This window comes from Cherax quadricarinatus, chromosome 54 (genome assembly GCF_038502225.1).
Source record: "Cherax quadricarinatus isolate ZL_2023a chromosome 54, ASM3850222v1, whole genome shotgun sequence".
NCBI classification, from domain to species: Eukaryota; Metazoa; Arthropoda; class Malacostraca; order Decapoda; family Parastacidae; genus Cherax; species Cherax quadricarinatus.
The window spans coordinates 5,198,143-5,327,549 of record NC_091345.1 but is presented as its reverse complement, the minus strand read 5'-3'; the positions used below and the strand labels follow the sequence as shown (position 1 = coordinate 5,327,549).

General features: G+C 41.5%; 3 protein-coding genes across 4 annotated transcripts; 2 read left to right on the top strand and 1 right to left on the bottom strand.

Moving 5' to 3' along the window:
* The first annotated feature begins 39,311 nt into the window (after positions 1-39,311).
* LOC128699133 (tRNA-uridine aminocarboxypropyltransferase 1) lies at positions 39,312-58,694 on the top strand. 2 transcript variants are annotated; one of them, XM_053791672.2, is made up of 5 exons: positions 39,312-39,429; positions 41,079-41,488; positions 44,170-44,310; positions 52,440-52,635; positions 57,757-58,694. In XM_053791672.2, the coding sequence occupies exons 2-5, from the start codon at positions 41,195-41,197 to the stop codon at positions 57,996-57,998; spliced, it is 873 nt and encodes a 290-aa protein (XP_053647647.1). In that variant the 5' UTR covers positions 39,312-39,429; positions 41,079-41,194; the 3' UTR covers positions 57,999-58,694. The 2 variants fall into 2 exon arrangements, with proteins under 2 accessions (XP_053647647.1, XP_053647648.1); XM_053791673.2 differs by lacking the exon at positions 39,312-39,429 and adding an exon at positions 39,561-39,585 and having other exon boundaries at positions 57,757-58,150.
* A 3,699-nt stretch (positions 58,695-62,393) lies between these two features.
* On the top strand, positions 62,394-99,301 carry Apt1 (Acyl-protein thioesterase 1). Its single transcript, XM_053791671.2, has 7 exons — positions 62,394-62,520; positions 72,202-72,233; positions 73,942-74,007; positions 85,640-85,687; positions 93,532-93,778; positions 98,469-98,633; positions 98,757-99,301. The coding sequence occupies exons 1-7, from the start codon at positions 62,452-62,454 to the stop codon at positions 98,805-98,807; spliced, it is 678 nt and encodes a 225-aa protein (XP_053647646.1). The 5' UTR covers positions 62,394-62,451; the 3' UTR covers positions 98,808-99,301.
* An 11,419-nt stretch (positions 99,302-110,720) lies between these two features.
* LOC128699131 (mucin-21) lies at positions 110,721-117,147 on the bottom strand. The gene is made up of 5 exons (XM_053791670.2): positions 117,010-117,147; positions 113,760-114,383; positions 111,848-111,967; positions 111,569-111,737; positions 110,721-111,176 (listed from the first exon to the last, which is right to left on the bottom strand). The coding sequence occupies exons 1-5, from the start codon at positions 117,020-117,022 to the stop codon at positions 111,104-111,106; spliced, it is 999 nt and encodes a 332-aa protein (XP_053647645.1). The 5' UTR covers positions 117,023-117,147; the 3' UTR covers positions 110,721-111,103.
* Positions 117,148-129,407: the final 12,260 nt, after the last annotated feature.

Here is a 129,407-nt window from a genome sequence, read left to right as displayed (position 1 = left end):
AAAGTACCAACCACTCCAACACTATATCCCCCCCTGCTTTTAACATTTCTGTCATGATCCCATCAGTTCCAGCTGCTTTACCCCCTTTCATTCTACTTAATGCCTCACGTACCTCCACCACACTTACATTCTGCTCTTCTTCACTCCTAAAAGATGGTATACCTCCCTGGCCAGTGCATGAAATTACCGCCTCCCTTTCTTCCTCAACATTTAAAAGTTCCTCAAAATATCCTCGCCATCTACCTAATACCTCCCTCTCCCCATCTACTAACTCCCCTACTCTGTTTTTAACTGACAAATCCATACTTTCCCTAGGCTTTCTTAACTTGTTTAACTCGCTCCAAAATTTTTTCTTATTTTCATTAAAATTTCTTGACAGTGCCTCTCCCACTCTTTCATCTGCTCTCCTTTTGCACTCTCTCACCACTCTCTTCACCTTTCTTTTACTCTCCATATACTCTGCTCTTCTTATAACACTTCTGCTTTGTAAAAACCTCTCGTAAGCTACCTTTTTCTCTTTTATCACACCCTTTACTTCATCATTCCACCAATCACTCCTCTTTCCTCCTGCCCCCACCCTCCTATAACCACAGACTTCTGCCCCACATTCTAATACTGCATTTTTAAAACTATTCCAACCCTCTTCAGCCCCCCCACTACTCATCTTTGCACTAGCCCACCTTTGTGCCAATAGTCGCTTATATCTCGCCCGAACTTCCTCCTCCCTTAGTTTATACACTTTCACCTCCCTCTTACTTGTTGTTGCCACCTTCCTCTTTTCCCATCTACCTCTTACTCTAACTGTAGCTACAACTAAATAATGATCTGATATATCAGTTGCCCCTCTATAAACATGTACATCCTGGAGCCTACCCATCGACCTTTTATCCACCAATACATAATCTAACAAACTACTTTCATTACGTCCTACATCATACCTTGTATATTTATTTATCTTCTTTTTCATAAAATATGTATTACTTTTACCAAATTTCTTTCTACACATAGCTCAATTAAAGGCTCCCCATTTACATTTACCCCTGGCATCCCAAATTTACCTACTACTCCCTCTATAACATTTTTACCCACTTTAGCATTGAAATCCCCAACCACCATTACTCTCACACTTGATTCAAAACTCCCCATGCATTCACTCAACATTTCCCAGAATCTCTCTCTCTCCTCTACACTTCTCTCTTCTCCAGGTGCATACACGCTTACTATAACCCACTTTTCACATCCAATCTTTATTTTACTCCACATAATCCTTGAATTTATATATACTATATATATTAAAACAACAATGTTAATATGTAGAGAGAGAGTAATACCAAATTGTATTTAAAATTTCAGTTACTATAATTAAGGGGTAAAAAATAGTACTGACAATTATTATTATTATTTTTTTTTTAACAAACCACCCACATCCCACCAAGGTTGTGTGACCTAAAAAGAAAAACAAAAGTCTTTCTTCTTAAATTTAGTAATTTATAGAGGAGAAGAGGGTTACTAGCCCCTTGCTCCCATTATTATTATTATTATTATTATTATTATTATTATTATTATTATTATTATTATTATTATTATTATTATTATTATTGCAATCTTAACCAAGCACTAAACCTACAAGGGTCTGTAGTGACAAGGAGATTTATTAATGGGCGGGGGTGTTTGCTTAAACAAAAATCCATTGCACTAAAGTGCCTGGTGTAGCAGACTAGGTCAGCTTCATCATGAATATATGTGCTTAAACATCTATTCACCATGTAACCATGTTGGAGTGGGAGACATATAGTTAGACATACACCAACAGCACATTGTTGATCTTCACATTTATACAATGCTTCAACTCTTGTGCCTGGGATGAGCTGATGAATCTTTCAATGCATATATTATTTACCTTTATGCTCAACTGAATAATTTTAGCTTTATTTCTATACACTATTATGTAGGTTTGTTGGTGGTCATCCAGGACAGTAGCATCTAGATGAGAGATTATAAAAGTTGTGAAATCTGCAAACAGAACTGGTGTTAAGTTCCTGGGAGGCATTAGATAAGTCATTGATATAGACGAAGAATAACAGGATAATATGTGTACATATATGAAACTGGAGGTTGGAGAGAGGGGGTAAAGGTGGTGTTGTGGGCGAGGGGTTTGGACTTCCAGCAAGCGTGCGTGAGCGTGTTAGATAGGAGTGAATGGAGACAAATGGTATTCGGGACCTGACGATCTGTTGGAGTGTGAGCAGGGTAATATTTAGTGAAGGGATTCAGGGAAACCGGTTATTTTATATAGCCAGACTTGAGTCCTGGAAATGGGAAGTACAATGCCTGCACTCTAAAGGAGGGATTTGGGATATTGGCAGTTTGGAGAGATATATTGTGTATTTTTATATGTATATAGTACTTCTAAACTGTTGTATTCTGGGCACCTCTGCAAAAACAGTGATTATGTGTGAGCGAGGTGAAAATGTTGAATGATGATGAAAGTATTTTCTTTTTGGGGATTTTCTTTCTCTTTGGGTCACCCTGCCTCGGTGGGAGACGGCCGACTTGTTGAAAAAAAAAATGAAACTGAGTATTGAATAGGATAAGAGTATTGTTCCTTACAAATAGCATCAAAGTGTAATATTGTAAATCTGTGCTGGGATCTTTCAGGCATTTTGAACCTTAAACTGATTCACATTTATTTATACTAATAAGTAATCAATAATACTGTATATTACTATATATAATTTTTACAGTTTGTTTTGTCCTCCTTCCCTTTATATAGAGGAACTATACATGCTCTCTGCCAATCCTTAGGTACCTTTCCCTCTTTCATACATTTGTTAAACAAAAATACCAACCACTCCAACACTATATCTTCCCCTGTTTTTAACATTTCTGTCATGACCCCATCAGTTCCAGCTGCTGTACCCCCTTTCATCGTACATAATGCCTCATGCACCTCCCCCACACTCACATCCTGTTCTTCACTCCTAAAAGATGTTATACCTCCCTGGCCAGTGCATGAAATTACCGCTTCCCTTTCTTCATCGACATTTAAAAGTTCCTCAAAATATTCTCGCCATCTACCCAAAACTTCCATCTACTAACTCCCCTACTCTGTTTTTAACTGACAAATCCATTCGTTCTTAGGCTTTCTTAACTTGTTTATCTTACTCCAAAATTTTTTCTTATTTTCTGCAAAATTTCTTGACAGTGCCTCACTATCATCTGCTCTCCTTTTGCACACTCTCACCACTCTCTTCACCTTTCTTTTACTCTCCATATACTCTGCTCTTCTTATAACACTTCTGCTTTGTAAAAACCTCTCATAAGCTACCTTTTTCTCTTTTATCACATACTTTACTTTATCATTCCACCAATCACTCCTCTCCTCCTGCACCCACCCTCCTATAGCCACAAACTTCTGCCCCACATTTGAATACTGCATTTTTAAAACTATTCCAACCCTCTTCAGCTCCCCCTTCCTACTCATACTTGCACTATCCCACCTTTCTGCCAATAGTTGTTTATATCTCACCCTAATTTCCTCCTCCCTTAGTTTATGCACCTTCACCTCTCTCTTATTTGTTGTTGCCATTTTCCTTTTGTCCTATCAAAATAATAATAAAATAATAATATTGAACTTTGTGTCAGAGGAAAGAAAGTCTCCCTGAAAGCATTGAGTATACATAGTGTATAGTGTATACTACAGTGGCTCCCTAGTATATTGATGATAAAGGCTAAAGTGTCATTTGAAAACAGGTGAATTTGTAAATGAAGTGATAAGCCTATAGAGGCAGGTGCCAGAAGTCGCCAGAAACTTACCACAGGTCAGCTGTTTTTAATAATCTTCCTGGCCTGCTAGTGTACTCGCATATAATCTAGTGATACCAGTGAATAGCAGAATACAGTGTTGTAGTAGCAACTAACCAGTATTATAATGGTACTTAGTGGAGTGGAGTGACTTTCATTAGTTTCTTTTTCTTGAAATACCAGACGTTACTGTGAATTTCATATAACCTGTAGTTACCAGCGGTCGCAATATACACAACGAGAAGCAATTATTACTACAGAAAAAGCGCCCTTCCTCCAAAATTTGCACCAGTCAACTATAGTGATAATATAGCATTTATTGTGGTGGAGACGAAAAAAAAAAAAATAGAGAAGCTAGATACAGCGATTGATAAACAAAGGTGGAGGCTCGACCGTTCGTCATTGTAGGAGTGCCAGCAGTCACCGGCTCTTCAACACGCAAGTTATACTTTTGTATCAATAAAATCACATATTACTCGGGTAGATAATTTCCAGTAGATCCTTCATGTGTTAGCTCAAATCACCGACCAGTATGGTTTAAATAAGTGACCCACTGATCAGATCAGATAGACTGGTCCGAACCCTTGACTGGTCCGAACCCTGGACTGGTTTCAAACGGTTTCGTTGTGCACCACCTAGCAGGTTATTAATAGAATATTCAAGAGGTTGCTAGTAGAATTGCAGTAAATCAACCATTCAAATCATTATGAAGCTGTGTGTAGTCTGTGGTCAGTCAAACAAACGGGCTTCCACATGCATAAATTGTCATTTCTGTGGAAATTGGTGTCACCCCCCTTGTGCAGATATCCAAGAACTAGCTACAAGCAGTATTAAAACAGGGAAGTGTTTTTGGGTATGCCCAAATGAGATAAATCTGTGGACTAAAATCACAAGGGTATTAAAAGAGGTCAACATCAAAGCTGCTTTCATAGAAAACCTGGAAGCTTTCTACAACAGATGGGAACATAAAAAGTCCGGGCTGAATGGTACTGCCCTTGATACTGGTCATGTAGTCAGAAACTGTAAGGCTGGAGATGATGTCCTGGTAGTCAGTAAATGGGGGGCTGATAGTGCTGTCCTGGGAGACAGTAATGGGGAAGCTGGAGGTGCTGTCCTGGGAGACAGTAATGGTGAAGCTGGAGGTGCTGTCCTGGGAGACAGTAATGGTGAAGCTGGAGATGCTGTCCTGGGAGACAGTAATGGGGAAGCTGGAGATGCTGTCCTGGGAGACAGTAATGGTGAAGCTGGAGATTTTGTCCAGGTAGTCGGGAATTATACGCAGGAAGGAATACATATGAATGACCTCATAGGGGACAGGAGCCATAGTAGGGAAACAAGTGTAGTCAAAGATAAGATAAAACCAATATTGCAAACTAGAAATACCACAGGAAATAGCAAACAAGAGGACTCCACTAGCAATAGTGAGGATATATTACCAAAAACAAATGGTGGGAGCTCCATTGTTGGTGCTAGGGAGGATAGAAGTAAGACAGGGAAACATGCACCAACAGGGAATACAGTCACAGAAACCCAAGGCAAACGGAAACCAAGCCTGTGCACATACTATGCACTCGGTATCTGCTGGCATGGGAAATCTGGAAAAACAGATGGGACGTGCAACTATGACCACCCTAGGAAATGCCATGCCCATATGACAACAGGAAAATGCAAACTCCCTTCCTGTAAGCTTTTTCACCCTGAACTGTGTACCTCTTCAGTACAGGAAAGACTGTGCTATAACTTAAATTGCCAGGCATACCATCTAAAGGGGACAAAAAGATACAAAACATCCAGGCCATGGGAAAACCTGGGTAGCCACAGCCACTCAAGAGGGAGAGGTTTTTTAGTGCCAGGAAGGAAAAAAAACTGGCAGGAAATGGCAGAAATCGTACACCAAATCCAGTCATTCCTGGAGTGGAACCACAGTCGATGGCCTCCACTCCAAACCAACAGATACAGATACTAATGCCGGAAAAAAAATCCCCCCCCAGTACCAACAATACCACCAGTCCGATAACATTCTTCTTTGCAAATATACAGGGTCTAAAGCCAGCAACAAACAACAAAATACCTTTCATCCGTGGACTGCTTGCAGAGGCAAAGGCAATGTTCGCGGCTTTCACTGAGACCCACATAAAGGATCACTTGGACAACGAAATATGGATCCCAGGTTACAACCTATACAGATGTGACAGAGTGAACAGGCAAAAGGGGGGGGTTGGCCTGTACATTGCAGAGTCACTTGTTTGCACAGAACTGCTAAATGCCTCAAATGATGTAGTGGAAGTTTTAGCAGTAAAGGTCGAGAACCAAAACCTAGTCATTGTGATAGTCTACAAGCCTCCGGATGCAACATCCCAGCAATTCCAGGAACAGCTGTTAAAAATTGACCACTGTCTGGAAAACCTTCCAGCTCCTGCACCCAACATCTTGCTCCTGGGGGATTTCAACTTAAGGCACCTAAAATGGAGGAATATAGCAAATAATATTGTTGCAGTAATAACACCAGGAGGCAGCTCTGATGAAAACTCACACTCACGCGAGCTTTTAAATCTCTGCACAAAATTCAATTTAAACCAGCAAATAATAGAGCCTACTAGACTGGAGAATACACTAGACCTCATCTTCACTAACAATGATGATCTGATAAGAAATATCACCATATCAAAAACAATATACTCAGATCACAACATAATTGAGGTTCAGTCATGTATGCGCGGAGCCCCAGACCGACATAAGGAGATTAGTCACGAGGGAGCATTCACCAAATTCAACTTCAATAACAAAAACATAAAGTGGGACCAAGTAAACCAAGTCCTAACCGATATAAGCTGGGAAGATATACTAAGCAACACAGACCCCAACTTATGCCTAGAACAGATTAACTCGGTGGCACTCGATGTATGCACAAGGCTTATTCCTCTAAGAAAAAGGAGGAGTAGATGTAAAACAGAAAGAGACAGGCGCTCCCTTTACAGGCGACGGAAAAGAATAACAGAGCGGCTAAAAGAGGTCAATATATCTGAAATGCGTAGGGAGACACTGGTCAGAGAAATAGCAAGCATCGAACTTAAGCTAAAAGAATCCTTTAGGAGTCAGGAATCGCGGGAAGAACTAAAAGCCATAAATGAAATCGAAAGAAACCCAAAGTATTTCTTCTCCTATGCCAAATCAAAATCGAGAACAACGTCCAGTATTGGGCCCCTACTTAAACAAGATGGGTCCTACACAGATGACAACAAGGAAATGAGTGAGCTACTCAAGTCCCAATATGACTCAGTTTTTAGCAAGCCGCTAACCAGACTGAGAGTCGAAGATCAAAATGAATTTTTTATGAGAGAGCCACAAAATTTGATTAACACAAGCCTATCCGATGTTATCCTGACGCCAAATGACTTCGAACAGGCGATAAATGACATGCCCATGCACTCTGCCCCAGGGCCAGACTCATGGAACTCTGTGTTCATCAAGAACTGCAAGAAGCCCCTATCACGAGCCTTTTCCATCCTATGGAGAGGGAGCATGGACACGGGGGTCGTCCCACAGTTACTAGAAACAACAGACATAGCCCCACTCCACAAAGGGGGCAGTAAAGCAACAGCAAAGAACTACAGACCAATAGCACTAACATCCCATATCATAAAAATCTTTGAAAGGGTCCTAAGAAGCAAGATCACCACGCATCTAGAAACCCATCAGTTACACAACCCAGGGCAACATGGGTTTAGAACAGGTCGCTCCTGTCTGTCTCAACTATTGGACCACTACGACAAGGTCCTAAATGCACTAGAAGACAAAAAGAATGCAGATGTAATATATACAGACTTTGCAAAAGCCTTCGACAAGTGTGACCATGGCGTAATAGCGCACAAAATGCGTGCTAAAGGAATAACAGGAAAAGTCGGTCGATGGATCTATAATTTCCTCACTAACAGAACACAGAGAGTAGTCGTCAACAGAGTAAAGTCCGAGGCAGCTACGGTGAAAAGCTCTGTTCCACAAGGCACAGTACTTGCTCCCATCTTGTTCCTCATCCTTATATCCGACATAGACAAGGATGTCAGCCACAGCACCGTGTCTTCCTTTGCAGATGACACCCGAATCTGCATGACAGTGTCTTCCATTGCAGACACTGCAAAGCTCCAGGCAGACATCAACCAAATTTTTCAGTGGGCTGCAGAAAACAATATGAAGTTCAACGATGAGAAATTTCAATTACTCAGATATGGTAAACATGAGGAATTAAATCTTCATCAGAGTACAAAACAAATTCTGGCCACAAAATAGAGCGAAACACCAACGTCAAAGACCTGGGAGTGATCATGTCGGAGGATCTCACCTTCAAGGACCATAACATTGTATCAATCGCATCTGCTAGAAAAATGACAGGATGCATAATGAGAACCTTCAAAACTAGGGAGGCCAAGCCCATGATGACACTCTTCAGGTCACTTGTTCTATCTAGGCTGGAATATTGCTGCACACTAACAGCACCTTTCAAGGCAGGTGAAATTGCCGACCTAGAAAATGTACAGAGAACTTTCACGGCGCGCATAACGGAGATAAAACACCTCAATTATTGGGAGCGCTTGAGGTTCCTAAACCTGTATTCCCTGGAACGCAGGAGGGAGAGATACATGATTATATACACCTGGAAAATCCTAGAGGGACTAGTACCGAACTTGCACACGAAAATCACCCACTACGAAAGCAAAAGACTTGGCAGACGATGCACCATCCCCCCAATGAAAAGCAGGGGTGTCACTAGCACGTTAAGAGACCATACAATAAGTGTCAGGGGCCCGAGACTGTTCAACTGCCTCCCAGCACACATAAGGGGGATTACCAACAGACCCCTGGCAGTCTTCAAGCTGGCACTGGACAAGCACCTAAAGTCAGTTCCGGATCAGCCGGGCTGTGGCTCGTATGTTGGTTTGCGTGCAGCCAGCAGCAACAGCCTGGTTGATCAGGCTCTGGTCCACCAGGAGGCCTGGTCTCAGACCGGGCCGCGGGGGCGTTGACCCCCGGAACTCTCTCCAGGTAAACTCCAGGTATCCACCTCTTACTCTTACTGTAGCTACAACTAAATAATGATTCAATATATCAGTTGCCCCTCTATAAACATGTACATCCTGAAGCCTACCCATCAACCTTTTATCCACCAATACATAATCTAACAAACTACTTTCATTATGTGCTATATCATACCTTTTATACTTATCCTCTTTTTCATAAAATATGCATGTATTACTTATTATCAAATCTCTTTTCTACACACAGCTCAACTAAAAGCTTCCCATATTTACCTACAACTCCCTCCGCAACATTTTCACCCACTTTAGCATTGAGATCCCCAACCACAAGTACTCGCTCACGTGGTTTGAAACTCTCCATGCACTCACTCAACATTTCTCAAAATCTCTCTCTCCCTCTCTCCTGTACACTACTCTCTTCTCCAGGTGCATAAACGCTTACTGGAACTCACTTTTCACATCCAGCCCTTATTTTACACCATATAATCCTTGAATTTATACATTTATATTCCCTCTTTTCTGGCCATAACTTATCCTTCAACATTATTGCTACTCCTCCTTTAGCTCTAACTCTATTTGAAACCCCTGGCCTAATCCCATTTATTTCTTTCCACTGAAACTCTCCCACCCCCTTCAGCTTTGTTTCACTTAAAACCAGGACATCCAGCTTCTCATTCATAACATCCACAATCATGTCTTTCTTATCATTCGCACAACATCCATGCACATTCATACATCCCACTTTGATGGTTTTCTTTTTCTTTTTAGTAGGCTATACTGGAAAAACTACTTGTTTCAGATTGTGTGCACAATACACAAATAACCCGCACATAAAAGAGAGAAGCGGGTTATTTGTGTATCGTTCCAGTCACGGTATTGTGCCTTTTTTTTTTGTTATTTGTGTGCACAAGTACTGTGATATTGTGGTGGTGGTGTAGTGGCTCTCTCAAAAGTATGGAGTCATGTATATTTACATTTATTTATTTGTGATATCCTTTGTTAATAAAGGTAGTTGAAATGTTTGGTTAAACTTCTTTAAGGTAATCCCTCAAAACAGGGAAGTGCAATTCCCAGAAGTAGCGAGGCATCAAAGAAACCATGGAAGATATTTTGCAAAATGACAAGGTTGCGTTTATTTTTCCTTTCTATCTGATTAATATTAAGGTATCAAGCAAAAATTAATAACCTATTTACATTCTTTATATACTAACAAAGTGGAGTTGTCATGGTTGCCCTATACTGACAATGCAATACTCTTCAGTGAATCAGAAGAGAAGTTAAAAGTTGAAGGAGTCCCCATATAGTGTGCTCTTCAGTCAAGAAATTAGAACTAGTCTCCTTTGGATCAAACTAATTATCTCCTATTTCCCAGGGTGTGTATAACCACTTTGGGTTAGTGCAGAATATGTAAAAAGAAGGAAATTTTAATTAACCAATGAAAGGAGGAAGGTGATTAGAGATAAATCTAGTAGTGAAGGGAGGGAGAACAGAGGAAGTGAATACCTGAGAGTTGATGTGTTAGGCCCCTCAAGGGAGGTTCCTTGATGCTGGTGAGAGGCTCTTGGTCTAGGGAATTGGGTCTGTGCTCCAGTTCCTTGAATTGAGCCTGAATATCTTCATCCCCCCCCCCTCATGTGCTGTATAAAGCTACAGGTTTAGAGCTCCCCCATGATTATAATAATATAATGATGTGCTAACAAATGGGAATATGGAAGATAGTGAATCATGCAATAATGTTGAGAGAACAGAAGATGGAGTGATGAAGCATGTAAAGTTTATCATTGGCTGCCAATGGGAATGTACCTTAGTACAGTGATGCCAACACATCTGTATAGTTGTGAGGCATGATCTTTAACCCTTAAACCGTGCATGACATTGCCATAGCGTTTGTGTGTGATGTACACCATACACTGCCTGATTTTTCCTGCCTTCAAATTTGCTGATTGCAATTTTAGATCTCAAGATATTTATTGGGTTGTCAAGCACCTCTCAATCCAAAGAAAAAATCACTAGCTGCTGGGCCATTAAAGGGAAGGAAGGATAAAATTGCCTCAATCAGCAGTTCTCAGTGGCTGGCTGGAAAGTGCCAATTCATGAGATAGTAACCAATATAATTCTAATAAGAAATGTGAACATGCAACACACTGCACCACCAGTAACACTGACAACAACACATGTGGTACCAGCTGCCCTGCCAACATCACATGTTACCCTTCTAGCTGCCAACAGTACCCTAGACAACATCATTTGCCCTGCCAACATCGCATGAAACTCCTAGAGGGATTAGTACCAAATTTGCACACGAAAATCACTTTGTATGAAAGAAAATGACTCCGCAGACGATGCAACATCCCCCCCCCAACGAAAAGCAGGGGTGTCACTAGCACAATAAGAGAGAACATAATAAGTGTCAGGGGCCCAAGACTGTTCAACTGCCTCTCAGCATACATAAGGGGGATTGCCAATAGATCTCTGGCTGTCTTCAAGAAGGTGCTGGACAGGCACCTAAAGTCAGTACCTGACCAGCCGGGCTATGGTTCGTACATTGGGTTGCGTGTGGCCAACAGTAATAACCTGGTTCGTCAGGCCCTGATCCACCATGAGGACTGGTCACAGACTGGGCCGTGGGGGCATTGACCCCCGAAACCCTCTCCAAGTACACTACACCTGATGCCCTACTAACAGCAATTGTGGCACCACTAATGCCTCCAGTTACCATGCCAACACATGAATAACAAGAAGGCACAATACCGTGACTGGAGCAATACACAAATAACCCGCATATAGGAGAGAGGAGCTGATGATGTTTCGGTCTGAGGGGGGTATTTTACATCTGCATTAGACAATACACTCCACCTCTTTTTCAAGAGTCTTAACTTGCTAAATATACAAACCATCCACACTTATTATTGTGCCTGCTACATACACAGAACACTATACCCTAATATAAACCCTCCTCTCAAACTCCTTGATAACTATAACAGATCACTCTTTGATATCCCCCGTGTACATCTCTCCCTATGCACGTAAAAGGCCCGAAGATCTGGAATTCATGGCCAGAACAAATTAAAGGACCCCTATCTGCAAATCAGTTTAAGACCCTAATAAGAAATTGCCTCACCACCCAAAATTAACCTGACAAGCCGTACCTAATCGCTACCAGTTTCTCAAAAGCTACTCATATTGTGCTGGTGAATGCTCAACCACTTATTACTTCGAAATTCTATTCTATTCTATTTGATTTGCCGGTGTGGATCCTGGCACGGGTCTCTTCCAATTTGGTGACCCGGCATTGGCTCCCCGAGTAGGGAAGTGTCGTTTATCTTTCCTTGTACATGCATGGCAGTCCTTCAGGGGTAAGGGGGGTTCCTCTCCAGCTCTGTGGCCAAATGACGTACCAAAAGTTAGTGTGCACTAACGGCGGCTGGTGTGCGGTGCAACGGAGGCCCAAAGCAGGCCCTCACAGCGACTTCAGCGGAAGGGGGGGGTGACGTGCAATGACTGGGAGTAAGGTTTCCAAGTCTCTGACAGCTAAGTACACAAGATGTGCTGCCTCATCCACCCGGGCTTGCCCCACTGGGGAGTGTCTAAGGTGAAGGGGCATCGTAACTGGGCAGTCTAACAGGTAGTGCACCAAGGGTTTCGGAACCATCCGGTCACAGTGGGCACAGAGCTCCTCTTGTGCCCGTTCAACAATCCGTGCAGTGGTGGGATACCCCAAGCGTAGGCGGTGGATATGCATCCTCAGTTCTGTGGTTGGCGTCCGAATACTTGGAGGGGGCACCTTGTGGGTCGCCCTGTCATGCCAGCGGCAGCTCCGTGAATCCCCAGGGTCAGTGAGTGGGCGCCTGGCTGCACTAGCAGCCCACAGCACAATCTGGCTGAGGCTGATGGAGATTGCAGCACGTGGCTGTGCCTTGAATGGGTTGCGGTCTTTGCAGCCTCATCTGCGGCATCATTGCCGGGGATACCCACATGGCTCGGGATCCAGTTGATGGTGGCTCTGCGACCCTGGGCCATGAGCGTCTGCAGGTCACCCCGGACTGATGTGATTAAGTGTATGTTGTCCCTTGGCTCTTTGTGCATAATTGCCTGGATTGCCGCCTTGGAATCAACATGGATGACGGGGGGGGGGATGCTGATGGTCTGCAAGTGCATGCTGCAGAGCTTGTTAGATGGCAAAGAGTTCAGCCTGGAGTATGGTGCAATGGTCCGGGAGGCGCCAACCTGCTGTCAGATTGCTGTGGAACATCCCAGCAGCTGTGCGGCCTGCAACTGGGACTCTGGAGCAATCGGTGTAATACGGCACACACCCTGGGCCCTCCGCACCCGCAATGCTAGCCGAGGCAAATCGTTACAGAATGTGCTGGGGGCAATACCTCTTGCTGCCTGGTAGGGTTGTCCAGTGCACCGCCAATAGCTCTGGTGGCCAAGGGGGCGGCACCGTGTAGTTTGCTGCCGGTCTATCGCAGCCTCCCGCCTGGAGCAATGTCATAGGCAGGAGCTTCCTTGTGGCATTTGCAACTGACCACATCCATCAGCGGCTGGGGTGCACTGGAATGACATGTCCCTGGTGGACCCGTAAATTCTTCATCAGTTTGTCAGCCCCTGGGAGTCGGAGGTATACTTTGCTATCCTCTTGGAATGATATGTCCCTGGCAGACCCGTAAATTCTTCATCAGTTTGTCAGCCCCTGGGAGTCGGAGGTATACTTTGCTATCCTCTCGGAATGATATGTCCCTGGCGGACCCGTAAATTCTTCATCAGTTTGTCAGCCCCTGGGAGTCGGAGGTACTTTGCTATCCTCTCGGCAGCTACGAGTTGGATCCTGTCTTCAAGGGGCTGCAGCTGCGTGTCAAATTCAGAGCCACTTCGAAATTAGTTCTATTCTATTCTATTCTATTTGATTCGCCGGTATGGTATCCCGGCCTGGGTCTCTTCCATTTTGGTGACCCGGCATTGGCTCCCCGGGTAGGGAAGTGACGTTTATCGTTACTAGCACCTGCGTGGCAGGTCTTCAGCAGGAAGGGGGGGGTACCTCACCGGCCCTATGGCCAGATGACTTACCAAACGTTAGTGTGCACTAACAGTGGCTGGTGCGCAGTGCAATGGAGGCCCAAAGCAGGCCCTCACAGCAACTTCAGCGGGGGGGGGGGGCGGATGACGTGCAATGACTGGAAGTAAGGTTTCCAAGTCCCTGACGCGCTGTATAGCCCTTGTGGCTTAGCGCTTCTTTTTGATTATAATAATAATCCAAGTCCCTGACAGCTAAGTACACAAGATGTGCTGCCTCATCCTCCCTGGCCTGCCCTACTGGGATCATTAGGAAGTGTCTACGGCGAAGGGGCATCGTAGCCAGGCAGTCTAACAGGTAGTGCACCAAGGGCTGCGGAACCATTCGGTCACAATGGGCACAGAGCTCCTCTTGTGCCCGTTCAACAATCCGCGCAGTGGTGGGATACCCTAAGCATAGGTGGTGGATATGCACCCTCAGTTCTCTGGACTGTGTCCAAATACTTGGAGGGGGCACCCTGTGGGTCGCCCTGACATACCAATAGAGGCTCTGTGAATCCCCAGGGTCAGGGAACGGGTGCCTGGCTGCACCGGCAGCCCACAGCGCAATCTGGCTGAGGCTGATGGAGATCGCAGCACGTGACTGTGCCTCGAGGGTTGCAGTCCTAGCAGCCTCATCTGCAGCAGCATTGCCAGGGATACCCACATGGCTTGGGATCCAGTTGATGGTAGCCCTGCGACCCTGGGCCATGAGAGTCTGCAGGTCACCCCGGATGGATGTGATTAAGTGTATGTTGTCCTTTGGCTCTCTGTGCATAAGCACTTGGATCGCTGCCTTGGAATCAACGTGGATGATGGGGGGATGCTGATGGTCTGCAAGAGCATGCTGCAGAGCTTGTTGGATGGCAAAGAGTTCAGCCTGGAGGATGGTGCAATGGTCTGGGAGGCGCCAACCTGCTGTCAGATTGCTGTGGAACATCCCAGCAGCTGTGTGGTCTGCCACTGGATCTCTGGAGCCATCGGTGTAATATGGCACACACCCTGGGCCTTCCACACCCACAATGCTAGCCGAGGCAAGGTGGTGCAGAATGTCCTGGGTGCAATGCCTCTTGCTGTCTGGTAGGGTTGTCCAGCGCACCGCAAACAGCTCTGGTGCCCAAGGGGGTGGCACCGTGTAGTTCGCTGCCAGTCTGTCGCAGCCTTCCGCCTGGAGCAATGTCATGGGCAAGAGCTTCTGTGTGGCATCTGCTACCGACCACATCCATCGGCGGCCGGGATGCAGTGGAATGACCTGTCCCTGGCGGACCCGTAAATCTCTCATCAATTTGTCAGCTCCTGGGAGTCGGAGATACTTTGCAATCCTCTTGGCAGCTACCAGTTGGATCCTGTCTTCAAAAGGCTGTAGCTGCACCTCAAGGTTCAGAGCCACTGCATTGGCCCACCTAGGAGCCCCCAGCATGGCCCGTACAGCTGTGTTCTGGATGACACAGAGGGATTTGATGTTTGTGGGTCTGGCGTGAACCAGAGTAAGTGCCCCATAGTCAATGAGGGAACGTATTGCCTGGATGTAGAACAACCTTATGACCTCGAGGCTGGCCCCAACCCTAGGGTTGGCCATGGCACTCAATGCCCTGACCCTCTGCAGAGCCCTCTCTTTAATGTGGTGCACATGTTTCTGGAAGGTGAGGTGCCTGTCAATGTAGATGCCAAGGTACCTATAACTGTGAACCCACTCCAGGTCGATCCCCAGGACCCGCAGCCTCTGACAGGGCACCTTGGTGCGAAGGATCATGGCTTTGGATTTTGCCGCAGATATCTTGAGCCCCAAGTGATGGCAGGTGGAAGCCAGCAGATCGAGGTCCTCCTGGGCATGCTGCAAAAGCCGGTGCTTCCTAGGTACGACAAGTGCCAGGTCATCGGCATAGCTGAGGAGGATGGTGCCTCTGGAGAAAGGCAGGCACACCAGCTGGTGCATCAGTACATTGAACAGGGTGGGACTAAGCACCCCGCCCTGTGGAGTGCTGTTGTCCAGGGTCTTGAGAGAAGAGGCATGCCCCTGGAAGCGTACCCGGGCCCGCCTGTCCTGGAGATAGGAATGAAGCCATGAAAGCAGCCTGCCTTTAATCCCCCTGCGGGCCAAGAGTGAGAGGATGGCAGGTGCACTGGCTAGCTCAAAAGCTTTCTCGAGGTCAAGAAAGACAACAATGTGGGCTTGGGCGTCCGACCCAATGCCGGCCAGTAGAGTGGTAAGGCTTTCGAAAGTGCCCACTCCTCTGGTGAAGCCATAGAGGTGTTTATGAGGAGGGCCAAGCTCCCACCTCAGGCGCTCCAACACCATCCTTTCAGACACCTTCGAGATGCAACTGTTGAGGGAGATGGGTCTCACACTGCCAGGATCCCCAGGCTTAGGAATCAGTATGATGTCAGCCTCCTTCCATACGAAAGGGAGTTTGCCAGCTCACCAAGTCTGGTTGACGACCCCCAGGACAGCTGAATGTCCAGAATGGCCAGACCGAGTGATCATGCCATAGGTGATACCATCATGCCCCGGTGCAGTGTCTCGATTAGATGTGAAGGCTGCCTGGAGCTCCTGGTCGGTGAAGTCTTCATCCGTGACGTCCTTAGCCTGGCATGCCGCTTGGATCACCATCACCCTTCTAGGAAGGAGGGTGGCTTGGAGGTCCTGGAGATCCTGAGGCAATTGAGCCATGGCCGCTCTGGAGGTGAAGAGGTCCACCAGACGTTCTGCCTCCGTTGCGGGGTCTGGGTGCAACCAAGCACACTGCGACGCTGCCCAGTGGCCAATCGCAACTTGGTCCAAATCTCAGATAAGGTGGAGGAGTAGCTGAAGGAGGCACACCACTCGAACCATTTAGCCTGCCGGACCCTGTGTGAGACATGGTGTGCATGCCGCACCACTTCCCTGAGCAGACGCATGGACTCAACCATGGGATTACACCTGTGCATCTTGCATACGACATTGATGCGGTGGTTCTGTTCCCTGATGTCCTCATTGTAAAACCACCAGTCACGTTTATATGACCCTCCGCCAGTAATCTTAGGTATTGCTGCCTCAGCTGCACATGTGAAGGCCACCTGCAAGCTTTGAGCTGCCTCATCTGGGTCTTCTGGAAGAGGAGACTCTGCCCACCAGCGCTCAATGACCTCCTGGAAGCACTGCCAGTCGGCCTTTTTTAGATTCCATCTGGGGGTAGGTGTTGGGAGCGGGCACTGCTGGACCATCAGCGTGGTGACCACTGCAAAGTGATCATTGGTGAGACGGGGGTGGACCTCCCATCTCGCGCTCGAGAGCAACCACCTAGAGATGAGTGTGACGTCCAAGCGGCCACCATAGTAATGGGTTGGCTCACCATTATTGAGGAGGGCGATCTCAGGGACCTCCTCCAGCACAGCCGCAAGGTGCCTCCCAGCTGCGTTGGTAGGAGAGACAGAAGAAAGTATTGGGTGGTGGGCATTGACATCCCCAGCCACAACAAGACCCTCCTGTGGGGCGAGTGCTGCCACCTCTGAAATGTCAAGGGTGTACCGAGAGCTTCTGTAAATATTGTAAACCACGAGAGGTCCATCCGCCAGGTGTAGGGTGACAGCCTGAACCTCTACACCCTCCCCAGAGTTGATGGGGTCAGTGGAGATTGAATGAGGGATAGTGGTCCTGACATAGATTGCCGTGCCCCTGCCAGTCCCTTCCAGGTGCTGAAGGTAGGCAGAGAATCCCGGAATATGTGGCTGCATTTGACGTGACGAATCCGTGAGTGTCTCCTGAACCTCATCCTGAACTGCAGCTTCAATCACTAAGTGAATTTTCCGCTGCAGCCCACAAATGTTCCACTGGAGGATCTTCAAGGGCCACAGAGGTGGCTCACTGATTCCATCTCTGCCTGGGACTCGTCGTCCATTGTTGGCGACTCCGGGGCCGCCTCCATCACAGACTGGAAGGACTCCTGGATGATGGCTTGAAGTTCCATTGAGTCTTTCCTGTCCAGTAGGACCATGCCCAGCATACATGACAGGAGCTGCCTGCAGGCTCCCCTGTCCTCTGCCGATGGCAGCAGGCGACAGAGGAGTGCTGAGATGACCCCGATGGTTTTCTTCAGTCGATCCGGAAAGGATTCGACCATTACCTCTGCAGGCATTGAGCTGGACGACCCGTCGAGTCAGGGCTGGGTCACTGGGTATGTCTGGGTTGCTGTCGACACTGCAGCAGCATAAGCTGGGTGCACCCTGGGCCCGGCCTGAGTGGCCATGAGCTTCCAGGTCCCCCAGCGGGAAACCTCTGCCTGACTCTGGCCGCTCACAGTAGGGTCCTGCCCTTGGGAAGAGGCCTGCTGGCGGTATGGCAAGGAATGTTGGTGCCCAGCTGGGACCTGCTGGGCAGTGTGCCTGGCCTGTGGCTGTTTTTCCCAATGATTCTGTCTTCTTGGCCACCTTGCCATCTGACCCCGCAGTTGACCACGCTGCTGCAAACCAGTGCCTGCCCCCTGATGCCACCGCTGGGAGCCCAGTGCTGGGAACTCGCTGGTATTGCCCTCCTGCGGTATCCAGGGAACCGTGATTGGAGCCCATGCTGACTGTTGCTGGGCGGATCCAAGGCTGGGTGGCGTCGGGGCTGTTGGGTCGTTCCGATGACAAACCTGCTGCCAGTGCTGCACCATCACAGGACAGCTCCAGTTCCAGGCATGGTGCCTCTTTGAGCAGTTGGCTCTGGCCGAAGGGCTTCGCCAGTTGGCTGTTTGAGGATTGCAATGCAGTCCTTCGAGTCGTGTGCCTTACTGCACATGCCACACTTCTTCTCTCGCTGGCAGGTGGCTGCAATATGATTGAACCCCTGACAGTTGAAGCATTGTACTGGGCCTGACAGGTATGGTTGGGTCTTGAATCTTCCCCAGACCCCAAGGTCCAGGTGCATGGGAAGTGGACCTTTGTGGTGGATCAGCACCTGGCGGGTGGGCACCTTGTTCACCGTTGCAGTGAGTCGCTCCGCCTTGACAATATTGGGCACTTCCAAAATGGGATCCAGTGGGAGGGGCACAGTTCCACCATGCTGGGATGGGTCACAACCAGCCCCTTCAACTCCTCGTAAGAGTCTTCGTCCCGAGGAATGACCAGAACCTCGTTCCTGAGAGTGAACTCGCAGCGGAACTTCAGGTGGGGTAGACCTTCCAGATACCTTACAAACCCGTAGTTGGGAACCTTGAATTTGTTGAAGGCCCTGGTTGCTTGTGCCCGAGCTGAGCGGGAACTCCTCCTTCCACGTGGAGTCAGCCAGTCCCCGTCCACTGTGGAGGCCAACGCAACTGGTGTAGGGACCTGGGATGGCTCCATCCTTGCCAGTTGAGGAGCTACATCCTCCTGGCTTCCTTCCACGACCCCTATGGCCATCTGGGGGTGCAAGTCTTCTTGGGTAGGGGCTGCCGACAGACCTAATGGCAGATTGGAAGATACAGTAGTCTCCACTGCATCCTTGGCCTTCTTGGTGGGGGCTCCCACCTGCCCCACGTCGTCCTCCAACTTGTCCCCGCATTCCAAGGAACGTTTAGGCCGCTCTCCTGGATCTGTCATGGTGACTGTAGGTGTGGGGACAGAGCCAGCAGCAGAGCTGCTGCCTGTGACCTCACAGCTGCCCACACTGGGTGCAGAGCTGTGAGGCTCAGAGCTCCAGTCGGGGCCCGTAGCCACCCTCTTGTGGCTCACTGCTCTGAAGCACTGAACACAGTCCAAGGATCACCAGGAATGACGCTAATCTGTGCGTAAACTAACACAGATTTGCAAACACAACTGTGGAAATTTATTTGATCCCTAAAGTTCCACAGGACCGATCCGACATGGCCGTAATGGAACGGCTGAGCTGGGTGGCCCTTAAACTCACCCAAACAAAAGGCGTTCTCCCCAATCATAAACACATTTCTCTCCCCGGGGGGTGGCTTGGATGGTAGGCACTTATTTATTTATAGATTTACCCTTCAGGGAAGGAGTAGGTAGTTTTACTGGTAGTACACTAATATTAGGATTATTGAGGCAACTGTAGATAATAATAATGTAGACCTAAGACCTAAACATAGGTAGTAATAGGCCAATAATGTAGGCAAACACTAGGATAAGTTAGCTAGGGAGAACTGGCAGCCCTAGTTTGAACGAAGAGACCAGGGTCTGGAAGAGAGACCAGCTCGTTCTTCTTAAGACAGACACCAACTGGACAAGACGTGCCGTGATCAGCAGACGGCGCCCCCCCCACGTGTCTTCACATTTGAGACCTAGGGAAATCTGGTAGAGGCACCTCGATGTACCGTAGATGACCTCCGTCAGGCCCATACAGTAAGACAAGACCTCCACTTTATCTCGTAGATTTCTGGCCAGTGTCTGGGGAGAATTGTGAGTGAGTTTAATCTGTGGGCCCGGTGTGCAACAGGCAGTGCATGCCCAGTAAGTACCAGTGTCTCAAGGCAGTCTGGAAGCTAGTGCCCATGTCTGCATAGTTATACTAGGGGATACATACCCTCTTGGATATAGGAATTTCTGAGGTGCAGGCAGGACACTAATAACGATTGAATATTGCAGGAATTAAGGCTCCTGGTTGCACGTGGTTTCTGAGGGGAAGTCCAAAGGGGCTAAGGCTAAGCTTAGGGAAGTTGAAGATCAGGATATATGCTGCAACACCAAGTAAGTTAGTCCTTTATACGTGCATGCAGGCGAGTTTCTTGCAACATCAATCATTTGTGAAAATCTGTCCTATAAGCCACTTGTGAGGCTGAGGTACCCACCTCAGAGCTCGGTGTCAACAGAGTTTGCCAGGGTAGGCGACTCACTTGGAGGCAGTCCATACAAATTTTCACAACAACACACACTGTTTTCCAATCTTCGTCCAGTCGATAATCCTTATGAATCTCCTGATGATGTGTGACCCTCGTGATCTCGTGCACTTGTTTGTTGTGATGTCGAAATTAGGATGTCTTTTTTTTCATTGTTTTAAATAGTTGTAGATTGTAATACAGTACATCATAATGTAAATTGTTCCATTGTAATACCAGATTTCATTGTTTTAAATAGTACTAAACTAATACATCATATTGTAAATTGTTACATTGTAATACTGTAATCTTTATTAACTGATTCAATAGTGTAATAAGTCTCTACTAGATTTATCAAAACTACGTAGTATCACCTGATATAATATTCCCTTCTCCTGTACTCACTGTAACTCATCTAATGACCATATGAACTAGGTATTTTTGCCTTACTATTCTTAAGTTAATCTTTAAGAAACCTAGAGGGACTAGTACCGAACTTGCACACGAAAATCACTCACTACGAAAGCAAAAGACTTGGCAGACGATGCACCATCCCCCCAATGAAAAGCAGGGGTGTCACTAGCACGTTAAGAGACCATACAATAAGTGTCAGGGGCCCGAGACTGTTCAACTGCCTCCCAGCACACATAAGGGGGATTACCAACAGACCCCTGGCAGTCTTCAAGCTGGCACTGGACAAGCACCTAAAGTCAGTTCCTGATCAGCCGGGCTGTGGCTCGTACGTTGGTTTGCGTGCAGCCAGCAGCAACAGCCTGGTTGATCAGGCGCTGATCCACCAGGAGGCCTGGTCACAGACCGGGCCGCGGGGGCGTTGACCCCCGAAACTCTCTCCAGGTAAACTCCAGGTATGTACTGGCATTTGAGCTGCCGTGTTTCTCCCGACGTGCCATTTGTGTTGCAACGAACACGGTTTGCCCGAAATGCTCTGCATACAAAGGGGCTTTTGGCATGTACACCCAACTATTATATGCCTCTGTACAACCATGTAATTTTTCAAAATAAAAATCTTCATCTTAATCTTAGTTAATATTCTAAGGAATTGGACCTGTGCTCAGATTCCTTGAATGAGGTGGGATATTCCTTGAAACATGGAGATAGACACAGTGTCATATCAAACAATTTACAGTAGTATTGTGTATCTTTTTTTTTTTTTTTTTTTTATTCGCCGGTATTCTCCCGGCCCGGGTCTTTTCCAAGTAGTGGTGACCCGGCCTTGGCTCCCTATCTGGGGAGTGTCTCGAAACTTAAGTCTCCCATGGGAGGAGGTACCTGGAGTTTACCTGGAGAGAGTTTCGGGGGTCAACGCCCCCGCGGCCCGGTCTGTGACCCGGCCTCCTCATCCTTTTTTTTTGGTAGGGCAACTGGTGGTGTCGGAGCTGCTGAGGATGACATGTAGTATTGGCAGGTTAGCTGGTGGTATCATGGGTGCTTGTGGTGTAATATTTATTTATTTATTTATTTATTTAGTAATTTGAGCATACATACAGAGGTACAAAAAAATACAGGTAAGAGCAGCATGCCAAAGCCACTTATATGCATAGCATTACGGGCTGGCTTAAAATTAACTTAAGATTAACTAAGCAATGATGAAATCAGTGATAAGACATTATTGTAAACAGATAACTATAAAGCACAAATGAGTTTTACAAAGACAGGTCATATGGTTGCATGCATTGCTGTACATTCAGTCGAATGGAGTACGTATTCTGTTAGATTGGGTTTTAGGTTTAACATTTATGTGATATAATTGTGAGAAACATTTAAGATATACAATTTATAAGGTTCAGTTATTCAGTATTTATTTGGTTTTGGGTGAGTAAGTGATCTTTGAGAAGAGACTTGAATTTATAAACAGGTAGTGTTTCTTTTATATTTACAGGTAATGAATTCCAGATTTTAGGGCCTTTTATGTGCATTGAGTTTTTGCATAGCGTGAGATGGACACGAGGAACATCAAAGAGTGATCTGTGCCTTGTGTTATGGTCATGTGTTCTGTTGAGGTTGGCAAGGAGATGTTTGAGGGGAGGGTTAATATCAGGGTTAAGTGTTCTATGTATGTAATAGGTGCAATAATAAGTATGGATGTTTTGTATGATGAGTAGGTTGAGTGTTTTGAATATTGGTGGAGTGTGCTGCCTGTAGTGAGAATTTGTTATCATTCTAACTGCAGCCTTTCGTTGGGTAATTAGTGGTCTGAGATGGTTAATTGTTGTTGAGCCCCATGCACAAATTCCATAGGTGAGATAGGGGTAAATAAGAGAGTGATATAGGGCCAGGAGGGCTGACTGTGGAGCATAGTACCGTATCTTCGATAGTATGCCTACAGTCTTGGAAATTTTCTTAGAAATTTGTTGTATATGTGTATGAAATTTGAGTCTATTATCAAGGTGGATTCCTAAGAATTTTCCCTCTGTTAGCTTTGTGATAGGTGATCCGTTTATCATTATGTTAAGAGGGACATCTGTAGCTCTGTTACCAAGCTGAATGAAGTAGGTTTTGTCAATGTTTAGTGTAAGTTTGTTAGTCCTCATCCAGGTAGATATTTTCTGTAATTCGGTATTTACAGTATTGGCTAGCGTGACTGGGCTCGGGTGAGAGAAGACGTATGTAGTGTCATTTGCAAATAGTGTGGGTTTGAGTAATTGCGAAGCATTTGGTAGGTCATTTATGTATAGGAGAAAGAGAAGAGGGCCAAGGACACTTCCCTGTGGGACACCAACTGTAATTGGTTGTGCGGAAGAGCTTGCCCCATTTGCGTACACATATTGGCTTCTGTTGCTGAGGTATGACTTGAGGTAGTTGAGGGAGTGCCCTCTTATACCATAGTGTGACAGTTTTACGTGGAGCAAGTCATGGTCAACTGTATCAAAAGCTTTACGTAAGTCAATGAAGATCCCCAGTGGGACTTCTTTTTTCTCTGTTGCAGTGTATATATGTTCTAGCATGTGTATAATAGCATCATTAGTATTTTTATTAGGCCTGAATCCAAATTGGCAGGGGTTGAGTATGTTTTGGGAGATGAGGTAGGAGTAGATTCGTTTATGAATTAATTTTTCGAAGATTTTTGAGAGAGGGTGTAAATTGGATATTGGCCTATAGTTATTCAACTCTGGTCTCCTCCTTTATGGATCGGGGTGACCCTTGCTATTTTGAGAACTGTAGGGAAGGTGGAGGATTCAATGGATTTGTTAGTGTTGCAATGATTGGTGATAGCACTTGTGACACTTTTTTGTATATAAAGGGTGGTAAGGTATTTAAATCTCCTGCCTTGTTTTTTAGTGCGTTGATAATAAGGGAGACTTCGTATGGGTTAGTCGGAGCTAGGAACAGTGTGTTCGGGTAGTTGCCAGTGGTAGTCATTTGGTGGGGTATCTGAGCTTGGGATTTTATTGGCAAGGTTTTGTCCTATAGTGGAGAAGAAATCATTGAGTCTGTTTGCTGTTTCTGTTGGTGGGAGTTGGGGTTCATCTGATTTTGCTAATTTTATTTCGCTATTTCCTAAAGTCAGTTCCGGATCAGCCGGGCTGTGGCTCGTATGTTGGTTTGCGTGCAGCCAGCAGCAACAGCCTGGTTGATCAGGCTCTGATCCACCAGGAGGCCTGGTCTCAGACCGGGCCGCGGGGGCGTTGACCCCCGGAACTCTCTCCAGGTAAACTCCAGGTATCTTTTTTGTTCCCAGAATTTCTGATAGGGTTTTCCAGGTCTTTTTTATATCACCTCGTAAGTTGGATAATCTGTTCTCATAATACAATTTTTTTACCCTTCTTATCAGGCTGGTTAGGATTGACGAGTAACGTTTTGTTTGGTCTCTGGTTATGTGACCCATTCTGTACTGTTTTTCATATCGGTGTTTTGTATTTATGGATTTGAGAATGCTGGGTGTTAGCCAGGGACTGTTCAGTCTCTTAGCTGTCATCTGTTTAGTTTTTTTTAGGACAGTGCTTGTTATAGAGGTATTGGGTCTTTTTTAGAAAATTATTAAAACATTCGTCAATATCTATAGATTTCTAGCTCAGTGTGCCAGTCAATGTTTGTTACTGCTGTTGTGAATGAACTCACAATTTACAAAGGTAATGAACTCACAATTTACAAAGGTAATGAACTCCAGGTAAGTCTGGTCACAATCATGACAAGTAAATACCTTTGTAACTTGTCATGATTGTGACCAGACTTACCTGGAGTTCATTACCTTTGTAAATTGTGAGTTCATTACCTTTGTAAATTGTGAGTTCATTACCTTTGTAAATTGTGAGTTCATTACCTCTGTAACTTGCTCAGCTATCAAAACTTTGGAGTCCAGTCCCTGGACCAATTATGTACCTCTGTAATCTCAGGATGGGTATGGGGTGCATAATAAACATATTAAACTAATAACTGTTGTGAAGTTATTAATGGCTGTCTCATTGTGAAGTCTGAAGGTGACTTTAGTAGTGTCTTGGGGTAATTTACCAAGAGTTGTTATGAGGAAAGTAGGGTAGTGGTCTGTGGTATTATCTGTAATTATGCCTGATTTTAAAGGGGATATGGTGTTGGTCCAGATGTGGTCAAGTAGGGAAACACTAGTCTCCGTAACTCTTGTAGGTTTTGTTACTGTTGGTAGCAACATGCAGTTACTCATTGTGTTTGTGAATTCAGTAACGTGTGGGTCCTGGTCTTGCAGGAGATTTATATTGAAGTCACCTGAGAGTAGTAAGTGATCTTTGTTCATGCGTGCATCAGTTATCATACTTCCTAGGTTTTGACTAAATTGGCTAATGTTTGACTGTGGAACTCTGTAGATGTTTATCAATGTGAGAGGTTTTTGTAGGTATTTGGATTTGAATTTAGCTATTATATATTCCCCATGTTCATCCCTTGTGCAAGTATTAGTGATACATTCTAGTTGGTCTGAGTAGTATATAGCTGTGCCACCCCCTTGTTGATCTGTCCTACAGTTGTGTATGGCTGTGTAACCAGGAATGGCATAGACATCTGTAGTATCAGGCTTTAGCCAGGTTTCAGTTAGTGTAATGATGGACATAATGGCATGCAAGGAATTTAGTAATGCTATGAGGTCATCGTAATGCTTGCTTAAAGATCTGATATTGTAGTTAAAGACAGTTATGTTTTTGTTGGCTCTGAGAAGTGCCTTTGATTGTTCTGCTGTGTAGTAATTACAGTAACTGTTTGATTCATTTAAGTCATTCAATAAGAGGTTGGTATCAGGATCAATGCTTGTAATCATAAGATTTGTAGTGAATCTATAGTTAGAATTAAGTATAAAACAAAGTAAATATTCTAAAGCTAAAAAATAGCACCTGAATTATTTAACAAATGTAAAAATAATGAGCTAAGGTAGTTTTTTAAAGCTAAAATAAAGGAGACAATATAAAAGGGACTAAAATAATTAGTGGTGAACAAATAAAGAGATGATCAAATAATGGAGCTTGGGAATATGATAGTAGGTAGTACTTTAAAGGTAATTCTTTAATTAGTTAGAATTATAATATAAAATTATAATATAAAAGGGACTAATATAAGTTGTGAACAATAAAGTGGTAATCGAAAAATGAGCTTTGGAATATAATGGCAAAATAGTGAACTTATTACACTTTAGCACCTGAGAATATGTGGTGTTAGTAGAGCATCTGGTGGTATCACATGTGTTGGCATTACATAGATAACCCGTACTTAGGAGAGGCGCTTGCGACAACGTTTCGGTCCGACTTGGACTATTTACAAAGTCACACTAACAAAAAGGAGAAAAGAATGGAGTATATATAGGCCAGCAGACAGGGACGTGACATGAGAGGTAGTAGGAAAGGAAGAAAAGTAGTGGTAGAGGTAGTAGTGGAGTCAGTCAAAGACTAATAAAGAGGAGCACTGCAAGGAAGCTAGGGGTCCACAGAGGGTAGGAACAAGATCACAGAGGGGAATAAATAATAGTAATTGACCAAATACCCAAGGCAGAAGAAAGAATACCCAAAGGAGAAAGAGGAAAGAGGGAGAAGGGGGGGGGGGGGCAAAAAGAATCAGGTTAAGTCACGGGTGTTCTGAGGTCTGGAGCATTTTACAATGTAATGGGAAAGGAAGGCATCTACAAAGACAAAGCCAGGACTATGATTCATACAAATAAAGTTGTGTATAAGAGAGGATTCAACCAGACGGCCACTGTGAAAGTTAGAAGTAGGGTAGACAGTTTTAGCAAAAGACCAGTCAGTAGGGATGACTGTGATCTCTGACACGACAGAAAAGAGCACTGTTGGCGTCGGCTAGCCTAACACTACTTTTGTGCTCCCTGAGTCTGTCAAAAAGAGAACGGCCAGTTTCTCCTAAGTACGGAAGAGGACAAGAGGAACAAGATATAGAGTAGACACCAGGAGAATCTATAGAGGAAGGAGAGGTATGAACTAGTTCATATTGCTGTAAATTGTTCGATATAACACTGTGTCTATCTCCATATTTCAAGGAATATCCCACCTCATTCAATGAAACTGAGCACAGCTCCAATTCCTTAGAATATAGATTATTATTATTAAAGATTAGCCGGTATTCTCCCGGCCCGGGCCTTTTCCAAGTGGTGGCCCGGCCTTGGCTCCCTCTTTAGGGAGTGTCTGAGACCTAAGTCTCCCATGGGAGGAGGCAGAAGTACCCCCTCATCTTTGGGACCAACTGTCCCCAGGCCTAGCCACAAGCTAGGCCTCTCTGGTCTGCCATCCCCGCCCCAAGGGGGCAAATGGGAATGACAGTCTTATGAGCTAAAGGCTCGGGCTCAGGCACCTACCCTACCCTAGAAGGGTTAGGCATGGTATCGATCCTAGAATATAGATGAAAAGTCCCTCACGAGCATCAAGGAACCTCTCTTGAGGAGTTTATTGTTGCCTAGAGTGGCACTGATTGGAGCTTCCAGAAACATAGGTTAATAACTTAACTGAACATGCATTAAATAAAGAGAAAGGGAACTAATCTAATACGTATGTGTTAAACACCCCTTGCCCTTCCTGTGAGAGGTGATCATAATGGGGCAAGGGACTGGGAAATATTTAATGTGACTGAATTTATGTCTGCTAAAATAGTTCATTACGATTGTAAGGAGATATAAGCACATAAATAGTTCATTATTGCAATAACTTGTTAAGAAATCTTAGGGAATACTATTAAAAATGCATCCGAAATAAACTAATTTAGTTATCCTTGCATTTTTTTTTTATCATCAACGTTCCAAATCAGAAATGTGTAAGTTTTAAGTAATTATAAAAGTAATATAAAAAAGATCTTAAGAAAATTACTGCGAAGTATTAATAAACTTAACGAAATAAATAATAATCTTAAAGGAGAAAAAATGAAAAGAAAATCACATATTATCAGAGTAGTAATAAAAAAATAAAAATTAAATGTAATATATAAATATTAATTTCACTTCTGTGTAAGTTTATTTAGGTAAAAGTTACACAATTTTTAAAAAGTTTACTTTTATCCCTAGTTTAGGGATTTAAGTATTCTTGTTTAATGGTGAAGTTAATCTGCGGCAAACGTTGTTCTAGTATAATCGATGGTTTATATTAAACCTCATTAACCACGTAAATTTATCTAGGTGCAATTATACGTTTTGTATCAAAGGTTGACAATAACTGTAGCTGATTCTTTATCATCCATAAATGTTCTTAACTCCCTAAATATCAGTTGTGGCATGTTTGTATCAGAAGCCAGCCACAGGTACAACACGACTGTGGACAGTGAGTCGAGGTACACCTGTGTGTTCCATCTCACATTGGTCTTCAGATACATGATAGAAATGATGACCTGGCAAAGTCACAAGCCTTGAAAGAGGGAGTAGATTACAATTTTAGGCTATCAATAAGCAGTTTGAGAATAGTAATACGAATTTTTTTTTAACTGAACTTCATTGACTTGAGACTGACACCATTCAGTTTATCTATCATTATATCGTGCAAGAGAATCCACATGTGGAAAATTACATTTATCTGAATGTAACTCATTATGTACATAACAGTAAATGATAATAAAGATAATTATTATTTATCAGTTACATAGACAAGTAGGAATTTGGGACACCTAGGTCGCAAAAAATGTCCCCCTTCGATACCTGCCACTGTCATATCCACAAGTTGCTCTAGACCTATTAATTACAAATGAAATTTGCATCACCAAGAATTTTTGTAAATATATAAATTTGTGGACTGTATATTAAATTAATAAATGATTATATACAAACACATTTACATAACAGAAGGAGAATATCTTAAAATCACTCACCAATTTGACTGGAGATCACCACCCATCTAGAAACCCATCAGTTACACAACCCAGGGCAACATGGGTTTAGAACAGGTCGCTCCTGTCTGTCTCAACTACTGGATCACTACGACAAGGTCCTAAATGCACTAGAAGACAAAAAGAATGCAGATGTAATATATACAGACTTTGCAAAAGCCTTCGACAAGTGTGACCATGGCGTAATAGCGCACAAAATGCGCGCTAAAGGAATAACAGGAAAAGTTGGTCGATGGATCTATAATTTCCTCACTAACAGAACACAGAGAGTAGTCGTCAACAGAGTAAAGTCCGAGGCAGCTACGGTGAAAAGCTCTGTTCCACAAGGCACAGTACTAGCTCCCATCTTGTTCCTCATCCTCATATCCGACATAGACAAGGATGTCAGCCACAGCACCGTGTCTTCCTTTGCAGATGACACCCGAATCTGCATGACAGTGTCTTCCATTGCAGACACTGCAAGGCTCCAGGCGGACATCAACCAAATCTTTCAGTGGGCTGCAGAAAACAATATGAAGTTCAACGATGAGAAATTTCAATTACTCAGATATGGTAAACATGAGGAAATTAAACAAGGTGTAAGGCCGGGTCACCACTACTTGGAAAAGACCCGGGCCGGGAGAATACCGGCGAATAAAAAAAAAAAAAAAATACTCAGAAAACCTCACTGTCTATACATGAAAATAACACAGGCTACAGTTACAAACATAAACAAACTTATCTGAGGTTCCTGAAGCTGTCTTGCCCAGTCGCCTGATATCTCAAGTTATGCAGGAATGCACATCCAACAATTTCAGCTCATATTTGAGAGGTGTCAGCCCAATTTTAACCTCTAGAGCACGAAAATTCTTCCCCTTATTCACTAACGTCTGTTACTCAATTCAAAAAACAATGGCGAGTCTCTTCTGCACAGGCACAGCTTCCCATTTTTTATAACATAATTTTTATTAATTACAGTATGGCCATCTATTTACATATAACTACTGTATTTCTGGAAAATATATACAGTATTTTCCACACTGCAGCTGGGCGGAGTTCGTTGCTAAACGACTCAAATTGCTCATTTGGCAATGGTGGAGGACCTGGGTACATATAGGATCTGGCATCCACACGGCGACATATTACACAAGATTTAATCACCCTTTTTACACTTTGCCGTCCTTGTGGAATCCAGAAAGTTTCCCTAATACAATTTAAGGTATCTTGTACCCAACCGTGCATTACATTTTTATGGGCATTTAGAACAATTAAATTTCTTAGATGATGAGTTTTGGGTAGTAAGATAATGTGTTTAGCATAATCACCCAATTCAGCATTTTGTAACCTACCTCTGCACCTAATTACATTGTTCTCTAAATACAGCCCCAATTTCTCTATTACCTGGAGTTTACCTGGAGAGAGTTCCGGGGGTCAACGCCCCCGCGGCCCGGTCTGTGACCAGGCCTCCTGGTGGATCAGAGCCTGATCAACCAGGATGTTGCTGCTGGCTGCACATAAATCAACGTAGGAGCCACAGCCCGGCTGGTCAGGAACTGACTTTAGGTGCTTGTCCAGTGCCAGCTTGAAGACTGCCAGGGGTCTGTTGGTAATCCCTCTTATGTATGCTGGGAGGCAGTTGAACAGTCTTGGGCCCCTGACACTTATTGTATGGTCTCTTAACGTGCTAGTGACACCCCTGCTTTTCATTGGGGGGATGTTGCATCGTCTGCCAAGTCTTTTGCTTTCGTAGTGAGTGATTTTCGTGTACAAGTTCGGTACTAGTCCCTCTAGGATTTTCCAGGTGTATATAATCATGTATCTCTCCCGCCTGCATTCCAGGGAATACAGGTTTAGAAACCTCAAGCGCTCCCAGTAATTGAGGTGTTTTATCTCCGTTATGCGCACCGTGAAGGTTCTCTGTACATTTTCTAGGTCAGCAATTTCACCTGCCTTGAAAGGTGCTGTTAGTGTGCAGCAATATTCCAGCCTAGATAGAACAAGTGACCTGAAGAGTGTCATCATGCGCTTGGCCTCCCTAGTTTTGAAGGTTCTCATTATCCATCCTGTCATTTTTCTAGCAGATGCGATTGATACAATGTTATGGTCCTTGAAGGTGAGATCCTCCGACATGATCACTCCCAGGTCTTTGACGTTGGTGTTTCACTCTATTTTGTGGCCAGAATTTGTTTTGTACTCTGATGAAGATTTAATTTCCTCGTGTTTACCATATCTGAGTAATTGAAATTTCTCATCGTTGAACTTCATATTGTTTTCTGCAGCCCACTGAAAGATTTGGTTGATGTCCGCCTGGAGCCTTGCAGTGTCTGCAATGGAAGACACTGTCATGCAGATTTGGGTGTCATCTGCAAAGGAAGACACGGTCCTGTGGCTGACATCCTTGTCTATGTCGGATATGAGGATGAGGAACAAGATGGGAGTGAGTACTGTGCCTTGTGGAACAGAGCTTTTCACCGTAGCTGCCTCGGACTTTTCTCTGTTGACGACTACTCTCTGTGTTCTGTTAGTGAGGAAATTATAGATCCATTGACCGACTTTTCCTGTTATTCCTTTAGCACGCATTTTGTGCGCTATTACGCCATGGTCACACTTGTCGAAGGCTTTTGCAAAGTCTGTATATATTACATCTGCATTCTTTTTGTCTTCTAGTGCATTTAGGACCTTGTCGTAGTGATCCAATAGTTGAGACAGACAGGAGCGACCTGTTCTAAACCCATGTTGCCCTGGGTTGTGTAACTGATGGGTTTCTAGATGGGTGGTGATCTTGCTTCTAAGGGTCCTACCCTTAGGAACCTTTCATAATTTTTCTTTCCATCATCAATTTAATCTCATTTCCATAGATTTCTTCTTGTACCCTCTTTATCCAATATTCAAGAGGATGTGAAAACTTATGTGAGATATTCATCTTGTTTAGAAATTTAAACACCAACTTAGTTACATTGATTAGTTTGGGTAAAGAGGAATACCTATTTATATCAATGGCTAATGAAGGACAAACTATTGGAGCGGTGGTCACAGTAATTTCAATAGGAGCAATATACGCCTTTTGTACAGGCCAATTAGCTTTATTTACCAACCAGTTCGGTCCTTTAAACCATGATACAGCATTTACAAATTTAGCATAAGATCAACCTCGAGACAAGAAATCAGTTGGATTCTCCTCACCAGGTATATGATTAAATGTTAGCATATGCTGACCCAAACTATTATACTTCTCTTGCATCTGATTAATTTCAGCGACTCTGTTTTGTACATACACAATTTTACTGTTTCCATTATGAATCCATTGTAAGGATACCTCATTATCAGACCAAATTACAGTGTCGCTAATATTTATCTTCTGCAACGTGCCTTTTGAAGCTGATGAGATGGACTTATGGCAGGTATTCGGCAGGTATGGAACTGTACATGTGGCGACCGTCGGAAAGTGGACAGAGGACGCATATTCTGGCCCGGTGGCCTGGTGGCTAAAGCTCCCGCTTCACACACGGAGGGCCCGGGTTCGATTCCCGGTGGGTGGAAACATTTCGACACGTTTCCTTACACCTGTTGTCCTGTTCACCTAGCAGCAAATAGGTACCTGGGTGTTAGTCGACTGGTGTGGGCCACATCCTGGGGGACAAGATTAAGGACCCCAATGGAAATAAGTTAGACAGTCCTCGATGACTCACTGACTTTCTTGGGTTATCCTGGGTGGCTAACCCTCCGGGGTTAAAAATCCGAACGAAATCTTATCTTATCTTATCTTGAAGGTACCTTCTCGCTGAAAATGTCTTTGAAACATCCCATACCGTCGTATATAGTGATGAATGAATTTCGTACGCAAGTGATGGTGTCCTATGCTGGGCAACGCCACACTTGTCGTCTTTGTGGAGAGTACGATCATGTTGCAGCACAATGTGGTCGCCACCAGTGGAAGGACGTAGGGTGGCCACCAATGGAAGAGACCGTCCAGGAGGTGACTGTTGTGCCTGAGTCGGGTGCACGTCCAAAGTCGTCATTGTGGAGTGAAGAGGTGGAGCGAGAGGAGCTGATTGAGGAGTCTTGTGTGACTACCTGGAGATCCTTCCTCCGTTGGCCCGGTTACACTGGGTGTGGAGGGCAGGATGGTCACAGAGGAGAGAGTGGACGACACATTAGCGATTGTGCTGGAGGGATTGTTGGACACACCGGGAGAGGTAGAAGAGGAGGGACTTGAATTATCCCTTGGGAATGTGTCTTGTGTACGGTCCCAGGATGTGGAGGAGCTGGTTGAAAAACGGGCTGCTGGGATGGATGTCATCACCGTAGAGGCGGTGGTGCACAACGAAGGCCTTCTGGGGGTAGCTATGGAGGCAGTGGGAAGATCATGCAAACGGGCGGCGGCATTGTCAGACTCTGATGATGTCCTCACCCCAGCGCAGAGGCCTGGCAAGAAGGTGTGGGCAGAGGTGGTACGAGGCAGCCATAAGGGGCCAAGGGGTCTGTCGGTGGACACTGGAAGACCTCCGGTGTCTGGTCATGTGCATGGTGGTAAACACCAGCAGGCGTCTAAAAGCGGATCAGTGCCGACAGGGCACAAGGTATAGCTGGCTTAAAGTGTGTTTCAGTAAATGTAAATGGGTTGCGAGGCAGAGTGAAGTGTATGTGATTTGTGGGTTTTCTACGAAGGTATGGAGTGGGTGTAGCTTTTGTACAAGAGCATAATTATAAAGCTGGGTGTGAGTTGGTACTGAATGGATTTCAGGTGTTTGTTGCACATTCACCTCGATTGAAATGGGGGGAGGGGGTTGCCATCCTTTTGCGAGAGACCAGCCCGTTTGTTGTGTATTGTAGTGAGGTAGGGGAGGAAGGACGGGTCGTGCGAGTGGATGGGCTATGGATGGGGGAGAGGGTTGCGCTAGTGTGTGTCTATGGGCCTGCAGAGGGGGATGGTTGTGTCAAGACTGCCTTTGTGAGGGATGTGTTAGTGTACCACCTCCTGTCGTTTCCCCCCATGGCAGTTGTGGGGGGTGACTGGAACTGAGTGGTGAGAAGGAAAGATGTGGAGCCTCGAGGGGCGGGGTTTCACTCTGTAGTGTTAGGGTATCTTTTACAAGGGGCGGGGTTGTCGGATGTGGCTACAGGTGAGGCGTGGGAGGTGGAGCACACGTTTGTGCGACCAGCATATGCTGCTGGTCTGGACCGTTTGTACGTAAGACGGACTGCAAGGGTGGAAAGGGTGTGTGTGGTGGACGTAGAATATTCAGATCATCTGGCGGTAATTGTTGAAGTAGGGTGGGACGGGTTGCCTAAGAGGCATAGGAGTTTTTGGAAATTGAATGTTCGGCTCCTTGAAGATGGAGGGGGGAGGGAGGGGTTTGTACGATTGTGGAGGGAGTTGTGGTTGGGAGGGGAAGCTGTTGGGGATATGTTGGCGTGGTGGGATGGAGTGGCAAAGGGGAGGATTAGGGCGTATTATGTTAGACAGGGCAAGAGGGAGGCTCAGATGTCTCTTGGGCTTATATGGTATTTAGAGGGGTGGTTGAGGGATTATGGGAGAGGGGTGGGGGTTATCCTGTGGAGGAAAGGGCTGAAGCTACGCATCAGGGAATTGCAGTATGAGAGGTTTGATGCAGTGCGGGTTAAGGGTAGGTTAGAGGAAGTTTTGTGGGGTGACAGGCCGTCGGCGTGTGTTCGGCAGGGGCAGCGGAAACGTCAGGCGGCTACAGAGATAGGATGTTTGTTAGTGCAGGAGGAGGTTGGAGGTTTTCGTGTGGGGCAGGTGCTTCGTACGACAGAAGGGATGGGTTGTTATGTGTATGAATGGTTCAGGACTTCTTTGAGGAGTGGTGGAGTGCAGGGGGGGGAGCATTGTAGCAGTTGGGAAGGCATGTGGTCAATGTTCTCAGCAGGGGGGACCATATGGCGCTGGGAGGGGACATTGACGAAGGGGAGGTGTGGCAGGCATTATCGGGAATGAGTAGAGGTAAATCCCCGGGAATCGACGGTCTGCCATGTGAGTTTTACTTACAAAATTGGGACATACTTAAGGAGTTCTTGGTGAGGTTGTTGAACGCGATGAAAAACAAAGGTGAGCTGGGGGTTTTGCAAGCAACTGCGGTGGTAGTCTTGGTTCCGAAGGTGGCCAGTCCATGCACGGTGAAGGACTATAGGGTTATTTCTTTACTGTGTGCCGATTATTGATCACACACTTCAACCTATTGGGGAATAGGTTGAAGTGTGTGATCAATAGGGTGGTGGCAGCAGGCCAGTATGGGGTGCCGGGAAGGACCATGTATGAGGGGCATGGGGTGATTCGGGGGTTTGTGGAGAGTGTGCAAGGAATGGAGGGGGGGGTGTTGGCCTTAGATTGGAGGGCTGCATATGATAGTGTTGAGAGAGAAGCATTGTGGTGGATACTGAGGAGACAAGGGTTTGGGGATGAGATTGTGAGGTGAATACAAACATTGTATCATAGAGCAGGTGTTTGGGTGCAGGTGAATGGAAGGATGGGGGAGTGGATCCCTATGGGTAGAGGTCTGCGGCAGGGATGTCCTTTATCCCAACTACTTTTTGTATGTTTGCAGAATCAGTTTTATAGAGCGGTGGAGGTATGTGTGAGGGGAGAGCGGCAGGGGTGGGTGGGACGAGGCGTGCCGGGAATTGTCGGTTATGTAGATGACACGACGATTCTTGTGCGGGAGGGGGAAGGTTTAGGAGGGGGTGGGGAGGATTGTGGACCTGTTTGGAGAGGTGACTGGTATAAGGGTGAATGTAGAGAAATCTAAGTTCATGGGGTTGGGGGATTGGGAGGGGAAGGTGGGGGGAGAGGGTAGTGGGAGGTGGGGTGTTGTGGATCGGGTTAAGATTTGTGGGATTGAGTATATGCAGGATGCACAGCAAGCTAGGATGGTTAATTCTGGGAGTGTCATGGAAAGGGTGAATAGACGGTTGGATGGTTTGTGGCTGGGACATTTAACGCTTCATCAGAGGGTCATTGTAGTAAACGTCTTACTATATAGTAAAATTTGGCATGTGATTGCTATGTACCCTTTGTTGCAATCAGATATTGCGGTATTATTGAGGAGAGTCTTTAGGTGTATTTGAAGGTCGGGATGTGATTGGTTACGGAGGGGGGCTGTAACTCTCCCAGTGCACAGAGGCGGGCTGGGGTTAATTAATTTAAAGCGTAGGATTATGAGTGTATATGTAAAGAGGGGGTTTCTCTGAGTGGGGGGGGTGTAAAGGTGGTGGGTTGCACCTTTTGTATGAGGATGTCAGAAGATGGTGGGGAGGGAAGGATTTGCATGTGTGTGAGGACATGTTGCAGGTGTTCTTGTATGTTAGGGATACGACACACATGAGGGTGGGGGTTTTAGAGAAAGTGGTGGGGGAAAGGGAAGTGGCGACTGTGGAAGGAGTGTATCCAATGTATGCATGGGGGGATATTTGGGATAGGATGTGTAGACTATGCATCCGGCCACCGGAGCAGGAGGTGATGTTCTAGTTCCTGCATAGTATCCTGCCATCAGGTGCGGTTCTTCAAGACAGGAGGATTCATGAGGAGGGCATCTGTGGGGTTTGTGGGGGTGAGGATACAGCCTTTCATGCAGTCTATTTCTGTGAATGATTGGGGGATGTATGGGAGTGGATGGGGAGAGTGGTATGATGGGTGGGAGGGGGGGATTTCGGTCTTGTGGGCTCTAAGTTTGGATGTGGGAGGGGTGGGAATCCCTGTGCAGCGGGCACTTGGTTACCTTATTGTAGATTTTGTGTATGTGTCGTGGGCAATGAGGGGTCAGGGGGAGGGGGTGCATAAAAGAGTATTGGCGGCAACCTTTCATCGTATGCTGTGTCGGAATCGGGTTCTTTATGGGATAAGGTGGGAGAGGGATTTCCCTGTAAGCTATCGTGGTTTAACGGCAGGAGTTCTCTTGGGGATGTAAGAGGGGGAGGGAGTCAGGGGATGTGGCGGGCTGGTCTCCCCGGGGGGGGGGCTAGTGTGAGAGAGTATGACTGGAACACCTCTTATATGTTAAAGAGACATGGTGTTTTATGGTGTGTAGGTTATGAGAGTATTGGGTATGAGGTATGAGGTATGAGGTTTGCCATGTGTTGTAGCGTCAGTATATATTGTGCTTCTTTTATTATGGTAAAGCGGTATGTGTGTGGGGGAAACATGACAAACTTATAAAGTCATTATTGGTAATCATACTATTTGTATAATGATGGGTGCTGAATGATGTTGCGTGTGCGGATGTCTTACAACTGTATGTATGTGTGGTTTTTATGTGTTGGAGCCATTTTGGAATTCTTGTGTTATATGAACACCACTGTTATATTAACGAGTGCTTAGATTGGCTTTGTTGCTGCTATTGTTGGAACTTATTCAGTCCAAGAAGTCCCAATGGGGAAAAACACACCGTTCGAGGGCCCTTAAACCCACCTAAAACACAAACACACTCACCCGGGTTGGCGAAGGTGGATGGAAGGTGCTTCTTAATTGATAGATTTACCCTTCAGGGAAGAAGTAGGTAGTTTATACTGTTAGTACACTAATATTAGGATTATTGAGGCAACTGTAGATAATAATAATAATGTAGACCTAAGACCTTAACATAGGTAGTAATAGGCCAAATGTAGGCAAACACTAGGTTAAGTTAGCTGGGGAGAACTGGCAGCCCAAGTTTGAACGACGAGGCACAGGTCTCGAAGACGCCAGATCTTTCTTCTATGACTAGACACCATCTGAACAAGACGTGTCGTGATCAGCAGGCGGCACCCCCACATGTCTTCACATATGAGACCTGGGGAAATCTGGTGGAGGCACCTCGACATACCGTAGATGTCCTCCTCCGTCAGGCCCATACAGTAAGACAAGACCTCCACTTTTTCTTAGGATTCTGGCCAGTGTCTGGGGAAAGTTGCAAGTGAGTTGAGCTGTAGGCCTTTGTGCAGCCGGCAGTTCATGACCAGTACGTACTTTGTCTCTTGTCTACCTAGAAGCTAGTGTCCGTTTCTGCATAGTTATACTAGGGGATACACACCCTCTTGGATACAGGAATTTCTGAGGTGCAGGCAGGTCACTAATATTGATTGAATATTGGAGGAACTAAGGCTCCCGGTTGCACGTGGTTTCTGAGGGGAAGTCCAAAGGGGCTAAGCTTAGGGAGGTTGAAGACCAGAATAGACTCTACATCACCAAGAAAGTTAGTCCTTTAAACGTGCATGCAGGCGAGATTTCTTGCAACATCAGTCATTTATGAAAATCTGTCCTATAAGCCACTTGTGAGGCTGAGGTACCGACCTCAGAGCTCGATGTCAACAGAGCTTGCCAGGGTAGGCGACTCACTTGGAGGCAGTCCAGACAAATTTTCACAGCTATGTTTGTCAAATTATATTTTCTTTTTGTAAAAGTAAGCTTTGTTCTGTAAGCTGTGCATATAGTGTGTATATTGTAATGTCAGTGATGGTGGCCGTTCACCTTAGTACTAAAGATATTCAATGCAAACATGCAGGCCTATGGTTAATAATTGTGTGTTATACTTTCTATTGGTAGAGAGAGGGGGGGGGGGTTAGTGGGGATAGGAGGCATGGAGCCAATACTATTGCATGCTGCACCCATTGTACTAGTTCCTGATGTATTTGTTGGTGGGTTTCATGTTAGGTAAGCTTTGTGTTATGCATGGTGTCTTGTCTTCACGACCTGGTGCAGTGTCCGGCTGAGATAATGTTTGGTTTAGAAAGACACGTAAGCAAACACTATAACATATTTATTAGAAAACGTTTCGGTTCTGGGACCTTGATCTCAGTGTACCTAGCCATATGTATATGTGTGCGGGTTTTAATAAAATAAATAATATGCGGTGCATTGTGTATGTTTAGGTAGGGGTGTGTTTTATAATGTATTGTTTATGGTATAGGGTATTATCCATATTATAGTTAATGTTCTGTTATTTATACGCGATATGTTTAGTGTGCGTGTAATGTTTATCCTTTGTGTTATGATTTATATGTATTTCGGCCTTGGTCACAAGGTATCATATTCTTGTTATGTAGTGTATTTAAATAAAAAAAAAAATACTTGTACTAAATTGTAATACTGTACTTTTTATAAACTATATCAAAACTGTAATTATTCTGTACTGTACTTCTCCACTAGACTTATTAAAGTCATATAGCATTACTTAATAGAATACTCAATTGTCTTGTACTCATTGTAACTCATCTAATGAATATATGAACTGTTATTGCCTTATTAATCTTAAGTTAAATTTAAGTTTGCCCGAAATGCTCTGCATACAAAGGGGCGTTTGGCATGTACACCCAACTATTATATTCCTTTATACAATCATGTATCATGTTAAAATAATAAATTATTATTATTTTATTCCTTCATTTTATTGTCGTCCAGGAAGGAGAGTATAATAGTGTGTAGCTGTCAGCAGCCCTTAAAACCCATAACAAGAAGACGTTGATCTGTTCTTTTCAACAAGAAATATAGCTTCCAGAGCTTCCAGGTATACACAAAGAGAGAGAGTTACATAGATTATCATACATAGCAGCATATGTGAAGAGAACCTAGGATAACATAAAAAAGTCAGAATGACTTATCAGCTTTTGTTTTTGTTTATTTCTTTATCAGTATTCAACGTAGGTATTACTGCACATATAAGGTATTTTTATTCAGATTTCTCGTTTAGTATATGTTGAGTTCCGTCATACAGCATGAAAATGGTAGAAATATACTTTTTTTTTTTTTTTTTACCTTGAAAGATTTGATGGTATTACTAACATGGAGAATAATTAGTAATCCAGGATTAGTAATAAATATGTTTACTTAGATAGTTACACAAGTTTTAAATAATTACAATTTTCTTGCATAGTCTTACCCAGTGTAGCTACTCTGGACTCTCCCCTCAAGGAAGGTTCTTTGATGTTGGTGAGGGGCTCTTGATTTAGGAAATTGGATCTGTTCTCCAGTTCCCCGAATTAAGCCTGAATGCCTTCCACATTCATCCCCCCCAGGCGCTGTATAATCCTCCGGGTTTAGCGCTTCCCCCTTGATTATAATAATAATAATACTGTGGACTCTTAACTGAAGTGTTTCAATACTCTTACCCAGGATGCGACTCACTAAGATAAGAATTGTTTGGATTTACTTAACCCGGGGAAGAGTTAGCTACCCAGGATAACCCCCAAAAAGTCAATGTGTCATCGAGGTCTGTTTTTCTTATTTCCATTGTGGTCTTTCAATCTTGTCTCCCAGGATGCCGCTCACAACAGGTATATTCCAGGAATACACCAGTTAACTAACACCCATGCCAGGGATTGAACCACAGACAATCAGTGTATGAGGCAAAAGCATTGCCAACTGAGCCACAAGACACAGTTGCCTAATATTCAACTACTTACTTACTGCTAAGTGTACAGGACACACACGCACAACACAAGACACAAAACTATCTTCGACGTCCCTCGTGTCTGTCTCGCCCTATGCAAAAATTGTTACCATGTAATTAATTTGTAAATATAGTTCATTAACACTGTAACTTGCTGAGCTGTCAGAACTTTGGGGCCCCAGTCCCTGGACCCATTATATATATCTGTTTTGACTACCACCCACAGAATGGGTATGGGGTGCATAATAAAGCAATTAAACTAAAACTGGAAGGAATGCACACAGTTGTGGAAACTTAGAAATGTGATCTGTGTGATAGCTTAAGTTTGCAGTCAATGTGGATTCTCAGAAATTTCTCCTCTTCCTGTCTCTCAGTGTGAATTGTTTATGTTCATAGTTAGTTAAGCATTTTTAGCTTTATTCCCAAACACTATATCATAGGTTTTCTCAGCATTAGGTGTTAATTTATATGTTCACCTAGCACTGTATAGATATCTGGGTATTAGCCAACTGTTGTGTGTTGCATCTTATGGTAAAGGATCAAAGAATATCAGTGGAAGTAAGCCAGAGTGGCTTTATTGTAATATTTTGTTACTATCCCTCTATGTTAATAATCCACATACTAAAGTGCATTGTGTATGTACTGTAGTACATGTATACATAGTGTGCTTGCAACTTTAGTATATGTACACCAACATTTTTTTTTACTTGAGCTATATCCATATTAATATTCAATATGTGACTTAGTGATAGTTTCTATTTTTGCAGGAAGATAATAACTACCTTACAAGAGTTCACTCCAGTCTGGGCAGTGCTTAAGTACGACAACAATATCGTCAATCATTCAGACCAAACCTAGGAGCTGAGAGAATATATCTTGCACCATGTTAACAGATAATAAAGAAACACTTCTGGAGAAAGAAATAGAGAACAAAGCAAAGACCAACAAGGAAAAACCTGTTGATCTTAGAAAGTATAATAGTGAACAAATAAAACTTATGAAGCCTTCAAGGAATCTGGAAAGTCCATTTGCTAATATGAAAATCAGTGATTCTAGTTTCCTGAATAATTTAGATGGTAGGAGCTCATGTGTACAGTGTGGGAAATCTAGAAAGTATTTCTGCTATACATGTTACATTCCTGTGCCTGACATTGCTGACAAAATTCCAAAGGTGAAGGTAGGTTGCAACTACTGTGCAGAGATATTTCCAGAATATAATATAGCATATTTTGCGCCACATGACACACCGGCATGTACTAAGCACCTTAAATTTAGCATGAAATGTGGTGGTAAAATAAAAATCACCATGGCCTCAACTCCATGGTTCATATTATTTTTTTGTACTGATATTTACCATTCATCTGTGATTGTTGTTATATTTTTATTTGTTAATATTCTTTTATATTATGGCATATGGTATGTCAGTGTCAGACTCAGTTGATACTACCAAAATAAATAAATGGTTGCCAGGTGTTTACAGTGAACAGACAATTATTCTTTTGTTTATTAAGTATTAAATGATAAAGCATTTTGTGCTTCAGTGAATGAATGTTTTATTTTATAAGGCACTGTTACACGTTGATGCAGGAAATATACTGATAACACTGGTTATTGGTGGGAACTGTCTAAATTCCTATGACATTGAGTGATTTACTTGATCAGTGCCAGAAGCTTAAAGAATTATCAGTCATTTACTGAATATTCCTTGTTTATTTATTATTATTTTAATTGTTCTCTTTACCAAATGGAATTATTCATGTAATATACAGTACCATATATATATTTATTCTGAAGTTGTTTGGATTGTTTAACTAGGGGGATACCAACATCCCAAGCTGGACACAAAGCCTGACTTTCTCTGTGTAGGATGCAGGATGTTTTTGAGTGTCAAATTTTGGAAAAAAAAAAATGTGCATCTTACGTGTTACAAAATATATACATGTGTATATATTTTTTAACATGTTGGCTGTTTCCCACCAAGGCAGGGTGACCCAAAAAGGAAGAAAAACCCAAAAAGAAAGAAAAAACTTTCATCATCATTCAACACTTTCACCATCACTCACACATAATCACTGCCTTTGCAAAGGCACTCAGATACGACAGTTTAGATGTCCCTCCAAATTGCCAGTATCCCAGACCCCTCCTTTAAAGTGCAGGCATTATACTTCCCATTTCCATGACTTAAGTCCGGCTAACCGGTTTCCCTGAATCCATTTACAAAATATTACCTTGCTCTCACTCCAACAGCTTGTCAGGTCCCAAAAACCATTCATCTCCATTCGCTCTTATGTAACATGCTCATGCACGCTTTCTGAAAGTCCAAATCCCTTTGCCCACAAAACCACCTTTACTCCCTCCCTCTAGGCAGGATACTATATAATGTGTAATGATTTGTTTTTATCTTTATTCAGGTACTGTTTCTTTGCTGAGAATAAGAAAAAGTTTTGTAGTGAGAGTAATAAGCTGAGACAGCCTAGGTAACAAATGGATTTAGCATCTAAAAACAGTCAATGAGATACATTAAATGAGAAGGTGGAGGCACTGGGAAGATGGAGGGAATATTTTGATGAGTTATTAAATGTTGATGAAGAAAGAGAGGCAGTGCTTTCATGCAATGGTCTCATGGATGTATAATATCTTGTAAGAGTGAGGAAAAGCCAGATGAGTGTGGAGGAGGTACATGAGGCAGTGGGTAGAATGAAAGGGGGGGAGGGGAGTTAAAGCAGCTGTGATAGATGGTATCAAGACAGATGATGAAAGCAGGTGGGAATATTTTTTTGGAGTGACTGGTGTATTTGTTTGATGCAGCACTTCAAAATCAGCCACTTTTTTGACACTTTTGGCAGTGTAGCAAAATCTTGCATAAACAGTGTTGCTTTGGCCTTTTCATAGGAATTGGGTAAAAAATTAATTAAAACTCCAACGAAATTTTCTGATTCATCATGACATGTTTGTGGGTAGGTAAGACACATAGGCAACATTTAGGCAACTTTATTCTGAAACGTTTTGCCTACACAGTAGGCTTCTTCAGTCGAGTACAGAAAGTAGGCAGGAGCAGTAGAGATGTGAAGACAATGCAATCAGTCCATCACCCTTGAAGTCGTAGATTTGAGGTTGTCAGTCCCTCAGCCTGGAGAAGTTCTGTTCCAAAGTCTGGAACTAACTGAAGATCAAGCGACTTCTCTAGGCTGAGGGACTGACAACCTCAAATCTACGACTTCAAGGGTGATGGACTGATTACATCGTCTTCACATCTCTACTGCTCCTGCCTACTTTCTCTACTTGACTGAAGAAGCCTATTGTGTAGGCAAAATGTTTCAGAATAAAGTTGCCCAAATGTTGCCTATGTGTCTTACCTACCAACCTTTCGGTATTGTATACCATTTTGACATTCATGACATGTTTGTAAGTATTAATTCCCCAACACCATAACAAGTGAAACATCCCCACACCATGACGGATGCAGGGTGTTTCACAGTCTTGTAAGTGTACTGTGGGAGGTGTGTGTCAGAATGAAGAACCTGCCAAACCCTCCTCCTACCACTATCAGTCACTGTAAAAGTTTATTCATCTAACCACAAAACTCTGCTCCACTTTTCCAAATCCCACGCACAGTATTTCTTCCAAAACTTTACTTTCTTTCCTTTTGCTGCACTGTGAAAAGAGGTTTACTGTGGGCATCAAAGCATTTAAATCCCAAGTCATCATGGAGTCACTGCTGAAGTCATCCAAGCTACACATGCTTCAATAACTGAGGATTTTTCTCCTTCACTTCCTGTTCTGTGATGGAAAGATTTGTCTTTACCTGATGAGCAATCACTTTTAGAGTTCTGTAATAACACATAATTTAATCAACAGCTTCCCTGTAAGATTGACATCATCAAGCACCCTAAGGAGATTGATGGCAAGAGCACAGCCGTGCACGCAGCAGTAATCGCACCTGACGATGTAGCCATATACACCTACCCAAACCTGCCAGACTACTCCACTCAAGAAAATGTTAGTAGTCCAATCCTGGAGTATGGTATATTATTATGGGCAGTGCATGATAATGTCTGCTCATTGATAAAAATATGTTTGACATATAATATGATTTTTTTCTCTTTTAATTCTTGTAAGTAAAGCCCACTGTTAAAAACTTTGGAACAACAGCAAAAAAAACATTAGGAAAAAAAAAAAAAGTTTGTAAGGACATTTAGTCCCTCAGAGATTTCAGTTTATATATATACTGCTTGAAGATATCATATCTTTAAATTCGTTGAGTTATTTTGAAGAAAGCTAAAATTAATAATGCACAAATTGCAACAGAAAAAATAAATCTCTTTAACCCTTAAACGGTCCAAACAGATCCACGTTCAAATTCGTAGTGCTACAAAAGTAGATCTACTTTTTTTTACATATTTTCAAATATAACAAAAAAAAAAATGTCGATAAAAGTTTTTTTTACACGTTTTCAAATGTAAAACAAAAAAGATCTACATTTTTTTACATACTTTCAGATGTTGAAAAAACGTATATATATGTTTGGACCGTTTAAGGGTTAATAGCGTAGACAATGGAAGTGCTAGTCTCAGCTTCCATAGTGTAAACAGTGAGAGCTCTAGGCTCTGCTTCCATAAATAATGCATACAGTTACAGTTCTAATTTGCTTCCATAAATAGTGTAAACTGTGGAAGCTCTAGTCTCTTCCATTAAACCCTTCAGTGTCTTGCATGTGGATCTGTCATCGATGCCAGCATCATTCGTGTAAAAGTACATTATGAGCTCAGCTTCCTTAGATAAGTTATGAGTGGTAAATTTTGGCCTAGATATGAGAGAATGGGTCTGTGTGGTGAGTGTGCATAGTATAAAGAAAAATCCTGCCCCATGAAGTACATGATGGGAAAAGCAAACCTCTGACCTTGTGTTAGGTTTAAAATAGCAAATTTGAGGTGTTTCAATGATTTTTATGGTTTTATTTCCTGTTTCTTGGTTTCTTCTGATAGAATGAAAGACATATTACTGATATGGAGATGATTTTGGTTGGAACCAGAAGTAGCTCGAAATTGTGCTCAGAGTAGCAGAAATATATTCTTCTGTGATTTTCCTGTGGATGGGTAAAGCTTCCCTACACTCCCCCCTAGTCTGTTTTATGGGTTTTTAATAGATCTGCATCATTTATTCCTAGTTATATTTTATTAGCTGAGAAATAAGGTAAAAACTTCAATTTTTTGTGTGATAAATTGAAAATGGAGGGCAAACATGATATATAAGAGGCTTGAGGACATGATAAATGAACAGAGAAAATGTTGTGTTAGTGCCTGAAATATCTTGTGTTTATTTTGGATTTGTTTTGAAATTGGATTTTTTTCTTTAATTTTGTGTAAAATTGGCCAAATTCCCAATTTGTGTGTACTTTATACAGTAATTATGATAGTTGAATGGTCAGTCTTTTGTGCATGATAGATAAAACATCATGCATACTAGAGAAATGGATAAGAATTTGATTGACTTGAACAGTGGAATTCAGTTAAAATAGGACTCAAAGTTGGTGAAATTGCCGATGCATTAATTGTGCCCAGACTGCTACTTTTTGCATCTACATAATTATGCAAGTTTTCCATCAAATTTAATATTTTTTATCTCATTACTTTTAGAAAGAGATTATCATTTCAGAAGAAACCTTTTTTTTTTTTTTTTTTTTTAATGTCTACACCGAGCACTGTTAGACACTGGGGAGTCTCAACAGTGAAAGGGTAATAACATCCCCGGCCTTCCACACCAAGAAAATCAAAGTTTTACCCTATTTCTCGGATAATAAAATATAGTACGTAACTAGGAATGACTGGCTATGGTTTAGGGCATCCCAGTAATTGAAGCAGACCTAGTAAAAACCCATGAAACAGATTGAGTGGGTAGGCAGGGCTTTACCTTACCTCAGGAAAATTTTTAAAAATCAAATATTTACACTTCTTTAAGCCCTATTTTAAGTTGCTTCCAGTACTGAAACTGCCTAAAATCATCTCTATTTCAGTGCCATGTCTACCATTCTATTAAATGATATTAACCCTTTGACTGTCGCGGCTGTATATATACGTCTTACGAGGTAGAGTATTTGATGTATATATACTAATAAATTCTAGCAGCTTTAAATCAAGCAGGAGAAAGCTGGTAGGCCCACATGTGAGAGAATGGGTCTGTGTGGTCAGTGTGCACCATATAAAAAAAATCCTGGAGCACGCAGTGCATAATGAGAAAAAAAACTCAGACTTTTTTTTTTTTTAATTAAAATGACGACTTTGTGGTCTATTTTTGTATAGTATTTATGGTTGTATTCTCGTTTTCTTGGTCTCATTTGATAGAATGGAAAATATATTATAGGAATAGAGGTGATTTTGATTGATTTTACCATAAAAAGAACCTGGAAATGGAGCTCAAAGTACAGGAAATGTTTGATTTTTGCCGATGTTCAAAAGTAAACAAATGATGTCATTGTCCAATAAATGTCCAACTAGCCATTCTAATATGCAGTCATGAATGTCTTGATGTTATTTATACAATTATTACAGTATTGCAGTAGTCTGCATAACAGTAAATCTATTTTTTGTTTGAATAAAAATTCAAAATAGAAAGCAAGAGTAATATCACAGGGGCCTGGAGACATAACTGATGAACAAAGAAAATGTTACTTTAGAGCCAGGAATGTCTGCATTGTTCATTCTGGTCCTTATTTTGAAATTGTCATATTTTTTAATTTTTGTGAAATTGGCCAAATTGCAAATTTCATACCATGTTATTGGGTAGTTGAAATCGGTAAATGGGCAGTTTCTTGTACTCAATCGATAGAAAAAATGGAGTTCTAAAGAAATAGCTATGAGTTTGATCGACTGGAACAATGGAATTAGCCTAAAATAGGGCTCAAAGTGGGCAAAATCGCCAATTTGTAAATATCGCCGAGGTCGCTAACTTCGCGAGAGCGTAATTCCGTCAGTTTTCCATCAAATTTCGTTTTTTTGGTGTCATTACAATCGGGAAAAGATTCTCTATCATTTCATAAGAAAAAAATAATTTTTTTATTTTTTAATTTTGCGGAACCAGGAGACACCTCAGGATTGGGGGTTGCGACAGTCAAGGGGTTAAGAGACAGCCAATACAACCATAAAAACCATCTTAAAACACCTTAAAAGGTCAGAGGTTTGCTTTTAACATTATTCACTGGGTGGGGCAGGATTTTTTTTTATATTGTGCATACTTCTGCACAGACCTATTCTCTTATGTCTAGGCCAAAATTTTCTTCCCAGCACATTTGAGGGTGCTGTAAGAAATAAATTACCTGTATGAACCTCACTATTGCATTCATACAAGTAATTTGATTAGAAGGCAACTAAGATACATTACTTACATTTTGTTGCACCTCTGATGTATGTGGGAATTTTGGAAATTCTGGATGTCTTGAGAATCTCCCCTCCAACACCCACAATCCTCTGTACACACACAACCCTGGACCTAAATAACCATTAAATTGGTAATTTTTTATTGAAGTGGACTGTATGGAGCTTTTGACTGACTAAAGGAAAAACACCCCTCCACAATGGGCACTGTACTTCCCATCTCCAGGACAGTATATGTTATAATGTCATTCCAGTACATATGCCTGCTGGAAGTCCAAGCCCCTCTCACACAAAACCTCCTTTACCCCCTCCCTCCAACCCTTCCTAGGCCGACCCCTACCCCGCCTTCCTTCCACTACAGACTGATACACTCTTTATTACAATAATAGATGTATTAATACAAATTGATATATATTTAGAAATCTTTATATTAACACTTACCAAATTTTCTCTGGAGGTCGCTTGATGCAGCTGGACCACCCACAACACCTACCTAAATATGAAGAATGTAATTGGCCAGCAGTTAACATAAAAAGGACAGTTTACTTAACTGTGGGTGCTGATGGTTCCTTATATTCTCCATTAAGCCTCAAAGAACACCGAATTTCTGGTGCAATTTGCCATGTGATCCCACACATTGTATTCCAGCACGTCGTCTTCTTATTTCACCCTGTATCCACTCTATTGCAGTGGTTTTCACACTTATTTTTCTCAGTCTGCAGTGTAGCATGTCACCGCATTATTTCCTGGGTGTATAAGGCCGTTCCAATTTAATTTGAGCTCGATGATGATTGATTATATTGGCTGGCATTCAGACCGGTCTTTCACTCCTTTCCCAATATGCCACACCCCTCCCCACTCAGCGCTACTTGTCTGCTGGTTCCCTTCCAACTCGCAAATTAATTTTAAATCAATAGCAATACATTTCATTGAATGACATTATAAAAAATTATACACTATAATTTCGGATAATGTACAAAATTTTCCACAGGTGCCATGCTGAAAATCTAGGTCTACATGACTGACACTGGGATCAATAACATAGATCTACATGAGAGACAGTGAAAGGGTTAAGAAGAATCCTAAACAGAAATCAGTTGCAATTCAAAGCTAGTAGAGTGCCAGTAAATTTCTGCAAGTTATTAAATTTACAAAAGAAGTTTCTATTGGGATTTATGAAATTTGGAGAGGACTAGAATGCAGGTGAAGTGGTGAATGTTTAGATTTGTTCTGTTCTAGGTAGGCCAAATTGTTGGATGAAGTTACTGAAGTCATCATCACAAACTTCCTATGTGTTTCAGTCTCACAAAGTTTGCCCATCTTTTACATAACATTATCTTATTTTGTTTGTATTGGTCTGGCACAAAGATCTTAGCCTAAAGAGGTTCTGACACTCTTTGGTGAGACATTCATTAATATATAGTATGTAAGTTTCTGCTTTTATATAGTGATCTGGATGAGGTCATTTCTTACTTAGAAGGTATAAAATCTAAGCAGAACTGGATATTTCTTTTTCCTGGTTTACCCAGGAAGACTGCTTCTTTGATTTACTTTTCATCAGTGCTTATGTTTTTTTTTTTTTTCATCTTGTATACGCTGGAGTGTTATTTCCAGTCAAGAAGTTTGTCAGTTGATGGTAACTATGGACTATTTACTATGACCACATTAGTTAGTTGCTGCTGCTCAAGTTGATCTTGCTTAAGGATGAGGTCAAAAAATTCTTTGGTTTAGTGTGCTTACTAGCCTTAATTGTAATCTAACTTTTTATTGAAGGTATTGAATTGAGCTTCAGCTTATTTCATTTGTTCATTACGCTTATTATTGTAGTTGTATCCAGAAGTTCCTGCTTGATGCCCCTGGTTTCTTCTTCTACCTTGAATAATGTGGTGGCGAGTTGAGTCAGGGTATCTTTCAGTGTTTGTTGTCAGTAAGCTTCATCAGTTAATCAGTCTTGTTTGATCTCATTGTATTTGGTTAGAAGTTTAATTTTCTGAGCCTGGTCATTGATGATAGAGACTACTTTGGTGCTGTCTCCATCAAGACCTGTAAATAAGTAGAGGGACAAGTCTTTGAGGCTGACCGAGGGGTTTCTTGTTGTTATGGGTGAGGCTGGTGGCAAGATGCCTACCTCCAGGTGTGAACTTTGTTGGGAGTTGTTTACAACGGTATTTCCCTTCATCCCATGATTGTTCATGGTGCTGGTTCTCTGGTTACCATTTTAACTCGTATAACAAATGAGTTAGGTTGGTGGAGAGTGGATGAGTCGGTCATGGACAAGTCTTTTTATTTTGGTTGATTTGGGTACCATTTGGTTCAATTATCAAGAGGCTTTATGGCAAGGTTAGTTTTCATGTGTCGTAGTTAGGCAAAAGTAGCAGTTCTAGGAGATATGGAAGAATGTAAGTTTGTGGACCACACAATTTAAGCATACCAAGAAGACTGTTACCACAGTAAGAGCCTGGCAGTATTGACATGATTCTTAATCAGGCTAAAAATAGATTTGCAATTTGGGATTCATTAAGCTTTTTGTGCTATTACACTTTTCATTATTCTTCAGCTTTAGAAAAGTATTTGCAGATGTTAAGCAATTGTGTAAGCCAACATATATTTAGAATGACACTATGATTGCTGGGAAACATTACTACATTTTATCCAGGACTGAACTTCGTCACATGTACAATAACACACAGATACACTGCCTTATAGTTAAACCTAACTTGTTACCTTACCTTTCTTTTGATCTCTTCCATGCCTGACCTCTGGGTGCTCATTTGCCTTATAAAGCAGTGTATATGTGTATCTTCATTTACTGATAAACTCCAGTTTTGGACAAAACTTCATGATAAATGTTTCATTGAAAGCATAGTGTCTTTCTCACTTCTAGTAACTGAGGTATTAATATAACAATTTCTTACATTTTTTGTCAGTGAAATCACAGCTTGTTTACTTGATAGGAGGAGTCAAACATAAATCTGTAACAGACATTTATAGCTTTAAAAGATAACTGACTTAGAAGAGGCTCATATATAGAGTACTGCCCAGTTGTGAAACAAATTAAAATAATTTAAGCTTTTTCCAATAGTCTCAAGGCCAAGAAAGATTGCAAAGCTTTGCTTTTTATGAATTGAGAAAGAGTTTTTACAAAATCTAACAGTCAAACTAGAATTTTACAGCATGAAAGTCATGAATTCTATTGAACTATGTTTAAAATGGTAAGTTAAATAGTATTATATATTATTGCTTCCTATTTTATTGGTTAAATGAATTAGAAAAGCAAGTATTTACATATAGTCATACTTCATATATATCAAAGACAGTGGCGTCGTAAGGGGCGGCTGCCCCGGGTGACACCATTTAGGGGGTGACACCATAGAGCCTCCAGAGAAGGTGACATTAATGCCCAAAACAGTGCTGCAGCAACATAAGAGAAGAATCCTTCATTTCTATATAGCCTATTAAATGATTATAGAGTACAAATAAACCTATAGAGGGGAAAATCATTGATTTTGATGTGATAGATGATCTTGCAGGATTGAAAGCAAGGAAATGTAAGATCAGATTCACTGAGATGTTACCTGTACTCAAGGCCAAATTGGAACTAGTGTTTCTTTGATATTTCAGTGTTTTTCTTTATTTTTCATTTTTTTTTTTTTTTGGGGGGGGGGGCATTGTCGAAGATGAATAAATGTAAGATCTGTTGCCTGTACTCAAAATGGTATTGATGTTTCTTCAATATTACTATGATACACAAATAACCCGCACATAAAAGAGAGAAGCTTACGACAACGTTTCGGTCCGACTTGGGCCATTGACAAAGTCACTTTGTCAGTGGTCCAAGTCGGACCGAAACGTTGTCGTAAGCTTCTCTCTTTTATGTGCGGGTTATTTGTGTATCGTTCCAGTCACGGTATTGTGCCTTTTTGTTATTTATTACTATGATTATTTATTTTATCATTAATAAAGTTGAGAAGTATTCTCCTGTTCAGTTTATGGCCCTTAAATGTTCCCATTGCTAAACATTAGTCATTGGTCATGCATTAGTGACGTAACTGGAGTTTACTACCCCCCATCCCCCCTCCATTGGATTTTGTGGATTTCATGCTGCCCCGGGTGACACCAAAGATTCTGCCCCAGGTGACACCAACCCTAGCAACGCCTCTGATCAAAGAGCTTATCAGTGTTGTTTGTCTACCCTAGCTATTCTTTTATGACACGCCACTGCATATTTTTTTCTTTTTTCGCCTTTCTCTTCAGTCATTACTAGCTTTCTCGTACCTTAGAAAATTTACTATATTTATGGAGGGTGAAAAAAGTAGCCAGAGAATACCAAGGGATTTGCTTCTGCTTGACGGTGTATCTGCTTTGACACTGTGTGGTGTGTTTTATGGTTCAGGGACAGTGTTTTGCTACACACTGATGTTACATCATCTCTTTAGTCTTTCAGGTTCAAAGATGTTCTCTCTTTTCAAAACATCTCAACACTAGCTCAAATAACATGCTTAATATTCAGAATTGAAATTGCCAGATATGCGGTGCATGAGGTTACTTCTTGGCAGTGATTATTGAATTTATTAATGTCTTAATAGTGCTTTAGTTTAGCACCTTTTGGTTTAAAGCATGTGTGTCATCAAGCAGTGTTCTGCATTGTTATTGAGTTATGGCATTTTTGGACAATTACATTTAACCCTCTAACTTATTTGCATATTGTATTGTTAAGAAATACCTTTACTATTAGTAACAAAATGTAAATTTCCACAGATCCTTCTCATTTTTCCGGATAAAGATGCTATATGCATTGAAGATCTGTGGTCACATCTTGATAGAGAGAACAAAAGACGCCCTGAAGAACCTCAGATAAAACGCAGCAGACCACAGATTCCATTTACAAAAGCAGTATTTATTGATTGTACTTGGAATCAAACCAGGAAACTCTACAGTGATGAAAGAATAAGAGGTATTGTGGATGTAGATGTTTTGTGTTGGTAAGTCAGTAGAGTATGTTGTGTGTGACTTCTCTGTACTGTGTATGGCAACATTTACAGCAGTGTTTGTGTGAAGCATCACACACACACTTCTCAATAAATGGTAACAATAGCAGAGGTGTGAAATATATTACTTGTTAAAATTATTATTTGTAATGATTTTTGCATATGTTGTGATTATTTCAAGGTTTTCTCTTAAATTTTTTTCCATGTTAAGTATTTGATCCAGCTACTTCTCTATAGTCTTAATCTACTGTCTTAGCACACCATCAACTAAAATGTCACTACCTGTGAGTGACAGAACAGAGTAGTGGCACACTGAGGTCCTTGTACAAAGATATTGTGTTTAAGCAAATTTTTTTTTGCATTATTTCATGCTACTGCATTAAATTTTGTGCACAGACTAAGCCTAGGATTTGCTTACAAAGGAAAATGGTCAACTTTACAATGATATAAGGATATTTTTACCAGGCAGGTGGTCTTAATTACATATTTTTTTTTTTTTGTGAGCAACCCCCTGACCAATTATAATAAATAATAAAATTAGCCTTCATCTTCGAACTGTGACCCCTTGTTGCTGTGTCCCATCTCAGGAACATTCTATCTCTGTCCACTTTGTTGATTCCTCTCAGTATTTTATGTCGTTATCATATCCCCCCTATCTCTCCTGTCCTCCAGTGTCGTCAGGTCGATTTCCTTTAACCTCTCCTCGTAGGACATTCCTCTTAGCTCTGGGACTATTCTTGTTGCAAATCTTTGCACTTTCTCTAGTTTCCTTATGTGCTTGGCTAGGTGTGCGTTCCAAATTGGCACTGCATACTCCAATATAGGCCTAATGTACACAGTGTACATTGTCCTGAATGATTCCTTGGTAAGATGTTGGAATGCTGTTCTTAGGTTTGCTAGGCATCTGTATGCTGCAGCAGTTATTTGGTTGATGTGTGCCTCAGATGTGCCCAGTGTTATACTCACCCCAAGATCCTTTTTCTTGAGTGAGGTTTGTAGTCTCTGGCCCTCCTAGACTGTACTCTATCTGTGGTCTACTTTGCCCTTCCCCAATCTTCATGACTTTGCACTTGGTGAGGTTGAACTCAAGGAGCCAGCTGCTGGACCAGGCCTGCAGCCAGTCCAGATCTCTATAGTTTTGCCTGGTCCTCGTCCTATTGAATTTTTCTCAGCAACTTCACATCATCTGCAAACAGGGACATTTCTGAGTCTATTCCTTCTGTCATGTCATTCACAAATACCAGAAACAGCACTAGTCCTAGGACTGACCCCTGTGGAACCCTGCTCATCACAGGCACCCACTCTGACACCTCGCCACATACCTTGACTCACTGTTGTCTTCCTGACAGGTGTTCCCTGATCCATTGCAGTGCCTTCCATGTTATCCCTGCCTGGTCCTCCAGCTTTGGCACTTATCTCTTGTGTGGAACTGTCAAACACCTTCTTACAGTACAAGAAAATACAATCTACCCACCCCTCTCTCTCTCTTGCCTTACTGCTGTTACCCAGTCATCGAACTCCAGTGTGTGTGTGTGTACTCACCTATTTGTACTCACCTATTTGTGGTTGCAGGGGTCGAGTCACAGCTCCTGGCCCCACCTCTTCGCTGATTGCTACTAGGTCCTCTCTTTCCCTGCCCCATGAGCTCTATTATACCTCGCCTTAAAACTATGTATGGTTCCTGCCTCCACTACGTCACTTTCTAGGCTATTCCACGGCCTGACTACTCTATGACTGAAGAAATACTTCCTAACATCCCTTTGATTCATCTGAGTCTTCAACTTCCAATTGTGACCTCTTGTGTCTGTGTCCCTTCTCTGGAACATCCCGTCTTTGTCCACCTTGTCTATTCCGCACAGTATTTTATATGTCGTTATCATGTCTCCCCTGACCCTCCTGTCCTCCAGTGTCATCAGGCTGATTTCCCTCAACCTTTCTTCGTAGGACAATCCCCGTAGCTCTGGGACTAGTCTTGTTGCAAACCTTTGCACTTTCTCTAATTTCTTGATGTGCTTGACTAGGTGTGGATTCCAAACTGGTGCTGCATACTCCAGTATGGGCCTGACGTAAATGGTATACAGAGTCTTAAACGAATCCTTACTGAGGTATTGGAACGCTATCCGTAGGTTTGCCAGGCGCCCGTATGCTGCAGTAGTTATCTGATTGATGTGCACCTCAGGAGATATGCTCGGTGTTATACTCACCCCCAGATCTTTTTGCTTGAGTGAGGTTTACAGTCTTTGGCCATCTAAACTATATTGTGTCTGCGGTTTTCTTTGCCCTTCCCCAATCTTCATGACTTTGCATTTGGCAGGGTTAAATTCAAGGAGCCAGTTGCTGGACCAGGCTTGTAGCCTGTCCAGGTCTCTTTGTAGTCCTGCCTGATCCTCATCCGATTTGATTCTTCTCATTAACTTCGCATCATCTGCAAACAAGGACACTTCTGAGTCTATCCCTTCCATTATGTCTTTCACATATACCAAGAACAGCACAGGTCCTAGGACTGACCCCTGTGGAACCCCGCTTGTCACAGGCGCCCACTCTGACACCTCGTCGCGTACCATGACTCGTTGTTGCCTCCCTGTCAGATATTCTCTGATCCATTGCAGTGCCTTTCCTGTTATGTGTGCCTGATCCTCTAGCTTTTGCAGTAACCTCTTGTGAGGAACTGTGTCGAAGGCCTTCTTGCAGTCCAAAAATATGCAGTCGATCCACCCCTCTCTCTCTTGTCTTACTTCTGTCACCTTGTCATAAAACTCTAGTAGGTTTGTGACACAGGATTTTCCTTCCCTGAAACCATGCTGGTTGTCAATTATACACTTGTTTCTTTCCAGGTGCCCCACCACTCTCCTCCTGATGATCTTCTCCATGACCTTGCATACTATACACGTTAGTGATACAGGTCTGTAGTTTAGTGCCTCATGTCTGTCTCCCTTTTTAAAAATTGGGACTACATTTGCCATTTTCCATACCTCAGGGAGTTGCCCAGTTTCAAATGATGTGTTGAAGATCTTTGTTAATGGGTCACACAATATTTCTGCTCCCTCTTTAAGGACCCATGGAGAGATGTTGTCTGGTCCCACCGCCTTTGAGGTGTCAAGTTCGCATAGCAGCTTCTTCACCTCCTCCTTGGTTATATGTACCTCATCCAGCACTTGCTGGTGTGCATCCCTGTTCTGATTTCCTGGAGTCCTACTGGTTTCCACTGTAAATACCTCTTTAAATCTTGTGTTGAGCTCCTGACATACCTCTTGGTCATTTTTTGTGAATTCCCCATCACCCTTCCTCAGTCTGATTACCTGGTCCTTCACTGTTGTTTTCCTCCTGATGTGGCTGTACAACAGCTTCGGGTCAGTCTTTACTTTTGATGCTATGTCATTTTCATATTGTCTCTGAGCCTCCCTTCTTTTTTTTTTTTTTCTTTTTTTTTTCAACAAGTCGGCCGTCTCCCACCGAGGCAGGGTGACCCAAAAAAAAAGAAAGAAAATCCCCAAAAAGAAAATACTTTCATCATCATTCAACACTTTCACCACACTCGCACATTATCACTGTTTTTGCAGAGGTGCTCAGAATACAACAGTCTAGAAGCATACACACATAAAGATACACAACATATCCCTCCAAACTGTCAATATCCCAAACCCCTCCTTTAAAGTGCAGGCATTGTACTTCCCATTTCCAGGACTCAAGTCCGACTATATGAAAATAACCGGTTTCCCTGAATCCCTTCACTAAATATTACCCTGCTCACACTTCAACGGATCGTCAGGTCCCAAGTACCATTCGTCTCCATTCACTCCTATCTAACACGCTCACGCATGCTTGCTGGAAGTCCAAGCCCCTTGCCCACAAAACCTCCTTTACCCCCTCTTTCCAACCCTTTCGAGGACGACCCCTACCCCGCCTTCCTTCCCCTATAGATTTATATGCTTTCCATGTCATTCTACTTTGATCCATTCTCTCTAAATGACCAAACCACCTCAACAACCCCTCTTCTGCCCTCTGACTAATACTTTTATTAACTCCACACCTTCTCCTAATTTCCACACTCCGAATTTTCTGCATAATATTTACACCACACATTGCCCTTAAACAGGACATCTCCACTGCCTCCAACCGTCTCCTCGCTGCTGCATTTACCACCCAAGCTTCACACCCATATAAGAGTGTTGGTACTACTATACTTTCATACATTCCCTTCTTTGCCTCCATAGATAACGTTTTTTGACTCCACATATACCTCAATGCACCACTCACCTTTTTTCCCTCATCAATTCTATGATTAACCTCATCCTTCATAAATCCATCCCTTCTTATCTGTGCATATTCGTTTCTGGCTCTTCGGCTGATTTCTTTATTTTCCTGAGTTCTCTGTCTTCTGTACCTTTTCCATTCTCTAGTGTGTGTGTGTGTGTGTGTGTGTGTGTGTGTGTGTGTGTGTGTGTGTGTGTGTGTGTGTGTGTGTGCGTGTGCGTGTGTGCGCGTGTGTGTGCACGCATGCATGCATGCATGCATGTGTGTGCGAGTGTGTGCATGCATGTGTGTGTATGTGTGTTTTGTTTGTTTTCCAAGGTGTAATATTCCTCGAATTATGGAATTAAGGCACAGTTATTTGCCTTTATTCAGTTATCCTAAGTTAAATCTACAGACTATGTTTTTTAACTGAATTACATGGTTCATATCATAAAATTGTAAGAAATTTGGAACAAGTACTGCATTTTCCTGCCAGCTGCATACCCTATTTGCTGGTAGGGAAACCAGTGGTGGCACAACAGGTCCTAGCTGCTGTAGTTTCATGTGCTACCAAGGAACAAGCAGAGATGATAGGTGTGAAGAAATAGTAGATGATGATAATTCAGCTGAGTCTTAAAATATTGGTAAGTGGCATATTTAATAGTATGAGATAAGTCAGCCAAGTGTGTCGGACACAGATTTGTCTCCTGTGTACAAGTATGCTGGACACAATTTAAGGGCTAAAGGTTATTCCAACAGGTTATTACTATTACTAATGGTTCATGCAGTCTGAAGACAAAAAATATGTGCAGTACTTTGTACATGCATGTTAATGGTATTACTTTCTATTTTAGGTCTCCAGTGTGTTGAGTTGACCAATAGAGAGACATTATTCTGGCGTTACCAGCGTGGGAAGCCCCACACCTACCTAGCCACCATTGAGGCTGTATATTACTTTTTGGTTGATGTACACACAAATGTTCTCAAGTCAGAGTATGCCAATGAATATGATGATCTCCTGTTTTTTTTTAAATTCATGTTTGAGAAAATTCATTCTTTGTATGATAAATATTCTTTAAGGGCATACAAAGTGTAATGTAGTTTTAATGGTTTACTTTGTCTTATTCTGCATTTTATGTATGTACACATTTTAGTAAAAATATTGTGGATGATATGCTACAGTATAATTTTGTGAATGTTTGATGTACAACAAAGCAAAAATTTCATCCTCTTGTTTTGTGATTAAATTGATTAAATTCACTGCAAAACTTCACTATTTAATATGATTAAAAACTTCATTTTATGAGAAGAACACATGACGTACAGATGAAAAAAAGTGTGGCAGTCTTCATGTACAACTGTTAGTTTCATTTGTCAGACTTTACTTGTTGACCACTTGTCACATACTACCTTATACAACTATGTCACAGCTACACTTCTCTTATCTGCCTTTTATGTTTGATGAAGTATTGCATAGTCTCTTGATACATATTATTTCTTATAGTACAGTACAAGAAGCAAGCAGCAGTTATGTCAGTATAATAGCTAAATTAATCTAAAGTACCATATATGATTTTTATATGTATTGGTGTATTGAGTGGTACATACTGTATTATTAGGCTGGAGATAAATTTAGAGATGGGTATGTCTTGTTGGCCACATGATACCCAGGAATGATTCATTGAAAAATCCACTAGCACAGGATATCTGTAATGCATTCATTGAGAGAGAAATATCCATCTAGCATTATAATTTTGTCAACATTGATGCCAAATAAAGAGAGAATAGATTTTTTAACTATTGTAAATATAAAAGAAAATCAATTACCTAAATCATACATATTTACATACCAGGCAAAATATTTCTAAATACACTTAACTGGTGTGATGAATGGTTGGTAAAACCATAAATAACATTTGAAGTGTGGAAAGTGGCATGATTGCCTCAGTGTACCTCTCAAGGGAGGCTCCTTGATGCAAATGAAGAGTTCTTAATCCAAGAAATTAGACCTGATTTCCCCTTCCTTGGATTGAACCTAATTGCCTCCCATTCCTCAGGCTGTATGACCCATATGGGTTTAGCTTAACTTCTTTGACTGTAGTAGTAATATGTGGTAATAATGCCTTAGTGAAAGATGTCAGAGGTAGCATGGCTGCTTTAGTAAAATAAAAAATACCATTTATTGGATAAGTAACATTACTTTCATAGACTAAAGAGACGCAGTACTCGTCATTTTGCTCTTGGCAGTCGTGGAGGTTCCTGCAGCCAAGTTATCTCAAGAGTCTCCTTCATGGGTATGCTAGGTTGGCTTAAGCTCCCTTAGGGTGGCTATCACATGTGGATGCTATACTAGGCATCACCCTGTGTGTTTGTCATCTTTGATGACCTGTGTACTACTTGTTTTCACCTTCCTGGATGTTGAGCCTGCCTGCAAAGCTGCAGCCCCTTGGTGGCCATCACATTACATTGGTGAGGAGAGGTTAAATGGGATATTCACTGCTGGCCTCGCTGAACCAGTCAACTGAATCATCACTCTCCACTGTCTGATGATTTGGTATATTTGACTAGTAAAACCAAGCAAACGACGGAGAGCATCAAATGATTCTCTCGTACATGTCCCGGCCCGGGTCTTTTCCAGATAGTGGCCTGGCGAAACAAATAAAAAAAAATTATCTTTTAAAATAGTAGAGAATTTTTAATAAAAGTAATGACACCAGAAATGCAAAATTGTATGTAAACTTAGGGAATTATACAGGTGCACAGTTGAAGGTTGGGAACACTTAAGCAGCAGCAATTCACAAAATATATGCCTTTTTTAGGCAATTTCCAGTGCTCAAACCAATCCAATTTCCATCTTTTTTGCTAGTGTGCCTTCCATTGATCACAAACTGCCTATTCAATCAGGACTACCCTATTTGGCAATCAGAATTTGGTAATTAATGATTTTACATTTTCAACAAATTCCAATTTTAAAAAAGTACAAATAATAGCTTTCCAGCCACTAACATAACCTTTCCTCAGTTTATTGATTACATTCCCAGGCCTCTCCTATATTACACTTGCCCTCGATTTTGAACCCATCATAGCACACAAATTCAATACTTTTCCAATACGAGGTGCTATCAAGAAGTTCCTAGACTCAAATTTTTGTGCGCTTCCTGGGTAAAAACTGGTGGTGGTATAGACTGCGCTGCATAGTACACTCCTTAGTGAAGTAGTGTGGTGAGTTTGTGTGGTCAGCCATTCATCAAGGTTACCTGGGTATTTTGTGTCATGTCAGTTCTCATTGTTACAATTTTTTGTATAACAGAATGGATTCTTTAAAAGAATGTACAGCATGTGTGTGTCAAATTCTGTGTTAAGCTCAGTAAAACAGCTAGTGAAACTCACAAAATGCTTCAGCAATCATTTGCCAATTAAGCAATGGTCAGACATAGTGTTCTGAATGGTTTTCTTAATTCAAAGCAGGATGAACATCCTAGTCATCTATCATCAAAAACAGATGCCAGTGTTGAAAAAATGAGGAAGGCTATTCAGAGAGTTCATCATCAGAGTATTTATGACATTGCAAGTGATGTGGGAATTTCTTTTGGGTTGTGTCAGCTATTCTAACTGAAAATTTGAACATGAGATGAGTGGCTGCAAAATTTGTGACCCGCTGCTGACTCACAACCAGAAAGACCATTGTTTTCTGCCCAAACACTACAATTACTTGTCAGGGTGATGGAGTTTGCCTGTCAGTGTGGTGTGACCACTGCCTCAGTCCTCTCCTTAATTACCATCTTTATGTGGTTGAATCAGTACCACTATTGTTGTGTGTGATTATACAGGTCCACAGACTAGAGCTAATACCAATGGATACTGCCATTACGGCTATATCCATGCATATTAACATTTCAGCATTGTGACCTTGCCCTGGTAAACTCCTGTCTGCAACTGGCTGCCCCTTGGGTAGTTGCTGGCCACCTCAGAGCACAGAAAAAAAATGTGCTGCCTGTAATTTCTTGCAATGATACCAACTTGGTTATGTCCTTATATCAAAGAATCAAAGTCCTTGACTAAGAGATGTTCTTAACTAAATTCATCCCACTAGTTGTATCATTAGGCTAAGGGCTTAATAGCCATCTTATCTAGAATGTCTTGGCAAACACCCTGCCTGGTTGTCAACCTTACTTCTTAGTGGGAATCAAATGCACATCAAACATGTCTATTTAAGGTATAGTATACATTGCTCCTGCCTCTTGGCTCTTATGGACCACTATGACAGGGTCTTGGATGCACTAGAGGAGAAACAGAAAGAAGACTTTGCAAAAGCTTTTGACATGTGCACGCACAAAATGTGTGCTAAAGGAATAACTGGAAAAGTGGGCAGTTGGATCTTCAACTTTCTAACCAACAGACCACAAAGAATAATAGTAAATAGTTAAGTTAGAGACTGCCATAGTGAAAAGCCCTGTTCCACAAGGTATAGTACTCGCCTCTCTCCTCTTCCTTATTCTCATATCAGACATAGGCAGAAATGTAAACCATGGCACCATGTCTTCTTTTTCAGATGATACTAGAATCTGCATGAGAGTCATCCACTGAGGGTACGGTAAATCTCTAAGGTGATGTAAACCAAGTTTTCCAGTGGGCCACAGAAAATAATATGATGTTCATCGGGGATAAATTTCAGTTACTCCGTTAGGGAAAGTTTGAGGAAATAATACCTAGAATGGAGTATACTACAAATTAACCACACAATGGAGGAAAAACTGATGTGAAGGTGTTGGGAATGATAATGTCCGAGGATCTCACTTGAAGGATCACAATAGTGTTGCTATCACATCTGCGAGGAAAATGCAATATTGGATAATGGGAAGGTTCAAAACAAGGGATGCCATTCCAATGGTAATCCTATTTAAGTCACTTGTTCTCTCCAGGCTGGAATACTGTTTTTGTGCACTGACAGCCCCTTACAAGGAAAGTAAAATTACAGCTCTAGAAAATGAAGAGAACCTTCAATGCAAATATAAGTTCAGTCAGGCATCTTAATTACTGGGAACGTTTGAGGCCTGATCAAGGACTGGGCTGCAGGGGCGCTGACCCCGGGAACACCCTCCAGGTAGATACATGATATTATCCTAGCTGAAGTATGTGAATAAAAGTTGTGTAATTCACCGATAATGATGTACTATCCCAGGACTCTCCCCGGGTCATTGCCCCACCCGGCCCCAAGGCTCTCGGGCTCCTAGCATCTCGGGCCCAGAACCCCCCGTCCTGAGGATAGGCCAACCCGGCCCCGGACCCCGCCAAACCCTCGGGCCTCTAGGTTCCGCAGTGTGCGGCGCAGGAGGTGTGCGCAGGTTGGCCGCGCCGCACCGTGTGTCGTCTGTAGCAGCGGCGACCGTAACATTGCTGGCCGCCTCATATATGCTGGTAGAGCGTGTGATCTAGGCGGCGAGGGCGACCCTGTGCTAGCGGCGGCGGCGGAGAGGCGGCGGCGGCGGCGGAGAGGACGGCGGCGGCGGCGGCGGAGAGGACGGCGGCGGCGGCGGAGGCGCCAGTGTATGGGTGGCAACGCATCGAAGATGGCGGCTCCTGTAGTAGTGAACGCGACGGCCAAGCACACAGCAACCGTGAGTACAACCACCCTCCCAGCAGTCACCTAGCACCTGGGGGAAAATGTCTATCCCTAATTAACCACCGGGAGGGTGGAGTGAGTTTGAGACTTGAGAGTTTCAGAGGCGGTGTGTGGGTGGCATGGAAGGCGGCTCAAGCAGACATCTTCATAAACAACAACAAAACATCAAAAAATCTTTTAATCTTCGATATTTGATCTCAGTATTTAACTAATTATACTTGTAACTGATGTCAGTGTTTAACTTTTAACACTAACTAATCACGCCTGTAACTAATGTTACCTGTAACTAGTCAGTTGCTAATCAATTTTAACATTACGTGTAATCAGTTTTTTAATAGTCAGGAGCTGTAACTAGTCCCTATAATACAAAGATTATTATATTTTTAACCTGGAGGGTTAGTAATCCAGGATAACCCAATAAAATTACTTGTCACGACACTGACATTTCCATTGGGGTTCTTTGATCCTTTTAAGTTTATCCAGGTACAGGTACGCACAAATTAAGAAAGTTTATTCAGGTATACACGAATACACTTACATAGATTATCATACATAGCAGCTTGTGTGTAGAAAACCTGGGATGACCCAAAAAAGTCAGTGACTTGTTTCCATTGGGGTCCTTTAATAGTTGCATAAATTATCATACATAGCACATGTTTAATTTACCTAGGATAATCCAAAAAAAAGTCAGTGACTTTTTTTTTTCCATTGCAGTCCTTGTAATAACTTATTATTTAAACCATAAAAGTTAAAATAGGTAATTAAAAAATCAATTACAATAAAGAGATATACTACTAGGGTTAAGGTAAACTGAGTTATTTACATTAACATTAAAGAGAGGATTAGATCACAGTAATAGGTACATGTATTTTAACTATACAAGAAATCACTCTCCTCTCTTTCTGTAGTGACATTCATTAGGTGCCTTTTGGCTCTGAACTGGCTCATGCTATGACAGGCGGTCATAGGATGAGCTGTACAGTAAAATGTGTTTGAAGCCTGACTACTGACTGTGGGTACATCCCTTTCCACTGGGATGCAACCCCATAAGTCACTAACACTCAGGCACCTGCTTGTTGCTAGGTGAACAGAGGCAGTAGGTGTAAGGGAACATATCCACCCCATCTCCACTCTTTAGAGTGGAGATGGGGAGGACTTGGCCTTCAGCGTGTGAGCTGAGGCACTACCAATATAGCTACTAGCACCCAGTGTATATATTAATTATTACAGTGGATAACTATTCCCAACGAGTACATATCACAATAATTGTTACTGTACTAGTCACAGTACCCTAAAAGAAAGAGAATTAACACAGTAACATCTCATTATCTGTACGTAATTAGTATCCACCTGTATCTAATCACATTACCTAAAACTAATCACAACCTTTTGGTAGTCTCCATAACATAAGAAGGGTATTGCTGAGTATTAGGCCCATTGCACTTAATGTGTTAATGTACTCATTTCACTCCTGCTTTTTATTGGGGTATTTTGCACTGTATGGTAAGACTTAGTTTCTTAGGGATCTATTTTGGTGTGCAGATTTGGGATCAGCCCCTATAGTAGTTTCCAGTGCAGATAACTTTCCCACCTGCATTCTAAGGAGTATATATAGTTTGAAGGACTTCAGATGTTCCCAGGAATTTATGCGAGACTTAATTTATATATGCATGAAAGTTCTCTCTACATTCTCTAGATCTTCATTTTCAGCTGTCTTAAAAGTGACTGACAGAGTACAGAAATATTCCAGCCTAGAGAGAACAAGTGACTAAAAGAGGACCATCACTGGCATGAATTATCATGTTTTGAAAGTTCTAGGTATCCATCCTATTTTCCTCATGGTTGGGACAAGTGAGATCCCTTGACATTATCATTCAGGTCCTTAAGATTAGTTTTTTACTATTATAATAGTGGGTAGTTAGTCATATGCTTCATTCTAGTTATTATTTCTCCTCAATTTTTCTGTAACTAGGTAATCAAAATTTGCCCTCATTGAATATTACATTGTTTTCTGTGGGCCACCAGAAGTAAGTTTATTTAGGTACAGTTATACAAATTTAGGTGACTATAATTACCTAGGATAACCCCCAAAAATGCCAGACAAAGTGACTTATTTTTATTTTCATCATTGTAAAATTTTATTTAAATCCTAGCTGTAAGGTGCTGTGGAAATCAGTCATGATCATAGTTTTAAAAATTAAAACTGCTAAGTAACTCTGTTTGAAAATCAGTTACAATAAAAGGAGATACAATAGAAATATAGTTAACTGAGTTGTTCATATGAACATTAAAAAGAGAGGATCATCTTAAAATAATGGGTACATGAATGTTAACTATACAATTAATTACTCTCCTCCCTTTCTGTAGCTTCATTCATTAGGTACCTTTAAGCTCTTTTTCTTGAACTGGCTCATGCTAGGACAGGCTTTTACATGTTGCAATGCATTCCACTTCTTTATTGCTGTATAATAAAAGGTGACCTCATTTTCATCTGCTTTCAGACATGTATTGTCCTCCATTCTAATAGAAATTGTAGTACCATCTATAAAACAAATAACCCACACATAGGGGTATTGTGCCTTTTTGTTATTTACCATCTATAAAGAATGATAGTTCCATGATTATGTTCCTCTCTGTTTCATATGAGGATGAGGAAAAGGATGGGGCATATACTGTGTCTTCAGGAGCAGAGCTTTTCACTGTGACAACCTATGACTTAACTTTGTTTTCTCTTCCTTTTTGTGTTTTATTGTAAGAAAGTAAAAAATCCACCTGCCCATTTTTCCCATTAATTCCTTTTGCATTCATTTTGTGTGCTATTATGCCATGATCGTATTTGTTGAATACTCTAGCAAAGTCTGTCTCTACTACATCCACATTTTGCAAGTGCATCTCGTAGTTGTGAGAAGCAGAAGCAACCTACTCTAAATCCATTCTGCTCTGGATTATGCAGTCATTGTGAATCCATGTGGTTAGTGATCTTGCTTCCCCCTCCCCCCCCACCAAGCTCATTCTGCTTGCAAAATCTTCTCCCCCAATGAGCTTTGTCCCCCTAAACTTTCTCCCCCACTCAACTTCCTCCATCACAAAACTTCTGCACCTGATTTTATTCCCCGCCCAACTTTATTCTCCACCAGATTTGGACCTTTTCCCTTCCTCCTCCCCCCTCCCCAACAAATTTTTTCCCCCCCTCTTCACCAATCTTTCTCCCTCCCCCCTCTTAAACTAAATTTTTGCCACCCTTCCCACCAGCCTATTGCCTGTTGTATGCAGATGACTGCGTTCTGCTAGTTTCAGATTAAGACCCACAAGATATAACTATTGCTACACCTCGGAAAAACATAATCTGTACTCTTTAGCATGAAAAGTAAACTGTAAATGGTAAATACTTTTAATATCCATTGTAATGGGGAACCCATCACTTTAGTATCTTCAGCATCTTCTGGGAATTCCCTTTGACCCAAACATGTCAGGAAAATTGATAGAGAACAGTATAGTAAAAAAAAGCAAATGCAGGCTAAAGTTCCTTTATAAACAGGCACAGTGTCGACCTACTTAGGCTCACGGGACTCTTATATCTAGCTCTTACACAATGTAATATAAATTATTCTTGTTCATGGTACTCCAACAAGAAAAAAAAGATAGACTACAAATCACCCAGAACAAAATGGTGAGATTTCATCCTGGGTCCAAGAAAGAGCATGTAGACCAAAATGAATTACAACAGTTGGATATGCAGAATGTTGAAGACAGTAAAGCCACTAAAGTTAAGTCATGTTTACAAAATTGCTCACAAGCAGTGACCAGAATGTCTTGCTGTCAAGTTTGTTAGTATTAGGAACCAAAACTAGTTTGGTACTAGGGAGAGTAAACACAATTTTGTAGTAGGTGATCAGGCCTCAAACACCTTTTACTATACAGCAATAAAAGACTGGAATGGATTGCTTGCACATGTCAAACCTGACTTAGCATGAGACAGTTCAGGAAGAGGGCTAAAAGGTACCTTATGAATGAAGCTACAGAAAGGGAGGAGAGTAATTTCTTGTATAGTTAGTATTTGTGTACCTATTATTGTAAGCTGATCTTCTCTTAAATATTCAAGTAAACAACTCGGTTAACTTTATTCCTGTTGTATCTCCTTTAACTGATTTTCACACATTTGTGTTAGTTAGGAGTTTTAATTTTTAAAGTTATAATCAGGACAGATTTCTAATGTAACTTACAGCTAGACTTTAAATATTAACATATTTCCATTGAGGTCCTTGTAATAAGTCATTTTGTATGACTCTTTTGGGATAGCCTACATAATTCACACACATTACACTGTGTGATAATTATAATGAAGTGAGAACTGAGAAGACTGCTATATTGCATGTTCTCTAACAGAGCTCTGCCTATTTGACTTCCTAGAGCGCATACCATTTTTTTTACACCTCAGTTTTACAAGCTACAAGTTATCCTTCCTTAGCTTATTTAAAAGCCCAGCCCTCTAAGGTCTATTACCACCCTGCGGGATGTGACCCACAACAGTTGACTAACACCAAGGTATTTACTGCTGGGCTAACAGGGGCAGCAGATGATCAAACCATGGACCCCTCACTATATGAGCTGAGTATGCTAACAACTGAGCCATGGGACACCATAAAATTAGAAGCCCAGATTATTAAAGAACAGATTTGAGTTTGGCACGTCTTCAGTGTTTGGCCTTCCTTTTCCAACAAGAATTGTCACTTAGAATACTGTGCAAGATCATGAATTCAGAGTGAAAAGATAAGATTTGTTTGAATTTTTAACCCTGAGTGTTAGCCATCCAGAATAACCCAAGAAAGTTGGTGCATCAGTGGTCCTTCATTTCTTGTCCCCCAGGATGCAACCCACATCAGTCAATTAACACCCAAGTACCTACTTACTGCTAGGCAAACAGGGACAGTAAGTGTAAGGAAACTTGCCAAACATTACTACCCATGCTGGGATTGAACTACAGATACTCATTATGTGAGGCAAGTGTTGCCTGTCAAGCCACAGGACACTTGGGTGTATGTGGTGATGCCACTGCACATCGTGTGTGTGTGTACTCACCTAGTTGAGGTTGCAGGGGTTGAGTCCAAATTCCTTGCCCCGCCTCTTCACTTGTCGCTACTAGGTCACTCTCCCTGAACCGTGACCTTTATCATACCTCTGCTTAAAGCTATGTATGGATCCTGCCTCCACTACATTGCTTCCCAAACTATTCCACTTCCTGACTACTCTGTGGCTGAAGAAGTACTTCCTAACATCCCTGTGATTCATCTGTGTCTTCAACTTCCAACTGTGTCCCCTTGTTGCTGTGTCCCATCTCTGGAACATCCTGTCTTTGTCCACCTTGTCAATTCCTCTCAGTATTTTGTATGTCATTATCATGTTTATAGAGGGGCCACAGATATATCAGATCACTTTCTAGTTGTAGCTACACTGAGAGTAAAAGGTAGATGGGATACAAGGAGAATAGAAGCATCAGGGAAGAGAGAGGTGAAGGTTTATAAACTAAAAGAGGAGGCAGTTATGGTAAGATATAAACAGCTATTGGAGGATAGTTGGGCTAATGAGAGCATAGGCAATGGGATCGAAGAGGTATGGGGTAGGTTTAAAAATGTAGTGTTGGAGTGTTCAGCAGAAGTTTGTGGTTACAGGAAGGTGGGTGCGGGAGGGAAGAGGAGCGATTGGTGGAATGATGATGTAAAGAGAGTAGTAAGGGAGAAAAAGTTAGCATATGAGAAGTTTTTACAAAGTAGAAGTGATGCAAGGAGGGAAGAGTATATGGAGAAAAAGAGAGAGGTTAAGATAGTGGTGAAGCAATGTAAAAAGAGAGCAAATGAGAGAGTGGGTGAGATGTTATCAACAAATTTTGTTGAAAATAAGAAAAAGTTTTGGAGTGAGATTAACAAGTTAAGGAAGCCTAGAGAAAAAATGGATTTGTCAGTTAAAAATAGGAGAGGAGAGTTATTAAATGGAGAGTTAGTGGTATTGGGAAGATGGAGGGAATATTTCAAGGAATTGTTAAATGTTGATGAAGATAGGGAAGCTGTGATTTCGTGTATAGGGCAAGGAGGAATAACATCTTGTAGGTGTGAGGAAGAGCCAGTTGTGAGTGTGGGGGAAGTTCGTGAGGCAGTAGGTAAAATGAAAGGGGGTAAGGCAGCTGGGATTGATGGGATAAAGATAGAAATGTTAAAAGCAGGTGGGGATGTAGTTTTGGAGTGGTTGGTGTAATTATTTAATAAATGTATGGAAGAAGGTAAGGTACCTAGGGATTGGCAGAGAGCATGCATAGTTCCTTTGTATAAAGGCAAAGGGGACAAAAGAGAGTGCAAAAATTATAGGGGAATAAGTCTGTTGAGTATACCTGGTAAAGTGTATGGTAGAGTTATTATTGAAAGAATTAAGAGTAAGACGGAGAATAGGATAGCAGATGAACAAGGAGGCTTTAGGAAAGGTAGGGGGTGTGTGGACCAGGTGTTTACAGTGAAACACATAAGTGAACAGTATTTAGATAAGGCTAAAGAGGTCTTTGTGGCATTTATGGATTTGGAAAAGGCGTATGACAGGGTGGATAGGGGGGCAATGTGGCAGATGTTGCAGGTGTATGGTGTAGGAGGTAGGTTACTGAAAGCAGTGAAGAGTTTTTACGAGGATAGTGAGGCTCAAGTTAGAGTATGTAGGAAAGAGGGAAATTATTTCCCAGTAAAAGTAGGCCTCAGACAAGGATGTGTGATGTCACCGTGGTTGTTTTAATATATTTATAGATGGGGTTGTAAGAGAGGTAAATGCGAGGGTATTGGCAAGAGGCGTGGAGTTAAAAGATAAAGAATCACACATAAAGTGGGAGTTGTCACAGTTGCTCTTTGCTGATGACACTGCTCTTGGGAGATTTCTGAAGAGAAGTTGCAGAGATTGGTGGATGAATTTTGTAGGGTATGCAAAAGGAGAAAATTAAAAGTGAATACAGGAAAGAGTAAGGTTATGAGGATAACAAAAAGATTAGGTGATGAAAGATTGGATATCAGATTGGAGGGAGAGAGTATGGAGGAGGTGAATGTATTCAGATATTTGGGAGTGGACGTGTCACCGGATGGGTCTATGAAAGATGAGGTAAATCATAGAATTGATGAGGGGAAAAGGGTGAGTGGTGCACTTAGGAGTCTGTGGAGACAAAGAACTTTGTCCTTGGAGGCAAAGAGGGGAATGTATGAGAGTATAGTTTTACCAACGCTCTTATATGGGTGTGAAGCATGGGTGATGAATGTTGCAGCGAGGAGAAGGCTGGAGGCAGTGGAGATGTCATGTCTGAGGGCAATGTGTGGTGTGAATAAAATGCAGAGAATTCGTAGTTTGGAAGTTAGGAGGAGGTGCGGGATTACCAGAGGGCTGAGGAAGGGTTGTTGAGGTGGTTCGGACATGTAGAGAGAATGGAGCGAGGCAGAATGACTTCAAGAGTGTATCAGTCTGTAGTGGAAGGAAGGCAGGGTAGGGGTCGGCCTAGGAAAGGTTGGAGGGAGGGGGTAAAGGAGGTTTTGTGTGCGAGGGACTTGGACTTCCAGCAGGCATGCGTGAGCGTGTTTGATAGGAGTGAATGGAGACAAATGGTTTTTAATACTTGACGTGCTGTTGGAGTGTGAGCAAAGTAACATTTATGAAGGGGTTCAGGGAAACCGGCAGGCTGGACTTGAGTCCTGGAGATGGGAAGTAGAGTGCCTGCACTCTGAAGGAGGGGTGTTAATGTTGCAGTTTAAAAACTGTAGTGTAAAGCACCCTTCTGGCAAGACAGTGATGGAGTGAATGATGGTGAAAGTTTTTCTTTTTCGGGCCACCCTGCCTTGGTGGGAATCGGCCAGTGTGATAAAAAATAAATATAATAATAATTATCATGTCTCCCCTATCTCTCCTGTCCTCCAGTGTCGTCAGGTTGATTTCCCTTAACCTCTCCTCGTTGGACATACCTCTTCATTCTGGGACTAGTCTTGTTGCAAACCTTTGCACTTTCTCTAGTTTCTTTATGTGGTTGGCTATGTGTGGGTTCCAAACTGGTGCTGCATACTCCAATATGGGCCTAACATACACGGTGTACAGGGTCCTGAACAATGTGTGTGTGTGTGTGTGTGTGTGTGTGTGTGTGTGTGTGTGTGTGTGTGTGTGTGTGTGTGTGTTTGTTTGTTTTCCACTGTGCAGCCTGTGTGTATATGCTGGTGCCACTGTGCAGCTTCTCATAATGCTTATCTTCTGTACATCTTAACTGTCCTAACCAAGTTTGTGCAGGTAACAATCTTTTTGCATGTGTATATGTAATAGTTTTTAGTGCAGAGTGTAATGTAGTTTAGGGGAACTGTTGCTTAGCAGGGAGGGTATATCTGGAGAGGGTTTCAAATTTTCAGCTCCCCCCACCTGCGTCAACGTTTACATTCTCCCTCAGTGGCCTCTGGAAACTCCAAAATTTCAAATGAGACATATTTTATATATACTCTGATAATTATACTTATGTATACCTGTACCTAAATAAACTTACATACATCGAGTCATTTAAATGTCGTATATTACGTTAATATACACATTTTCATTAATCCATCCATGATATTTTTTTCAAAATTATATAATAAACACGTGCATAACATATAAATAAGATAAATACACCCCACAGTAGTAAACAAATGTAGTGAGCAGACGACTTGCACAAGTGGGAACTGTTGCTTAGCAGGGAGGGTATATCTGGAGAGGGTTTCAGGCGTCAACGCCCCGTGGCCCGGTTTGAGACCAGGCCTTGTAAAATGTAATTCAGGAAAACTGTGTACTCTTAGCTGACAAGTGAATGGTTAGTGTTCCTGAGTGTGACACTTTTTATGATACAGTTTTGTGCTGCACAGCCTTTTGGTATTGCTGCCATAAATTTGTAACACATCTTAAGCAAACTCCTCCTCCCCTTCCCCTTCTTACATAATAGAATTTTCCACTTTAAATTCTTTTTTCCCTTTCCTACCCAAACTACTTCATTATCAAACTCTTATTCCCTTCCCATGCTAACTTTTGACTTCATTCAACTTCTTGTTGTATAGGATGATGGCAACATCTGAACTTTAGTTCAAATTGCCTTAAAATGTTGTGTACTATGTGTCAAACCATACCTTAATATTTAAAAAGAAATCTGTTTTCTCAGTTATGGACATTTTTGTGTACACAGGTTTTTTTTTTTTTTTTTTTCTGAAATTTGGATGCTGATGTTTCCCTTATATCAGCTAATGCCTCGGTTACTGATATGCAGTATTTTACACCGTATGAATGTTGGGAAATTCCCAAGAAGGGCTGGCTATCCTGCACAAATCTCAAATGGATGTACAGTATCACTACTAATCATTACCCAAGGCAGATCATTTAGAAAATATCTGGAATTGTTCTTCCACATAGAGAAAACATCTATGATTCAGACACTCCTGCTGATGCACTATCCTATATCAGATATGGTGTAATGCATAATAAATATAACAATTAAAATATACATTTAATTTCTAGCTACAGCAGTTAATAAGAGTTTGCAAAACTACATAGCCTTACAAAACATTATAATGTCTCTTTTTGAATATTACTTATTAATAGTGTTGTTCTGTACGTATTTTGGTATTGATATTAATTTTGTATCTTTGTTTTTTAGGTGATCTTCCTTCATGGTCTTGGTGACACTGGGTAAGCGAATTACGTACTTGTATTTTCATTCTACAGTAAATTCAGAATTTCTCTTTCTTGACTTGTATAATTGTTGTAACACAATTGTAAACAACTTTCCTGCCTGTTTTGCAGTTCTCTCTTTCTTAATAATATACCAAAATACCTTCCTTCTACACCAACATTTACCTCTATATAATAAATACACTGCCAAAATAACTGTAAAAGTCTTGGAGAGGAAACTGGACATGTACCTCCACCAAGTGCCAGATAACCCAACTGTGAATGTGGGTCACTGAAAGTATCAACCTGGTTGATCAGGGAAGCACAAGACTAACCTTGCCCAGGACCAGACTGCAAGAATAGAAGAAATTTTGAAAGACTTCAAAAGTATATATCAAAGGTATTAGGGGTGATATTTTGAAGATGTCTGGGGAAAATGTGAGTGATTTGATGATAGTGTATATGGTACATTGGAACCTCAAAAATCAAACTTAATCCGTTCCAGAAGCTAGTTCTAAATTCGAAAAGTCTGAAATTCGAAGCAATATTTCCCATAAGAAATAATGGAAATACAATTAATCAGTTCCAGAAACCCAAAAATATTCACACAAAAAATACATTTTATAGAGATTAATTACAGTTTTACATACAACAGATACTATAGTTTTTAATTATGTATAGTAATACATGTAAAATAACATTTTTACTTACCTTTATTGAAGATTGGTGATGGCATCTGGAAGATAGGGAGGGGGAGAGAGGGAGCTGGGGTTAGTGTTTGGAAGGAGGATCCCCCTCCACGAGGACTTCAGGTAAAGCCCTCTCTGGGGTTACTTCCCTTCTCTGTCTTTTAATGCCACTAGGGCCAGCTTGAGAGTCACTGGACCCCTGTCTCACAAAATAACTGTCCACAGTCCTCTGTTTTTGGTGCCTCTTTAAAATTTCCCTAAAATGGGACATGGTTCTGTCACTGAACTTGTTGCAAAGATGGCTTGTTTCAGCTTGCTCAGGGTGGTACTTCTGCACAAACATTTGGACATCATTCCACTTGGCACAGATCTCCTTAATCTTTGAAGAAGGCACCTCATCCACTCCCTATATTAACACCTTTCGCAACATCAGCTTCCTTGATTTGTTCTTTCTTTGACAGGATAGAACCGATGGTCGACTTGTTTTTCCCATACATCCTGGCAAGCTCAACAAGTCTCACACCACTCTCATACTTCTGTGTTATTTCCTTCTTCACATCTATGGTGTTTCTCACTTTCTTTACCACAGGGGTACCACTAGCAAGTTTCTTTGGGCCCATGGCAGCTTATTTCACAGTCCCACAAGCACTAAACACAACAAAATAATCGTAAAATGCGTGAATGAGAGCGCAGGTTAGTGTTCACTCAAGCATAAACAAAGCTAGACTGCTCATGGCGCCTGCGCGGGGACGCGGACAGAGCGGGCCGGCAGACAGGTCCCGTACCTGGCGGTCCGAAAATAGGGGCGTGTTCGATAATAGGGACACTGTCCGAAAAAATGGTCCTATTTTCGAAACGTTCGATATGTGATACGTTCGATTTTTTAGGTTCCTCTGTATAGTACGTACTTCAGAGATTGGGGTTAGTGATAGTGATAAGTACAAAGAATGGAAATAGCTTCCATCTTGTATCTTGAATGTCACGATGTGGCTCAGTTTACCATGTTTTCATGTGCTATATTTTTTTTTTTTTTACAGTCATGGATGGGCAAGCGCAATGGCTGCTATTGGCTCACCACACATAAAGTTCATTTGTCCTACTGCGTAAGTATTGTACGGTACTTGGTTTGTTGTGAATTTCATGAAATTCTGAAAGGCATTTTCTTGGCATTTTTAATTCATAATGCTTGAAAAAATTATTAGAAAAGGTTAGAGCCTTGTATGATAAAAGAACAGAATTGTGTGTATGTACTACTAACCCTGTTTGACAGTGAATTGTATTTTTCCCATGACTCTCCCTTATGATATTGTATGTAATTGTATAGGCTTTCCTGGATTTTTTATATGCATTACCAGTTTATACAAGATAAAGAAGCACTGTATGTACATGTGCACAAATGAACACTCATAAATATTTATAATTTAGTGTAGTAGTTAATTATAGTTGTGTCTCTGCTAAGAGGATATACAAAACTGTGTGTAACAACCATATACTAAAGTTTAAGTATTCGATCTATCAATCTGTTTACTGTATATATAGGTTTGATACTCATTTGATGAGTTTCCAAGAGTTTTTCTACTCCCGGAGCCCAGCCTTGGGCTGGATTCTGGTGCTTGTCCATAAATACACAAGGAGAATAGTACATTCAACATTTCTTGAATACAAATTTAATATTTTTCTTTAGTTATACAGTGGAACCTTGGCTTACGAATGCCCCACCATGCGAATTTTTCAGGATACGAACCGTCGTTCAGTCAATTTTTTACTTCTGGATACGAACGAAATTTCAGGATGCAACTTCCCCCTCAAGTGAGGTTCCTTAAATAACTAAATAAATAAATAAAATATTTATTTCTTTATAAGTATATGCCTCTAAGCTGTTGTGTTCTGAGCACCTCTGGAAAAAGTGATTATGTGTGAGTGAGGTGAAAGAGTTGAATGATGATGAAAGTATTTTCTTTTTGGGGATTTTCTTTCTTTTTGGGTCACCCTGCCTCGGTGGGAGACAGCCGACTTGTTAAAAAAAAAAATTAATTTGCTAAGGTTACAATGTGTATTTACATATCATAATATGATTGGAGCAAAGAAAGCCGCTATCATGCCAAGGCATTTTGGGGAGACTTAACCTAATACCAATAGACTACTAAGTCTAGACAGGTGAAAAGTGTACCAGTAGTGGTCACCAATGTTTTGTTGATGATGGTGCCAACTATTGGCAGCCTTTAGAAGTTTCCCCTTACTGTTGTTGTTGTTATTATTATTGTTATAATAATTATTATTAGTAGTAGTATGTACTTGGTGATGGGCTCTTGATCTAGGGAATTGGATCTGTGCTCCAGTTCCCCAAATTAATAATAATTATAATACGTATGTATTAACCCTTTGACTGTCGCAAGCCCCTTTCTGAAACTGTCATTCTATGTCACAATATTTTAGAAAAAAAATATTTTTTCTTGTGAAATGATAGAGATTCTTTTCCTGATGGTAATGACACCAAAAGTACGAAATTTGGTCAAAAACTCACGGAATTACGCTCCCGTGAAGTTTGCGGTCTCGGCGACATATACGCATCGGCGATTTCGCCGGCTTTGAGCCCTGTTTTTGGCCAGTTCCGTTGTTCCAGTTGACCAAACTCATAGCTATTTCTTCAGAACTCCATTTTTTCTGTCAGTTGAGTACAAGAAACCGCCCATTTACCAATTTAAACTACTCAATAAAGTGATCAGAAATTGGCAGTTTGGCCAATTTCACGCAAATTAAAAAAATGCCAATTTCAAAATAGTCCAGAATAAACAATGTAGACATTCTTGGCACTAAAATAACATATCCTCTGTTCGTTAGTCACATCTCTAGGCCGTTCTTATATTACTGTTGATTTCTATTTTAATTTTTTATTCATACAAAAAATACAAAATTTACTGTTATGCAGACTACTGCATTATTGTAAAAATGGCACAAATAATATCAGTGCACTAGTGAAAGAATATTAGACTCCCCAGTTGACGTGTATTGGACGTCTGGTGTGATTTGCTTACTCCTGAACATTAGTAAAAATCGAACATTTCCGCTACTTTGAGCTCAATTTCAAGGTCGTTTTCATCTCTATTTCTGTAATATGTTTTCCATTTTATCACTTGGGGACCATGAAAATGAGAATACGTACAACAATAAATACTATACGAAAATGCACCTCAAAGTTGGCGTTTTAATCCAAAAAAATGATCGTTTTTTTTTTCTCTCTCATTATGCACTGCGTGCTGCAGGATTTTTTTTATATGGTGCACACTGACCACACAGACCCATTCTCTCACATGTAGGCCTACCAGCTTTCTTCCGCTTGATTTGAAGCCGCTAGAATTTGCGCATATAAATACGTCCGAAACAGTGGCGCGAAAGATGTACAGTGGACCCCCGGTTAACGATTTTAATCCGTGCAAGAGGGCTCATCGTTATGCGAAATAATCGTTATGCGAATGAATTTTCCCCATAAGAAATAATGGAAATAAAATTAATCCGTGCAAGACGCCCAAAAGTATGAAAAAAAATTTTTTTTACCACATGAAATGTTAATTTTAATACACACAAACTGAAAAAGGCATGCACAATTAAATGACACTTACTTTTATTGAAGATCTGGTGATGATTGATGGGATGGGAGGAGGGGAGAGAGTGTGTTAGTGTTTAGAAGGGGAATCCCCTTCCATTAGGACTTGAGGTAGTAAGTCCTTTTCTGGGGTTACTTCCCTTCTTCTTTTAATGCCACTAGGGCCAGCTTCAGAGTCACTGGACTTCTTTCGCACAAGATATCTGTCCATAGTGGCCTGTACCTCTCGTTCCTTTATGACTTGCCTAAAGTGTTTCACAACATTGTCAGTGTAATAATCACCAGCACGGCTTGCAATAGCTGTGTGAGGGTGATTTTCATCCATGAAGGTTTGCACTTCAAGCCACTTTGCACAGATTTCCTTAATCTTTGAAGTAGGCAACTTCTTCAATTTCTCTCTTCCCTCCTCCGAAGCAATTTCCTCAGGTGTGGCCTCTTGCTGTTGAAGTTGATCTAGCAGCTCATCAGTGGTTAGTTCTTCATTGTCCTCCTCCACCAACTCTTCCACATCCTCCCCACTAACCTCCAACCCCAAGGACTTTCCCAATGCCACAATGGATTCCTCAACTGGCACAGGATTCTCAGGGTTAGCCTCAAACCCTTCAAAATCCCTTTTGTCTACACATTCTGGCCACAGTTTCTTCCAAGCAGAGTTCAAGGTCCTCTTTGTCACTTCCTCCCAAGCCTTACCTATAAGGTTTACACAATTGAGGATATTAAAGTGATCTCTCCAAAACTCTCTTAGAGTCAGTTGAGTTTCTGAGGTCATTACAAAGCACCTTTCAAACAGAGCTTTTGTGTACAGTTTCTTGAAGTTGGAAATAACCTGCTGGTCCATGGGCTGCAGGAGAGGAGTGGTATTAGGAGGCAAAAACTTCACCTTAATGAAGCTCATGTCCCCATAAAGTCGCTCTGCCACGTCTGTAGGATGACCAGGGGCATTGTCTAACACCAGGAGGCACTTAAGTTCTAATTTCTTTTCAGTTAGGTAATTTTTCACATTGGGGGCAAATGCATGGTGTAACCAGTTATAGAAAAATTCCCTAGTGACCCATGCCTTACTGTTTGCCCTCCACAGCACACACAAATTATCCTTGAGGACATTCTTTTGCCTGAACGCTCTGGGAGTTTCAGAGTGATACACTAATAAAGGCTTCACTTTGCAATCACCAGTAGCATTGGCACACATCAACAAAGTAAGCCTGTCTTTCATTGGCTTATGTCCTGGGAGTGCCTTTTCCTCCTGAGTAATGTAGGTCCTGCTTGGCATTTTCTTCCAGAACAGGCCTGTTTCATCACAATTAAACACTTGTTCAGGTTTCAGTCCTTCAGTTTCTATGTACTCCTTGAATTCCTGCACATATTTTTCAGCCGCTTTGTGGTCCGAACTGGCAGCCTCACCATGCCTTATCACACTATGGATGCCACTACGCTTCTTAAATCTCTCAAACCAACCTTTGCTGGCCTTAAATTCACTCACATCATCACTAGTTGCAGGCATTTTTTTAATTAAATCCTCATGCAACTTCCTAGCCTTTTCACATATGATCGCTTGAGAGACGCTATCTCCTGCTATCTGTTTTTCATTTATCCACACCAATAAGAGTCTCAACATCTTCCATCAATTGCGATCTTTGTTTCGAAAACACAGTTGAACCTTTGGCAAGAACAGCTTCCTTGATTGTCTTTCTGGTGCCCACAATAGTAGCGATGGTTGATTGGGGTTTCTTGTACAGCTTGACTAGGTCGGCTATACGCACTCCACTTTCATACTTATCAATTATCTCTTTCTTCATCTCTATAGTAATTCTTACCCTTTGAGGTGTAGGGTTGGCACTAGAAGCTTTCTTGGGGCCCATGGTCACTTATTTTCCAGAAACAGCACCGAAAATACTGTAATAATACGAAATATTCCGAGTGTATGCTTGGATGTTACCGCGGAGGCTGGCTGGTAAACAATGGGACGGAGCGGCACATGTGAGGCTGGCTGAGGGCACATTGGACGCGTCTCGGACGAAAATCGGTATGCGGGTTTTTAATCGGTATGCGCGGCAAAAATTTTGCGATAAAAGTAATCGTTATGCGGAAAAATCGCTATGCGATGCCATCGTTATGCGGGGGTCCACTGTATATATACAACCGAAACAGTCAAAGGGTTAATAATGATAATAATTATAATACGTACGTACTAAGAATACAGTGGTCCCTCAATAATCGTCCATAATCTGTTCCTGGAAGTGGGACTATTATCGAAATACACGATTTTCAAATAAATTTTCCCCTTTAGAAATAATGTAAATGCAATTAATCCGTTCCTGACACCCAGAAGTATTAAAACAAAAAAAATTTTTACATGAAATATAGATGTAGTACATAAACAATACAATGGCACATGATGAATGAAACATTTACAGAATAACACTTACCTTTATTGGCGATTCTTCTTAGTGTATGGAAGACTGGAGAAGGAGACAGATTGGATTATTTACTGCTTGGAAGGGGAATCCCCTTCCATCAACACCTCAGGTACCAATTGCTTTTCTGGGGTTACTTTTCTTCTTTTCTTAATGCCACTAGGACCACCTTGAGAGTCACTGGAGTCCTGTCTCGCAAAAAACTGTCCAGAGAGCTCTGTTTCTGGTGTCTCTTTAAAACTTCCCTAAAATGGGCCAAGACTCTGTCACTGTACAAGTTGCCGATATGGCTTGCAACATCCTTCTCAGGGTGATGTTTCTCCATAAATCTTTCCATCCTACCCCATATTTCAAAAATCTCCTTAATTTCTGAAGAAGGCACCTTCTTCCATCTCTCTTCCTCCTCCTCTGCAGCAAGATTCTGAGCTGCGATCTGTTGCTTTTCCTGCTGAAGCTCTTGCAGCTCCTCAGTGGTTAGCTCTTCGTTGTGGTCCTCCAGCAACTCTTCCACATCCTCCAAACTCATATCCAACACCATGGAGCTCCCCAGTGCGACAATAGAGTTCACAACTGACATACGCTCGTCAGGGGCTGCCTCAAACCCTTCAAAATCCCTCTTGTGGACACAATCTGGCCACAATTTTCTCCAAGCAGAGTTCAAAGTCCTGGTAGTCACTCCCTCCCAAGCCTTACCTATAAGGCTTGCGTAATGGAGAATACTGAAGTGTTCTTTCCAAAAATCTCTTAGGGTCAAGTGAGTGTCTGAGGTCACATTAAAGCACCTTTCAAACATTGCTTTGGTGTAGAGTTTTTTAAAGTTTGAAATGACTTACTGGTCCATGGGCTGGAGGAGAGGAGTGGTATTCGGGGGCAAGAACTTTACTGTGATGAACCCAAACTCCTTCAGAATTAGGTCATCCAAGTTTGGAGGATGAGCAGGTGCATTGTCCATTACTAGGAGGCACTTGAGATCCAATTTCTTTTCCAGGAGGTAATTCTTCACACTAGGGCCAAACACTTCATTGAACCACTCGACGAAAATGTCCCTTGTGACCCATGCCTTAATATTAGATCTCCAAAACACACACAATTTACTCTTCATAACATTGTTTTTCTTGAACACACTGGGATTTTCAGAATGGTACACTAGTAACGGATTCACTTTGAAATCCCCACTAGCATTAGCACAGAACATGAGCATCAGCCTGTCTTTCATAGGCTTGTGTCCTGGCGTGCCTTTTCTTCCTGAGTAATGTAGGTCCTCTTTGGCATTTTCTTCCAAAAGAGGCCTGTTTCGTCACAATTGAACACTTGCTCGTGTTTCAGTCCTTCAGTCTCTATGTACTCATTGAATTCCTGCACATATTTTTCAGGCGCTTTGTTTTCAGAAATGGCAGCCTCACCATGCCTTACCACACTGTGTATGCCAGTACGCATCTTAAATCTCTCAAACCAGCCTTTGCTGGCCTTGAATTCACTCACATCACCACTAGTTGCAGGCAATTTCTTTACCAAATCGTCATGCAACTGCCTAGCCTTTTCACAAATAAGCGACGTCATAAGACTATATCCTGCTAATTGTTTCTCGTTTATCCACACCAATAATAACTTCTCAACATCTTCGAGTACTGGCGATCTCATTTTTGTCAGCATATTTACCCCCCTTTGCAACAACAGCATCCTTGATTTCCTTTTTCTTGGCTATGATGGAAGATATGGTTGTACGGGATTTGTTATACATCCTGGCCAGTTCACCCACACGTACGCCACTATCATATTGTTCAATGATGTTTTTCTTAAATTCAGTCGTATTTCTCACCTTTACCAAAGGCTTGGAACTAGGGGCTTTCTTTGGAGTCATGGTAGCTTATTTAGCACTTGCAAGCATTAAAATCAATGGAATATTATGAAATATTTCGTTGGAGCCAGTGAGGGGACCGTCGCTCACTGGTAAACAATGGCACACTGGCTGGGAAGAGAAGGCCCAGGCGGCTCAGAGCATGAGTACGCGTCCCGGACGAAGGACTATTAGCGAGTTAACAGACCATTTGATAGCCAATGTTTGACGAAATAACAGGACTATTTCTGAAATGGACGACTTTCAGGCCGGACGATTATTGAGGGACCAATGTAATAGTAATATGTTGTCATTTTTAGACTTTTTTTTTTTTTTGTGCAGAATGCTTCAAAATACAAATTGGTAATCCTCTGGGTGGCTGTAGGTACTACTAGACCATGGCTATCTCAGTACCAACCAAGGGTCAAAAGGAATAGGTGTGCCGCTCTGAATGACCGCAGCAGACCCTTGGGATGCATAATTTTGTCTTGTATTGTACAAATTTCTTACACAATGCCTTGCCCAAAGAGACAATATTCATATACAATCAGCAAGAAGCTCAGGAAGTGATTAGAAACTGAAAAAAGCTAGAGAAACGAAGAAACCAGCAGCATAGAGTGAGGCAGCTGGCCGCCGCCACCACCAGCACCACTGTGGCTACAGTGATAACGTCTTCACCTATATATACAGTGGACCCCCGGTTAACGATTTTAATCCGTGCAAGAGGGATAATTGTTATGCGAAATAATCGTTATGCGAATGAATTTTCCCCATAAGAAATAATGGAAATAAAATTAATCCGTGCAAGACGCCCAAAAGTATGAAAAAAAATTTTTTTTACCACATGAAATGTTAATTTTAATACACACAAACTGAAAAAGGCATGCACAATTACATGACACTTACTTTTATTGAAGATCTGGTGATGATTGATGGGATGGGAGGAGGGGAGAGCATTATCTTCTTACTGTTTAGAAGGGGAATCCCCTTCCATTAGGACTTGAGGTAGTAAGTCCTTTTCTGGGGTTACTTCCCTTCTTTTTTTAATGCCACTAGGGCCAGCTTCAGAGTCACTGGACTTCTTTCGCACAAGATATCTGTCCATAGTGGCCTGTACCTCTCGTTCCTTTATGACTTGCCTAAAGTGTTTCACAACATTGTCAGTGTAATAATCACCAGCACGGCTTGCAATAGCTGTGTGAGGGTGATTTTCATCCATGAAGGTTTGCACTTCAAGCCACTTAGCACAGATTTCCTTTATCTTTGTAGTAGGCAACTTCTTCAATTTCTCTCTCCCCTCCTCTGAACCAGTTTCCCCAGGTCTGGCCTCTTGCTCTTGAAGTTGATCTATCAGCTCATCAGTGGTTAGTTCTTCATTGTCCTCCTCCACCAACTCTTCCACATCCTCCCCACTAACCTCCAACCCCAAGGACTTTCCCAATGCCACAATGGATTCCTCAACTGGCACAGGATTCTCAGGGTTAGCCTCAAACCCTTCAAAATCCCTTTTGTCTACACATTCTGGCCACAGTTTCTTCCAAGCAGAGTTCAAGGTCCTCTTAGTCACTTCCTCCCAAGCCTTACCTATAAGGTTTACACAATTGAGGATATTAAAGTGATCTCTCCAAAACTCTCTTAGAGTCAGTTGAGTTTCTGAGGTCATTACAAAGCACCTTTCAAACAGAGCTTTTGTGTACAGTTTCTTGAAGTTGGAAATAACCTGCTGGTCCATGGGCTGCAGGAGAGGCGTGGTATTAGGAGGCAAAAACTTCACCTTAATGAAGCTCATGTCCCCATAAAGTCGCTCTGCCACGTCTGTAGGATGACCAGGGGCATTGTCTAACACCAGGAGGCACTTAAGGTCTAATTTCTTTTCAGTTAGGTAATTTTTCACATTGGGGGCAAATGCATGGTGTAACCAGTTATAGAAAAATTCCCTAGTGACCCATGCCTTACTGTTTGCCCTCCACAGCACACACAAATTATCCTTGAGGACATTCTTTTGCCTGAACGCTCTGGGAGTTTCAGAGTGATACACTAATAAAGGCTTAACTTTGCAATCACCACTAGCATTGGCACACATCAACAAAGTAAGCCTGTCTTTCATAGGCTTATGTCCTGGGAGTGCCTTTTCCTCCTGAGTAATGTAGGTCCTGCTTGGCATTTTCTTCCAGAACAGGCCTGTTTCATCACAATTAAACACTTGTTCAGGTTTCAGTCCTTCAGTTTCTATGTACTCCTTGAATTCCTGCACATATTTTTCAGCCGCTTTGTGGTCCGAACTGGCAGCCTCACCATGCCTTATCACACTATGGATGCCACTACGCTTCTTAAATCTCTCAAACCAACCTTTGCTGGCCTTAAATTCACTCACATCATCACTAGTTGCAGGCATTTTTTTAATTAAATCCTCATGCAACTTCCTAGCCTTTTCACATATGATCGCTTGAGAGATGCTATCTCCTGCTAGCTGTTTTTCATTTATCCACACCAATAAGAGTCTCTCAACATCTTCCATCACTTGCGATCTTTGTTTCGAAAACACAGTTGAACCTTTGGCAAGAACAGCTTCCTTGATTGTCTTTCTGGTGCCCACAATAGTAGCGATGGTTGATTGGGGTTTCTTGTACAGCTTGACTAGGTCGGCTATACGCACTCCACTTTCATACTTATCAATTATCTCTTTCTTCATTTCTATAGTAATTCTTACCCTTTGAGGTGTAGGGTTGGCACTAGAAGCTTTCTTGGGGCCCATGGTCACTTATTTTCCAGAAACAGCACCGAAAATACTGTAATAATACGAAATATTCCGAGTGTATGCTTGGATGTTACCGCGGAGGCTGGCTGGTAAACAATGGGACGGGTGGCACATGTGAGGCTGGCTGAGGGCACATTGGACGCGTCTCGGACGAAAATCGGTGAGCGGGTTTTTAATTGGTATGCGCGGCAAAAATTTTGCGATAAAAGTAATCGGTATGCGGAAAAATCGCTATGTGATGCCATCGTTATGCGGGGGTCCACTGTACATCTGTCTTGACCACACCTGTGGTTACATATGTAGCAACCTCACCACTAATCATAGATAAACGCAAGCTAGGTGTGGGGTTATGGACTGGGAAGATACTAGAGTGGGAGAGTAAATGGTGGATGCTTTCTGCCGCTGCCTGCTTCGCCATCACTTGCCATATTATGGCCTATTTTATTCATTCTAAATAATGTATCATGTTTCTATGTTATTAATATTGTTTATTATGTCATACTAAATGAATTGTGATAGATAACTAAGCCATAGAGTTGATATTAGCATTATTTTGTCATGCCTCCTGAGAGGCTGAAACAGATTAATTGCATTTCAATTAATTTAAATGAGGAAAATCGACTCGGCATACGAACAAATCATGATACGAACAAGGTCACGGAATGGTTTAAATTCGTAAGCCGAGGTTCCACTGTATTTTTAAATTGAAACTAAATGCAATGGTGGTAGTTGAATGGTCAACATGAAAAAATACATTGCCAATAACACACACTAAAACTGAGCAGAGATCATGTAAGGGGCTTACTACAATGAAAGTAGTTCTGGCAGCCATTCATGCTGCATAGTTTTGCAATTTTTTAATTCAGTATCAGTTTGCAACTATAATTTAATGTAAGAGGGCTTGCTCATACAGCAGATTAGGTTCCAGGCTACTGCTGTAAAACGAAAACCTTCGTATACTACCTGGAGAGAGTTCAAGGGGTCAACGTCCCTGCACCCCGGTCCATGACCAGGCCTCATAACCTTTTTTCACTTTCAAATGCCTAAAAAAAACTTGGTAACACTGTCATATTAAGTGAGCAATAGTGCTAGGCCTCAGAAATGCATATACAGTAAACACATTACTTACCTTAAAATATTTTCATAGTTTACAGTGAGTGGTGAATATTTTATTTTAGGAAGTCTGAATAAATGAAGCATGGGTAAAATTGAAAACCGCTGTGTTAGTAAAACACTGTAGAGCTAAGTGCTGTAAAGCAGGGGCCTCCTGTATGTATTTCAAGAAGGTCCTGAACCCTATGCTGTTGAATTAGAGGAACTAAGTCATACGTGTTAAAAGTTAAGTGCAGTGGAACCTCGGTTTTCGTTTGCCCTGGTTTTCCTCAAATTCGGTTTTTGACTGCTTTTTTTCGTCGAAATTTTGTCCCAGTTTTCGTTCATCACTTTGGTTTTTGTTGAGTTGACAGTAGTCCGCCTTACCAAAGGTGTCCGCCTGTGCCCACACAAAGCATCCCACGCGTTCCGAGTCACTCTGGCTTTGTTTCTCGTCGAATGAGCATTACCCAGCCCTTAGATAAAAAAAAAAGGCGAGAAACACAATAGAATTCAAGAAAGAACTCGTAGAATGAGTTGCAAAGTTTTGTGGAGAAATATCAGAGGGTGGTAGTGGTTGTGATGGTGGTATAGGGTGGTAGTAATGGTGGTAGAAATAACCTCTCCTCCCTCTCCCCTCCTCGGCATCTTCCGTATGCCAATAAGAGTCTTCAATAATGGTAAAAGTGATGTTAAATGTTCATTTATCCATTTCATTAGTCATTTATATGTATTTTACGTTGTCTGTATGTATGTAAAACTATAGTTATTCTATAAAATGTATTTTTTGTTAATACTGTTGGGTGTCTGGAACAGATTAATTAGATTTACATTATTTCTTATGGGAAATATTGCTTCAGTTTTCGTTGAATTTGGCTTTTGTCAGACTTTCTGGAATGAATTAACATCGAAAACCGAGGTTCCACTGTATTAACACAATTTGGTACTGTATCTATCATTCATCCTATTCTTCCTCTTTTGTAAGCAATATAGTGCAAGTCAAATGCCATTTTAAATCTTTTCTTTGCAGGCAAGTGATTCCAGTGTCACTCAATGCTGGCTTCAGAATGCCTTCATGGTGAGTACAGCTGTCACCTAAACAGTAATTTAGTTGTTACTACTGCTGGTGATACACACAGTTTATAGCACACCTGGCCTGTGGTACACCTTGTATTAATGTTGGCAGAATTACCAACGATATATTAGGTAAAAGGACACCGGTGCAACTACATAACAAAAAAAAGGCACAATACCGTGACTGGAACGATACACAAATAACCCGCACATAGAAGAGAGGAGCTTACGACAACATTTCGGCCCGACTTGGACCATTTACAAAGTCACACTAACGAGCAGGAAGGGGTATATATAGGCAGGAAGAGGTAGTGGTGGTGGTGGCGGTGGCGGTGGCGGTGGCGGTGGCGGTGGCGGTGGCGGTGGCGGTGGCGGTGGCGGCGGCGGCGGCGGCGGCGGCACTGGCACTACTACTACTACTATGACCACCACCACCACTGCCTCTTCCTGCCTATATATACCCCTTCCTGCTCTACTTCTCGTCAGTGTGACTTTGTAAATGGTCCAAGTCGGACCAAAACGTCGTCATAAGCTCCTCTCTTCTATGTGTGGGTTGCAAGTGCAACTAATGTGACCTTGTGTCCTTTTACCGAACATATGGTACACCTGTTGTGTAGCACCTGGCATGTAGTATGTTTAATATCTTTGTTCTTGTATTTACTTGTTCTTTACCACTGTTACTCCAGTGTTTCATGCCAGACATTTTAAACTTACAAATGGAATATTTGTTGATGGCAGTAAATTTAATTTAGCACAAGTTAAAGGAAGAATATAAAACAAAATTCCAGTGAATTCCCGAGACAAAGAAATTCACTTAAAACCGGTGGTTAGTTGATCCATCTAAGAGATTGAAGACACTCAGACCACTGTCTGATTGAAGACAAACCACAGTATAATTGAAGACACTCAAACCAGAGAGAGCAGTATCTTAAAATAAACAAGCACATTAAGATTTAAGCCACTTAAAAATTGTATTCACACATGAGCATAGAAGACATGAAGCTAATCAGATGTGACACTCAGAAATTATCATGAAAAGCAACATTTAAATTTTTTCAGTTTATTCCAAAAAAGGAATTTGGGACCTCCTAGGATAAAATTAATTCAAACTCTTCTCTAAGAGTGCCCACCTAGTATACATAATGTCCAAGTGTTTAAGAATGGTCTTGAGGGTGCACGTTATAGGCACATAAAAAAAACATCAAGTCAATTTAACCTAGAATGACCAAGTAGTCAAACACTGTGACCTATTTCTATTCAGAAGAGATTCTCCAATTCACAGAAACCAATTTCACTAATAAAAATGACACATGATAACTTACACAAACTAACATCAAGAGATAGTTTCCCCTTGAGGAAAACACATCACTAAAAGTTTAAAGCTGACCAGAGGATGCATTTTCCATTTGTTGCACAAAATCCAACAAAATATGTGCTTACACAGCCTAAATCCATAAAACAGTCCATCCATTTCATACGATGCATCGGTCATTGACAAGTAATGTGTTCAGAATTGTTCAATTTTAATCAGAGGAAAGTGCTCAACCCGTAGGGATCATATAGCATCTATGGAATGGGAGGTATTCAGATTCAGTTCAAGCAAGAGGAAGATTAGTCCAGTTGCTTGGATCAAGAGTCCCTTACCATCAGGGGGAAACAAATTAAATGTAAAATACTACTACTGTATACTGCAGTATTTCTGTTAACCCTTTCTGGACCTCTGAAATTAATATCGCTCTCAGTGTTTACTTCTTAAAAGAAAAAATCTTCTAAAATGGTAGAGAATCTTTTTCTGAAAGTAATGACACCAAATGTATGGAATTTTGCAGAAGCAAAGTTAGCGAATTAAGGTGCAATTCACACATCAGTGTTTTCACTCAGTTTGAGTCCTATATTAAGCCAATTAAATTGTTACATTCAACCAAGTTCTTAACTATTTTACTGGTATGCCTTCTGTTCTGTTGATTAATCCAAAAAACTACCCATTCTACTATTTCAACTACCCTGTATAGTGCACAGAAGTCAGTAATTTGACCATATGTACACAATTAAAAAAATACCGATTTGAAAATATTCCTTAATCAGTGTAGACATTCCTGGCACTAAAGCATTATCTCTATTCATTAGTCATGTCCCCAGGCCTCTCCTATACATATTACATTTGCCTTCCATTTTGAATTATTTTTTTTTTTTTTTTTATTATCACACCGGCCGATTCCCACCAAGGCAGGGTGGCCCGAAAAAGAAAAACTTTCACCATCATTCACTCCATCACTGTCTTGCCAGAAGGGTGCTTTACACTACAGTTTTTAAACTGCAACATTAACACCCCTCCTTCAGAGTGCAGGCACTGTACTTCCCATCTCCAGGACTCAAGTCCGGCCTGCCGGTTTCCCTGAATCCCTTCATAAATGTTACTTTGCTCACACTCCAACAGCACGTCAAGTATTAAAAACCATTTGTCTCCATTCACTCCTATCAAACACGCTCACGCATGCCTGCTGGAAGTCCAAGCCCCTCGCACACAAAACCTCCTTTACCCCCTCCCTCCAACCCTTCCTAGGCCGACCCCTACCCCGCCTTCCTTCCACTACAGACTGATACACTCTTGAAGTCATTCTGTTTCGCTCCATTCTCTCTACATGTCCGAACCACCTCAACAACCCTTCCTCAGCCCTCTGGACAACAGTTTTGGTAATCCCGCACCTCCTCCTAACTTCCAAACTACGAATTCTCTGCATTATATTCACACCACACATTGCCCTCAGACATGACATCTCCACTGCCTCCAGCCTTCTCCTCGCTGCAACATTCATCACCCACGCTTCACACCCATATAAGAGCGTTGGTAAAACTATACTCTCATACATTCCCCTCTTTGCCTCCAAGGACAAAGTTCTTTGTCTCCACAGACTCCTAAGTGCACCACTCACTCTTTTTCCCTCATCAATTCTATGATTCACCTCATCTTTCATAGACCCATCCGCTGACACGTCCACTCCCAAATATCTGAATACGTTCACCTCCTCCATACTCTCTCCCTCCAATCTGATATTCAATCTTTCATCACCTAATCTTTTTGTTATCCTCATAACCTTACTCTTTCCTGTATTCACCTTTAATTTTCTTCTTTTGCACACCCTACCAAATTCATCCACCAATCTCTGCAACTTCTCTTCAGAATCTCCCAAGAGCACAGTGTCATCAGCAAAGAGCAGCTGTGACAACTCCCACTTTGTGTGTGATTCTTTATCTTTTAACTCCACGCCTCTTGCCAAGACCCTGGCATTTACTCCTCTTACAACCCCATCTATAAATATATTAAACAACCACGGTGACATCACACATCCTTGTCTAAGGCCTACTTTTACTGGGAAAAAATTTCCCTCTTTCCTACATACTCTAACTTGAGCCTCACTATCCTCATAAAAACTCTTCACTGCTTTCAGTAACGTACCTCCTACACCATACACTTGCAACATCTGCCACATTGCCCCCCTATCCACCCTGTCATACGCCTTTTCCAAATCCATAAATGCCACAAAGACCTCTTTAGCCTTATCTAAATACTGTTCACTTATATGTTTCACTGTAAACACCTGGTCCACACACCCCCTACCTTTCCTAAAGCCTCCTTGTTCATCTGCTATCCTATTCTCCGTCTTACTCTTAATTCTTTCAATTATAACTCTACCATACACTTTACCAGGTACACTCAACAGACTTATCCCCCTATAATTTTTGCACTCTCTTTTATCCCCTTTGCCTTTATACAAAGGAACTATGCATGCTCTCTGCCAATCCCTAGGCACCTTACCCTCTTCCATACATTTATTAAATAATTGCACCAACCACTCCAAAACTATATCCCCACCTGCTTTTAACATTTCTATCTTTATCCCATCAATCCCGGCTGCCTTACCCCCTTTCATTTTACCTACTGCCTCACGAACTTCCCCCACACTCACAACTGGCTCTTCCTCACTCCTACAAGATGTTATTCCTCCTTGCCCTATACACGAAATCACAGCTTCCCTATCTTCATCAACATTTAACAATTCCTCAAAATATTCCTTCCATCTTCCCAATACCTCTAACTCTCCATTTAATAACTCTCCTCTCCTATTTTTAACTGACAAATCCATTTGTTCTCTAGGCTTTCTTAACTTGTTAATCTCACTCCAAAACTTTTTCTTATTTTCAACAAAATTTGTTGATAACATCTCACCCACTCTCTCATTTGCTCTCTTTTTACATTGCTTCACCACTCTCTTAACTTCTCTCTTTTTCTCCATATACTCTTCCCTCCTTGCATCACTTCTACTTTGTAAAAACTTCTCATATGCTAACTTTTTCTCCCTTACTACTCTCTTTACATCATCATTCCACCAATCGCTCCTCTTCCCTCCTGCACCCACTTTCCTGTAACCACAAACTTCTGCTGAACACTCTAACACTACATTTTTAAACCTACCCCATACCTCTTCGACCCCATTGCCTATGCTCTCATTAGCCCATCTATCCTCCAATAGCTGTTTATATCTTACCCTAACTGCCTCCTCTTTTAGTTTATAACCCTTTACCTCTCTCTTCCCTGATGCTTCTATTCTCCTTGTATCCCATCTACCTTTTACTCTCAGTGTAGCTACAACTAGAAAGTGATCTGATATATCTGTGGCCCCTCTATAAACATGTACATCCTGAAGTCTACTCAACAGTCTTTTATCTACCAATACATAATCCAACAAACTACTGTCATTTCGCCCTACATCATATCGTGTATACTTATTTATCCTCTTTTTCTTAAAATATGTATTACCTATAACTAAACCCCTTTCTATACAAAGTTCAATCAAAGGGCTCCCATTATCATTTACACCTGGCACCCCAAACTTACCTACCACACCCTCTCTAAAAGTTTCTCCTACTTTAGCATTCAAGTCCCCTACCACAATTACTCTCTCACTTGGTTCAAAGGCTCCTATACATTCACTTAACATCTCCCAAAATCTCTCTCTCTCCTCTGCATTCCTCTCTTCTCCAGGTGCATACACGCTTATTATGACCCACTTCTCGCATCCAACCTTTACTTTAATCCACATAATTCTTGAATTTACACATTCATATTCTCTTTTCTCCTTCCATAACTGATCATTTAACATTACTGCTACCCCTTCCTTTGCTCTAACTCTCTCAGATACTCCAGATTTAATCCCATTTATTTCCCCCCACTGAAACTCTCCTACCCCCTTCAGCTTTGTTTCGCTTAGGGCCAGGACATCCAACTTCTTTTCATTCATAACATCAGCAATCATCTGTTTCTTGTCATCCGCACTACATCCACGCACATTTAAGCAACCCAGTTTTATAAAGTTTTTCTTCTTCTCTTTTTTAGTAATTGTATACAGGAGAAGGGGTTACTAGCCCATTGCTCCCGGCATTTTAGTCGCCTCATACGACACGCATGGCTTACGGAGGAAAGATTCTTTTCCACTTCCCCATGGACAATAGAAGAAATAAAAAAGAACAAGAGCTATTTAGAAAAAGGAGAAAAACCTAGATGTATGTATATATATATATGCATGTGCGTGTCTATGAAGTGTGAATAGAATAGAAGATTTATTCTATTTCTCAGATAATACTGTACAATATAACCAGGAAATAATGGCCATGGTATTGAATGTAATTGTGTACATAGGAAGCAAAACTGAAAGATACCAGGAAGTTATTGGATATCTCAGGTGGTGTGGCGAGAACAATGATGGAACCATATATATACAGTGGTACCTCGGGATACGAACAGCTCAAAACTCAAACAATTACATAAGTGCTTCTGTAAGTGTATTTTTGAGGGTCTGAAACGGATTAATCTGATTTACAGTATTCCTTATGGGAATAAGTTCATTTGGTATCAGCACTCGAACATCCTTCTGGAATGAAAAAAAATTGTATCCCGAGGTACCACTGTACATGGATAGCTGGTACACAAGCCCGTTTGTGATTTCTTGCATGTGAACATGACAGGTGTATGTGTGGTACAGTACATAGAAGATGTAAACATATGCCTAGGTTCAACACAGGCACTGGTACCAGTGAGTTGCAGGTGTTTTATGCCAGTGACATCTTGGCATTACGGTGGCATGACAAACAAGATGACACTGTTGACATTGCTTCACTACAACAAAAATGAGACACTGAAAGGGTGAATAGACACACCCATGAACCCATTTTGAAACCTGCGACTGTCATTGATTACACCATAAATACGTATTTGGTGGACAACTGTGGCATGCAGATTGGGTTTGCTGACTGTGTTTGCAAGAGTGGTACATGAAACTTCTTCCATCTCATGGACATTTCAATGCTCGTTGCATATAATCCATACCAGATGACCAGCAACAGACCACTGTGTGCCCACTTATGTTTGTCTGTTTGCCCCATGGCCTGGTGGCTAAAGCTCTGGCTTCACATGGCGAGGATCTGGGTTTGATTCCCAGTGAGGGTAGAAACATTGAGTGTGTTTCTTTACATGGGTTGTCTATGTTCACCCATCTGTAAAATGGGTGCCTGGGTGTTAGCCGACTGATGTGGGTTACATCCTGGGACAAAACTGACCTAATTTGCCCAAAATGCTATGCATAACAAGCGGCTTTCTATATAGTAGTGTGTCATTCATTATCAGCTAGGCCTGTTTACCTTGTACATGTACTTGTAGTAAATAAAGATATTATTATTATTATTATTGTTAGTGTATTTATCAGGCAAATAGGCAAATACCAAATCACAACATCAGCAATACACCTGCATCCCCAAGCTGATCACCAACTACCCTCTTGTTTGAGGCATGATGATCACTTCATGATAATTCCTGCTACAAACAAGAAAAAAGAGACCCAGAAGAGATGCTATGCCTGTGCACACACAAGACACCCAGAAAAGCACACACAATTTGTATGTGTGAGGAGTGTAAAATACTGCTGTGTAAGAAACTGTGTTTCGAAGAGTTACACAGACTGCAGCAGTTCTAGGAACATACCCAGTGCCTGTATATATGTATGTAAATATTAGAACAGTAGTAAATGAAACATTTTTATTTGTTTGTGTAAGCAAATTTTGTAAACAGTATACTGATGACACTATTAGTGCAGGTATTGTGTTGCATACAGTGGGTGGATATATATAAATTGTGCTTTATATGGGTCTTGCAAACCACAAAAGTTACTGGAAAATGTAAAAAATTATAAAACCCCAGAAAAAAGTACAAAATTTTAAATTAAAAAAAAAAAAAATCAACTGGAGTACAAAGCAGTTGCTGATGTTGCCGTCAGCCTGTCGTCAACTGTCAGCCTCATTACCACCAGAAAATATATTCTTTTAATCTATTAGAATATTTTTTTTAAATTTTTGAACAGTGAGAACAATTTTAATTTTGGCATTCTGGACAGTGAAAATGTTAAACCAAACACAACTGCTTTTTCCATCATGCATTGCATGGGACAGGATATTTTTTTTTTTTTTTTTTTACTGTGCACATTCACTGCACAGACCCATTCTTTCATATCTAGGCCAAAATTTACTGCTCACAGTTTATCTGAGGGAGATGTGTTCAAGACTTAGATCTGCATGAGGGACCCCTGGCATCAGTAATGTAGATCTTTGATGGCTACTCAATAAATGCCGATAAATTTATTTAGAAATAACTATTAAAAATATAATGCCTTGTGCACTTTCTCTCTCGAGGCTGACTAAACTTAAGTTTATGACCCAATTGAAAGATAAGTTGCTAGTAGCAGATAATTATTTTGCAAATGAAGGCTGTCTAAAATTTTAACTTAATGTTGTTTTCAGGTTTGACTTGAAATCTCTTGATGTGGATGGTCCTGAAGATGGGGATGGCATTAAGAAAGCGAGAGATGGAATTCATCACTTAATTGAAGAGGAGGTGAAGAATGGCATCCCACATGAACGTATTGTGTTGGGAGGCTTCAGCCAGGGCGGTGCTCTGGCCTTCTATTCTACCTTCACCCACACCAGGACACTTGCTGGGGTTGTTGGTCTATCATGTTGGCTGCCACTCAGGGAAGAATTTCCTCAGGCAAGTAAGATCGATTATGATTGTATTTTAAAACGTAATTTTAAACTGGTAATTTTATTAAGCATAGGGTGACAAAATTTACTTACTGGGTTACCAGTAGCTCCAGTATACACTACAATACTGAGTGACCAATAACAGCAACATCAATATATGCTGCAATACTGGGTGACCAGTAGCACCTGTATACACTACAGTATTGGGTGACTGGTAATATCAGTATACATGTACACTGCAATACTGGGTGACTAGTATACGCTGCAATACTGGATGACCAGTAACATTAGTATACACTGCAATACTGGGTGACCTGTAGGCACTGTATTGCTGAGGGACCAGTAGACACTAGTAGGTAGTAGGTTGGTAGACAGCAACCACCCAGGGAAGTACTACCGTCCTGCCAGATGACTGTGAAACAAAAACCTGTAACTGTTTTGCATGATGGTAGGATTGCTGGTTTCTTTTTCTGTCTCATAAACACGCTAGATAACAGGGATATCTTGCTACTCCTACTTACACTTTGGTCACACTTCACAGACACGCACATGCATATATATATATACATACATCTAGGTTTTTCTCCTTTTTCTAAATAGCTCTTGTTCTTCTGTATTTCTTCTATTGTCCATGGGGAAGTGGAAAAGAATCTTTCCTCCGTAAGCCATGCGTGTCGTATGAGGCGACTAAAATGCCGGGAGCAATGGGCTAGTAACCCCTTCTCCTGTAGACATTTACTAAAAAAGAGAAGAAGAAAAACTTTATAAAACTGGGATGCTTAAATGTGCATGGATGTAGTGCAGATGACAAGAAACAGATGATTGCTGATGTTATGAATGAAAAGAAGTTGGATGTCCTGGCCCTAAGCGAAACAAAGCTGAAGGGGGTAGGAGAGTTTCAGTGGGGGGAAATAAACGGGATTAAATCTGGAGTATCTGAGAGAGTTAGAGCAAAGGAAGGGGTAGCAGTAATGTTAAATGATCAGTTATGGAAGGAGAAAAGAGAATATGAATGTGTAAATTCAAGAATTATGTGGATTAAAGTGAAGGTTGGATGCGAGAAGTGGGTCATAATAAGCGTGTATGCACCTGGAGAAGAGAGGAATGCAGAGGAGAGAGAGAGATTTTGGGAGATGTTAAGTGAATGTATAGGAGCCTTTGAACCAAGTGAGAGAGTAATTGTGGTAGGGGACCTGAATGCTAAAGTAGGAGAAACTTTTAGAGAGGGTGTGGTAGGTAAGTTTGGGGTGCCAGGTGTAAATGATAATGGGAGCCCTTTGATTGAACTTTGTATAGAAAGGGGTTTAGTTATAGGTAATACATATTTTAAGAAAAAGAGGATAAATAAGTATACAAGATATGATGTAGGGCAAAATGACAGTAGTTTGTTGGATTATGTATTGGTAGATAAAAGACTGTTGAGTAGACTTCAGGATGTACATGTTTATAGAGGGGCCACAGATATATCAGATCACTTTCTAGTTGTAGCTACACTGAGAGTAAAAGGTAGATGGGATACAAGGAGAATAGAAGCATCAGGGAAGAGAGAGGTGAAGGTTTATAAACTAAAAGAGGAGGCAGTTAGGGTAAGATATAAACAGCTATTGGAGGATAGATGGGCTAATGAGAGCATAGGCAATGGGGTCGAAGAGGTATGGGGTAGGTTTAAAAATGTAGTGTTAGAGTGTTCAGCAGAAGTTTGTGGTTACAGGAAAGTGGGTGCAGGAGGGAAGAGGAGTGATTGGTGGAATGATGATGTAAAGAGAGTAGTAAGGGAGAAAAAGTTAGCATATGAGAAGTTTTTACAAAGTAGAAGTGATGCAAGGAGGGAAGAGTATATGGAGAAAAAGAGGGAGGTTAAGAGAGTGGTGAAGCAATGTAAAAAGAGAGCAAATGAGAGAGTGGGTGAGATGTTATCAACAAATTTTGTTGAAAATAAGAAAAAGTTTTGGAGTGAGATTAACAAGTTAAGAAAGCCTAGAGAACAAATGGATTTGTCAGTTAAAAATAGGAGAGGAGAGTTATTAAATGGAGAGTTAGAGGTATTGGGAAGATGGAGGGAATATTTTGAGGAATTGTTAAATGTTGATGAAGATAGGGAAGCTGTGATTATGTGTATAGGGCAAGGAGGAATAACATCTTGTAGGAGTGAGGAAGAGCCAGTTGTGAGTGTGGGGGAAGTTCGTGAGGCAGTAGGTAAAATGAAAGGGGGTAAGGCAGCCGGGATTGATTGGATAAAGATAGAAATGTTAAAAGCAGGTGGGGATATAGTTTTGGAGTGGTTGGTGCAATTATTTAATAAATGTATGGAAGAGGGTAAGGTACCTAGGGATTGGCAGAGAGCATGCATAGTTCCTTTGTATAAAGGCAAAGGGGATAAAAGAGAGTACAAAAATTATAGGGGGATAAGTCTGTTGAGTATACCTGGTAAAGTGTATGGTAGAGTTATAATTGAAAGAATTAAGAGTAAGACGGAGAATAGGATAGCAGATGAACAAGGAGGCTTTAGGAAAGGTAGGGGGTGTGTGGACCAGGTGTTTACAGTGAAACATATAAGTGAACAGTATTTAGATAAGGCTAAAGAGGTCTTTGTGGCATTTATGGATTTGGAAAAGGCGTATGACAGGGTGGATAGGGGGGCAATGTGGCAGATGTTGGAAGTGTATGGTGTAGGAGGTAGGTTACTGAAAGCAGTGAAGAGTTTTTACGAGGATAGTGAGGCTCAAGTTAGAGTATGTAGGAAAGAGGGAAATTTTTTCCCAGTAAAAGTAGGCCTTAGACAAGGATGTGTGATGTCACCGTGGTTGTTTAATATATTTATAGATGGGGTTGTAAGAGAAGTAAATGCGAGGGTCTTGGCAAGAGGCGTGGAGTTAAAAGATAAAGAATCACACACAAAGTGGGAGTTGTCACAGCTGCTCTTTGCTGATGACACTGTGCTCTTGGGAGATTCTGAAAAGAAGTTGCAGAGATTGGTGGACGAATTTGGTAGGGTGTGCAAAAGAAGAAAATTAAAGGTGAATACAGGAAAGAGTAAGGTTATGAGGATAACAAAAAGATTAGGTGATGAAAGATTGGATATCAGATTGGAGGGAGAGAGCATGGAGGAGGTGAACGTATTCAGATATTTGGGAGTGGACGTGTCAGCGGATGGGTCTGTGAAAGATGAGGTGAATCATAGAACTGATGAGGGAAAAAGAGTGAGTGGTGCACTTAGGAGTCTGTGGAGACAAAGAACTTTGTCCTTGGAGGCAAAGAGGGGAATGTATGAGAGTACAGTTTTACCAACGCTCTTATATGGGTGTGAAGCGTGGGTGATGAATGTTGCAGTGAGGAGAAGGCTGGAGGCAGTGATGTCATGTCTGAGGGCAATGTGAGGTGTGAATATAATGCAGAGAATTCATAGTTTGGAAGTTAGGAGGAGGTGCGGGATTACCAAAACTGTTGTCCAGAGGGCTGAGGAAGGGTTGTTGAGGTGGTTCGGACATGTAGAGAGAATGGAGCAAAACAGAATGACTTCAAGAGTGTATCAGTCTGTAGTGGAAGGAAGGCGGGGTAGGGGTCGGCCTAGGAAAGGTTGGAGGGAGGGGGTAAAGGAGGTTTTGTGTGCAAGGGGCTTGGACTTCCAGCAGGCATGCGTGAGCGTGTTTGATAGGAGTGAATGGAGAAAAATGGTTTTTAATACTTGACGTGCTGTTGGAGTGTGAGCAAAGTAACATTTATGAAGGGATTCAGGGAAACCGGCAGGCCGGACTTGAGTCCTGGAGATGGGAAGTACAGTGCCTGCACTCTGAAGGAGGGGTGTTAATGTTGCAGTTTAAAAACTGTAGTGTAAAGCACCCTTCTGGCAAGACAGTGATGGAGTGAATGATGGTGAAAGTTTTTCTTTTTCGGGCCACCCTGCCTTGGTGGGAATCGGCCAGTGTGATAATAAAAACACCCACACCCCTCCACTGCCTAGGATCCTCCTCCACCTAACACTAATCTCCACCTCCTGCTCCCCCCCCCTCCATACTTAGTCTCCCACTCCAACACCAAACACCCACTTACCCAAACTACTCTAATCTCCTGTACTGTATACACTCCAACCACTCTAACCAGTCCTTTATAACTCCTACACAGTTGCAACAAGGGGGACAACCGAACTATATTAATAGTTCAGTTGTCCCTTTGCTCGCAAAAATTTGTAGATGAGAACTTTGATTGATGTACAACACGCGAAATGTTGCCACAATAAAATGTACATCACAAAATCAACTCAAAATGTAATTGTAAGTTGATCATCATTGATGCCGTTGTTCAGACTGGTTAGGTGTACCTGTACCTGGAAAAGCCATGTCAGAGAAACTGCCAATGGTTACTAGTGTTTATAATTCCATGTTGTATCCTGTAATTGTTCTTTCACATAGCTGTGTAACTGGTTAGTAGAAAATCACACCATGTTGATTTTAAACATATGACAGAAAGGTGGTGATTGGCTGTCAGTGTATTTTGCTGATTTTACGTATGGTGGCACTTGCAATTGTGATATATATTTCTGATGCTTGTTTTGTTGTATTCAAGTTTTTGGGAAAAGACAGGCAAGAGACAGTGACCATTCAACATAACATCTCTACCACTCCCTTAATTTTTTAGTTATAGTATTTGCATAAGAGAAAGAATGTAGTTTTTTAGGTGATTTTCTTTTACTTTTTCAGGCTGCTATTAGCAACACTGGCTCACCGATCTTGCAGTGTCATGGCGATTGTGACCCTATAGTACCATATAAATTTGGCCAGATAACAAGTCAAATAATCAAGAAGTTTGCTGGCAATATTGAGTTCAAGACATACAGAGGCATGATGCATTCTTCTTGTGAAGAGGTTAGGATTACTATATTTTTTGTTTGTGTATACAGTCTGATAATATCGGGGTCTGTTAAATTGAGGGTTTATTGTATCATTAGTTGTTTCAGCAAAGAAGTAAATATTGCTGTTTCTTTTCAGGAAATGGCTGATATTAAGAAGTTCATTACGAAGTGTTTGCCTCCAGCCTAGAAAGCTCAAACATTGCCACTAATGTCAAATATAGTGCATTGTATGGAGTTAAACACCTGTACAACAGTCACTTATGCAAGAGAAACAAAAACAGTCAAGTTGTATAATCAGTATTTAATCTATATATTTTAATGTACATCATCGTCATGACTTTTCAAGGTTGCATCTCCATATTAATATAGCATTAAAATTTTAAATTCTATTAGGACTTGCTGTTCACAGTAGCAGATACAAAAAAAAATCCTAAGTGAATTTGCATTCTTTGACCACTATACTGGTGTTCCACAGTTGTTTTGAAGCACTTTCTGTATGTGTAACCTTTGTTTGGAAATTAAATGTAATTTGTTGATAATTTGGTTGACAATAGTATTTATCTTAAGTAATAGTCATTGTGCAGGAAAGGTACTGGTAATGTAACGTATTGTAAGGTCCTACAAGGCTAGAAAATATTTGATTTTTTCATGCTAAAAATACTTTTTAAATTAGGACATTAATTTGACAAAATTATTATAGAAGTGTATGACCTTTTATCACTGCATTAGGTTTAGAATATTCATATTAATGGTGCATTTTACAATTTTCCACATGAACTTAAATACATAATTACATTGCATTATCTCAACTGCCTTGCTCACCAATGCAAATAATTCATAAATAGAACTCCCTTTAACTAGAATTAAATGATAGTTAATTAAAATGTTTTATTACTTACAAAGAAAGGTTCTTTAAATTAATGTTTAAAATAAGTGAATGTTTTTATTGAGGGCAGTCCTGGTACGTAGTGGGAAACATAGTAAATATCCAAATTAAATTGAATATGTACACAGGAAATGGATTTGAGTTACAGAAAATGTATAGAGAAAAGCATTTATTTTAAAAATATTTTGTTGACATGAGTTGCAAGGGAGTGGTGCCACTTAGTTACCGAGTCACACTCTAGTTCATTAACGCTTGAGATAATATGGGTTTCGTGGTGGGCTTGCATATATATATATAGTGTGTATATATATATATATATATTTTTTTTTTTTTTTAAACAAGTCGGTCGTCTCCCATATATATATATATATATATATATATATATATATATATTATATATAATATATATATATATATATATATATATATGTATATACATTATATATGTATGTATGTATATATATATATATATATAGATATATATATATATATATATGTAGATATATATATTATATAGATATAGATATATTATATAGATATATAGATATAGATATATTATATAGATATATATATATTATATAGATATATATATATTATATAGATATATATATATTATATAGATATATATATATATATATATATATATATTATATATATATATATATATTATATAGATATATATATATATTATATATATATATATATATATATATATATATATATATATATATATATATATATATATATATATATATATATATATATATATATATATATATATATATATATATATATATATTTGTCATTCCTCCATATAGGACATGCTCACAGTATGTCACCTAGTAATTGTTATGGATTTCCATGTAAACATGAAATTCATTGATGGTTATTTAGCATTGCATTTAATTATGTATCCTTTAGTATAGATTGTGATGTCATATGGAATGGAATAATATGTTGGCTATTAATACTATTACCAGACTTCTTAGGTATAAAGTAGGTAGCTTACCTCTTATTAGTACAGTGGAACACAAAGTTTGATTAAATCTGGGCCAGAATCATTCTGAAGTTGGGGTTTGTCCAACAACAGGACGTGAAAATCTAAGGGAAAATTTATAAGGCAAACAATTAAGTACAAAGATAAAATGGCATTCATTAATGCTTGTTTTCCTTATTTTGTGAGATGTATATAACATATAACTCATATTAGGTAACATTGTGAGGTAATATAGTTGCACTAAACCAAAATTCCTCAAAGAATGATCATATTTTAGATCAATTCTTTGTTCAAGTATACTCAAAATTATACTTTATACTGTTAATTGAATGAAGTACAACAAAATACAAGCAAGAACCACTAGACTAATGGTTCCCTTTGCATTTTGCCTCTGCTAGAGGCTGACAGATGGTGCCACTTCCACAAAAATGGATTAACTTTAATGCTTTCTTACAAAATGTAAGAAAAATAATGTTCTAACTACTGTGTTTATCTTCAATTCTTGCAGTCCTTTAAAAGCATAATAGTGTGGTGTACATGTGAATTTTTGGGTTGGCTCACTCTTTCTTGCAGCTTCTTCCCCACCTTCCACCTTCCTTGCCCTCTACCCATCATCTTCCTCATTGTGCTCTTGCTCATCACATTCTTCCTCCTCACCTTTTCCTTCTTGTTCTCTTTCTTGCCCTTTTCTCCCCCTTTTTACCCTTGCCCTTCTATTACTTGTTTTTTCCAGGATTTGCAGGTAAGCTTTGGTAGCAGTTAGTACACTTGTTTAAATGCCAAGACTGCAGCATTTTATATGTTGAAAAAGCTGTCTACAAGCATCAGAAAATGATAATTGTGACTTTTGTATTGAAGGTAAATATGGAAGGAAAGGTAGCTACTCAGCAACTTGTGCTACTGTACCTAGCTCCCACACATTCCTTTCATGCTGAGTATAGGCAACATTCTAATTTACTGGATTATGGAGAACGGGATTGCAACACACCGATATAATACATTGATGAAATTAGTTTTCTTTCAAGCTTTAAAAGGTAAGATGAACACCTGACTGCTGCTCACCACCATTTGCTGTTGTGTAGTCTGATCATATTTCCCCACAGTCATCTGGTGTACTCTGTGGCCCCTCAAGGTTTAGGGGGTCATGACTTTCAGCATGCTAATCTAATATGTATTGAATAATATGTGTATGGATTGCTGTTTGCCTAGTCTTGTATGTTTTTTTTTAATAGATATGCAAGTAAATTTAAGGTTAAATATTTTCTTAAAACATGTTTCATCTCTTCAAGAGCCTCTCATTTCTGGAGTACCAAAATAAAGGTTCCATGGAATTGAATTCCAAACTTTTCGATGTTCCACTGTATACTCTCAATAGTATTTTTGTTGCTTAGTTATATTTTTATGTATTTTAAAAGCTAGGCATTCGTTTATTAAAAATTATCCTGTTCAATTTGTTTCTTGCAAGACATTTGCTGCTATAAACGATGCATTAACTTTTAATTTACTACTAAGCATTATTTTGTCATGCTGAAGGTTATATTTGTATTATTGTTATTGTTAAAAAATATAGTCATAAGAACTACAGGGCAATGCTTTGATGCTTGCATACTAGTGTAATTTATTTATAATAATGACAATCTTGGAGATATGCACATGTGTGTGTGTGTGTGCGCGCATACATACGTGTGCATGTGTACACACACACATACATATTGGATAATGAGAACTTTAAAATAAGGGAAGTGACACCAACAATGTTACTGTCCAAATCATGGGTGCTCTCATGTCTAGAATATTCTGTGCTCACAGCATTGTTCAAGGCAAAAGAGAGTGAGCTGGAAAATGTAGAGATAGTTTACTGCCCATATAGTCAATAAAGCATTTAAATTGCTGGGTATGCCTCGGAGTACGTTAAATGTACTCAAAGTACTTTAAGTGTAACTGATAATATACACCTTGAAGATATTGGAGGATAAGGCCCAAAATATACACATTACCATAACCTGCTGGAGTGAAAGGTATGGGAAGAAGTATAAAACGTATCCAGTGAAAAGCAGGGGCACGATGGGTACAGAACACTGTGTCAACTTCTGTAGCTCAAGACTTCAGCCTATTACCAGCAGATATCACAACTATTGCTGAAACACATGTAAATGTCTTCAAGAGGAAACTGGATCACTACCTCTGCCCAGTGCCAGATCAACCAGGCTGTGACAACCATGTATACCAGTGACTGCTAACAGCAGCAGTCTGGTTGAACAGGCACTTGAAAACGAAGATTGAGCATAGACCGGGCTGGTAAAGTATAAAAAAAAAAATTAAAATCAATCATGTACGTTAAGATAATACTAGGATGTACACTAAGATAATGCTGTGTTTTGGAACCATTCTAATATTCGTTGGTGTTCAGTTACACAACACTGAGTAATACATGATGTTTGTTTTAAGAGACAAGTATTTTTGTTATTCTTGAATAATTACAAGATCATTCATTATTGTGAGAGATCATTATATAAAAGTCATGTCAGAGACTGTCATCATTTGCAACAAAAAAACTTTATATGACCACAAAATGAGATTTCAATGTCTAGAAATGCTGGAATAGTTCAGATACATTAGTATTGGTATATTGGTTTCTAATAACATTTCCTAGATGCTGAATCATGCCAGCTTTGGTCATTTTGGCTACAATATTCTAGTAATATTATAAGTAAGGCAGATATTCTATTTGGGATATTGTCTTAGCAATAGATATTGTAAAATCATAACTTGAATACGAGTCATAAATGATTTTGTAGATCATTGAATTAAGCAGTAACATATTCAAATGTTTACTTAGACTTGTTACTATATCCATTAAGTTTCAATATATTTAGCAGCTACTCCATTATTCTGCTGGTATATACGTACATACACAGTTAGTTATAAATAATATGGAGAAGTTGAGAGATTTTCTTTTTGAGTAGATGATACTCTTGTACTGTGCGGACATAAAATCCAGTGTTGAATTGTAGACCTTAAGATTCCAATGGAATTGTCACATGTATTAATTCTAGTAACTCAACCTTACCAACTGGTTTTGTACTTGGTGATTTTTGCCTTTAATGCAAGGTTGTATGTAATGCCAAGAAATATATAAACCTATAGTATACCTGTTTATCATTTATCTACAACTTTGATAGTTCTTTTATTTAAAAAACTAAAACTCATTTCATTCAAATTAGTCACTAGAAAACTTGGCCATAGTTTTCATATTGTGTGTCACTAATGGGGTACAGGTTTAGTCTGGGTGCTCTTGGCTCCTCTCCTGTCGAAAGCCTACATGGAGAGGCGAATGTTCCGTCCTTGAATGATAAGTGTGATGCCCTTTGCCTCCATTATTTTGTCCACTCTCATGACCTTCACAATCCTCCTACATACATGATGGTAACAGACTTTAGTGGATGTCCATTATTTGTTTGCTGCCCATTTATTCCATCCCTTTTTTCATTGTCTTCACTTGCTTTAGAAGCAATTGTTATTTTCACTTTATATTTTTTTTTTTTTCAACAAGTCGGCCGTCTCCCACTGAGGCAGGGTGACCCAAAAAAAGAAAAAATCCCCAAAAAGAAAATGCTTTCATCATCATTCAACACTTTCACCACACTCACACATAATCACTGTTTTTGCAGAGGTGCTCAGAATACAACAGTTTAGAAGCATATACGTATAAAGATACACAACATATCCCTCCAAACTGCCAATATCCCAAACCCCTCCTTTAAAGTGCAGGCATTGTACTTCCCATTTCCAGGACTCAAGTCCGACTATATGAAAATAACCGGTTTCCCTGAATCCCTTCACTAAATATTACCCTGCTCACACTCCAACAGATCATCAGGTCCCAAGTACCATTTGTCTCCATTCACTCCTATCTAACACGCTCACGCACGCTTGCTGGAAGTCCAAGCCCCTTGCCCACAAAACCTCCTTTACCCCCTCTCTCCAACCCTTTCAAGGACGACCCCTACCTCGCCTTCCTTCCCCTATAGATTTATATGCTTTCCATGTCATTCTACTTTGATCCATTCTCTCTAAATGACCAAACCACCTCAACAACCCCTCTTTATATGTTTTCCCTTATTTTGTTCACTCTCATAACCACTAAGTAAAGGATGATAATGGACATTAGTATAGAACTCTGATGTGTTGGCTGTGGGTATGAAATTTCAAGTTGTAGTGAAAGCGAAGACCTAAAATTTTGCCCTCAGTGTCTCTTGTAATGGGAGGACCATTGATCAGTATGTTAAGTTGGATATTTAAAGCTCTTTTTCCAATCATGTGGCAGGTTTTCTCTATGAAAGTGAGTGGCTCATCGTTGTCACAAGCGTAGTCGGATTTGAGTGGGAGAATACACGAGTAGTATCATTGCAAATAGAACAGATTTAAGGAAATAAGATACATTAGGGAGATCACTGATATAGATGAGAAAGAGCATAGGGCCAAGAACACTGTCTTGGGCTTCTCCTATGGCTACAGGCTGTGTAATCGAGGTTACACCATTTGTAGAGACATACTGGTGTCTGTAGCTAAGATTTTAGGTAGCTGTATAGCCCTTGTGGCTTAGCGCTTCTTTTTGATTATAATAATAATAATAATAATAATAAGATTTTAGGTATTCGAGTATGTCCTCTGATCCCATAATGTTCTAGTTTAAGGTGCAAGATTTTGTGCCTCACTGTACTGAATGCTTTCTGCAGGTCTATGAAGAGTCCCAGAGGATATTCACTTTCTTCATGCGCTACATAAAGCAGTTCAAACATTTGTATAATTTTTTTTTTTTTTTAACAAGTCGGCCGTCTCCCACCGAGGCAGGGTAACCCAAAAAAGAAAGAAAATCCCCAAAAAGAAAATACTTTCATCATCATTCAACACTTTCACCTCACTCACACATAATCGCTGTTTTTGCAGAGGTGCTCAGAAACACTACAGTTTAGAAGCATATACCTATAAAGATTGAACATTAAAATGTGTCTTACCTAACAACTTATAAAGATACACAACATATCCCTCCAAACTTCTAATATCCCGAACCCCTCCTTTAGAGTGCAGGCATTGTACTTCCCATTTCCAGGATTCAAGTCCGGCTATATAAAAATAACCGGTTTCCCTGAATCCCTTCACTAAATACTACCCTGCTCACACTCCAACAGATCGTCAGGTCCCAAATACCATTCGTCTCCATTCACTCCTAACACGCTCGCGCATGCTTGCTGGAAGTCCAAGCCCCTCGCCCACAAAACCTCCTTTATCCCCTCCAACCTTTTCGAGGACGACCCCTACCCCGCCTTCCTTCCCCTACAGATTTATACGCTCTCCATGTCTTTCTACTTTGATCCATTCTCTCTAAATGACCAAGCCACCTCAACAACCCCTCTTCAGCCCTCTGACTAATACTTTTATTAACTCCACACCTCCTAATTTCCACACTCCGAATTTTCTGCATAATATTTACACCACACATTGCCCTTAGACAGGACATCTCCACTGCCTCCAACCGCCTCCTCGCTGCTGCATTTACCACCCAAGCTTCACATCCATATAAGAGTGTTGGTACTACTATACTTTCATACATTCCCTTCTTTGCCTCCATAGATAATGTTTTTTGTATAATTATAATTTTTGTATAATTATATCATTTGTATTTTTTTTCCTGAACCCAAACTGACAGAGGTTAAGTATGTTGTGAGATTTTAGGTAGGAGTAAACGTGCTTATGTATTTTTTTTTATTTTTTAAAAGATTTTAGATAGTAAAGGCAAATTTGATATAGGCCTATAGTTATTCACGCCAGTTGGATCACCATCTTTGCGGAATGGGGTAACCCTTGCTATCTTGAGTATGGATGAACTTCTTTGTACATGAGTGGTGGTAAATTATTTAGATTTACTGTCTTTGTTTTATAGTAACTTTATGATCAGCAAGACTTCAGTAGGATTAGTTAGAGCTTTATATAGAGTACTTGGGTAATTTCCAGTAAGGCAGTCTTTTGCCAAGTATTTGAGGTTGGGATTTTGCTTGCTAGTTTCGATCCTACAGTAAAGAGGAAGGCATTAAGTTGGCAGTGTCTACAGGGTAGATGTGTGGTTCATCTGATTTAGTTAAGCTTATATCTCTGTTTCTGGACAGTTTTCAAGAGACCAGGATTTCAGAGAGGGTTTCCCAGGTCTTTTTCATTGTTTAGACTTCTGTATTAGATTAGAAAGTATTGATGTACAGTGGACCCCTGGTTAACGATATTTTTTCATTCCAGAAGTATGTTCAGGTGCCAGTACTGACCGAATTTGTTCCCATAAGGAATATTGTGAAGTAGATTAGTCCATTTCAGACCCCTAAACATACACGTACAAACGCACTTACATAAATACACTTACATAATTGGTCGCATTGGGAGGTGATCGTTAAGCGGGGGTCCACTGTATATCGATAGTCTGTTCTTTAAGCCCTGTCTGAACTGTTTTTGATGTGTCGGCGGATGGATTTATGAAGGATGAGGTTAATCATAGAATTGATGAGGGAAAAAAGGTGAGTGGTGCGTTGAGGTATATGTATGTGGAGACAAAAAAAACGTTATCTATGGAGGCAAAGAAGGGAATGTATGAAAGTTAAGTAGTACCAACATACTTATATGGGTGTGAAGCTTTGGTTGTGAATGGAGCAGCGAGGAGGGGGTTGGAGGCAGTGGAGATGTCCTGTCTGAGGGCAATGTGTGTAAGTAAGTAAGTAAGTAAGTAAGTTTATTCAGGTATACACAAATACAGTTACATAGAATTATCATACATAGCAGCATATGTGTAGAGAACCTAGGATAACCCAAAAAAGTCAGACAGAGTGACTTATTTCCATTGGGGTCCTTTTACCTTATTATTATAGTATAAAGGTTATAATATTTTCTTATTATTCTACAATGAAGATAACATCTTATTATCATACTAAAAAGACTATCTGCTACACCAAGGTCATTAAGACTATCTACAATACGAGGGTCATTACAAGGAATAAGGTAAAATTTACACGTATGTTAGCTAAAAAATAGAAAATCATTCCCCTCCCTTTCTGTAGCTACATTCATCAGACACCTTTTGGCACTCTTCTTGAACTGGTTCATGCTATGACTGGCTTTGACATGTGCAGGCAGTCTGTTCCATTCCTTTATTGCTGTACAATAAAAGGTGTTTGAAGCCTGGCCACTGACTGTGGGTACTACAAAGTTGTGCTCTCTCCCCCTAGTACTATGATTGCTTTGGTTCCCAACCTTGACAAAATTGACAGCAAGATATTCTGGACATTGTTTGTGAGCAATTTTATAAACATGATTTAGCTTCAGTTGTTTTACTCTGTCTTCAACATTCAGCATATCCAACTGCTGTAATTCTTCCTGGCCTACATGTTCTCTTGGTCCCAGCCCCAGGATGAATCTTACGATTTTGTTCTGGGTGATTTGCAGTCTATCTTTCAGTTTTTTTGTCAAGGCAGAGTACCAAGAAGAGCAAGCGTAATCCATATGGCATTGTATAAGGGCTAGACATAGGGTCCTGCGAGCCTCAGTAGGTAGACACTGTGCTTGTCTATACAGGAACTTCAGTTTGGCATTCGCTTTCTTTACTACACTGTTCCCTATCAATTCTCCTGACATGCATGGGTCAAAGGGGATTCCCAAATATTTTACTGATGAAACCAAAGTGATGGGCTCCCCATTACATTGAACATTAAAATTATTTACCCTTCTCAGTTTATGTTTCGTGCCAAAGAGAATGGCTTCAGTTTTCCCTAGGTGTAATGATAGTTTGTTGTCTACTAACCATGGTGTGTGGTGTAAATGTTATGCAGAAAATTTGGAGTGTGGAAATTAGAAGGTGTGGAGTTAATAAAAGTATTAGTCAGGGGTTTAGAGAGAATGGATCAAAGTAGAATGACATGGAGAGCATTTAAATCTGTAGGGGAAGGAAGGCGGGGTAGGGGGTCGTCCTCAAAAATGTTGGAAGGAAGATGTAAGGGAGGTTTTGTGGGCGAGGGGCTTGGACTTCCAGCAAGCGTGCATGAGCGTGTTCGATAGGAGTGAATGGAGACGAATGGTATTTGGGACCTGACGATCTGTTGGAGTGTGAGCAGGGTAATATTTAGTGAAGGGATTCAGAGAAACCGGTTATTTTTATATAGCCGGACTTGAGTCCTGGAAATGGGAAGTACAATGCCTGCACTCTAAAGGAGGGGTTTTGGGATATTAGCAGTTTGGAGGGATATGTTGTGTATCTTTATAGGTATATGCTTCTAACTGTTGTGTTCTGAGCACCTCTGCAAAAACAGTGATTATGTGTGAGTGAGGTGAAAGTGTTGAATGATGAAAGTATTTTCTTTTTGGGGATTTTCTTTGTTTTCGGGTCACCCTGCCATAGTGGCAGACGGCCGACTTGTTAAAAAAAAAAAAGTTTATCAATGGATTTGAGGATGTTATTTGTAAGCCATGGGCTGTTTAGTCTCTGCTGTAATCTGTTTATTTTTTTTTTTTTTTTTTTTTTTTTTTTTTAAGAAAAATTTGGACACATTCATCAATATTGTGGCTGTCAGCTCTGTACCAATCAATGTCAATGCTAAAACAGTTATTTACTGATGACTTGTCATGAAGTTGAAATGATATCTTACTAGTCTTGAGGCAATTTACACTGGTTGGTTATGAGGAAGGTGGGGTAGTGGTCTGTGATTATCCCTGCTTTTAGTGGAGATATAGTATTGGTCCAGATATGGTAAAGTAATGAGAGATTTGTCTCGGAGAGTCTTGTTCTCTTAGTTACATATGGTAATAGAAGTGGTTCATAGTTTATGAAGTCGGCTACTTGAGGGTCAGTTGCTTGGATGACATTTATGTTGAAAGTAGCCAGCAAGTATTGGATGGTGTTCATTCATCTCCGAGTCAATTATAATGTTTTTTAGGTTATCACTGAATGTGTAAGAATTTTTGTAAGGTAACCTGTACACTGTTCCAACTGTAATAGGGGTTTTTAGGTTTTTAACTGAGAATTTTGCAAATACATATTCACCATTTTTGTCCCTGGTGCAAATATATTTAATAGATTCTAAATCATCATAGTAGTAGATAGCAGTGCCACCTTCTAATTGATAAGTTTACAGTTATGCATGGCAACATCCTTTCACTGGATGAATTATTCTTCACAAAAGGGCACTAAGTAATCTCTCCTTCGTAGGCTACATATCACAGGAGGGTAAAAAAAAAAATTGTAATTCCTACTCAATTCTTCCAGATCAGTTTTGAACTCGAGATATGAACATAAAATAAGACTTCTACAATAAAATTTATGATAAGCTATTAGGTAAATACCAATATATGCTGCACAATGATATAGAGCGGGTGTAAGTCAACCACGGCTGAGTATAGGAGGCTTATTAGGGAGTGTTGTCCATCCAGGTAAGCGGCCTGGTTGAGAGAAGCTAGAGCAGGTCATGGAGAAGATGTGAACAGTTAAGGTTAACTGGTCAATGGGGCTGATCCAGGGAAGTGTGTGTTGAGCTGAGGTCAGCAAAGGGGTCATAATCCCAAGCCCATGGAAGGCGTGGCTTGGCAGGAAACTCGAAATCCTTCTGGGAGCATGCTTACGGAAGTGTTTATCCCTTGTGGCTTAGCACTTCTTTTTGATTATAATAATACAGAAGTGTTGAACCCGTGTAGGTTATTCACTACAAGAACTGGTAGAAATTCTGTTGGAAACAATATCATCAGCTAGCTCCATTTTGTGACTTTCGATCAATCAGGCTGTTATTGACGGAATGAAAACCAGATAATGGCAGCTACCTCCTTAAAGAGCCTTAAAAAAAATCCCAGAAGTTCTAGGGAGTTATTGTTGAGGGATACACATCACATAAAAAAAAATTAACTTTTGGTTGAATTATGTAAAGAATGAAAAATAATACAATTTATTTTGTATTAAAAAATGAAGAGAAATGCATGTGAAGTGTGGGTTGACAGTGAACAGCACACTATAACAATAAATTTGCACTTACAAAGACTAAAATACTAACGTTAAAAAATTCTGAGGAGTCCCCTCATGGGAGGTTTCTTGACGCTGGTGAGGGGCTCTTGATCTGCTCCAGTTCCCTGAATTAAGCATAAATACCTTCCATCCTCCCCCCCCCCCCCAAGACGCTGTATAATCCTACGGGTTTAGAGCTTGTCCATGATTATAATTATAATTTTGAGGAGAGTAAGAATACCTATGACATTCATACTAAAGTGACAATGCAAAAGTGGGAGCTGTTATAACTAATTTTACTTAAATTCTTAATTACTATTTTAGGGATTAAAGTACTCTTGACAGTGCTTTAATGACTTGTGTAGTGGGTACCCCTTAAACCTAACATAGTCAATGCCAGTCCTTTGACTCAATGATGGCCTATAATCTGCTGACTATCCAAGAGAATGACTACTGGGTGCTTAGTAAATCTATCATTTCAGTAGGCCTAGCGGGGAGTGTGATGAGAGAATGTGGAGGTAAGGGAGTGTTGGATGAGGTGTGGGATAAATGTTTAGTGAGATGGGGGTACATTTCTCACAAGGTTCTGGCAACAGGCAGTAGTGGACCTCCACGAGCCTTCCACTCTAGGTAGGATCCAAAGTATACCCTGAAATGCAGAAAAGAACTCTCAAAACAGAACATACTCATAGTTTACCTGGAGCAACTCAACACCATTTTGCAAATGGACAAATGTCTACAATAACCGAGTTGCTCCACCGCTGAACGACGATTAATACCATTATAAATTATTTGTTTTTATATCTTAAGCTTAGATTATTATTAAAGATTTTTAAACTAAACCTGTGTGAAAATGATTATGATATTCTCAACTGATCAAAATAAAATACGGAATCATTGTCACCTCCCTCGTAAGGATGATCACACACTGTTTATAGGATATCTTACCTAGGGTCTTGTTTTTCTAAGAAATGAAAAGCACTTAAGACTACGTGGGTATCTAGTAAGAAGTTAGTGTTACCTAAACTACAACTAACTCACCTAATATTGCAGTAACCCAGCGGCTCCAGTTGTTTCCAAGCGACCGTGGCACGTCGACCTGAGCGACAGGTCAACACTACATTTGTGTCCTCAGGCAGTGGCTTCGGAAAACCATATTTCTTCATGAAGTCGTTTTCGCTCATGTGGATAGCTTGCTCTAGCTCTGGAACTATTGAAGTTTATCAGTATATACTGGTGAACTACGCCACAATGGCAAGAATGTGTGTGTATTTATATATTTCTACAACGTCTTGGCCCTTACAGACAAGAGGTACTTACGGGGCAGGTTGACACTCCAGGGCAGTCTACCTGTCTCCTCCAACTCCCACCTATTTCGTACATCAATCAGCAGTACATTGCCCACCTCCAGCGCCTCCCGCAGCTCTTCATAACTTATACCTGTGCCACAAGGACATTATTACCATAAACCAATTCAAATAATACAACATTAGGCACTTGGGTATTATGTTAAGATTATTTCTCCCACAAGGAATTTTAATATAATATTTGAACCGGACTTACTGGAGCCAGGCTATTAATAGAACATTACTGACAGAGAACATTTTACGTTGGCAGAGGATTAAAAATGATTTCCCTCTTATTATTTAGTAGAAATTATGATCCGTTGGAGCAAGAAATGGAGAACCCAAGGTGCTAAATTTAAGAACAATGGTAAACGGAAGAAGGATGGTAAAAGAAAAAAGGCACAATACCGTGACTGGAACAATACACAAATAACCCGCACATTGGAGAGAAGCTTACGACAACGTTTCGGTCCGACTTGGACCGAAACGTCGTCGTAAGCTGCTGGTTATTTGAAGAAGGTAAAACTTGCTCAACAAGGCAGTCACGGAGAAAAAGTAGCTGGTTCTTACAAGGCGTGGAAGTAAGAAGAGCAGATTTATAGTAGCAAAAGTAAGACTTAAATGAAAGGACAACGTCAAATAAATTGCAGATAATAAAGCGTTCATTTGGGAAGTCCACGAGGAATAAATATCACACGGTCGTGGCTGCAACAATTACTCAATGCTTTCCAGACGACGTTTCGGTCCCTTCTGAACCATTAACAAGTCACCAACAAGGGAGAAAAAGGAGAAAAATCAGGGTCCCTTCTGAACCATTAACAAGTCACCAACAAGGGAGAAAAAGGAGAAAAATCAGAAGACATGTAGGAAAATGGAAGAGGAAAGACAAGTCGAAACATTAGTGGTACTACCACTATTACTAGTAGTAGTAACATTATTATTATTATTATTATTATTATTATTATTATTATTATTATTATTATTATTAGTGGTGGTGGTGGTAATAGTAGTAATACATAATAACAGTATTACATAATAATAGTATTAAATACATAAAATAAATCACAACTCAAGGGAACAGAATTATCCAAAGAGCACACGTCCCACGAAGGGCACACAAAGCACGAGACAAACTAGCACCACAGTAGGCCTACTGACTTACTAGGTACGTTGGAGGAGGAAGCAGGTAAAGTAAAACAGACGAAAACAAAGGTGAGGAAAAACATATGACAGTAAAAAAAAATCCAAGGTGACCTTGGACTTGACCTGACCTTGGCAAGATCAGATCAAGTCACGGGCGTTTGGCAGTGGTCGAGGCTTGTCAAGCTGTAGGTCAGGTTTGAGTCCCACATGGCATGACTCCCAGTTCAGTATCTAAATACATGCAGATCAAGTGTTCGCTACTTGTAAAGACACAAGTTGCAATAAGCTTTGATCATGACGGAGTTTCGCTTTGTGTAGTGTTGCTTGATAAAGGTCTACAAAGAATCAAATGCTCCAGTAAAAGTTTGTTCTACAGCGTGTCTTATCGTCCTCATTGTCGGCAGTCCGTCATATAGACCCGGATTGTTCCTTACTTACCGATGGAAGGCCTGAGCTTGCTACCACCTGCAGCTCACAAGACTGCCATCCCCACGAGCCCCTTTGGGGCGGGGCAGATGGCAGACCAGAGGCCTAGCTTCTCCCTACGAGCCCCATGAGGGCGGGGAATGTGGCTAGGCCTGGGGACAGTTGGTCCCAAAGATGAGGGGGTACTTGTACCTTCTCCCATGGGAGACTTAAGTCTCGAGACACTCCCCAGATAGGGAGCCAAGGCCGGGTCACCACTACTTGGAAAAGACCCGGGCCGGGAGAATACCGGCGAATAAAAAAAAAAAAAAACTTACCGATGGGATATTCAACGCCTGGTTGACGACACGAGTGACCAGTGGGATTTGTTGCAGCCAAAGTGAGTGTAGCATTGTCAGCAGTGGGCGTAGCAGAAGCTGTTTCCGGGGCTGCAGAGGCCTCAGTGGATTTAGTGAAAGCTTCACTAGAGGAAGCAGTGGGTGTGTTGATGGTTGTAATGGGCGTAGTAGTCTCTGCATTGGGTGTAGGGGTACTTGTAGTCGTAGATTTGGTTGTAGTGAGCGTACTGGAGTCTGTAGTGCTCGCATTAGCTGCAGCAGCGGGCACAGAGTCAGATGTAATGATAGCAGGTGCTGCTGGGGTGGTGACATTGGATGTTGCAGAAGTGTTAGTACTTGTGAGGACATCGTCGAAAGTAGTATCAGTGTCACTGAGCATGATGGTGGCGGAGTCACCAACAATTGTGGTGTTATCTTCATCTAGGATTGAGGTGTCACCGTCATCTTGGATTACAGTGTCAGTGTTATCCAGGATTGTGGTGTCAGCGTTATCTAGGACTGACGTGTCAGTATCATCGAGGATTGCTGTGCTGTGCGACATTTCTTCTAATTCCATGTCAGTAGCCACTGTGGTCATGACCAGCAGCAGCAACATACAAACACCTGGTTGACAAAAAATGGATTAATAGGTTAATTATCATATAAATGTATTAATAATGTTATTGTAAATTAATCGGCTAAATGCTTTTTGTTACTAAACTGAAGAGTAACTAAAGTAATGGAATTAACTATGAGATTGCTGTCTCATGTAGAGACAGTAATCTCATATTTAATTCAAATCATAAAAACAACAAGTCATTACAACAACAATCATACCACAGCAACAGCAACAACAACATTACTAATAAGAGGAATAAAATAAATAATAATACTAATAATCGGCATCCTAAACAAAGGGAAAGTCCAACAAACAAATATTAATATGTTATGCAACAACCGGTAATTAATTTGCTATTTTTTGAAAGCGTTGTAATAATGTCCGGAAATGCAAAAACTCGGCTGCAGTACATGCGTTGACAAGGTTACAAAACTGAGTGTATGGTGACGCACAATCACATCCGACAATTTTCCCCTCGTCCTGTTACACTGGTGGGGTTTTGAGGACTCTTTTTGTGTGGCCTTGTGGGATGTGTGACCTTGTGATGTGTTACTGTGGTACATCATGTGACCTTGTGGAGATATGTGTGTTACTGTGGCACACCATGTGCCCTTGTGGTGTGTTACTGTGGCGCATCATGTGCCCTTGTGGAGGTGTGTGTGATTGTGGTATATAATGGGACTTTGTGGAGATGTGTGTGATTGTGGTATATAATGGGACTTTGTGGAGATGTGTGTTATTGTGGTACATCATGTGCCCTTGTGGAGATGTGTGTTACTGTGGCACATCATGTGTCCTTGTGAAGGTGTGTGTGTTTGTGGTACATAATGGGACTTGTGGAGATGTGTGTTTCTGTGGAACATCATGGGACTTTGTGGTGTGTGTGTGTGATTTTAGAACATCATGGGACTTTGTGGAAGTGTGTGTGTGATTGTGGATCATGGGACCTTGTGGGACAATAATAATCATAATAATAATAATAATAATAATATAATAATAATCATCATAATAATAACCATAATAGTAATAATGATAATTTTTTTTCCGCATGATACAATGTTTGTAGAGAATGATTGACATTTTAGGTATGCATGCAGAAAGTCCCTGGTTATGCAAAACATTTCGGGCAAACTTAAGCCTAGCTTTAGTTTAATATCTGTTATGCACCCCATACCCATCCTGTGGGTAGCTACTAGCATAATGTCTTGGCGTCTGATTGAACGCCTTTTTCGTTTTTCTTTTATTCTTGCAAAGGAAGATAATTGTTGTAAATCATCTTTGTGTTGACGCTGCTAGATGACTGTTGACGAAGTTCCAGAGAATGACTGGTGGATCAGTGGCAGCACCCTCTAGTCACAGTCAGAGGGCCCTCCTTCTAAGGGTAAGTGGAGAACTGGTCGTGTTTCCTCACATCTATTGTTTTTATTTACTTAGCACTAATCAGGTAACTGGGTGTTAGTCGAGTGCTGTAGGTGGCTTCCTGTGAAAGAGGATAAGATAAGATATGATAGGATCAGAGGATCCTATTGAAATAAGCTACACCAATCGGTTTTCTTGGATAATCTTGGGTTACTAACCCGCCGGGCTATAAATCCGAATAATATATTCATATTCTTTCTATTTTTTTAAGCATGCGTATGGGCTACTCTTCCCCTTCCCTGCAATCATCAGTGTCCATCTAGCATCAACAATCCACCTTAGACACTGCAGTATTTACTTGTAATGTTTACGGTGAAGATAAGACAAGGGTAAGGTTTCAAGGCAGAATGGGTGACGAGAAGGAGTGCCGGTTGGGTAAGTTAGAATGTTGGGGGAGAGACTGATGGGGAGGGTGGGGTTGCTGGGAAGCTGGACGTGGTATTAGAAAGTCCTGGAGGTGGGCCGCTGAGCACAAGCAAGGTCGTCAGCGCTGGCACATCACCTTCACTACTCTGTCATAACCTGTGTATTTTATGCTCTTCTTTCATCTTATTACTTTAAAAGTCATTAGACATGTTTCCTCTGCTTATTTTGTTAGTGTTTACCAACTGAATTGTTAGTGCAACGCGTTGATGAATTATTTTATATTCGCGGAGAAGTGTTGAACTCCTAAAGGTAATCAGGTTTAATAATAAGAACAGGTTAGTTCCAGTTCCATTGATCAAGCACGGACACTTCACAGCCATCAAGGTAACCCACCTTGAAGGCGTCACGCCCATGGAACTTGAGGAAGAGCAGTTTATTTGTTACCACAGAAGCGACATCTCATACAACAAATGCAAAGGATCAGCAAGCTTGGTGCAAAATGAAATACCTAAATTTTAAAATATTTCGTTAGGTATAACTACCTTAAAAATTTCAACAACATGGCTACATTAATTAAATATAGCCCCTCATTCATTTGTCACCGACATCTTTCTTCGTTGTACAGAAATTGATGTTATCAGAGACTTACACAGACTGGTGCATTACTTTTTGCGCAGTACATGTAATATGAAATGCAGTTTTAAATCATGCATGTGCCTTGATTTATTTCCTACTTTGGATATTAATGTATTCTTGATATTAGTCTGTACGTTAATCTTGACTTAAATGACCCACGTGCAGGCGTAGTCCATGAATCTACTAGATAATGTATGGAACACTACGTACCTGGAGAAGCCATCGCTGATCTCCTGTAGTTGAGGATGCTGATGACACAATGAGCAGCTGGGAGAAATTGTGGTAGCGTTTGTTCTCTGAGGCTGCCAGATATTGTGAGTTAAATTATTGCCATAACTCTTCAAGGAGGATGCCTTGACGTTACCTGCTGAAGGTCTCTAAATTGAAGGAATCAGAGCTGATCTGGGCCCTCCCCTTCCTCTGATAAAACTTAAATGCCCTTCCATCGTCTTAGATTAAAATAATTGTGGATTTTGACCTGGAACGCATTTTGGAATATATTTTGGGGGATGTGCATGATGGGCTTTGCTCCACTCTCTCCCTCAGGAAGTTTAACTAATTTGTAGCTTTTGACTCAGAAATATATATTATTAATATACTGTAGACTATGAAATGTATCTAATGGGCGCAAGTGACCTATGACTTGTCTTATGTAATATATGTAATATGACTTTTTTTTATATATACCGGTTTTGTATGAGAAAGCATTTGTATGAATATTGATTTTTTATGCAAGACAACTTTTTCTGTATGATGATTCATATTTGTATGATGTCATCTCTTAAATGTGCACTACATATATATCAAGTCATACTTCTTGTGATGTAAAGGAATATTTGTTGCGCAGCACTGAATGACTGCTCCAGCTTCAGCACCATTTATGTATATATATATATATATATATATATATATATATATATATATATATATATATATATATATATATATATATATGTCGTGCCGAATAGGCAGAATTTGCGATCTTGGCTTGAATAGCAACGTTCATCTTGCCGTATAGGACAAGTGAAAATTTGTGTATGCAATAATTTCGCCAAAATCATTCTGAACCTAACGAAAAAAATATATTTCACTGTGTTTGTTTATTATTAAATTATTGTAAACAAATCTAAAATATATTTAGTTGGGTTAGGCTAAAATAAATTGTTCTTGTTATAATAAGGTTAGGTAAGTTTTCTAAGATACTTTTGGTGCAAAATTAAAATTTTTTACATTAACATTAATGAAAAAATGTATCTTTAAACGTAACGTATAAGAGAAAATTTTAGAAAGGACTTAGTTTTAAATGAGTTCTTGCTAATTGACCAGTTTTACGTATTCGGCACGACATATATATATATATATATATATATATACAGGAAAGAGTAAGGTTATGAGGATAACAAAAAGATTAGGTGATGAAAGATTGAATATCAGATTGGAGGGAGAGAGTATGGAGGAGGTGAACGTATTCAGATATTTGGGAGTGGACGTGTCAGCGGATGGGTCTATGAAAGATGAGGTGAATCATAGAATTGATGAGGGAAAAAGAGTGAGTGGTGCACTTAGGAGTCTGTGGAGACAAAGAACTTTGTCCTTGGAGGCAAAGAGGGGAATGTATGAGAGTATAGTTTTACCAACGCTCTTATATGGGTGTGAAGCGTGGGTGATGAATGTTGCAGCGAGGAGAAGGCTGGAGGCAGTGGAGATGTCATGTCTGAGGGCAATGTGTGGTGTGAATATAATGCAGAGAATTCGTAGTTTGGAAGTTAGGAGGAGGTGCGGGATTACCAAAACTGTTGTCCAGAGGGCTGAGGAAGGGTTGTTGAGGTGGTTCGGACATGTAGAGAGAATGGAGCGAAACAGAATGACTTCAAGAGTGTATCAGTCTGTAGTGGAAGGAAGGCGGGGTAGGGGTCGGCCTAGGAAGGGTTGGAGGGAGGGGGTAAAGGAGGTTTTGTGTGCGAGGGGCTTGGACTTCCAGCAGGCATGCGTGAGCGTGTTTGATAGGAGTGAATGGAGACAAATGGTTTTTAATACTTGACGTGCTGTTGGAGTGTGAGCAAAGTAACATTTATGAAGGGATTCAGGGAAACCGGCAGGCCGGACTTGAGTCCTGGAGATGGGAAGTACAGTGCCTGCACTCTGAAGGAGGGGTGTTAATGTTGCAGTTTAAAAACTGTAGTGTAAAGCACCCTTCTGGCAAGACAGTGATGGAGTGAATGATGGTGAAAGTTTTTCTTTTTCGGGCCACCCTGCCTTGGTGGGAATCGGCCGGTGTGATAATAATAAAAAAAAAATATATATATATATATATATATATAATAATAAAATATATATATATATATATATATATATATATATATATATATATATATATATATATATATATATATATATATATATATATAATATTGTGTGTGTGTGTGTGTATGTGTGTGTGTGTGTGTGTGTGTACTCACCTATTTGTACTCACCTATTTGTGGTTGCAGGGGTCGAGTCCTAGCTCCTGGCCCCGCCTCTTCACCGGTTGCTACTAGACCCTCTCTCTCCCCGCTCCATGAGCTTTATCAAACCTCGTCTTAAAACTGTGTATGGTTCCTGCCTCCACTACGTCATTTTCTAGGCTATTCCACTGCCTTACAACTCTATGACTGAAGAAATACTTCCTACTATCTCTCTGACTCATTTGTGTCTTCAACTTCCAATTGTGGCCTCTTGTTTCTGTGTCCCCTCCCTGGAACATCCTGTCCTTGTCCACCTTGTCTATTCCACGCAGTATTTTATATGTCGTTATCATGTCTCCCCTGACCCTCCTGTCCTCCAGTGTCGTCAGGCCGATTTCCCTTAATCTTTCTTCATAGGACATTCCCCTGAGCTCTGGAACTAACCTTGTTGCAAACCTTTGTACTTTCTCTAGTTTCTTGACGTGCTTTATCAAGTGCGGGTTCCAAACAGGTGCTGCATACTGTGTGTGTGTGTGTGTGTGTGTGTGTGTGTGTGTGTGTGTGTGTGTGTGTGTGTTTGTGTGTGTACTCACCTATTTGTACTCACCTATTTGTGGTTGCAGGGGTCGATTCACAGCTCCTGGCCCCGCCTCTTCGCTGATTGCTACTAGGTCCTCTCTCTCCCTGCCCCATGAGCTCTATCATACCTCGCCTTAAAACTGTATGGTTCCTGCCTCCACTACATCACTTTCTAGGCTATTCCATGGCCTGACTACTCTATGACTGAAGAAATACTTCCTAACATCCCTTTGATTCATCTGAGTCTTCAGCTTCCAATTGTGACCTCTTGTGTCTGTGTCCCATCTCTGGAACATCCCGTCTTTGTCCACCTCGTCTATTCCGCGCAGTATTTTATATGTCGTTATCATGTCTCCCCTGACCCTCCTGTCCTCCAGTGTCATCAGGCCGATTTCCCTCAACCTTTCTTCATAGGACAATCCCCGTAGCTCTGGGACTAGTCTTGTTGCAAACCTTTGCACTTTCTCTAATTTCTTGACGTGCTTGACTAGGTGTGGATTCCAAACTGGTGCTGCATACTCCAGTATGGGCTTGACGTAGATGGTATACAGAGTCTTAAACGAATCCTTACTGAGGTATCGGAACGCTATCCGTAGGTTTGCCAGGCGCCCGTATGCTGCAGCAGTTATCTGATTGATGTGCGCCTCAGGAGATATGCTCGGTGTTATACTCACCCCCAGATCTTTTTCCTTGAGTGAGGTTTGCAGTCTTTGGCCATCTAAACTATATTGTGTCTGCGGTCTTCTTTGCCCTTCCCCAATCTTTATGACTTTGCATTTGGCAGGGTTAAATTCAAGGAGCCAGTTGCTGGACCAGGCTTGTAGCCTGTCCAGGTCTCTTTGTAGTCCTGCCTGATCCTCGTCCGATTTGATTCTTCTCGTTAACTTCAGCACCGTGTCTTCCTTTGCAGATGACACCCGAATCTGCATGACAGTGTCTTCCATTGCAGACACTGCAAGGCTCCAGGCGGACATCAACCAAATCTTTCAGTGGGCTGCAGAAAACAATATGAAGTTCAACGATGAGAAATTTCAATTACTCAGATATGGTAAACATGAGGAAATTAAATCTTCATCAGAGTACAAAACAAATTCTGGCCACAAAATAGAGCGAAACACCAACGTCAAAGACCTGGGAGTGATTATGTCGGAGGATCTCACCTTCAAGGACCATAACATTGTATCAATCACATCTGCTAGAAAAATGACAGGATGGATAATGAGAACCTTCAAAACTAGGGAGGCCAAGCCCATGATGACACTCTTCAGGTCACTTGTTCTATCTAGGCTGGAATATTGCTGCACTCTAACAGCACCTTTCAAGGCAGGTGAAATTGCCGACCTAGAAAATGTACAGAGAACTTTCACGGCGCGCATAACGGAGATAAAACACCTCAATTACTGGGAGCGCTTGAGGTTTCTAAACCTGTATTCCCTGGAACGCAGGAGGGAGAGATACATGATTATATACACCTGGAAAATCCTAGAGGGACTAGTACCGAACTTGCACACGAAAATCACTCACTACGAAAGCAAAAGACTTGGCAGACGATGCACCATCCCCCCAATGAAAAGCAGGGGTGTCACTAGCACGTTAAGAGACCATACAATAAGTGTCAGGGGCCCGAGACTGTTCAACTGCCTCCCAGCACACATAAGGGGGATTACCAACAGACCCCTGGCAGTCTTCAAGCTGGCACTGGACAAGCACCTAAAGTCAGTTCCTGATCAGCCGGGCTGTGGCTCGTACGTTGGTTTGCGTGCAGTCAGCAGCAACAGCCTGGTTGATCAGGCGCTGATCCACCAGGAGGCCTGGTCACAGACCGGGCCGCGGGGGCGTTGACCCCCGAAACTCTCTCCAGGTAAACTCCAGGTAAAACACATCATCTGCAAACAAGGACACTTCTGAGTCTATCCCTTCCGTTATGTCGTTCACATATACCAAGAACAGCACAGGTTCTAGGACTGACCCCTGTGGAACCCCGCTTGTCACAGGCGCCCACTCTGACACCTCGTCGCGTACCATGACTCGTTGTTGCCTCCCTGTCAGATATTCTCTGATCCATTGCAGTGCCTTTCCTGTTATGTGTGCCTGGTCCTCTAGCTTTTGCAGTAACCTCTTGTGAGGAACTGTGTCGAAGGCCTTCTTGCAGTCCAAAAATATGCAGTCGATCCACCCCTCTCTCTCTTGTCTTACTTCTGTCACCTTGTCATAAAACTCTAGTAGGTTTGTGACACAGGATTTTCCTTCCCTGAAACCGTGCTGGTTGTCAATTATACACTTGTTTCTTTCCAGGTGCCCCACCACTCTCCTCCTGATGATCTTCTCCATGACCTTGCATACTATACACGTTAGTGATACAGGTCTGTAGTTTAGTGCCTCATGTCTGTCTCCCTTTTTAAAAATTGGGACTACATTTGCCATTTTCCATACCTCAGGGAGTTGCCCAGTTTCAAATGATGTGTTGAAGATCTTTGTTAATGGGTCACACAATATTTCTGCTCCCTCTTTAAGGACCCATGGAGAGATGTTGTCTGGTCCCACCGCCTTTGAGGTGTCAAGTTCGCATAGCAGCTTCTTCACCTCCTCTTTGGTTATATGTACCTCATACAGCACTTGCTGGTGTGCCCCCCTGTTCTGATTTCTTGGAGTCCTACTGGTTTCCACTGTAAATACCTCTTTAAATCTTGTGTTGAGCTCCTGACAAACCTCTCGATCGTTTCTTGTGAATTCCCCATCACCCTTCCTCAGTCTGATTACCTGGTCCTTGACTGTTGTTTTCCTCCTGATGTGGCTGTACAACAGCTTCGGGTCAGTCTTTACTTTTGATGCTATGTCATTTTCATATTGTTTCTGAGCCTCCCTTCTTATCTGTGCATATTCGTTTCTGGCTCTTCGGCTGATTTCTTTATTTTCCTGAGTTCTCTGTCTTCTGTACCTTTTCCATTCTCTAGTACACCTAGTTTTTGCCTCCCTACACCTTTGGGTGAACCAAGGACTCGTTCTGTTCTTCCCATTATTTCTGTTTCCCTTGGGAACAAACCTCGCCTCTGCCTCCTTGCATTTTGTTGCTACATAGTCCATCATTTCTTGTACTGGTTTTCCTGTCAGTTCCCTCTCCCACTGAATGTCTTGAAGGAAGTTCCTCATGCCTGAGTAGTTCCCCCTTTTGTAGTTTGGTTTTTCCCAGCCTATTCCTGCTACTCTCTCCACTTGGAGCTCAACTATGTAGTTGAAGCACAGAACCACATGATCACTAGCTCCCAGGGGCCTTTCATACATGATACCCTCGATGTCCGAACTACTCATGGTGAATACAAGGTCCAACCTTGCTGGTTCATCCTCTCCTCTCTCTCTGGTAGTGTCTCTAACATGTTGATGCATGACGTTTTCCAGTACCACATCCATCATCTTGGCTCTCCATGTTTCGGGACCCCCATGGGGCTCCAGGTTTTCCCAGTCAATCTCCTTGTGATTGAAATCACCCATAACTAGTAACTTTGCTCCCCCCATGTGTGCTCTCCTGGCCACCTCGGCTAGTGTGTCGATCATTGCTCTGTTGCTCTCATCGTATTCTTCTCTTGGCCTCCTGCAGTTCTGTGGTGGGTTGTACATTACTGCAATTATCACCTTATGTCCCTCAGACTGGATTGTTCCTACTAAGTAGTCCCTTTCGCCCGTGCCATCCATTCCTTCCATTTTCTCAAAACCCCACTGGTTTTTAATGAGCAGTGCAACTCCTCCTCCCCCTCTCCTCCCTCTGTCTTTCCTGAGGATTTGATATCCGGATGGAAAGATTGAATCTGTTATTATTCTGGTGAGTTTTGTTTCTGTGAGTGCTATTATGTCTGGGGATGTCTCTTTGTTTCTTTCGTGCCACTCCTCATACTTGTTTGTTATTCCATCTGCATTTGTATACCACACCTTCAACTTCTTTTCTAAGACTGTGGTCTGGGAGGTATATTGGGGTTGGGGAAGTGGGAGACCTGGTAAGGAACTATGGGTTGTTGCTGTGGGGGTGGAGTTTGTAATGTAGTGGGTGGGGGCATTGGATGTGGCATGGGTGTTTTGATTTAGAGTGTTTGGTTGCACTGGGGTTGACCTGGTTGGGAGGCTTCTATAGGAAGTTGTGAGGGAGGCTGTATTTGATCTTCTTCCTGGGTCTGGGATCTCCTGTCTGTCTTCTCCATCCCTTCTCTTTCCTCCTTTCGCCTTTGTATCATCTCTCTTAGTTTCTGCCTTTCTTCTTGTGTGCTGTCGCGGTCGAGATACACCATCATGTCCCTTAATCGTGCTTTCTCCTGCAGGATCATGGTCCGAGTCGCTTCTGCCTTGAAGGTCACTCTCACTGGCCGGGTTCTTTTTTTTACAAACCCCCCTATTCTCCGAAAATTTTCCAGCTGGGTCATATCGTCTTCTCCTATTGCTTTTATGATGCTTTCAATTGCTTTTTTTCCCCTTGTTTTCTTGCTTCATATGTTTCCCCTTCGACTTCCTGGAGCCCATACACAAAGACTGACCTCACCCTTTCATTCTCCCACTGCATATCCCTGTGTATCCCCTCATTTAATTTGGTTTCCTCCACCTGGGAGTGATCATGTCGGAGGATCTCACCTTCAAGGACCATAACATTGTATCAATCGCATCTGCTAGAAAAATGACAGGATGGATAATGAGAACCTTCAAAACTAGGGAGGCCAAGCCCATGATGACACTCTTCAGGTCACTTGTTCTATCTAGGCTGGAATATTGCTGCACACTAACAGCACCTTTCAAGGCAGGTGAAATTGCCGACCTAGAAAATGTACAGAGAACTTTCACGGCGCGCATAACGGAGATAAAACACCTCAATTACTGGGAGCGCTTGAGGTTCCTAAACCTGTATTCCCTGGAACGCAGGAGGGAGAGATACATGATTATATACACCTGGAAAATCCTAGAGGGACTAGTACCGAAGTTGCACAAAATTTGATTAACACAAGCCTATCCGATGTTATCCTGACGCCAAATGACTTCGAACAGGCGATAAATGACATGCCCATGCACTCTGCCCCAGGGCCAGACTCATGGAACTCTGTGTTCATCAAGAACTGCAAGAAGCCCCTATCACGAGCCTTTTCCATCCTATGGAGAGGGAGCATGGACACGGGGGTCGTCCCTCAGTTACTAAAAACAACAGACATAGCCCCACTCCACAAAGGGGGCAGTAAAGCAACAGCAAAGAACTACAGACCAATAGCACTAACATCCCATATCATAAAAATCTTTGAAAGGGTCCTAAGAAGCAAGATCACCACCCATCTAGAAACCCATCAGTTACACAACCCAGGGCAACATGGGTTTAGAACAGGTCGCTCCTGTCTGTCTCAACTACTGGATCACTACGACAAGGTCCTAAATGCACTAGAAGACAAAAAGAATGCAGATGTAATATATACAGACTTTGCAAAAGCCTTCGACAAGTGTGACCATGGCGTAATAGCGCACAAAATGCGCGCTAAAGGAATAACAGGAAAAGTCGGTCGATGGATCTATAATTTCCTCACTAACAGAACACAGAGAGTAGTCGTCAACAGAGTAAAGTCCGAGGCAGCTACGGTGAAAAGCTCTGTTCCACAAGGCACAGTACTAGCTCCCATCTTGTTCCTCATCCTCATATCCGACATAGACAAGGATGTCAGCCACAGCACCGTGTCTTCCTTTGCAGATGACACCCGAATCTGCATGACAGTGTCTTCCATTGCAGACACTGCAAGGCTCCAGGCGGACATCAACCAAATCTTTCAGTGGGCTGCAGAAAACAATATGAAGTTCAACGATGAGAAATTTCAATTACTCAGATATGGTAAACATGAGGAAATTAAATCTTCATCAGAGTACAAAACAAATTCTGGCCACAAAATAGAGCGAAACACCAACGTCAAAGACCTGGGAGTGATTATGTCGGAGGATCTCACCTTCAAGGACCATAACATTGTATCAATCGCATCTGCTAGAAAAATGACAGGATGGATAATGAGAACCTTCAAAACTAGGGAGGCAAAGCCCATGATGACACTCTTCAGGTCACTTGTTCTATCTAGGCTGGAATATTGCTGCACTCTAACAGCACCTTTCAAGGCAGGTGAAATTGCCGACCTAGAAAATGTACAGAGAACTTTCACGGCGTGCATAACGGAGATAAAACACCTCAATTACTGGGAGCGCTTGAGGTTTCTAAACCTGTATTCCCTGGAACGCAGGAGGGAGAGATACATGATTATATACACCTGGAAAATCCTAGAGGGACTAGTACCGAACTTGCACACGAAAATCACTCACTACGAAAGCAAAAGACTTGGCAGACGATGCACCATCCCCCCAATGAAAAGCAGGGGTGTCACTAGCACGTTAAGAGACCATACAATAAGTGTCAGGGGCCCGAGACTGTTCAACTGCCTCCCAGCACACATAAGGGGGATTACCAACAGACCCCTGGCAGTCTTCAAGCTGGCACTGGACAAGCACCTAAAGTCAGTTCCTGATCAGCCGGGCTGTGGCTCGTACGTTGGTTTGCGTGCAGCCAGCAGCAACAGCCTGGTTGATCAGGCGCTGATCCACCAGGAGGCCTGGTCACAGACCGGGCCGCGGGGGCATTGACCCCCGAAACTCTCTCCAGGTAAACTCCAGGTAAACTACGAAAGCAAAAGACTTGGCAGACGATGCACCATCCCCCAATGAAAAGCAGGGGTGTCACTAGCACGTTAAGAGACCATACAATAAGTGTCAGGGGCCCGAGATTGTTCAACTGCCTCCCAGCACACATAAGGGGGATTACCAACAGACCCCTGGCAGTCTTCAAGCTGGCACTGGACAAGCACCTAAAGTCAGTTCCTGATCAGCCGGGCTGTGGCTCGTACGTTGGTTTGCGTGCAGCCAGCAGCAACAGCCTGGTTGATCAGGCTCTGATCCACCAGGAGGCCTGGTCACAGACCGGGCCGCGGGGGCGTTGACCCCCGGAACTCTCTCCAGGTAAACTCCAGGTAAACTGCAGCTTTCTTTTCATCAGTTTCACTGGCTAATGTACTTGGGCTCAGTGGCCTGTCATTTTCCCTTCTCGGCTTTCCTTGGGCTCTGTTGTTGTCTGTTAGGGCCTCCACATAAAGCTTAGCTCTTTCATTTGCTACAGTCTCCTCTGATAGAGCTTCTCCATGCAGTTGTGCCCCTTCTTTCCCTACAGTCCCCTTATTTGTGGCTGAGGTAGCAGTCTCTGTTGTCAATCCCAAAATGTTCTTTAGTTCTTTAGGCTGTTTCAGATTTTTCAATTCCTCTTCTAAACTCTGTATCCTAGCTTCTGCTGCTTTGACATGCACCTCCCACTTCCTGCTTTCCATATCTATCCTCTCTTCCATTCTCATGCTAAGTTCTTCTAGTTTCTTTTCCCATTCATGATCCCTTTTTATGAGCTCTGCTGCCCAATCTTCCTTTGCAGTTTCCTCCTCCTGTCCCTTGGTTTTTCTTGTTGCTCTCTGGCAACCCATTTTTGTTTTATCCTGATTGCCTCAGAGTGGGAAACCTATGTAGTTCTGTATGTTAGGTTAGTAGTGTGTATGTCAGAGTGTGGGGGGGGGAAGTAGTGGAGGAACTGTGGCTATGTGGGAGCGGAGTGGGGAGGGGTGGGGAGGGTTAAGGGTGAACGGGGGAGGGGAGGGTGATCGAGGGAGGGGAGGGATCAGGGGAAGTAGTGAGACGTCGGTGGTGAGGGGGGAGTGTATGTGTGTCTGGATATGTGTGTGTGTGTGTGTGTGTGTGTGTGTGTGTGTGTGTGTGTGTGTGTGTGTGTGTGTGTGTGTGTGTGTGTGTGTGTGTGTAATTTTGTGTGTAATTTTGTGTGGAATTATGTGTGGGTTTATTATGTACTGAAAGGTAGGTGGCTTGTGCGTTGTAATGTAAGTCTCAGTGGTCCTTGGCTGCCCACACCTTCTTGTGACCTGACCCCCAACCTCCTGGGACTTACCAGCACTTACTTACAGTGTGTGTGTGTGTGTGTGTGTGTGTGTGTGTGTGTGTGTGTGTGTGTGTGTGTGTGTGTGTGTGTGTATGTGTGTATGTGTGTGTGTATGTATGTGTGTGTGTGTGTGTGTATGTGTGTGTGTGTGTGTGTGTGTGTGTGTGTGTGTGTACTCACCTAATTGTACTCACCTAATTGTGGTTGCAGGGGTCGAGACTCAGCTCCTGGCCCCGCCTCTTCACTGATCGCTACTGGATCCTCTCTCTCTCTGCTTCCTGACCTTTGTCATACCTCTTCTTAAAACTATGTATGGTTCCTGCCTCCACTACTTCACTTGCTAGGCTATTCCACTTGCTGACAACTCTATGACTGAAGAAATACTTCCTAACGTCCCTGTGACTCGTCTGAGTCTTCAGCTTCCAGTTGTGACCCCTTGTCCCTGTGTCCCCTCTCTGGAACATCCTATCTCTGTCCACCTTGTCTATTCCCTGCAGTATCTTGTATGTCGTTATCATGTCTCCCCTGACCCTTCTGTCCTCCAGTGTCGTCAGTCCGATTTCCCTTAAGCTTTCCTCGTACGACATTCCCTTGAGCTCTGGGACTAGCCTTGTTGCAAACCTTTGTACTTTCTCTAACTTCTTGACGTGCTTGACCAGGTGTGGGTTCCAGACTGGTGCTGCATACTCCAGTATGGGCCTAACATACACAGTGTACAGTGTCTTGAACGATTCCTTATTAAGGTATCGGAACGCTATTCTCAGGTTTACCAGGCGCCCGTATGCTGCAGCAGTTATTTGGTTGATGTGTGCCTCCGGTGATGTGCTCGGTGTTATGGTCACCCCAAGGTCTTTCTCCCTGAGTGAGGTCTGTAGTCTTTGTCCACCTAGCCTATACTCTGTCTGCGGTCTTCTTTGCCCCTCCCCAATCTTCATGACTTTGCATTTGGCTGGATTGAATTCGAGAAGCCAGTTGCTGGACCACATGTCCAGCCTGTGTGTGTGTGTGTGTGTGTTTGTGTGTGTGTGTGTGTTTGTGTATGTGTGTGTGTGTGTGTGTGTGTGTGTGTGTGTGTGTGTGTGTGTGTGTGTGTGTGTGTGTGTGTGCATGTGTGTGTGTGTGTGTGTGTAATTATGTGTCGAATTATGTGTGGGTTTATTATGTGTCTGAAAAGTAGGTGGCTTGTGCTTGGAGTGTAATGTAGATTCTCAGTTGTCACTTGTGTCCACAACCTCTTGTGACCTGACTCCCACCCTTACAGTGTTGCCTATGCTCGACCTGCTTATAGTGAGTTAATCCTTGTTCAATGGATTACCATTTGCTAAACCTTATTGAATACTTGAGTGCCTATTCTTTATCGTGCTATGAGAGTTAGACCATTCACATTCAGCTTGGTGGTTAATTGGAACCTGGAACCCCACACCCAAACAACCACTCATAGGTGATACAGTACTTGTAGTGCAGCTGTAGCACTGTAGATTGTCCAGGTCGATGTGACGTCCTGGCGTAGATCCAGCTCGATGTACGTCCTGGCGTAGATCCACCTCAATTTCTTCTCGTTAATAATTACCCTATTCACTGTATTTCTTTCACTGGTC

Coding starts and splice junctions, on each gene's coding strand:
- LOC128699133 (XM_053791672.2), top strand. CDS start 41,195: ATGTTAACAGATAATAAAGAAACACTTCTGGAGAAAGAAATAGAGAAC. Junction 41,489..44,169: donor ACAAAATTCCAAAGGTGAAG/GTAGGTTGCAAC, acceptor TTTAATCAACAG/CTTCCCTGTAAGATTGACAT. Junction 44,311..52,439: donor ACTACTCCACTCAAGAAAAT/GTTAGTAGTCCA, acceptor AAATTTCCACAG/ATCCTTCTCATTTTTCCGGA.
- Apt1 (XM_053791671.2), top strand. CDS start 62,452: ATGGGTGGCAACGCATCGAAGATGGCGGCTCCTGTAGTAGTGAACGCG. Junction 72,234..73,941: donor CATGGTCTTGGTGACACTGG/GTAAGCGAATTA, acceptor TTTTTTTTACAG/TCATGGATGGGCAAGCGCAA. Junction 98,634..98,756: donor TGCATTCTTCTTGTGAAGAG/GTTAGGATTACT, acceptor GTTTCTTTTCAG/GAAATGGCTGATATTAAGAA.
- LOC128699131 (XM_053791670.2), bottom strand. Junction 111,968..113,759: donor AGGCGTTGAATATCCCATCG/GTAAGTTTTTTT, acceptor CTTGTGGCACAG/GTATAAGTTATGAAGAGCTG. Junction 111,738..111,847: donor CTGGAGTGTCAACCTGCCCC/GTAAGTACCTCT, acceptor AAACTTCAATAG/TTCCAGAGCTAGAGCAAGCT.